General features: G+C 39.7%; 3 protein-coding genes across 3 annotated transcripts; 2 read left to right on the top strand and 1 right to left on the bottom strand.

Annotated features, from left to right (window-relative positions):
- The first annotated feature begins 32,450 nt into the window (after nt 1–32,450).
- On the top strand, nt 32,451–45,253 carry CLUL1 (clusterin like 1). Its single transcript, XM_030227607.2, has 7 exons — nt 32,451–32,553; nt 33,861–34,009; nt 35,683–35,850; nt 37,828–38,272; nt 39,511–39,648; nt 43,755–43,969; nt 45,086–45,253. Exons 1-7 carry the CDS (start codon nt 32,451–32,453, stop codon nt 45,251–45,253), a joined length of 1,386 nt encoding a protein of 461 aa, XP_030083467.1.
- A 4,030-nt stretch (nt 45,254–49,283) lies between these two features.
- TYMS (thymidylate synthetase) lies at nt 49,284–57,757 on the top strand. Its single transcript, XM_009102410.4, has 7 exons — nt 49,284–49,509; nt 49,834–49,907; nt 51,170–51,344; nt 53,470–53,571; nt 54,773–54,948; nt 56,277–56,348; nt 57,203–57,757. The coding sequence occupies exons 1-7, from the start codon at nt 49,338–49,340 to the stop codon at nt 57,338–57,340; spliced, it is 909 nt and encodes a 302-aa protein (XP_009100658.1). The 5' UTR covers nt 49,284–49,337; the 3' UTR covers nt 57,341–57,757.
- Nucleotides 57,758–78,197: 20,440 nt separating this feature from the next.
- On the bottom strand, nt 78,198–128,919 carry YES1 (YES proto-oncogene 1, Src family tyrosine kinase). Its single transcript, XM_030231669.2, has 12 exons — nt 128,771–128,919; nt 95,192–95,467; nt 90,926–91,025; nt 90,260–90,358; nt 87,171–87,274; nt 86,836–86,985; nt 86,457–86,612; nt 86,007–86,186; nt 83,726–83,802; nt 83,232–83,385; nt 82,560–82,691; nt 78,198–81,789 (listed from the first exon to the last, which is right to left on the bottom strand). The coding sequence occupies exons 2-12, from the start codon at nt 95,457–95,459 to the stop codon at nt 81,581–81,583; spliced, it is 1,629 nt and encodes a 542-aa protein (XP_030087529.1). The 5' UTR covers nt 95,460–95,467; nt 128,771–128,919; the 3' UTR covers nt 78,198–81,580.
- Nucleotides 128,920–144,179: the final 15,260 nt, after the last annotated feature.

The raw sequence follows: 144,179 nt of genomic DNA, 5'->3' as shown, positions 1-144,179 counted from the left end.
ACAACCTGTATGTGTCCAAGTGAGCCCTATCGAGTGGATTGTTTTGTGACATTTTCAACCCAGGGAATTGGTGGAATCTCCATGCCTGGAGGTGTTTAAAAGTTGTGTAGATGTGGCACTTGGGGACATGGGTTAGTGGTGGACTTGGCAGTGCTGGGTTATGGGCTGGACTCAATGATCTTGGAGGTCTTTTCCAACCTAAGCAATTCTTTCTAAAAGTAAATTCTAAATTATAGATTAAAGTCTCTGTTGCTTGTTTTAGGGCAAGTTCATTCTGGTCAGGCACAACTCTGTAACAAATGATGCATTCAGGTCTGTTCACTCAGTTGTAGACCCCTGTATTACTGAATATCACAGGTAGAACCTCGTGCACGGCCCAAGGCTCTCAGCTTTCTGCAGGAATTAATTGGTAATGCAGGCAACTCTTCTGTTGATGCTTTTTCTTGGCAAGGGTGAGCTGAAACAGTTTGTATATACTTACACAGCTTTACTTGGACTTGTGCTTCCTGGTTATGCTGATGGGCAGCATTTTTGGCTAATAAGAAATCTGTATATAATCTTACACTGTACATGGTGATGATGTATGGATTGATATTGGAACAATGACTGGATTCCTTCATGGTTTATGAATACCACTGCAAATTTAAACAGTTTTGATTAAATGCTTGCTCAGGCTCATGCTGTTCTATAATATGTGGCACCTTTTAGAAAGAGGAATTTTCTTTTAACTTGTTTGTCTAAATATCAGTCCTGATCAAAACATTGGAAGCATGTGTTCAGGAAATTTTGCTGTTCAAAATTTGGTTTTTTTCTGAATTAAAGGAGAAATGACATTTGAACCCATTTTTCCTACACTCCACGTCAAAAAAAAAAAAAAAAAATTAAATGCTATCTACTTGGAAGACTAAATTATGGGTTAGAGTTTGAAATTCTGCATTAAAATTTTTTAAATGTTTGCAGTATTTATTATTTTATGTTTTTACATTTTGATATTACTTTATGCCACTTTCATTGCTTTGAAATCAGTTTATGACTTCAGAGCAGCTATATTTCATTATATTACTTTAAACAATTGTTAAGTCTGGCTTCTGTTTATTGCACATTAAAGCATTTTATCTTCTCGATGTTGCTGTCTCCAATTTCTGTTGTGTTGAAAGAATTTATCAGACTCTTTAGTTCCAAAACAAACAGGAAATACTTGGATAGGAGTGACATACCAGATCTTTGCAAAAAACAGGAGACACTGGGATCAGGGAAAGAGGTTTCATTCAGTGACAGAAAGCAGCACACAGTAATGATTTTAAAAGATAGTAAAACCCAGGAAGGGAATAAAATATTTCAGCTGTGATGATTGTTTTTATTGAATTGTGCTATGTTGTCATCTGCTAACTGCAGTATTGTATAAATTGCCATAAGTTATAAAATTTATTTTAAAATTAACACAAGACAAATAGAAACAGAATTTCAGAATGCTGAAATGAAGTTTCATAATGTATGCTGAAATCCGTTTTCTTGAAATAGTGTTTTTGAAACATTTGCGCTGAAAGACTTTGGGAGTGGAATTGATTTGTATCAACATATTTTAAAATGTTTCAGATTTTGTGAAAAGAGCACTGCTGCAATGGCAAATATTTTGATGAAAAAGTCAGGTATTTTAGGTACAGTTTTTTACTGTAAAAAAACTGTCAGGTGTTTTAGGTACAGTTCCAAGACAGGATGGTAGTTTATTAAAACCTGCATAGGAAGGAAATGAACAAATTTCAAGGACATGTGCGGACATGGATGTAAATATTGCTGCTTTTTTCCTGAGGGATGGACCAAGCAGCCATTAACCTTAATGGGAAAGATGCTATTTACTTTTCATCTGGTACAGGAGTGGGTATTGTTTGGTTCTTTAAAAGCTATTAAATATCTGCTTGAACTTCAAATGATCATTGGATATGCTCATTTTACAGTAGTTCTACTGCTTTTGCTCTTTCTGATGGTGATAGCTCTAGAGAGCCTGGTAAAGAGGAACATTTACAGATGTCCTTTCCCTTCAGCTTTCAGGTTTAACAGCTTGGAAGACCAGAAGCCATCACTGAAAACCTGGCCTTCCTGAAATCATGTGCCACTGGCTTCAGCGGAGTCAGGATTTCACTGCATGTTGAGAAGATTGCCTTTTTTTATTTATTTGTTTTATTGGCAGAAAGGAAAGCCGTGCAAATCCAATCCAGTTAAACAAATATCTGATGGGTTTGGATGTGTAACTCCTGTGTTATGCTATTAGAGGCAAATTGTGCTGGAACCTGCCCATGCTCTCGCTGCAAGCAAGCAGCAGACCAATCACTGATCATAACAACACACAAAGTTCTTTGAAAGTCAGAATATCCATACATCTTAAGAAATAATGTTGCAACACTACCTTTGATCTTTCAAAGATCACTTTAGAAAGGGGAAAGTGATTTTACTGGTAAAATGGAGTAAATTTCATTCACACTCTTGTGCCCATATGCTGATGCTGACAGGCCCCAGGAGGGGTATATACCCAAATAAATGCATTCAGGCATCCAGATATGAGTACCCAGCCAGTCTGCCTGGGACTCCTTGGCAGGTATGACAAGGGATGCCACCTATGAAGTCCTCCCCACATGTCCTGGTTTCTCCTTGGATTGGTGGCAGTGATGTGGGTTTGTATGTGCCTCTTTCATACCACCTAGAAATCAGGTCATCAGTTTTTCAGCCTGGGCACCTCTGTGTCTCCCTGGGTGTCCTGGGAAGCTGCACACCAGTCCATGGGTTCTTCATGTGCCACCAATCCAGGTATTGTCAGCAGATATTGGACTCATAAACCTTCCCCTGCTGCTTCTTTGGGTGGTTGCCCACCATGACTTTTCCTCTCCTGCTCTACTCATAACACTCCTAAGGTTTTTACTGCAGTTCTCTACATGTTGACGCAAAATTCAACAGGCTTTTTTTTTTGTTTGCAATTTTTTCAAGGTCTATACAAAATTGAACTACTTCTGAACAGATAAAACCTCCTTTCACTTACTTTACTTTGAAAGTGGCTCTGTTCTGATGCTAAGAATAACTTTCCCTTTCAGGGAAAAGATCCATCTTTTAATGGGTCGTTTGTCAAGATTGCAAAACCTCTCTGAATAATTCCTGTGTTTATATATGTTTTTTATATTACATCATATTGAGAGGTCTCAATGAGACATATTTTTGTGAGTTTATGCTAGAAAGAATAATCTCTTTGAGCCTAAATACTTGGCTTTGTGATTAGGAGACACTCATTTGATGAGGCCCCTGGTGCTAAGCCCTCCAAGATGAGTAAAAAGCATTACTTTTTATAAAACTGTAAACATCACATACTTTAAAAAAATATATTGGATAAAGAAACAAGACAGTAAAGAGGTATCTTATATCTGTTGCATGTGAAAAACTGTGTGAAGTTGACCAAATTAAAAACAAAACAGATAGCATTCTATTGCAGGAATGAATGAAGGCTTTAAAATGAAATATAAGAACAACCTTCCACCCACAGAACCCAGTCCAAAAGCAAGATTTTGATTTATTTGATTCTACACATATTTTTGTCATTAAGCTTTGTAGCGTATTCTAAACTTTTGCCGTGCCATTATGCATGCTAAAACATGATTCCCACATGGTGAGCTAATGGCAAAGAAAACACTTGTGTCACCAGGAAAAAGAGAAAGTCTTCAGCATGGACGCAGAAGATTTAAACCCCCTCCTAGACACATTCCCCTACATGAAGATGACACCACACAGGATTTCTGAACTCTTCTCCCCTGTCTTAGGACACCTAAATGAGCTCCTTTCAGTCATTACAGCAGAAAGGAGGACAGATTGTAATGAAACCACATTAAAAGAAGAAAGGGGGGAAAAAAAAAAAGGAAAAGCGAGCTAAGATCTTTAATTTTAGATAGCTGGGCAGACTTTGCTGCACAGTTTTGGAATAAATGAGTCAAAACCACAGATGGTCATGAAAAAGGAGAAGAAAAGCTGTTGATAGTATCAGCAGAGTTGCATTAGCTGAGCATGTGTGTGTGTGCAGGCAAACATCAGGACTCCCAGGAAAGGAGCCCATACCCTGCTACAGAGCCCATTCACATCTGCTGGAGTCCCACCACTGCTGGTGCCTGCCCCAGCTCTGCTCTTGGAAGACAAGACACTCCTTGGACTTCTTTTTTTGGAAACAGAAAAACATAATGCAATTTCTAATGAATATGCCAAACTGTTGTCATCTTTTGGGAGGCTCAAATGATAATTTTTGGGTGCTATATAAAAATTAGAAGTTAATTATATCAACATTTAATTAACTAATCTATTCAGTTATCTTGGCCATCCTATGGATTTGCTAACTCAGCTGTGCTTGTCCTGGGCCTCAAGAGGTGCAGAGACCAAGACAGCTGCCCTGCAGGAGCTCTTTTGAGTTTTCTTCTGTCTGGCACCTGCAGTTCCTGTAAGTGGTGGGAGAGGAGGGACAAAGGGATCTGCAGCAGCACAAGACCTTGGCCATTGCCCATCTCTTCTGTGCTCCCAATAGGGAGAGCTCCTTGTATTATATACCAGATAGGTACCAGCTTCTGGAGGAGAATCCAAGAGAGATGCAATTCCCTCCTAACCTAAATAAGTTGCAGCTACAGAGATGTCCATCTTCACTTCCAAGCAGAGCTATTGCATTAAATCTGTCCTACCTCCTTGTGGTGGAAGGGCCAGAGCCGTTGTGTTGGCCTATGGCATGAAAGGAGCATGAAAATAAACACTCCCGAACTGACAGGCTCGTCCATACAAACTCTGTGTCTATTTGTGAGGTTTTTTCTGTGAAGTCCTTTTACTGTGTGAGCACAAACTCCATTCATTGGTGAAATTTGTGCCTTCACTAAAGGTGTTTGCCAGTGTTATCACTCCTCCTTGCTGAAGTACCACCTAACAGGTTGGGGGAGGAAAAAAACCCCAAGGATCACCTTGCCAAGGTAGTTTTCATTATGGTCAAGTACTAAGGCTAGAATCCATACAGGATTTTTATTTAGTTTCATATTTTTAGTTTTAATTTCTCCTGCTTTTCCTGCTTGCTTGTTTGAATCTGTGGGAATATGTGTGCGTGTGTGGTTTTTTAAATTTTTTTTGCAATCATTTCACAGTCTCCCTTCTGATGTCTTGGAGACCACACATTAAGGAAGACTGGGTGTAGACTAATTGTAAGACTTTCCTAGTAGCATGAATTTAAGCTTGAAATCCCTTCTGCTCTTTTCTTTTTCTTCCCACAAACAACATCAAAATGCCAACAGGCAGGGAGACATTTCTAATATTTTAATTTTTCATATTTATCTTGCATCATCCAATACACTCACATGCTGGGAGCAAAAACCCATGAGGGCATGGGACAAGCCAATGAGTTACTCTGAAGTGACTTAAGGCTGTTATCCTGGTGATAACAGCAGTTGCCTTCTCTTTTCCCTTTGTGTGGAGCAGTTTATCTGCAGTCCCAGCTGGACAACCTGCCTTCTGCTGGGCTGCAAGGTAGGAGCCCACACCGAGTGGAACAGCAAGATCATAGCTTTGAGAATTTTTTTTCTGATTTTTAAGGTGCACCACAGTGGAGGCAAGATCACCTAAATGCAGGCAAAGAAGTAATGAGATGCCATGGGAAAGAAAAAGGAAGATGCATGCTTGGTTTAATAAATGCATCTCTGTGTTGTGCTCCTTCAAAGTGCAGTAAATGAACACGGCACAGGAATAGTGCTTCATGTTTCCTTTAGATGTGGGATATTTGTTAACTTTGTTAGATGGACACAAAGCCAGATGGCTTCATTTTGAATTGTTATATGCTGTTCTTTTTCCACTGTGCCTAACAAAAAATTATTTATGAAGCAAAAAAAAAAAAAAAAAAAAAAAAAAAAACCAACAAAAACCTCCTTATATTACGTAACTGTTAATTCAGCCTCAAAAAGAAAAAAAGAAAAAAAAAAAGAAGCCATTTGGGATCACAGGGAAATATTATTGGATTGTTGCTGAAAATTTATTGCTTAAGACAAACACTGGATTAAATGAGAACTATTATAATGGCACCTTCGTGGCCAGTACATGTATTCATGGGGAAGTGGTTAATATTCCCTACAAAGCAGCTGAACTTTTCAGAGTGACAAAAAAAAATGCATTTTTTTTTCAGAGGCAGTCAATGTTTTCTGAAAATTCACACTGCTGTATGTGCCGAAGAGTTCTGTGAACATCTTCTGCTACCAGAGCTTTGCCAAAGGTCCCCAGCACCAAGAGCACAGCCCAGAGTCCATCAGGAACAGTGCTGTTGTGTGGGAGATAATGAAAACGGAGCAGAGAGGAGCTGTGCCTCATGTAATGTGATGGTGGCAGGGCCAGGAATAAACCTAGACCTCCTGGCTCCCTACCTTGTGATCTCCCTGCTAGACATCTTCCTGTTTTCCTTTGAAAATGTTGACAGCTTACTGGAGAGGAAAATCTACAAACATTACACATTCCACGGTCAAAAAAGGGGCTTTGTTATTTGATATAGGAACTCTTTTAATTATTGAGGTAACTTCACAGCATGAGGTCACAAAGGGCAAATTTGTTAGCAGCATTTATAAGTGATCTGTCCATGAGCAGCACACAAGTCCAGAAGAACTGGCTTGACATGCTAGAGTTTTTTATGCAGTCCCCTTCAAGAACATTTTAAGAACAAGTATCATAACTTCTTTGACTGGAAATAGTGAAATTGGTACAGATCCAGTAAGAAAACTGACCTGAATTCTCATGCACCACTTGAATCAACACCAAAAACTGTTCCAGCTCCTGATTCTTTGGATTTTAGTTTCAGACAGAAACAGATGCACACAAATCCAAAGAGACAGTTTTCCCTGTAGGAGCCAAAAATTTAAACAAAACTTTGTGCACTTCCATCACACTGACTGTACTGCAACAGTTTAACTTTTCAGACAAATACAAACTTGTTATTAGCAGGACCTTTTAGACAACTGGATAGTTAATTTGAATGCTTTCATTAGTCACAGAACATTTTTGTTGTTTCTTATGAATATTTCTATTAAATTAGTTCACAATGAGCCAGTTTTGTTTCTTCATTATAATGGGAATATTAAAGGGGTTATAACTAAAATATGTCACAGGCTAAAACTCTTCACTTCATGTACACCAAATGCACAGTAAAAAGTATTCAGCCATGTAAAAAATATGATACGAAAACCAGATTGTTCTTGATCACCTTTTTGTCTTATAACACTTCATGGTACAAGGCACATTGAATTCAGCACAGTGACAGACTGGGAGAACCTGGAAAGTATTCTTCTTAAAAAACCTTGAACATCAGCCTACACCTAACAAGCCAAAGCACACATCTTTGGGAATTCTGCATCATGCTCAGAATTTGGTTTGGGCCTCAATAAGGCTCATGGGTTTAATGGGGTATTGTGATAGGGTAAGTCTGGAATCACTGGAACTTGTAAGGAGCTCTGCACCCCTTTTCAAGCAGGTTATACAGTGACTGTGATATTTCAGTGGCTGTGCTACAAAAGGGTGCATTTTTTTCCACAGCTATATTAAACAAGGGCTATAGTAAGCAGTGCTGATGCAAATGAAAATAGCAACTTCAGTTATGGCATCATAAATATCAGCTCTTAAAGAATTCCACAAAGGGAGGTATATCTTCATGCTGGTGATGGAAAAAACCCCAACACACCATGTAGCTTCTTATGTTCAACCAAAGAATGAAAGATGGAAATTCAGTCCAGCATCCTTCCCATTTCTGGCCACAATATTCAATATTTGTGTGTGGGTATGTAATTCCTGGGGGTGATCCTGCACTGCAGATTCTCCTCATCATCTGCCTTGTGCTGGACATTTGTAGCTCCTGGGCAAGGCTCCGAGGCTGGCAGGGCTGGGGCTCTCAGGCATCACAGGCCATGCAGTCTGCTGTGCCCATGTTGCTGCTGTGGTGTCGTCATCTGAGATCATGACGAGCTCTTCAGAGCTTGCTCATATGCCAAGCTGCCAGGTCCTGGCTTGTATGGCCAGAGACAGAGTTGTGACATCTCAGCCAAGAAAACCCTTCTCTACAGCACTTGTGTTAGTGCCACCACTACAGCTCCCACTATGGCATTGCATTCAAGAGCAGTGGGGCGTTGGTGCTCGAGTCCCTGTGTTATCCCAGCCTGCCCTGAAAGGGTCTCAGAGGAGCAGTGGTGGGCCACGCTCAAGCTGACCATTCCAGGCTTTTAGACTAGATTTCATGGCTTCATCTTCCCTTGAATATAGAGGATGCTAGGATTTGGCAGGCTCAGGTTGTAGGTGGTCCACAGGACTCGTAAGGCTCTTGAACTTTGACATCACAGTGGCACCAGTGTCCCTCTTTAGCACTTCACAGCAGCTCTGAGCGTGGCCAGCACGTCCTTTCCTAGCAACATGATCTGTAAGGCCAGACCTTTATAATCAACCTTAGACATTCCCAAAGAAGGTTTGGGGGGTTGCACATGAGCCTAGGAGCCTGAGCTTGAAATATCTCACCCTTGCAAACCTTCAGGGTCCTGGCGGATGTTTGTGTGAACACAACACCGCACCTTCAGGAGCAGGGCTTGTTTTCTGCCTCCACTGACCTGAACCTGTGAAATACTTTGGATCTTCTATATCATATAGCAGGGTCAAGCATTTTAATTTATAGAGGGTCACAGTTGCTACTCCCCTTAAACACCAATGGAATTTTTCAATATCCTTGAAGTAAATCCCTTTTGCAAAACAGTAAATGCTACTATGACAGTATGTCAAACACGGATTTGTTCCGAGATTATTTACTTACAATTAGACAACTGTGCTGGCTCTCAGAGAGACTAGTCAGCATAATCAACATTATTTGAAAGAACAGCAGGATGGCCAGTGTTTTAGAATCCAAGGAATGTGGTTTTCATAAATTCCACAGCCTGGTGAGATGCCACAGAACCAGCTAATTTGTTCTTCAAAGTTTTTTGGGGAGGCTATTTTACACATATCTACATTTTAAAGGGTTTCCATTTTGTGAGCAAAAAAGCTTTCCATTTTACACCTTGTGAGATGGATATTTTCCCATTAAGAACAAAGTATTTTCCATCCTTCTTTTTTTTTTCCTTTAATATAAGTGTATGTATACACTTACACAGCTCTTGGGCAGGGCTGGGCAGGGCAGAGCAGGGAATCAGCTGCAGCTGTAGCAGCTGCCAGGAGGGAAATTACTGAACACGAAGGGACAGTCTGTTTGCAGCTCCAACCTGCTTCAGGTCACCACCAGTAATTTTGCATCTCTCAGTTCAGACTCTTCTTTGAAACTGCTTTTTCTTAATAAGCATTCCTTGTAAATCCTAGCTGTGTGGTTTGCTCATTCCTGAGCTGGAAACAAAAAGGTAGAGCCTATAGTTACATGCAGGCAGGGAGGCAGCTTCTAAGCAGGCGTTCTTCCTGGTGTATGTTTTCAATAAAATTTTAATTATCTTCTTTGCTAAACTGGCATGTTTGTCTTTGTGGACAGAGTGTAGTTCAGCACATACTTGTAAAGAAGGGCAGGGACAGCAGAGAAGCTGCAAAGCCCACTTGGGAGTTAAAAAATGGGTGTTTGGGCATCTTTTACACACACATTGAGGGGCTGGCTTTTGATTTAGCCCAACCCAACAGAGCAGAGGCACAGCAAATGTGGAGAGCTCTTTTCCATTGCCAGGGAGAGCAGCAGACAGCAAATGGAGATCTACTGGGGCAGAGCATCTGGATGGGAAAATGGCAGTGACCTGGGTGCCTCCCTTGCCTGGGACACTGCTCAGGACACACAGACTCGCTGCTGCTTCTGCTACAGCTGTCAGAGCAGCAGTTTGGCAGGGCCAACCCTCCCAGGGATACCTGGTGAGACCTTTGTGCCTGCCCTCCTCTGCTCTGCTGTCCCCTTGCTCCCCACAGCAGCCCTGCTTCTCCTGCCTTCTCTTTGAGACCATCCCTGGCCTCTTTTTTTTATTTTTTGTGGCCATCTTGCAAATCCCTCAGGGTCTCTGCTTATCTACCCATACCACCATTCTTTGATCTTTTCTGCAGAGTGGGGAGGCTGTATTTGTTGTATGAGAGGCTCCATATATAAAGCAATGTTCTGGGCGTTGGCACTGTTTTTCAGCTTCATTAAAAATACTCCTTGAAATCCCCCAAGTATGATTACAGTATCCTAGTAAGTTTTACTTGGTCTTTTCAAAATTTGCCTGACATTTAAAACCTAACTTCAAGATAGCTTCAGTACTTCTCATTTACCTCTTAGAGATTAATTCTGTGAGGAACCTCATTCCTCCCTTTCTATATCCATCACAAGCAGTGAGGACTTGGCTCCAAATGGAGGAGAACAGATAAATGTATCAGACAGCAATGCTTCACATCAGGTGTGTCAGGTAAGGAAGTACAAAAGGGAGAGGAAATCAGATTTTTTTCATGTATGTTACAAAGCACTTTTCAAGTTGATCCTAAAGAGCATAAGAGTGGGTGAAAAAGACAGCAGATTTTCTTACCCATTTACTCATTTGTATTCACTTGATAAGCTAGGTACAGTCTTGCTGAAACATTAAAGACATTTTTTGCACTCTGTGTTCGCATAATGATGTAAAAATGCATGCCAGAAATAGTCTCAAGGGAGGAAAAAGAAACGGTGAACTAGGAAACCAGGCTCCTGTTAGGGCAGATAATTAGAATATCTGAAGAGTGACAAGATTCCAGTGCCAAAACAGCTTCATTTCACAACACGGAGGAGGCTTCAGGAAGATGGAATATAACAAAGGCCTGAGACAATTTCTCCTAGTTTCTAGCTTTTTGTAAAGAGTCCATGTGCTATGAACTTTGCTTCACCAGCATACTCCCTCTCTTTCTAGTCTTCCCCATTTGCGTGGTCTGTGCCTCCACTACTTTATTATCTATTCTTCAGAATTTGCAAGTACACATTGTCTACCACCTTGGGCATGTGAAATTTCTGGAGCATGCACCACAACCAAACCACACACAAGAGCCAGACCCAGGCCAGCACCAGAGCTGGCTGTAGGTGAGAGGGGTTCCACACTGCTGCCTGGGATCCACTCACACGAGCCAGCTCTAATTCACCTGAGGAGATCTGGGGGTACAGTAACCATCAGGAGTTATTTTCCCTTCAGGAAAGGAGAAGCCTGTTAGTGCAGATCTCTTCTTTAGACTTGGTTGTGTAAGGGAAGGGGGAGAAGGAGGCAGCAGGCAGCAAGGAGCTGAAAAGCAGGAAAGTGCAGGGGATGTGTTTTGCTCTGCTCCATCATGTAGCCCTGCCCTGGTCCATTTGTTGTGCAACTTAAAACTGCCTGTCAGCAACATTATTTATGGGACTGCACAGGCTGAGTCTCAGAATCAGGAAGCCAAATCCAGCTTCCCTGATATCATTCTCCACCCAGGCTATTACATTGTTAGCCTTATTTCTTAAGAAAACGATTCCTACGTGACTTTTGCAGCCTGTTTGTACAAGAATCTGTGTGTCAACTCTCAAGACCAGTGTGTCATCTTTTCTTAGAACTTTGCCCTGCAATTCACCCATTTCAATCAGATTTAGCTGAAAGACACAGGCTCAAAGTCGCTGGGCTCCCAAACATTTGATTGAACCATTTGTCCACAAAGGAAAACAAGAGCCAGAGGAGCATCTGTTCCTGATGGGATTGCAGACAGAGCTCAGCCTTTGTTCAGTCTGGAAGTGGCCATCCAACCCATGCCCACGTGCACATTAGGCTGGCCAGCTGGCATGCAGGCACGTCCCAGACAGCCACAGCTTCTGCTGCCCAGAAGATTTAGGGACACTGAAACGTGCTGGAGGGGGTATCCATATTGCAGTGGTGGTAGCATGTGGGATGTGAGGGGAATGGAAGCATCCTTCAAGCATTCTGTTCATGCAGACACAAACTGGGGTGTCTCACCAAGAGTCATGGAGGCTATGGGGTGCAAATCTGAGATGAGGCACTTCCAGAGTGTGCAGATCTGAGGTGAGGCTCCCTACAGAGCACCTCAGGTATTCCATGGCTCCTGGGCTCAGCACGACCTGGCACACATCCAGCTCAAGTGTGAGACAAGTGGTGATACCTCCAGAGCAGAACTGAGCACATTTTTTGTTATTTTGTGTCAAAATGGCCTGGACAGCGCACTGGAGATAAACCAGATGATGCATAAATGCATAGATCAGAGTTCAAAAGATTTAGAAACAGGACTTTTGATAAAACAAGGACCCAAAGGAACCTTCAAATTGGAAATAGTAATAGGAAGGGTCCAGAGACATGTTGATAGCAGTAAGGGCTGCATTCCTATAATAAACCAAGGGGCTTGATTTAATCTATGGAATGACCAGACACAAAAGGAATTCAAGAGGAATTTTCTGCCTGCAGAGCAGTGGACAGAGCATGCAGGAAAAACAGGGAAAGAAGAAAAAGGTGTAGTATGCAAGCATGGACTGAAAATGGTTGTGGAATTTATCTACGGACTCAGAAAGGGGCACACTTAATTAGAAAGGACTCCTAGCTTCCTTCTGTCCCAAAATGTCTCTCATTTGCCATTAGCAGCTCAGCAGGCTCTGTATGATACAATTACTCATTAAGTAAAGGAATTTCAAACCTTTGCCCTAGGAGGAGGCTAAACTTGTCACTCAAACTCAATCCTGCATCTTTTGATGAGCCTGAGCAATACTCCAACAAGGATCACAGAGCGGGGCTTTATTTTTGTTTTGTTGCAAGGGCTCAGGGTTTGAAAAGGAGAGTTTGCTCCTGGTTGTAAGTCTGTGTTACTCTGCAGCTGTCCTGCACACACCATCCTCCTTCCTGCTCCGTGGGCTGAGACAGGCTACTCTTGTCTGCTTAAACTCATTTCCCTCATGAAATGCATCAAATACAGGCTCCCCTTTCCTAACAAAATCATTAGCTCGGAGTGTGATAACCATATTTTATATTTGGGCAGAGGGGAGGATGTGGACAATGAGGTTACAGAGGTTTGTGGCCATGTCTGCACAAATGATTCATCTTTTGTATTATCATACTGGTGTTGCTGTAACTTTTGTGGTTTAAGGGTACTGTTTTATTTTATTAGACTGAAGGACCTAATTGGAAAAATGAGCTTTTAGATTTCTCTCCTTTTTTCCCCACTCTGGCAGCTAGGCTAATAAAAGATACTTCCTCCCTCTACAAATCTAACTTTTCTGATTAAATCTCTACAAGCTAAATACTACACTGATTTACAGCACATTCAACATTATCCCTGTGCACCACTCTTTTCAATAACTCATAAATAAAAATACCAAGTTAATGTACAATCCAAGACATTTAAAATAAAGTCTTTGGATTAAACAGGAACACATGTAGCTCGCATATCTTTATTTGAATAAAGTATATGGAAAAACTAACAAAGGTTACAATTTCAAGTGATCTGTTTTCCTCAGAAAACTTTGCTGAGTAAGACACTGAAATGTTAAACTTTGTTTCTCTTTCCACTTCTGTTGCTTAAGGAATTTTCTACAATACCGTGGGGCGCGCGTGTGTGTGTTGGGAAAAAAATGCTGCTTTTACATTTCTTTGTAAGTCACTGTGATTCTCTTTTGTTATGCCAGAGATTTACTGTTTCTTTTGACATCACAGTGGCTGTTTTTGCTAGGACTGCTTGGGACAGCAGCAAAGCAACCCTTCTCACTTCCATCCCCATGTACAGAACAAAAACCTGAGAGACACCAAGTAGTTTTCACGATTGTTTGGTGAATAACAAGGAATTAGCAAAATCATACAAAGGTATTAAAAAAAAAAAAAAAAAAAAAAAAAAAAGGAGCAAAGTTATCCAGGAAAAACACCACTTAGTTTGTGACCAAACCTAATAGCAGCATCTCAGGTTTCTTTGGGAGGCCACTGCCTGGGATCAGGTGCTCCTACAGGATGTACTCTGCAAGCCAAGTTTTCTCCCCAAGGCTTGTCAGCGGGACTGTTTGCTTTCCTCAGTGGAAATACCACCCAAATCATCCAAAACCAGGCTGAACTTACCACATCTGATTTATCCTAGGATCCCTTAGTGGGCAGAAGTACTATCTCCCCTAGCAAAGCAGGTTATCTGTCAGCAGGTGAGCCATCACTCTGCAAACACCTGCCCTTTTACAGCAGGGCTGCTTTTGTGCAACTCTATGGTTTCAGACAAATCCCACAGAAATCTCCATCAGGAGATTCCCCAGACTCTGAACTAATAACGTTCATTGCTCAATATATTGAAATCCAAGCCTGAGCCTGGAGGATGGGTACTTTCCATCTCTAAATACTCACTTTTGTGCAACCGGTTACAAAGCACTAGGATTAAAGTCCCTGAGACTTCCCTAAGAGGTTGCTCTAGTTAATGAGATATACGCTGAAAAAATGGAAAAGCAGATCCTAGGATTTGGAAAAGCAGCCCAAAAGCTTTCAGAAAACATATATTAAACATATATTAAACATGATCTAAATAGATGGCAAGAAAGCACATTCAGAAAACATGATGAGGAAAGCAGTGAAGCAGGTGGCCTTAGACTTGGAGTTATGGAAAATGTAACAATGAGCAGAAATACCTTTATTCCTGGCGTGTTAGGCAATGTAAATTTTTCTGTCCTGACTAACTGGGAAGAAGCTCAAATTAAGTGTGAGCTGGGTGTACCAAGCAGTTGTTGCTGTACTAGAGCAAATACTCCAGGGAAAGCATAGCAGGCCTCATCTCTGCAAATATTCTGGGTTACTTGAAGAAGAAACTAGAGGATACAGTGAATGTCTCTGTTCTTCTCCAGTTTAGGCTTGGTACATCATCAGATTGGAGGAGGCATTTACTCAGAATAGGCACTTGCTGGTCGGGTAAATTCCTCTAGTCCTTTCTCAGATTTGTTGTGCTTGGTGTTTTGATGGTGTAGGATTAAATAAAAATAAAATGCAAGATAATGCACCATGTACCAAGTGCTCTCAAGGAATAAAATGCACCCACCTTATTGTGATCACATTGGCAATATGCAGACATTGACTGCAGTTTGCTATTATCGACACAAAAGGATTTAGAGACAGGATGGTGAACAAAACACAGCTTTCTGAAAGAAACCCAAAGAGCTAGGCAAGAGGGATAGATTTACCTCTAAGGCATGTGGTCAAAACTCTTTACCCTGTGTGAAGACAGAGTGCTCCTTCAGGGCTGGCAGCATGGCAGTCTCAGCAGTGGGCAATGTCACTGCTGCAGCCCAATGCCATTCAACACCACGCTGCCACCTTGACCCAAAGCACTCTAAGAGATAGCAAAGGTAGAAAATCCCATGGACATTTCTCCCAGTCCTAGGATTTCCCCAGGGAAGTCTTCTTCCTTGGGTAGTTCCATCTTTGCTGTACAGACAGGGCCAACGCAGCTTCCTTAGGCATGGAGGGGTCAGCTGCATTATTCACCCCAAGGTCTTGGGGTGAATAATCCTGCCAGTGAAACTGCAAGATGGTTTATAGAAAACATTTGTAAAAAGCTTTTGATTCGAGAGGCTCTGGGGACATCTTGGAAAACTTGGAGGGAAAAAAACAGCCACATAACTGGGTTCCCAATATAGATGCCCTCAGCTACATATGCAAATAGGGTTTTCGTATAATCACAAAATGGGAGCTGTCTGGCAATAATTCTCTTTCATTTTACTGTCAGTTTCTTGGCTACTTGGAACACAATGAATAAGAAATGGAAGAGCAATACCTTGGAGGATCCAGTTACAAAGTAAGAAATAAAAAAATTATGTGCTAAGGATATAGAATTGGTAATTCTGACAAATGTCCTCATTTGAGTGGACTTTTCACATGATATGAATAAATATTGTGAGTTGTTGACAAAAGTAATTTTTTCTGTTTTATCCATGATATGAAAAAATCCCTTTTCTATTTCTGCAGTAAGTCCAAACACCAAGGATAGCAGATGGTCTTTAACCACAAGCAAACAATACAAACATTGAGTAAAGTATACTGCTTTGTTTGTTTGGGGTTTCTTTGTGCAAAGAGCAACTACCTTAAGTGCACACAACAGAGTGAATACAACTCCTTGGTTGCTTCCACTTGGAAGACTGTGGCTATTTGTTTCTCTTTAATATTGACTAGTGTTGAAATAAGTAGATCCTAAGGCTTTATTCTCTGAACTGCTTCCTGCTCTGACAACAGGTGTAAGTCAAGATGTATAATGGAAAAGAGAGCGCTTTCCATGGCTATTTCAGTCCTTGGTAATGTTTGCTGGACTGCCAGAAGAGGATGCTTCTGATGAGGTTACACATGTGAAGATTTTTCTGGCACCCACTCATATTGGTTCCTCACAGCAGAAGTGAAAGCATTCCATTGAAGAAGTTTCAGCTGAATTGTATCTATACTCATGTCTCTGAACAAAAAAAGGACTATCATGTATTAGCTCTGAAGCTAGAACAGGAAGGAAGCACTTCCTTGAGCTGAAAGGAATGGAAAGAGTACTTCCCCATGTGAAATTACAAGGAGGGAAAAAAGACAGTAGCTATCAGCAAAATTAAGCACATATCGTTCATTTGCAAACCCACTTCCGTTCTTCAAGAAAACTGGAAGTGGGTTTTGGACACAATCTGACAATTAAAACAACCACTATTTTCTAATGCTGCTGTGTCCCAGAACACGACTTTTTATCATCATTTCTTTGGAAGCTGTTCCATTCTGAATTACTTGGGAGTTTGTGCACTTCCCAAGTGCCGAGAGGTCCTAAATCTGTTTGCATATGTGAGAACTGAAGCCTGACTCAGACACCACAATCCTTGTCATGGGTAGAAAGAACAGAGATTAGCTGTGATTGCAGCAGTGTGAGCCCTTTGTTAACACAATGACCTGTAAGAAAAGTAGGGAGCCCCTGCTACTTACATACATGAGAGCATCTTATTAATCTGCTGTGCCCTTTTACATGCAGCTCTTTTAACACACACATTTCAGGCAGATGGGGAATTGCAGTGTATTTTTTTTTCTCATTAATGCCCCCATAAATTATGGGACAGATTTTCTTTTCTCCAGGTCTCAAGTCATGGCTATTTACACCTGTAAGAAACCATTGCAGTAGAAGATTATACTTCTAATCAGAAAGTATAGATGCCATGAGATGGCAACAAAGGACTGTGGCAACCCTATTAAATTATTTTATTGAAACAGTGAGATCTGAGTGCCCTATAGCTCCACAGTATTATGACAATTGTGGAGGAAATAGGGATCATTTGTCTATTTTCTGCTTCCACATTCCTAACATAAGAAAAATGTTTCAGTGATATTGTTAATATTTCAGAGGTATGCAAGCCAAACCATGGGCTTTTCTCTTAGACCCTTGTACTCTGGGTGGCTCACACAGCTCTTATCTAAAATCCAGATACTTGGAACCTTGGGAATGCTTCTCTTAGTTGCTTATCTGTATGGTTCCAGCAGGATACAGATAGCAGCTTTCAGCTGCAGTTTGTTGCTTTGACTGGTGGCTAAAAGCAATGCCTGAAATTAATGTTAGGCCTTTTCTCTTAGGTAAAGATTTTGTTGCATATTTGTTTGTTGGGCTAAAGGTTCAGAGATGGAAACAGTTTCTTAGGAGAGCTCAGAGACAGAAACTTCTGCCAGGGAAGTTTTCATGAATAAGTGCCTGGATTTCTCAGTACTGCTGACTCTCACCTGGAGAAACTATATACAGAAATATTAAATTGACTCCCTCTTGGAGCCATTGATGCCTTGTCAAGGCTGACCTGGTACAGAGGCTAAACAGAGTTAAAGAATAAAGTAGGTTCATTAAAAGGCCTCAATAGATACACTTGGGCAGCACAAGAGCCCAGCCAGGGCTATACCCAAGATGAACCCAAAAAGGTCACAGAATGGACAACCAATCACAGGGTCCATCACTTTTATTAAGTTCTGCTCCATTAGCACATTGAAGTTAATTGTTCAATTATAACTTTAGGTTACAAAGTCCCATCCTTCTTGTTTTTCTCTTTTCAGTCCACATGGTTTATGCTCTTGGAGCTGAAATTTGGGTCAGTTGTCCTTGGTCCCCAGCTAGAAAAGGAATTGTTTTGTCTACCACTCTGTGAAGAAAGCTCACTATCCCCTAATATGAAGCTCAGAACTACACACTAAAGCAGTATAGAATTTGAAAAATATAAAAGCTAAAACTTAAGGCATCACCAGAGACAAACATCCCTTAGAGCTGGAGAGGAATCCATCACAAAAAAAGAAAATTATACGCAAATGCTGTCAGTGGATGCCTTAAGTGGACTTGGCTTCTTTACACAAGGTGCTGTAAGAGTAAGAGACTCATGGTATGGCTGTAGGAAATGGTGAATAATGGCTAAGTGTGAGTTCCCATCAATCATGGTTTGGGTGAGGCTGATACATTTGCATTTAGTTAGCCTACGTTAATGTAACACCTGATTCTACCTCTTTTGCAATTTTATATCCTACCACAGGACTGATAGAACCCAAAAGTGCACCTGTGTTTCCCAATAATCTTAATTGCATCAGATTGCATTTAATGTCTCCTCTGGCAGATAGTTTACGTACAATTGTGGCCATATTCCATGAGAATGGCCATATTCCACAAGAATAGCCACATTCCATCTAATCAATCCATAATGAAGTTTTCTGAAAAAGTCTCAATTTCATTGATCTTTACTTTTTTAAACCAGGCACAACACTCCTTCCCAGACTAAAGAAATAGAGAGTAAATTACCAGTTCTGTATTTTCATTATGGAAAAATAATTCTGATTTAATGTCTTCTGAATGGATATATGTACCTGCCTGCAATATTCCAGACAAAATTTAATGGAATAATGATGCCGCCTTGGCTATTAATAGAATGAGTTCAGCTGATTAGTCAAGCTTAACCTACTTATTTTGACAAGGTCTTTGAGTTTACTTCTGTTTAAACAAGCATAGAAAGCTTCTAACTGATGTTAATTAAGTATAAACCCATATTTTTTCTGTAATAGCAGTGAAAATAAGTAGTTCAAAGGAGCAAAATAAACATTTTAAAGTATACTTTGCAAAGCAGGAGACCCCTGTTTGGTTTGTTTCCTCAGATGCTGTGAAAATATTCTACCCATTTAATAACAGGAGACAACCCAGCATCAAATTCCTTTGTTGCAAGTGAGCAAATAAATACTATTATATATATTTATAGGTAAAAGGATGGGGGTTATTTAGTCTTAAAAATGCAATTTAATGGAAGGAGCTGCATTACTAACTACTAGGAAACTATGAGCTGCAACTCTATATAGTAAACTTCATTAAATTCTAGATAGTAAATTCAAATAAATTGATCTTGAAGAAACTGAAAGTCTAAATGTTAGCCCAGGTCAGATGCACAGAAGACATTTAAGAAATCCAACCCTACTGAATTTACCTACTGAATTAAATGTGCTGGCTAGATACTCTGTATTCCACCAGTTTTCCTAGGACTGTTTCTCTGCTATATCCCCCTCCCTCAGACAGTGACAGCCGAGGAGACAATTAAGCCCTTAATGGAGGAATGTCACTGGGGCAGGAGAGTTCAGGAGCCCTTTTATTTGGTAATGCATAACAGTGACTGGCAGAACAACAGTTCCCCTGGAGCTGTGGCTCTTAAAAAGCTGCAGATGAGTTCCTGTACAGCTCCTACAGCTGTTCCTCATCTCTCTTGGTCTCATCACCCAGTTAGTGAAAGATACATCAAGTCGTGCTTCCCCATGTGTGTTTGAGGTTGCACCTATGCCTGGATCCTCAGAGCCAGGACCTTGGCTGCGTAGGCTGGGTAGGCTGTGCAGGCATGTCAGGGTTGGGTGGACAGGGGAGACGGCTGGCTGGTGCACATCCGTGCCTGACATCAATCTGGAAAGAGAGCACAGCCTGGACACAGAAACTGGAAGTGAAGACAGCTCTGATAACTCATATATTGCCTAAGCATCCTTATCTGCAAAGAAATCATTAGCTATGAGTCTGAAAGCCACACAGCTCCTTAATGATTCTCTTCCAGCCACAGTTCTGAACTGTCAGGCTGAATCTTACCTGTCCTGGCTTGTAGTAACAACCAGCCCTGTGAGGTGGCACAGAGGAGCAGGGGGTGGCACCAACCAGCTTTCAGGTCTGGTGGTACAGGGAGGAGGGCAGAGGAGGAGATGTCTGTGCAATCACCCACAGGCATCTCAGCTCCCGGGAGAAGCTTGCTGGAGGCAGTTTCTAACATCTGGATCGAGAAACAGCTGTGATTTGCTGATCTACATAACTGAGATGCCTCCCTAGAACTGTCTCCAGAGGAAACTCAGCATCTGAGCAAATAAGACAACCAGGAAGGATGTGGTATTGAGATGTATGGAAGTCAGGTCTCCCATCTCTCTGTCCATGTGCTAAACATCTTTCTCATCTTTCTTGGGTACCCTGCTTCTTCACAGGGGATTTATAACAGGCAGTGTGAGTGCTGCAGCCTCGTGGTATCACCATGTGGAAGCTACCAGCTCATGACCAGTCCTGTGTCTCTGGCTGTGGTATTTGAGCTGATGGACATGCATCCATTTCTCTGTCACTGCAGTGCTCTTGCCCAGGGAGCATTTCAGATTCTGTGTCCAATTCTGTCTTCAAACACCATACTTGCCCTTTGGACTCTATTCCAGTCCAACAGTGTGAGGATATTATATTTAGGCTAATTTTTTGTTATTTTGACCTCTTTTTTGGTACCCCACACTCTTCTGTTCTCTCCTTGGCTGCCAGCCCCTATGGCGACGGTCCGGAATTTCTCTCCACACTCCTGTATCAAATGCTCAATATCCCCTGCTAAGCCTGTTCTTGAAAAAGCCTGTTCCCCCTTCCTCTAATCAATATCTATTTTCTGTGAAACTCCATGGGAATGCTTGTGAATTCCTGATAAATATCTCTCCCCTCCCAAATGTTATTACTTTGAGTGGCGAGGGGGAAAGGAGAGACAGAGGAGGCAGGGATAAGCAGAAAAACATGAAATGATAATGGAAATATTTTACATTCCTCCAAATGCATGAAACTGTGCCTATCATTTCACAATTAAAAGTGAGATTCAGCTGTCTTTCCCCAGAGTGTTGTGAAATGACAGGCAACATTTTTGTCGTTTAGAGAATTCTAAGACATTTCTAAAATACACCATATAACAAAGGCAGCCTCCACTGGATTTTTTTTTTTTTGGTTGCCAAGATAATTTTCATCTGTATGTGCCAAAATTATAACTTTTCAAGAAAATGCAACAATTACAAATAATAAAATTGAAAGCAAATGCAAATAAAGCATAACTCACAAACAAGCAGAGGAAAAAAATCCCTGTCTTATGAAAACAGGTTGTTTTATCAGCCACAAGTAAATTTTCCAGGTTAGTCATCTCTCTCAAACGCACACAGTCCTGACCTGCCACCACATTTTTTTCTCATATGTACATAATTAGTGTTTCATGTTTTCTAATGCTTCTCTATCACACCCAGTGTCCAGGAATGTAGTCTCCTCTGCTTGACAGTGCTGGAGGCTGAGCCAGATCTTGGGCTCTCGCTTGTGCTCTGCAAGGGGTCTTTGTTATCATGCCTGGCTAACCATCTACCTCCCTAATTTAATATACCCACTTCGAGAAAACACACCCTAATCTTTATACTCTTTAAAAATTTTTTGGTCTCATGTGGGAATTTTGAATTGCCAAGTAGAGCAGGGTTATGTCTCAAATTACCTTTGCCTCATAAAGTCATGAGCTTTTATATTCCACAGATGGAAGGTGTAGAAGGCAAATCTACCCACAAAGACACAAACTCATCATATGCAAATCTCCCTTACTGTGACTATAAATAAAGCTAATAATAATGGCAAGCTGAAAAGATGTGTTATTGCAACCTGTACAAAGTGAAATATTCCTTATTACCCAACAAACATTCCTAAATATCTTACTATATAAGTGAGGTTATTGTAATGGCACACAGATAACTGCTTTATAAACACCTCTCTTAAGACAATGATGACTTCCACTTATCTGCAAAGATGCATCTATCTCTCAGTGGTTCTATGTCACTGCATAAAGAAGAAGAGGAAAATCTCAGCTCAGTATTTAACAAAAAAGCCCAACATTTAAACTGGGATCACCTTTCTGCCATGAGAGTTGTAGGCATATTTAACTTTGGTATTTAGGGTAAAAGTGCACAGTTAATTGCTCCCAGCACTCTGCCATGTCTTAGGTCTAAAGCTAAGAGCTTTCATAGTGAAACATGCAGAAGCTCTGGCTTAAAACTGCAGAAAAATATTACTGCTATGAACTAGATCCTTAGGCTGCACCAGATGTGCTTCTGGCCTAAAGCATGAGGCTTTTCTCATTTAGAACCCCTTAAATTATGTGGGCTGATGTCAGTTTCACTTTGGGAAATGGACAATCAGTGGTGGAACAGCTTTTCTCCAGTGCCTGAATCCTGTAAGGTCCTATCGTCCATCCTAAATTTTTGCCCCATGAGTACCTATAAATACTTTTAACTTCAGCAGGCCTTTCATACAGAAAGCTGAGAAGACTATCTCCTGCTGATATCTATAGCTAATTGAGCTTTCACACATTAAATTTCTGTGAGGATGCTGTTACTAGTCCTTTCTGAATAGCTCTGCTTGTGGTCATTTAGGTGTATGTATTTACTGCAAGCTGAGCCACATCCTTTTGGACCCCTGTTGACTGGGGCATAGTCTGTACATTGAGTTGGAGTGTTGTTCATGCAGAGTGAAGTCAATGCAAGTATTTCCAGGGGCTCAGATGGGCTTTGATGGGCCCTCACCCAGGACAAGAGTTTACAGCGTTTGGAGCCAGAAAAAACTGAGTGAGGTCATCTGGTCTGGTCTCTAGCTAACCACAGGATATACAAGTTTAATCCAGATATTACAGTATTGAAATAACATTTTTTTTTGCCTTAGGAGATTAGAAAGTGTGTGCCACGGAGAGGAGAAATGGAGGTGCCTCTGTCACAGTGTGGCACCCTGGCTGCTGGGACTTGCTCAGGAGAGAAGCTCCCAGATGACTCCAGCTCCATTGACAGCCACTGAGTCACAGATGACTGTGCAGCACAGTACTCACTTCCTTCCCAAATCCAGAAGGAAGCTCAGGATTGTCAAATGGCGCCAGGAAATTTAATCAATGCTATTTCCTATCAAACTCATGAACAAAGGGGGTAAGCACAAGTCAGGCTGACATACTATAGGGCCAGAAAAGACTGCAAATACCAGCCAGCTTAATCCTCTCATGATGTGTGTGTAGTATAGTACAGTATTGAAAAGAAATATGGTTGTACTAGGTTAAATCAGAAATATGTCCAGCCAAGTAGTACTTCCAAAAGCAGCAGATGCTTACAAGAGATACGAAAAGCAGAGCAATATAAAATCATCTGTCTCATAATCAGTGGTTTAGGAATATTTTGGGCTGGAGGTTGGATGTGGACCAGTATGCTACAATAAACTGGTGGAGGTGTCTCTTCTCCAGGAACTGCACAATTTAATTTTTTTTTTTAACTCCTTGAGTTTACTCTCAGAATCTGGATTAATCCCCTTTTTCTTTTAATATGTTTGACCCCATCATAAAAACTGAGTGAGGGTAAATCCCTTCTTGTAAGCTGTCTCGATAGTTTCCTCACAGCTACAAGGAAATGTCTTATTTCAAGGCTGGATTTTTCCAACTCTGACTTCTCAGTGCTAGATCTTATCACTTGAAACTGAGGATGGAAAAGAGATTTTTCTCCTTTCCTTCCTCTGTTGTACTGAATCCATTTTTAAGTAACAGCCATGCAGATTTTTAAAATCCCAATTCACTGGACCACTTAATCACATGATTTACTTAAGCACAGAAGTAATCCCATTGACTTCCATGGGACTGCTCTCAGGTTAAAAGTTAAATGCATGGTTAAGTGCTTTGCTTGAATAGTATTTAAGTTCTTTCTAATCTCTCCTTTACTTTCTTTCCTTGCTCATGCTACTTGATCTGCACAGTGTTGGAAGCACAGTGTTTCCAGTAAATTATTCAGTATGGGATCACATGTGTTGTATAGGTTACAACACATCAATTTCCATTGCAGCTTTTGTCTAGCACTGAAGGAATTCTGACTGATGGATACCAAGGGCTTCTCTTGATGTTATTTTCTCTGAGGATCTAATGCTCTTCATTCCTGCTAATTCCCTCTGCTGCCTAGTTTATTTGTTCAGCAGTGCCCTAAACAAGAAAGGTTTCCTTCAAACAATAGGCTGCTTTGCACTCGGCGTGTGTGTGGTTTACTGAATCCAGACCTAGTGAAAATGTACTGCTCTTCAGCTGGTATGAATCAGAGCTGTCTGCAGAGACAAGGGAGCTTTGCTTATTTACATCAGCTAACTATCTGACCTGTTCTCTATGGTTTTAAATGTATAAATGTGTCTATGTGTGCAGTTAAATATGCCCAGGCAGAGGAACAGGGCTTCAAACATCTGCTCTTGGAATATGAGATACAATATTGGAGGCACAAGGGCAAAGGCTGAAATGAAAGTTTGTTTCTTCCTGAGGTCAGGTATGGAAATGCATAATGTGGTATTGTCCCCCAGTACCAATAGCAAAATACTTCTCAATAATATTTACAACATAATTATGCCAGTACCATGGACATTTGAAAGTTTTCTAGCACCTAAGGTGTTTCAAATGCAACCGCATTATTGATGAATTTTTAGTAATAGTCACTGACCATTCTTGTGCCTTACATACATGTGACCAGGGGTTCTGTCTGCTTTTGCAAACATTGTGAAGCAGCCATTTCAGATAAGTCAGGCTCAGAAGTTGAGTATTACCCAGCTCATGGTTTCAATTATTTTCAGAAGATTTCTATATCTGGTCTGTTGACAAGATTAAGAGCCAAACCCCTGCTATACCGTGGTGAGAATACACAGTGAGATTACTCCTTAAAATACAGTACCACCCCAATACTCCAGATTTGCATACCCCAAATATCCTTCCAGCAGGTGAAATTTCATGGATTTCTTCATTTGGAGAGAACATTTTGTCCATTGTGCTAAATATTCACAATGCACCTATCTCCTAGGATTTTTTTTACAACATACTTTGTCTGCAGGAACAAAATAAAAACATAAGGAATAAGGAACCAGGAATTCCTACAAACCACTGTCCACAAAGTAGGATGTGTGATACTGTGCTGGACACTATAATGGTAGCTGACCCAAAACCTAAGTGAAAATCTAGCATGACTTTGAAGTGTTAAGAGCCTAATCCTGAGTATATTATTGTGCTCTGTAGGAGTTTGCCTTCATCTTTTATGAGTTTAACACTTTGATTGAAGTTTTCAGATGATTTAAACATGGTAGCTGCCATCTCAGCTGACTGCAAGTTGTGCTAGAAAATTGCAGACTGGGTTTTTTACAACTTGAAATAATTCCTGTGTCTGTTGTGCTGTAAGTATGAATGATCAGACCCTGCCAGCTTCCATGCATGATGGATGTTGCACAAATCCATATTCAGCAGGATATCCAAGTCTCCCATTTTGGCCTGCATCATACATGTCACAGAATCATAGAGTCACAGAATGGTTTGGGTTGGAAGGGACCCTAAAAAATCATCTAATTGAACCTCCCTGTCACGGTTAGGGGATATCTTCCTATAGATCAGGTTGCTTCCTGCTAGCTGAGGTGCACACACTCCCTGTGCACACACAAACCTGGCCTGGTGAATTCCACAATTCTTTCTGGTGTTTAGCATTTCACCGTACCTGAAAATGTATTGAAGTGTGGGCAAGTTCCCTCCATCTTTCCCAGAATGGCTTCATACCAGAGCCAAAGGAAATATGAGGAGCAATAAAAGATTTCAAGAGTTATCCTGTTCTGCCACAGGTGTGCCTTCATGGGATTCCTACATTATTTTTGTGTGCAATAACGATTTGGCTGTTGGTAGAAGACATGGATATGAATTAATATACTTCCAGTTGGAAACATTATTCTTGTCTGTGTCTCCCCTGACATTTTGTACTTTGTGGTCTTTCCTATTTCATCTTCCTTTTCCTTTCTGCTTTTTTACTTCATTCATAATTCTCATTTGCTCTGAACTCAATTTTTATTTTTTTTTTTTTTTTTTTTTTGAATTCCTCTCCCGTTTGTCAGGTCTCTGTAACTACTGGGGGTCTTTTCACAGTTCTTTAAAAAGCTTTGAGCATTGAGGCAGATGCACAGGGCAGGGTACCAGTTATATAAAAGGACAGCTGTAAAAACATGTGCAACAGCAATTAAGCAAGAGCTCTTAGAAGCATGAGGTCATTAATCGCAATTGCAATAAGGGTCTTCTTAGAAATTGTCCTTAATATTTGAAATGGAGAGAATGTCAGCTTCAGGCAGCATTCCAGCTTTGCTGGAATCCACTTCTCTGCTACTGCAAGCAAGGAGACTGTGTGTCTGATTATCAACTACATGAGGAAGCTTTATATTCAGACATCCTTCTTTGGGCTTGCTGTCCCATAGGCACTGGAGCATGGTCCACTTGAAATGCAGCAGAAAAAAGAGGCCAAGCTACCTGGCAGAGGGTTATTTCCCAACAAAGCAAATTCCAGTTTCTTCACTGAGTATTACCAATGTCCTGAGTGCTTTCAATCCTTTTCCAGCAGGTTAGGGCAGCTACCATCTTCAGGAGTTGTTCTGCACCTCACAAAATGGTAACTCAGTCCTCCCAATTTCAATAAACTCTGGAGTTGTTTTCAATAATCAGTCACTCTTTTAACTAGGTGATACAAGCTGAATAACAAAAATATGCTTAAACAGACCAGATGAATACACAGAAGGAACCCTGTTCCTTTCAGTTGCAGGCTGAAAGCCGATATATTACATGTCTGCATGCAATAAAACGTTTTTGTTTTAATGTTCCTAGGGAAGCTTGAAACTAAACCCTTGCAAAACATCTGGTTCAAAACTTCAGAATTTTAATATTAAATGCTTCCTGAAATCTGTTTGTGTAACTGTGCTGTGCAGGTTTGCTTCATAGCTTTCTAATAAATTGTTTCTAGCTCATTTTGTTATCCTTGCACTGACTTTGATATCTCCTGCTGATAATATTACGACAGTAAGAGTGCTTCTCGAAGTTTAATAGTTAGCTGATATCCTCAGCACAGATTCTAAAGACAACTGCAAAGTTTTTAGCTTTCAGCTTCATATTGTCTTTCATAAAACCCTAAGGTTTTAACTTTTTGCTTCATAAAGGGAATTAAATTTTTGTTACAGTTTTGTTTTCCCACACATAGTCTTCAGTATCACCACAATTCCCTTCTGCAATGCCTCTGGATAAGGTGGGGAAAAACTTTGCATGGCCCTGTGAAACAACAGTTGTCATGTTACTGCTGGGATTGGTATTCAGAACTTTGTGTCAAAGCCCTGAAGGGCTTGGAAAACAAAAAAAATTCAGCAGTGAAGTGGAAGATTTTTTTTTCCACACCGAATTACCATCCTTATCATCCAGGGATAGACAAGCAAAAGGAAATCAAGAAGGCCCATGCACTTTAAAGCATGCTAAGCCTTGGTAAGTTGGTCTTGCTGACCCCAAAAGCTGCAGCTTAATAATTCCAGCTAAAGCCACATTAACTCTCAGTGTGATGCCCTAAGTTTCTCAGGCTGATTTCTGCCTTTGGCTGGTTTCATGTTTGTGCTGAGCACAGCGCAGCGTCCTGACCTGGCACTGCCTGACCCTCCTCCAGACAGGGTAATTGTGTCAGCCTGACTCGGAGCTTCAGGGCTTGTGAACTTTGGGATCCTGTCATGCTAACACAGCTGTGCTACACTGGGGGCCTGAGCTGGTATTTTTGGAAGATGTGTACCTTAGACTGACTGTAGCTATACAGCTTAATGCAGCCCCAGCTCCTCTGTCTGAGCCTTCCAGCATGACTGAGATCTCCTCAGGAGCGTGCTTCTCCCTCTGGACTAAAGAGGGAGCCCTGGTTCCTAACTTTAGGTAACAAGGTAGAGCTCAAAGACTGAATACAGAACTTCAGGAGGCCTTTGAGAACCTTTGAAATACAGGAGAAAGCAGAAGCCACTCAGGGGCTCCTGAAGCACCAGGAAGAACCAAACCAAACCAAACCAAACCAAACCAAACCAAACCAAACCAAACCAAACCAAACCAAACCAAACCAAACCAAACCAAACCAAACCAAACCAAACCAAAATTTTACAGCACAAAAATTCAATTCTCTACCCTTAAAACCTGTACCAACTTTTAGCAAAGCTTTGTGCATGCTTTAGATTAGCCATGTAATTACACCACAAACCCCCACAAGGATTTAATTTCAATTGAAAGCAGTAGCACCAATAGTGTGCTTACAAATAGAGCTAATTAAGATTTCGTAGAACTAGGGACTATTTCATACAAGTACCAAGAGATTTAATGTCAGTATGTAGCACTTTCCATGACTCATGGAGTCTTTAAATGTGTACAGGTATTTTCAGCCTGACTATTATATGCCTGGCCTCACTCAGAAAGAAATGCTTAGGAAATATATAGCATGGTAGGAAACACTTCTTACAAACAGAAAACAATTGTGTAAATATCTAACTGGAACAATATCCTATAGCTGATGTACAGCACAGGAAATTCCATTTCAACATATTTCTTGATGCTTAATCCTGCCAGGTGGAATGGATCAACAAAAAGGGAGAAGTCACAGTACATGGTGAAAAAATGTTACACATTTGTGGAGGTCATCCAACGGGACCTAAGAAAAATCCACAAAGCAGCTACAACTCTCATTGCTCAAGTTCAGCTTGGTTCAAGCTCAATGTCTATATATCTTGTTACAATTATTTACTTTTTAAATTATCAGTATCTTGCAAAAAACCATCTATTTTAACTGGAACTCCTTTTCGAGCCATTTTCCAATTTTTTTTTGTCAATAGATAAATATTATTTCAATTAAAATAGAGTAGTAGTGGAATAACAGGGGTAGGAAAAAAGACACTTTCTACAATTAGCTCCCAACAGCTTCTTCAGACTGTCTCTGGTATGATTCAATATTAGAAGAGTACCTTATTAATTTCAGCAGCATTGAATCATCTGCTTGTATAAGAGTGGGAAAAATTGAAAATGTCATGACATGACATGCTATACTATAGCTGATCAAACTACTCAAACTCAGAGGAAAAAAAATATTAAGAGGAAACTGTTGAACATGGCAGCTGAGATGAAAAATGGAGATCTCCATAATAGGTCACTGCAAATCAGATTCAGAATGTTAAAAGAAAAGAGAGTGGATATTCCACATGAAACCTGAAGGCATTATTGATGAGATTTTTGTTTAATTAAATTCAAAACAGAAATGAGAGAGGAAAAACTTTTCAAAGTAAGCACGAATAAGAGATGCCTTTCAGGAACAGGGTGTTGGTTCCTTAAGTGCACTTCTAAAGTAAAGTTTAAGCCCAAAATTAAATTTTACAGACATACTAGCTCTGTTGGCTTTGACCTTGGGTTCCTTACACCTCCTCTTTCAGACATTAGATATATACGAAATAACATGAGAGCAAAGAACTAGGATTTTGTGGTTTTGTAAAAAGAAATAGTTAGATACAGTAGTGCCTATTTCCACGTGCTTACATAATGGTTACAATAAAGTATGAGTAGCACCTAAGGTGATGCAAGACACTTTGCAATGTTCAAAATCAACTGAATTGAGAACAGGAGCTCAACACACCAGGACTCTCTCTCTTGGCATCAGCTTCAGGACTGGCTTTGCAAGGTGCAAGTGTGTGCTTGACCAGAGACTCCCCAGAAGACCTTCAGAAAGCAGACAATTCTGGGAGTAAGTGGTGGGATCTGTGCCAGAGGCATTCTCCAGCCTCTTCCCCTGGGGCAGGAGTGCAGCTCTCCCTCCCCACAGGGCTGGTGCTGCCTGCTTTCTCACAGACTCCTGTGAACTATGAGTGATGTGTTGAAACCACCCTTTTTAATCTAGGTTGAGTGAAGCTTTCTCTATACAGAGTCAGATTCAGAAAGACCAGAAAATGAATGTTGCAAGTAAATGAATATTAGCAAAGAGAAACGTCAAAAATGACTGGACAAAGCCTTGCAGTGAAAGATTAAAGTCTTGGTTAGGATTCATTTTATGTGTAGGCTAGTAGCACACGTTTCACAAGTGTCTGTAATAGATTGTCTTCCTTTGTGCAAATGCATTTTCCAATTTCACTCTCTCCTGAATTGAGTGTGAGTTTCAGAGGGGGAGAGAGAGAGGGGTGAGCCCCTTCTGCTTCAGCCCAAGACCCAGGGATCCTTAACAAACAATTATGAGGGCATTGCTAGGTCTGCAAGGGTGCCTGCTTGGTTTTTCCTCAGAAAAGAACTTGAAATGTTTTAGGTAGTGATGAGTCTTGGTTAAGGAGTAAGCAGAAACTCAATGGGACAGCAATTCATATAGATTACAACAAAATACACATTCCATCCATAAATTTCAGAAAAAAAGTGGAGTTATCCTAATTTTTAATGCAAACTGGGACTTGCAGTTCCCATTAGAGCCAATAGATTCTCCACTCTTTCTGATAATGTGCTTAAAACTAAATCCCTGAAATATCTTGCCAAAGCAGCATTAATCATGCTAGATCTTAGCCATCAATCATCAATTGGCTTTTATGAATGATTAGGTAAACAGAATAGATCAGAATGTCTTAAAGTTGCTGTTACAGACCGTGGGCTAAAACCACCCACTCTCCCCATCTCTTCTTTGACTACAAGGGAGAAATATTGCTGAATATCACAAGGTGGGTTATGATTTGCTAACAGTACCTGCCCATATTTTATATTAAGCACCTGTTAGAATTTAAATATCTCATTTCAAAGTATCCAAAACTTTGTACAAGTCAGATCTCTGACATATTTCACAGACATGGAGAAACTGAAGGAAATAGCATTAAGTGGGCAACCCCCTAAAACATTGGCAAGTACAATGATGTACAAAATGCCAAAAAATTGCTTGTCTCATTCCAGAATCTGCTCATATGCCAGCCTCCATCTGGGTTCCTGATATTTTTTCAACTCCCATACCTTCAGAAGATGTACAAAGAAGGCCTTTACATAATGAAGTGGTTTTTATAGCAAGCTAAAACCATGCTGAGGAGATTAAATGTTGAAAGCTATTTTTAGCCAAACTAATGGTATCAATTTCACTGATAACAAAAGCTGCAGGTGTCTCCTAAAGTAAGAAGTAAGACAATGGAAGACTGAACATGACAAAAGGCTACTGAGTACAGAAAAATAGCAGTTCCAAATTACATTAAATCAGGCAATTCTGCCCAACACTCCCCCTGGTGGTTTTGCCCACAGAGATGAGCATGAAGTCGCACACATGCAAAATCCTCCAGCCTAGTGACTAAACGTCCCGTTAATAGGATTAAGTACCTTCTCATCAGATAAGTAGAACATGGCAAAATCCCTGACACTCCCAGAAATAAGTTCAGTACACAGCCCAGCCCCTTCCTGACGCAGGGAGCAATTTTGTAGAAGAGGTGCAAAATATTAATGGTAAATATACTTGGTTTTTTTACTTTTCTTTGGTTGTGTGTTTGTGTTTCTTTAAAGTTAATTGGTCTTTCGCTGTAAACGTAAAGGTACAATATGCAAGTAACTGTAGAAGTAAATCCAGGCTATAAACAAATCCAGGATTTTAAGTTAGATATGCTCTTGTGGCTGATAATTGCATCTCTAAAAAGGCTATATTGGCTAACTACAAGGCATCTGAATACTGTGTTCACTTAATCAGATGAGAACCATGAAGTGCAGTTGCATGGTTTCTGAAAAATAAACCTTTTGCCTCTCTCTTAAGAGGGAAATCAGGCAAATGGCTTTTCTTTCCCTTATTTTGTAGGGATTTATTTCATTTGCTGATCTGTTTGTTTATAAAATTGATCTAATTGCTGATTTTTTGGCACACCTATTGTTGAGTTTCTTATTCTGAAGGACACTGAGAGGAATTGCATGCTTACAAGAAAGAGAACAACATTCCAGAAACTTTCCTCTTTAAAACTGGCAATAATGTTTAGCATAGATGTATTTATAATATCAACTAAGGACATGATATGAGATCAGCAATTGGTGTATTTCACAAAGTTGAAAAGGGACAGACTGAGCAGCATAAGTTTTGATTTTAGCTATACATGTCCTGATTCTGTTAATCACGGTGCAAACTCAGTGGAACTCATCTAATTAATCTAAATAGATAATTACAAAGGAGGTCAAGCTTCTTACTCATGTATTTTCACCAATAGTAGCACCTAGGTGCATGCTATACATACCAGAAACCATAGTTAGAGACAAAATTAACAGGACCTTTAAGACACTTTGTATTATAGTCACTATTTATATTTACTTAGTATACCTAGACATCTGAGCTTCCTGACAATGTTTACATGTAACTGCACCAAACTTTTCCCTGAACAGAAACAACATGAGGTCCTCCTGGATATTTCTGATACATGTGCTGTGCCTGAGCGGCCACCAGTGCGCACCAACGAAGCAGGAGGAGATGAACCTCCGGGACAACCTCAAGCGTACGTATGCTTTTCCTGCCAGGGTGTGCTGGAAGCCCCAGGTCTCCAGCTGGGTAGGGCATCTTGACTTCCACACTCACTGGCATCAACAAGTTCCACTTGCATGTGTGGAGCTTAGAAACCATGATAAAGTTGATTTCATAGCTATACACACACAACAGGAAGATAAGAACAAGCAGGCTGAGAAAGTAAAGGGATTAACAGATAAGCATTACCTGCCAAAAGAAAAATGTATTTACAGGATTTTTCTAGGTTGTTTGGTTCCTTGTAGATCATCAGAATAGAAACCAAACCCAAAATTCAGTTCAACAGATTTTGAACTATTTTTTTTTCAAATAATCTTTGAAAATATTTCCTCTACACTTTTATGCTTCACTGAAAAAGGTGGCTTTTACAAACAACTAAAAAAATTACCTAATTTAGAAAATAGCAACTATTCTGCACACACACACACACAGAGAGAGACACACAAACACACTTCTAAGCATGGCTTTGTTTTGTGGAGAGAAAGAGGATCAGCCATTAATCAATCCTGTGCTTCAGTCTGTGTTGACAAGATTTCTGTAATAAACAAACAAAAAGTTAGGGGTGAGGAAGAAAGATATAAAGGAAGAAGTGATTGATGTGCTTTTGGCAGTCTCAAAGTGAGATGGTTTTACTGTTTTCTATAGTTTCAGTGATATTCAGGGCATTTCCACATAGAAAACAAATGCAGATAAAGACAGGCAATCATGCAGAGCTTCAAGGTGCAATGAATGGGCCAGCCCAGGTTTTCACCAAAACTCTATGCTCATTACTTCACAGGAAGTCTAGAAATTGTATTTTTATGAAAACAGGTTGAAGGCATTTGTATTCTAAATTTTCAAAATGTAGAGGGAAGCTGTCACAGGCTTCTACAAGATCAAAGATAAATATAAAGGTTATGTCATTATAAAACTGATGAGTGACCCTTGGAGATATTCAAAACCCAGGATGATGTCCTGTGCAACCTGAAAGGGGGGGGGGGGAGGCAGACTCAATGATCTCCAAAGATACCAGACTCAGTTGTTCTGGGATTCAGTATTCAGCATGGGACAGTTGAATATATCTTTTGAGTTACATACAGCTGATCCTTGCAAAAGCTCTGGACCAGATTCTTCTCTGATGGAAATTGTCTTGGCTCAGCGTCACCCAGCATTTGCTATCTCGAATTTGGCTCTGCCACTGTAGGGAAACATGGAGCTATTTCATTCTCCCTCATCAGTGCATGACAATTTGCAATAGTGTTAAAATCTGATTAAGTCACTGTATAATTTGGCTTTTTTTAGAATTATCTGAAGTTGGAGAGAAGTATGTAGATGAAGAGGTAAAGAAAGCTTTGATTGGTATTAAGCAGATGAAAATTATGATGGAAAGAAATGAAGATAAGCACATAGATCTGATGAAAACCTTGAAGAAGAGCAGTGAAGAAAAACAGGTAACATAAATGCATCTCTGGGGGTTTTATGTTTATTCTGGGAAGAATGTAAACCAAACCAAAGCAGTGTACATATTTTCATGCAGTCATGGGATTGAGAGAAAATCTGCTTCTGGTCCTTTGTTTCACTAGCAGAGGAAAATTGCACATAGTGCAATTTTCTAAAAACCCCTGCTTCACTGATTTCACACCAAGGCAACTGCAGGCCACTGTAGAACAGTGTTCTGTGCAGAAAGTCCAGCAGTTCTGCCCTCCATGTCTCTATACTCCTGGGGCCACAAGATGTTTTCCAGCTTGCTTTGCAAACTTCAGACCTGCAGGAGAGGATCAAAGCCACAAATGATAATGTGCTCTAAAGAAAGTACAGTGAATCAGGGAAATTTTCAATGTTTTAGCGCAATGCCTAGGCTCAGAGCCATGTGCTCAGATGATCTGAAGAAACAGAGGTTTACTATATATTTTAAAAAACACAAATATCCCAACTTTGTTTCAACAAAGTTAAAGGAAAATTCCCTCCTGGCCCAACGTCTGGTAGTTAGTTTAAACTGAAAAAGTACCTGATGGCTTTCTAACATCTTGAGGAATACCAGTGCACTCCCACAGTCAACACTCTTGTTAGATCTTACTGGATGATTTAATTTGCACAAGACTTACATCCACAGTGAGAGTTCATAAAACACTGAATAAATGTATTAGAAAGATCAGAAAATAACTAAACTTAGATTATGAAAACTGCAGTTATTTTCTCCATCAAGCACATTCCGACGGAAGTTTTCTTTTATGTGAGTCTCTTCCCTATTGGAATGCTGACAAAAAGGAATAAGCCCCATCAATTAAAAGGTTTCTGTCATACTTAGAGATAACTTGGAACATTGTTCAGAAACCAAAACTTTTGAAATATGTTGCAGCTGGGGAGAAAAAATAATGATGTGTAATCCACTTTATTAATTTTTAATAGGAAGACATTTTCTCTTTCCATTGTCAAGTCTATTCCAAAAATGCTGCTTCTGATCTGCTAAGATTTTTGCCCTAACTGATGAAGCAAATAGAAACAGCACTGTGAAATGCATCCTATTGCCCTTCAGTACGGAAGGAGTGCCTCACACTTCCACAAGAGAAGGAAAAAATCCACTTAGTACAGCCTTTTGATTAGTACACTCACAAACAGCAGAGATGCCATACTTTTATATATTTCTGCATTAGACAGACTGTATGGCAAGGACCTAAACTCATGAAATATCAGTCCCTTAAAGGTAGAGAAAGGCAACAGAATAGAACTATTTGTGGGTCAGATGAATACTGTTCAGATGATACGGAGCAAAAATAACACAAGTTGAACACATGACCATGGGGGAGGCTGAATTCTTACACAGAATGATGTGTGAGTTTTTTTCCTAACATTAAAAATCCTGGTAGACTGTAGAGATCCATTTGTTTCTGTAGGCTGTGTCCCTTGAGAGGACAACATCAGAAAAATCCGATAAGGAAAAGGTTTTCAATTTTCAGTTCCCACATATGTGACTGCAGCTGAGAAGGCAACCTAGCTTAGTGGTTAGGGATTAGCAAAAAAAGGAGCCATAAATAGCCAAACTGAGTGATGAACACCTGGGTAAGTATGTGGAATACAAATCTGAAAATTGCCCTCAAAACTGCCAATCTTTTTCCCTACTTAGCAAGCCTTGCGACTTATGGATGAAGTAAAGGCAAGACTGGAAGAAGAGGAAAGGCAATGTCAAGTATCCTTGAAAAATCTATGGGATGAATGTGAATCTTGCTTAGAAAGTACCTGCATGAGATATTATACAACTTGCAAACATGGTGTGTCAACCTTTAAGAGAAAGGTAGGAAGAAACTTTGCATCTGGAGAATACTCTGCAGTTCACCCAAACAGAAAGTACATCTTATTTTCTCAATGCCTAGGTCTGCCAGTTATATCAGCTTACTGAAATTAATTTCATTTGGAGAGCCTGGAAATATGAAGTTATATGGTAGAGATTACATGTGATTATGGGTCATGGAATGCTGAGCCAAAATGAGTTCAGTTGCACCCTGGCAAGATTCCATGGAAACTGATGACTCCCCCAACTCCAACAGACTCATTCCAGATATAAAATGTTTTCTCTCAGGGTGGGACTTGCATTAAGATGCTCGATAACTGTTTGTCAAAAATATCACATAGATCCCTTATGGTCTGCCTGAAAATCAGCAAAGTTAAAAGCACAGATGTAGTTAGCAAAATTACATGGGGGGAAAATCACCTAATTATTACACCAGTCTTTCCTATATTTATCTTAAAAAAACTCTTTAAGTAACAACAAAACTTTAAAATGCTTAACCTCTTATAATAAAGGAGCCTGTCCGCAAAGGAGATTCCCCTAATTCTACTAGAAAGAAAATATGGTTTCCTGACTGGCCCATTATTACTACAAAATTTAACCATTGTAATCACTTTTTTTTTTTTTTGAGCACACACTTTAAGCGCAACAAACTTCTGAAGCAAAACTGTAATTGCTGCTACTAAAACGTTAGCCAGATTCTCTATCTTTCACCCCTCCTATGTACTGAAAAATACAATTACTTAAACAATAAATGGGGTATTTCGGGCAGGGTTTAGAGCACAGGTGTTTAATACTTGTGCATATTCTTAAAATAATTCAGGTTAAAATGTGGGAGACATTAAATTTAAAACTATTTGTGATACTTTTAGCTTTTTAGGTATCACTCATGGGTAGCTCATATAAATATTTTGGATTTTCAAGAGTCTGTAGATGCTGCATTAATGTAATAAAAGTTAAACAGTGCATTGTCCCTGTCTTTGACCCTCTTGGTAAGGTCTCCCATCAATTATTTGATTTACTTGAAGCATTCAAAGTAAGAGCTTTGTTAAGACCAAAGTTATTAAAAAAAAAAAGAAAGAAAAGAAAAGATGATAGCTGTAGCTGAGGATGCACAGACAGCAGGAGCAATACTTGCTTAGTCTGCTCCTGCAGTGCTGTTTCACACTTCACCTACCCTCTAAGCTGCACTTGTGGTCAGATCAAGCTGATGATTTGGGTTTTTTTGTTTTTTTTTTTAATTAATATATTTAACTGTCTTTATCTATATGTTTATCTGTCTATAGATATCTACCTATATCGATATATGTGTGTTTTAGCGAGGTGCTTCCTAAGCCTTACCCATTTTTTAATGCCATGGAGTGTGGCTCAAAAAGCCACTCCATTGCCTCAGGCCAAAGTGGTGCCTTAGAGTGGGGAGCAGGGAACCAGTGGCTGAGACCCAGGAACTGGAACTCTGGGATAGCAGAATTGACATTTGGACTCTCACATGATAAAACCATGGACTCAGAGCCACTGCTTTATTGATTTTGCTGGTTTCCATTCACACAAGGACGTGAGGATTTGCCTGGGGGTGAGAGAGGGCAGGCTTTGTACAAATCAAGGTGAGAACAATCACCTTCTGTTCACTGCACTGCACATAAGCAGACAGAAATGCCTCTCACATCTTTACAGCATAAAGTCCAAGCCGTCTGTTGGAAGAAACTCAAATGCTGACAATAACTTTGAGCCCCCACAGATTAAAGGGCAACCAGCAGGGCTTTTACTCCAGATCTGATTTGGAACTAATGATTTAGATTGAATGCACTTCTCCTCTTTGGGATCTAGTGCCTTAAATTATTTCAGAGAATACTCTGCGTTGGCAGTTATTAAGCGGGCATTGTTTCTTTGAGTATTTGAAAGAGAAAAATTAGAGACACTTACCCGAGAGATGAGAAATTGATAACTTGCTTGCCTCCTGATCTGTCTCCTTCTTAAACACAGGTTGAAGATTTTTTGAGGAAAATACCTCCACTCATATTTACTTTTCATGAGGAGCAAGGAAGAGACATCCAGTCTAATGAAAAGCCTGAGAAAGAGGATACCCAGCTAGTAAAGATGGAAGATTTATTTAGCCAGCTGTTATTGGACGTGGGCTCAATATTTGACAGAAGTTTCATTTTTTTCAAGCACATGCAGAAAGAGTTTGACCAGTCTTTTCAGACTTATTTCATGTCTGACCTGGAGATGAGTGAGTCCCCCAGTATGCCAGCTTTACCTGAGGTCACCACCAGAACTGAAGGCTCCCAGAGAGGCTGGGGCGTGCCCGGCTTCTTACAGACAGTTTTTGATTTCAGCAGGACGGTGTTCGAAGGTGTCAGCGAGGTGATCACTGATGTGTTTGATGAATACAGAGATTACAGAAGAGGTGTGCCAGAACAAACCAAAGGCAAGTGTTAGAAGATGAAAATTGACTGCACTGTCAATGACATCAACCCCCTTGGGATGGCTAAACTACAGCAAATTACTCAGTTTCCAGGATGTGAGTGTGAGATACATAAGGAAGCTCTGGAGGCTGTGGGTCAAGGATAGCTATGAGTTAAATGAACAAATAGAAGTCACCTAGAAATCTCAGAGAAATGTTGCAGGGGGACTTAGGGGTCCTACACAGCCTGATTTTCATGCTAATTCTCAAAGCATTTGCAGGAGCTTCTCAGGAGCACTTAAATTCAGGGTGGATGCAGGTTTTCATAAGGCTGACTGACAGATTTAATCTCAGCATTTGTCAGGATATGATTTGTATCCTCTTTAATCGACATGGTCAGCAATTCTAAAAAATTAAGGTAATTCTGTGAGATGTCAAGGCATATCCCTGCCCTTGCCAAATGATGCCAAGTTCAGCTTGACAGCTTCAAGTCCTGTTTCAGGCTACAGCAGCAATGTAATCTGACAATCAAATACCAGCTAATCAAAGACCAGTCATCAGGTTTTCCAGTGACCAGAAAATTCTGGGCATACCATTGGCAATGACACTCAGAGAAGGAAAAGGACCATGGCTGACTTTTAGAATACAAATAAGCCTCATTTTGACTATTGCAAACAGGACAAACACATGTTGGTCCTTGTCTACAGGGAAATCACAGTGAGCACATGCTATAACTGTGAGGGGCAGGTAGCATAAACATTATGTGATCATCTGGAAATACAAAGTTAAGTGACTCTTGAACAGTGTTTTTAAATTTTCCTCCCTGTTACCTCAGAAACAGCAGACTTCGTGCTGTGCTCTAATGTAACTGTATGTGATTATGAAACATCTCGACTTCTAAGGGTCAAAAAGATCATACCAGAACTCACATGTTGTAGAAACAATGTGTAATAATATTAGCAATTTTTTGATTATGTCTGGGGAATACACTATTAAGTCTTTATAAAAGAATATACTACAGCATGAATTCCTTGAAAGAAAATATTATTTGAATCTTCTCTTGACTTCTACTTTTTAATAATTTATTCCTTTTACTTTTTTGGGGCGGAGGGAAAGTGGAGGGGTAAGGACGGGGATTTATGCAAAATACTTTGGATTAAGGACAAGAAATTATATTGTAGCACTCAGGCTCGGTAATGCATGCATACTTATAAAGGCTCTAAGTTTAACAGCAGTCTAAAAATACTATGACTTCATTCTAGATCCTGACAGAAGTGGCATGTTTTCAAAAATTGTGTCAGGGCGCCAGAGACTTCAGTGCAGGGAGCTCCGGGAGAACTCCTCTGGATGCCCACAGTTTCATGAGAGATGCCAGAAATGTCAAGACAATCTTTTGCATGGTAAATAACTATTTTCCTTTTTTTTCTTTTTCTTTCTGTAATGCATTGATTACTGGTTTACAGATTTCGAGTTTTTCATTTTCTACTGGAATTAACATTTAACACAGTCACTGAGTTTTTACTGTAACCACGGCTACGGTAACCATTCCTCATTCCAGATGATTTCAATTAGCTTTCCCCACTGTCTCCACAGAGTGTCAGTATAGCTCAGTTCTTAACATACCGCTGGGGCTCCAAAGAGACGTCCCATAGCCTGTGACAAAATATTTAGGTATTTTGTTAGAGCTGCAGTCCTGCAGAGAAGCAAGAGGTGAGGCAGCAGTCGATCCTGCCTGGGTGCATCAGTGCTGAGCAGAAAGTGAGGAAAAGCTCAAACTCCTGACAATCACTTCTGCTGCTGACAAGCAGGTGTAACCTCAGGTATCATTCAGCTCCTCGCAATGAAGCAAGTGCTGAAGAGCCTGTAATTACTTTTTGTTGAACCCTGTCTGCAGATAGAACTGACATGAAGGACAAAAAGGGGACTTTGTGTCAGTAAATAAGGAGATGGCAGAGCTCTGTCAGCACCGTCCATGGGCACCTGAAAAACCTTCAGACTGATCACCCAGAACTGCCAGTCAGGACTCCCACTGCAGCACAACAGACCTGTCTTTCCAGAATTATTTAGATCTTAAAATCTAAGAGCATTTAAGCACTAAACCTAATGCTTAAACCTAAATGTCTTCAGAATATCTCCAGTGGGGCAAACATTAATGAACAATGAAACACTTTTAAAAGAGTATCTGATCACTTATCTTTTTATCTACACCCATGTATTAAAGGGAACAGTTTGTTACTGTACCATCAGCTTGAAGGTGCCTCTTGATAATTGAATTTGACAGAACAGAAACTGAATTTTTACAGAGAAATTATTGCATAGAAATTTTTCTTGTTTAAATCCATATTTTAGTAAAGAAAATACCAGCAATCTTCAGTTCTGAATTTGTGGCAGATGGTGCTAGTCTACTGTCTAGCTATTGTAAGATAAATATTAGGTCTTAACAAGAATACAGCCTTTCCTGTTATAACCTCTATCACAGAGTCATATAATAATTTGGGGTTAAAGGGACCATGGTCTAGATGATCACACCCCCCAGAAATCAGCAGGGACATCTTCATCTAGATCATGTTTCCCAGAGCCCCACACAACCTGACCTTGAATGTTTCCAGGAAGGGGACATCTACCTGCTCTCTTGTTTCACTGTTTCACCACTATTATTGTAAAAATTTCTCGCTTACAGGTAACCTAAATCCACTCCCTTTCAATTCAAAATCATTACCTCTTGTCCCCATCTCTCTTACAGGCACCCTTCAGTAGCTGATGGTCACAGATTATAATCAAAGGCCACAATAAGTGTCCCCAGAGTCTTCTCCAGGCTGAATAACCCCAACTCTCTCAGCCTGTCCTAATAAACAGGAGAGGGGCTCCCAGCCTCTAACATTTTTTTTGCTGTCCTCTGGACTTGCTCCAACAGGTCCATGTCATTCTGTGCTGAGGAGATGTCGTGGTTTGACACTGGGCTAATGCCAGGCATCCATGAGAGTTGCTCACTCACCTTCCCCTACCACAGCTAGGTAAAGGAGGAAAAAGAAAAAATTAATGAAGGCTTCATGAGTGAGATAAGGACTGAGAGAAAAGACTTCAAGGGCAAAAAAAGCTCAAATTTTGTTGCAAAGTGAAATTTATTACTAACAGAATCAGGGGAGGGTAATGAGAAGTAAAATAAGCCCCTAAAACACCTTCTTCCCCCAGCCCCTCCCTCCTTCCCACCAACAGTGCAGGGCATGGGGGTTTGGTCAGTTCATCACTGAGATTTTCCTTTTGCTCTGGTAGAGGAGTCCTTCCCCTGTGACACCACTGAGTCCCTCCCAGAGAACGGTAGACAGTTTTCCATGAACTTCTTCAGGGTGGTTCCACTCTCACGAGCAGCAGCCGTACTGCACCTGCTGCCAAGTGAACTCCCTCCACAGGCAGACAGTCCTCCCAAAACTGCTGTGACATGGCTCTCTTCCCATGGAGCACAGTCCTCCAAGGACAGGCTGCTCCAGCCTGGAAGCAGGAGCCTTCTCTCTCTACCAGGTCTCCCACTGGATCGCAGCATCCTCCAGGCATCCACCTGCTCTGGCCTGGGCATCTCCCCCAAGGGCTGTGAGTGGATCTCTGCCTTCCCTATGGATCCCCTTGGCTGCAAGGGCACAGTTGCTTCACCATGGTCTCACCACAGTCTGCAGAGGAAATCTCAGCTCTGGTGCCTGGAGCAGCTCCTGCCCCTTCTTCTTCACCAACCTTGGTGTCTGTGTCTCCATGTTGTTTCCCTCACATGTTCTCACCTCCTTCTCTGACTAGAAGGAAAACCCCATGACCTTGTTTTTATTTTCTTCTTAAATATGTCATCACAGAGGCGTTAACAACCTCTCTCACTGGCCGGGTTTTGGCCGTCTTCAGAGCCATCAGCTCTGGATCTGCCAGACATGGTGGGAAGCTTCCAGCAGCTTCTCACAGGAGCAATCTTTGTGGCCCTCCCGGCTACCTAAAACCAGGCTGTGCCAAACCAATACAGGAATCTACACCTGGACAAAGTACTTTAGGGGTCTTATGAGAGAAGAGTAGGAGGGCAAAATCACCTCCCTCAACCTATTGGCCATGATTTTTTTGATGCAGCCCAGGATGTGTTTGGCTTTCTGGGCTGTGAACAGACATGGCCAGTTCATGTCCAGCTTTTCATCCACCAGCACCCCCTAGTGCTTCTTGGCAGGGCTGCTCTCAATCTGTTCATCTTCCAGCCTGTGTTGATAGCAGGCATTGCCACAAGCCAGGTGCAGCACCTTGCACTTGGCATTGCTGAACCTCATGAGGTTCACCTGGGCCCACTACATAAGCTTGTCCAGGTCCCTCTGCATGGCATCCCATCCCCTGGGTGTGTCAACCACACCACTCAGCTTGGTGTCATCTGAGAACCTGCCAAGAATGCAGGCTTCCCCTTGATCCCCCTGTCCATGTCATTGATGAAGACATTAAAAGTACTGCTTCCAGTACAGACTCCTAAGGGACACCACTTGTCTATGATGCCTATCTGGGCATCAAGCCATTGACCACTACCCTCTGGGTATGACCATCCATGCAATTCCTCATCCACCAAACATTCCAGCCATCAAATCCTTATCTCTCCAGTTTAGGGAGAAGGATGTAGTGGGGGACCGCGTCAATGGCCTTACAGAAGTACGGATAAATGACTTTTCCAACCCTTTCCTTCTCCAGTGATGGAATCACTCCATCATAGGAAGACACTGACTGATCAGGCAGGACTTGCCCTTGGTGAAGCTCTGCTGGCGGTCCCAAATCACATCCCTATTTTCCATGTGCCTAAGCAGAGCTTCTTGAGGATCTGTTCCACGATCTTTCCAGGCACAGAGGTGAGGCTGATGGAGTGATAGTCCTCAGGGTCCTTCTTACAACCCTCTTTCAAAAAATCAGTGAAGTATTTCCATTTTCCTAGTCACCAGAGACTTCGCCTCTCTTCCATGACTTTTCAAATATCATGGAGAGTGGCTACATCAGCCAATGCCCTCTGGACTCATCAGGTCCCACAGACTTAGATATGTTCAGGTTCCTCATGTGGACTTAAAACTTCTCTTATGGTGGAAGGAACTTTGCTCCCTCAGCCCCTGCCTTGCAGTCTATATACCTGGGATAGATTCATAATGGAATATGAGTCAATAAAAGAGCCCATAAAGTATAAGAAGACTATGAAGTTGCTATATGTAAAATTTACCAGATCTTATTTAGCATTAACAAAAACCTATTGTCATTAAATATTATATAAACCTTATATTATATGATATAAACTTGCTAAATGACTTTAATACAACCAATGGGATGATGCATTCATTTAGTCATTGAGTCATTGACTAAAGCTATCATAATCAGTAAGCAAAACTTATTCTCCTTTTTTCAGCATTATTTAAGACCCATCCAAACCATGCCCTCTCACTAGGCTGTTTTACAGTTTTCATTTCTTCAGACAGAAAAGACAAAGAACAAGACATAACACCATCTTTCCTAACAGATTGCCCAAACGTTCCTGAGCTGCACATAAAGTTTGATGAAGCCTTTAAGCTGGTTAATCTCTCAGGAGAGCAGTACGAGCAGATTCTCCAAGTGGTTCGGCATCACACCGAGGACACTTCCTACTTGCTGAACAAAATGAAAGAAAGGTTTGGGTGGGTGTCTGAGTTATCCAACATGACCATTGGACCAGAAAACATTTTCAACATAGTTAAGGTAAGGGTTGTCTTTTGAAGGGAACTATTGCTGCCTTTAAACTGCATTTTGCTCATGTTTACATTCCTGGGGGCTGTAGATGTTGATACATGTGTAATGTTTGGCATTACAACATGACTTTCCTACTCATCTTGAATTTGTGTGTGCTTGGTAATCCCTCAATGAGCTGAAACTCCTGAGATTAGAAACTATTTTCCTCTAAATCCTTTTAGTCAGATGGATGGCTGACAGGCTAACCTGAATCACTGTCTGATAAGAGTAAATTGACACTAGCAGCCTTGGCTGGCCTCAGATTACCCTCACAGATAAATTGCACTGCACCATCACTGACACATCCACATGAGCTCGATGAATGTCTAGCTGTCTGTGTCTGTACTTACATATTCCAAAGTTCAAAGAAGGCAAATTTTATACAGATTTTTGCAGTGGAAGCTGTACATGCTTGACAACATTGGCCAACATTTCAGTAAATACATAATGATTAATTGTGTCTCACACACACAAAGATACATCCAAGGTAAATTCAATCCATTTTCCTGGGCAACAGACAAATCTTTTTCTCTCTTCTTACTCAGAAATTACTAGTAACTCACTCATACAGAGTGAGTTACTAGTAATACTACCAGAACTTTTTACAAAATGATGGTACAATCCACCAAAAAAAAGCACAAAATAGGAACAGAAGCCAGGCACATTTTCCCAACTGAGTTTGAGATATCTGTTCTAGAAAAATAAAGCTACAGAACTAAGTCTGATTTAGAAAAACACACAGGAATGAATAAATTCAATCACACAAATGTTGTATTGAACTTAGTGGGACAGATCAGAAGTTTTCATTAGGAGAACAGAAGCTCTTTATAGATGTAGCTCATGATATAAATATTACCATGCAGCTCTTTAATATGGTCTTGGCAGTGCCATGTCAGCTCTTTCCACCACCTACATAAATTCAGACACCCACTGTCTTTTCAGAAGAAAGCAATTTAAAGAAAGTAGACAAGTCTAAAATATTCCCCTATTTAATTTTCCCCTGTTCAAGAGAGTGGGCACAGCAGGTATAAACAAAACTAAAAACACACAGCAGTTTGTGGTGTCTAAAGTACTGATCTCTTCTAGGTGGTACCTGGGGATCCCTCCAGTAAAGACGAAACTGTGGTAGATGTGAACGTTCTGACTTCACCTACTTTCACCATTAAAGTTCCTCCCAATTTAGATCCCAAGAGTCCTGAGTTCATCGAATACATAGCTGGGAAAGCACTCCAATTGTATAAGCAGAATTTTTAAGTGGTAAGTTCATTCTTTCAGCTTTCACAGACAACACACTTCTTCGTAAGAGATGTTTACATTGCAATAAACTTTAGTTGGAACAAGATTCATTCATGGTGTATACAAGACTGCCTTCTCAGAAAGGACCCATTGAGAAAAACACAAGCATTATGGAAAACAAACAATCCATGTTCTAGCCTGCAGAACATAGACATGATGGTATTAAATGATTTGACTTATATATCTGTGAAACCCCCAATCTTTAAGCAACAGCTGGGATGAGGTAATGTGACAATAAATATTTCTTCACAAAAGAATTGCCTCACAACCACAGCCCAGTGTCTTGGCATCAAAAACCATGTCTTTGTGTTCATTCATCATGAATTGACTGGAATTACCACTATTCATTAGGGTTTTTGGGTTTTTTTAAATTTTCAGTAGTGTTTGAGAGCATTCTCATATTATTTTTGATGATAAAGGAGGGCAAAATGAGAATCACCACCCGGACTTGGAAGGGCTGTCTTGCCATAACATTTCTGCAATAGCAGCACACTGCTCAGATAAACAGTGTTTATTAACAGAGGCTGCAGTTCAACTTGGCGGATCATGCACAGAAAGATCCTGCTCATGGACTTCAACCATTTTTGTAAAAAGGACACACAATAAGGCTCTCTCCTTGTTTAAGACATTTCAGGAAGGGGAAGGAAGAGCCAGGCAGAGAGGCAGGGAGGGCAAATGCTTCATATTCTCTAATCCCACAGGAAATTTCAGGAAAGATGGAATGGTTTTAGGTAGCATCACACTACTGTGAAACTTGAAAACCACCCTTCCCCGTGTTTCCCTTCCAAGGGGACTCTGGGATGCCCAGCTTCAATGGCCTCTGACTCTCAGAGTTGTCTCTTCCAGGGGAACAGAGCCACAAGACACATAAGACTTTCAGGCAAATCACTGCAATGTCCCCAAATCTTCTAAGAAGGACCAGATTTGGACATAGTTTCTCTTTAGGTCATAGCTGATTTCCTCAGCTGAGCAATTGAAGCATGACCTGCACACAAAGAGAAGTCTCAGGAGGCAGGGAAAGAGCATTCAACGTTAACAAAGTAGATGAAGATTTCAGCATTTTATATTAAATCTGCTTATTCTTTTGAGGTTAGAGGCACACTTTCTGAGCTGATGAAAGAAACCACTCCCACCAGAGAGGCTGAGGTGGGCTGCAGGATTTATACAGAATAAAGCACGTACTTTGCTTAGGTAAATGTTGGTGAAATTACATGTTGATATTTATAAACATCTGAAATAAAATGCTCCAACACTTTCTCCACAATTTTTCTTCAAAATTCTCTGTAACTTATATGAATGATAAATATTCTTTCAGATTATGGAATACTAATCTTCAGGGTCTTATGATGGCAATAATTATTTCCGTAGTTTGATGATGATTTTTAGCCTGAATCTTAGACTTATTTTCCTGTGGACATATATTATGTAGCCACTTAATAACTGGGAAAAGTAAGCATTGTTGATTTCAAAATTATACCACCATTCAGTTTGCACAAGGTTTAGAGTACATGAAAATGTAATGGATAAAAAAGAGTTAAAACTCTACAAGAAAACTGGACAGATCTGTGAGAACAGAAAGGGAGAGAAAAAGAAAAGTTTCTGTCTGGTTTTTATGTTATGCATGTTTCTATATCAGGACACTGGTACATTCCACATATACTTACTTTTCTAATATATTTTTCTCCATTCAAAACCAATATCTTTTTTTTTTTTCATCCTAGGAAAGAAGAAGTGTGAATTCTTTCTTCCTGAAATAAAGTATAGGCTCCTTAGCTGAACTACCCCCTATGCTCAACATAGCTAACTGTTAAATTTCTATGGTTAAAATAGTTGCATATAAATAAAATGTTGCTTAGTAAATACTGTGACATATAAGCTATCAACCAAAGACTGTAGAAATCTTTAAACTCAAACCCAAAACCAAATCCATTTCAATATTACTTTATTTAAATAAAGTGTTATTTATGTTGTCAGCATGGTAATCTTTGATAACAGCCTATGGCTCTGGTTATGCAAAGATTTAAGGACATAATCAACTGTAAGCATAAAAGTAATTTCTATTTGCATACTTACATTCAAGCACATTCTCAAGCCTTTTCAAGACTGATTCCTACAGATGTTGTACATTCAGCTAAGTCTGAATCAACCAGATTTCCATCTGCATGTAGCATATTATTTTGCAATGAAAATATTCAATTTTTCTTCCAGCTGCTTTTGATGCTTATTGTGTACATTAAATGACTTATCTGAATATGCACTAATGAGTAAGTCTTCTGCCTTTGGCATTCCTTACAAACAGTAGTCTGCCTCTGGAGTTTATTTCTTAATTAATTAAAAGCCTTTATCAGTAAAGAAGCTTGTTTTTCCCTAAATTATAGACATTAGCTTTCAATGGTATTTGTAAATTTTAATAAAGGTTAAGAAGTGATGTATGTCTCAGCTAGAAGCACAGCTCTAGGTGGTTGGGTATCATTTGCCATGCAAAGCTTTTCTAAGCATTTTTTGCACACAGGTATAGGCACCATTTCCAACTGTAGCTCTGCTAAATGAAGTCTGCTAATTTCAAAGTGTGCAAAAACATCTATATCAGATATGAGCAGAGAAAAATATCCACACCCTACTTACAGTTTATGTTTTCCTTTACTTCTATACATACACATTAAGTATACAAATTTATATGAGAAAAAAAAAGCTATTTTACTCTTTTAATTAGTGGAAAAGATTATTTTCTGCCTGCTGCAAAGAAAGGTAGCATTTTCTAAATCACAGTCCTCTGTGCTCCTTAGCTTCCATCATATATACCTGTATTTCAGGCTCCTAATCATGAGAGATTATCAGTCATAACATAATCATGTTACTTGTCAGAAAGCTGGGCTTTATCTCAGAGATAAGTGACTCTCACAAAATTCTTGACTTCCAAGAGATACTAATGGAGAAATATTCAGAGAAGAATCAGTTTCTTCTGACTAGCAGAGATTATACCCAGAAAATGTTCAGAGGACACCATGTTGGGAACAGTTGCAGTCAGACAGGGGTCAGGATGCAAAATGGCAAGGGGATATGGGAGAAGCTGAGATCAACACAATGAGACTGAATAAACCCAAGCGAGGAGGACTACCCTCAGTGAGCAGCAAATGTGCCAATAAAATATGAAGCAGGAAGCTGATGACATGGCATGCCATGAAAGGAACCTGGCTTTGGAAGCTCAGGTCAGGGTGACACTGCTGGACGTGCAAGGTGAGCTGTGTATGGGGCATGGCACTACAGGGCCACCAGCAGCAGGGGAGACAAGGGAGGCTGGCACAGGGGCTTTGGCTGTTCGGGATATCCCGGCTGGGGGGATCCAGTGCCAGATGCGTGCAGCCTGCCAGGCCCAGCTGAAGGCTTTGGTCATGTTCAGCTCCGAAATGGGATGCCTGAGGCTGCAGAGAGAGGGAGAAAGTTAAGAAATGTCAACAGCACTTTCCAGCACGGGATGAGCCTGGAGAGAGCTTATGGTGCCACTAGAACAGAACAAAGTCACAGAATCACACAAGCAATCAAGTAGGAAAGGACTTGAGCTCCCCTGAGCTCACTGGGTGCAATCTTTAACGGAACACCACCATGTCTGCTAGAACATGGCACTAGATGCCACCACGTCTTTCCTCAAACACCTCCACGGACGGTGGCTCCACCACCTCCCGGAGCAGCCCATACTGATTTGTGATCAACCTTTCTGTGAAGAAACTCTTCCAAATAACCAGCCTAACGGTGCCAATATGGTTCGGGGCACTGGCTGGGGGCAGCCCTCCCTCAGGAGTAACAAGCTCTGCGCAGCACCACAGCGGGCGGCTACGGAAGCAGCGGCCCCCAGGCCACTGGAAGAAGAAAGGGAGGGGGAAGCGGTGGTGCCGCTCCGCCCCGCCCGCCCCTTGGTGCCGTTTGGCGGGAACCCCGGGCTTTGGCGGGAACCCCGGGCTTTGGCGGGAACGCCGGGCTTTGGCGGGCTCGGGAGAGGCGCGCAGCCGGAGCCCAGCGCGGCCGCAGGAGCCCCTCACTCGCCATGCCCGCCGACGGGGAGCTGCTGAGCGGCCCCGCCGCCTGCCCGGAGCCCGGCGAGCAGCAGTACCTGCAGCAGGTGCGGCACATCCTGCAGCACGGCCACCGGCGGGAGGATCGCACCGGCACCGGCACCATCTCCGTGTTCGGCATGCAGGCACGGTACAGCCTCAGAGGTGGGCGCCGCCGGGACCCCCGGCCCCTGAGCAGGCTCCCTGCTCCTGCTCTCTGTCCCTGCTCTCTGTCCCTGCTCCCAGTCCCTGCTCCCAGCCCCTGCTCCTGCCCCCGCCCTGAGCCGGGCTGCGTGTGGTGCCCCAGTGCTGTCCCGCTCCCTCCCACCCGAGGGCTCTGACCATGGGAGCTACATATGATATAACTCCTTATATCATATCCCAAGCTCACAATGTCTGGTTGCATTGCCCTCTGCATCGGGAAAAGCTGAAGTCTGCTCACCCTGGCAGATGTCTGGTCCCCACTGACACTGTGGAACTCTTTTCCAGATCAGTTTCCACTGCTCACAACGAAGAGGGTGTTCTGGAAGGGAGTGCTGGAGGAGCTGCTGTGGTTCATCAAGGTTTGGTATTTGGGTGTCTCTGTGGGTGGTGGGCCCGAGAGTGGCATAAAGAGAACCAACTGGTGAGCTGTGGATTAAGGCATTTGGGTAACTGCAGATGCTTCTGTTCCTATTACAGAAGAAATGCACCCCCTAATACTGTGACCACACATGAAAGGCCATTATCGTGAAGACATTCTGCGTTTTAGTGCAGACTATTGCTACCAGTGCAATCAGAACAGTTTCTCTTCTATTTCTTTCTAAGGGAGAAAATTTGGAATAGCGAGGGCTTGAACTAATTTGAATATACTCCACAGCTACAAAGCCTAATGCAGTCTCTCTTCTTTGTTTTTAAATCAGAGATAATAAAATGAGACAGATAGTAGGCAATTTAATGATCTGCTTTTTAATATTGAGGTAGCTTGATTTGAACAGAAACAAGCAGTGTGGAACCATGGGTGAGGTAAGACTGACGTAAATGCTAGACTTTTTAATAGCAAAAAAAAAGAGATCTAATAGAACTAATAGCTGTACCTAGTATAATAAAATTCAACTGTAGTTGGTTCATTGCCATGTAAGTGCTCCTTTCTCTGTTGTGATATTGTGCAAGTATGGGAGAATCTACATAAGCATTTGCTAGATAGCAGGACTCAAATACAAATTGATTTTTTAAAAGCTTTTAGGTTTTTTTGGGTTTTGCTTTGTTTTTGTTTGCTTGTTTTGGGTTTGGTTTTTTTTTTTTTTTATGTAAAAGATTAGACACTCCCCAAACCAGCATAATTTCTGTGTTGGATTTTTGAGTGTGCTGATTTGCACATCTTACAGGATTCAGTGAAGTTTTTCTGGGTTATTTTCTCATTTTTGTCATTTTAACAAAAGGATTTTTAAGACCTTAAGCTTATTATAGGTAGCTTGGAAAAGACCGTGCCTAGGCCATACATTTTTTGTTAGTCTATTTTCATCAGTCTGTAAAGTAACATCTTGTTCTCTGCAAATATGAAATGGCATTCCACAGCTGACCTTGAGGCTGTTTGTGTATTCCCAAAGTGTGAGAATCCTGAATTAAACAAGAGCAGTGTGGCACTTCAAACTCCATCCCAGTGCGTTGCTCACAGGTTTTGTTCTGTCCGTGTGAAAGAACCTTCTGCAGTACATTAATTACACTGTTCTGTTCATCCTTTCTGAGTGGAGAAATACTGTGGACTAGCAAACTTAATACAACTGTACTAAATCATGCCCTCTGTGTTGGAATTAGGATGCAGACTTCTCACTGTGTTTTGTAGGGTTCTACAAATGCCAAAGAGCTCTCTGCTAAAGGTGTGAAGATTTGGGATGCTAATGGGTCGCGTGAGTTCCTGGATAAGCAGGGTTTCAGCACCAGAGAGGAGGGTGATTTGGGACCAGTGTATGGTTTCCAGTGGAGGCATTTTGGAGCAGAATACAAAGATATGCACACAGGTAATCACGTCCAAATACAGTTTTGAGTGCTCAGTGAGACAGCTGTGACACATCACTTCCAGAAGCCTGTGTGGAATGGAATGTTCTTAACCATTCAAAGCAAGCTGATAGCCAGAAATAAAGAGTGTTTGAGAGAGTTAATTTAACTTATTTTTCCCCTTATTCAATTATCCTGAAAGATGTAGCTTTGTATACTATAGTTTGGTATTTGTAGAACAGATGAGTCACAAGGCACACACTGTTACTCTGTTACCTAGAGCAGATGTGGTTGCTGATAGCTGGAAGGATGTGTGTGCTGCTGTCCAGAAACCTGAGCTAGCTCCATTTGATAACAGAACACAGGCTGCCATCTCTGTATACCAGTGCAGGGTCCATGAAATTGTGCTGGAAACAACTGGCACAATTCACTGTACACTACATTCACTGGAGGCAGTGAAGAGAAAGATTTTTCCATTCTGCATCTGGAACAAAGTAGGGTCTTTCCACAGCTGATGATGCTGTGGACAGAACAGCTATGACAATTTGTGATGTGATGGGGTACCTGTTGGTATTTTCAGTGGAACTGGTTTATTAAACTGACTCTCAAATGTATTGATTCCTCTTTTCCAAGTCTCTGAAGGAGAGGTTATAGAAAATGCTTAGAGGACTGCCATTAAGAAAAAAGTGTCAAAAACCCGATTGTCACTATCTGGTGTGATTTTTTTTTTTAACTTGGATTAACAGCATGGTTATTTATCTAGGTGAGGTTTCTTGGGTTTTTGTTTTGTTTTCAGTAAAGCCTCAAATTGCAGCTCACATGAATTGCTGATATAAGCCTTAGTATTGGTATGTTGGCCACTAGCAGAATACATTTTTATGGTAACACAAATGATGCAAATTGTGAACTGGCACATCTGAAAACTTACAGTTTCTCATCTTAAAAAGTCTAAGGCACAACATAGCATGGAAAAGAAGAACTAGATGAATTCCCACAGTTTTTCTTACAAACAGATCTCCTTAAGTTGCATTACTAATAGATAGGTAAGTAGCTTCAGGAACTAACATAACCATTTGACAAGGCTTCTGGCACGGTACTGCTGGCAGAAGAGTTCTCTGAGATGCTAATTGTGTATTGCTACCTTGTTTGCCAGCTTGAGTGTCCCTGTAACCATAATTTGGGTGTTGCTGCAAAAAGAGTTTTAGAAAAAAGTAGTTACCAGCCATGCTGATTGACTGGCAAGAGTCAGAACAGTGATTAACAGCTATTGACTTTTTTATTCTGAAGTCCATTCTAATGGTCAGTTAATTTCAGAAAATGTTTTACACAACTGGTATTGAGCCTAAAATCTAAAATTCAGCCTGTGTCATTGGGTGAAATGTAATATTCTGTGCTACACATGATTAAAGTTCTATTCTGGAGCTAAATGTTATGTAAATTTAGTTTTCATACATGACCTTGAGAGTGCTAGATGGATGCATTTATTTGTCTGTCAAAAACTCTCTACTTTTGATTGTGTAAAGAATGCTGTCACCTGGCACACTGGTCTGGGCATAATTTTTCTTTTTTTATATAAGAAGGAGCACTGTAGCATGCAAATTGAATGTTTATAAAGGCATTTTAATCCAGAAATGCAATAAATAAATCAGTCTAAATACTGTGACTTAACTAGGTTCTAATATCTTGTCCATTCCAATACAGCTCTTGTCCTATTTAGGTAACAAGTCATCATGAGTGATAAAATATTTGTCCTGCTAGGTTTTTGTATTGCAGCTTCTGTTTCTTGGGGTTTAGTGATTATACAGAATTTTTAGTTTGTCTTAAAATAAATCAAGTGGTTGGAAATTGAATAAATAGGAATGGTCCTTTTTCAGTGGGTGCTAAAGGTACTCAAAGCACACAAAAGAATTGGGGGGACGTACAGAAATATCATCATGAGAATTTTAAAAGCTCTGGAGCATCCTAAGAAAGACCAAGGACAGCCGATGTTTGGATGGTGCAAACTTATAAATCAGTTTCAAAGTTGCAATAAAATCTTCAGAAGTTGTCATTTGGGTATCACTTTTCAGTGGGACATGGGCTGGGTGATAAAAAATTACCATGGCTTGAATCTGTCTGATTTAGATCTTATTTGTTCTGTTTCTTCAGATTACTCCAACCAAGGAGTTGATCAGTTGCAAAAAGTGATTGAAACAATCAAAACCAATCCAGATGACAGAAGAATCATTATGTGTGCTTGGAATCCCAAAGGTATTGAACAGCTGGCATAAAGTGAATGGCACTGCACATTATATTGCTGTGTGCTAAATTATGTTCTGTTCCTGTGTCAACAGTCAGTTCCGTTCGGTGTCCTTGTTCATTCTTTATAAAACTACCAGGAGTGCAGTAACAATGGTCAGGAGTTATAATCTTGATTCTCTTTCTACTTTATCTCAGACCTCAAAAATAATGAACCATTTCTTCATAGTTTTTCTCTCCAGGTTAATATGAGGGATACACCAGTGTCTTTGACATACAGTCTATTCTAAGACAGTAACTCTTATTTTAAAAAGGTAGAAAACCCAAACCATAAAAACTATATTAAAGCAATGTGTCTGGCTTTTAGCCTTGTAATCTCTTGTAAACCTCTCTCTCTTAACCCTTAAAACGAGAGAACAAAAATATTATTTGTTTTGTAATCTTCTCCTTGAACATGGGTTCATATGATGAACCTGTATCATACAAATGGTAGGGTCTATTTATACATAGCTATCCATTCACTCTGTAGGGACTTCTAAACAAGAGATACTGCAAGAGAATGTTTAACTTTCACCAGTGATAGACTTGTGCTCAAAAAAAATCACACAGCATTTTCCACTGTTGTCTGAAAGGGTATGCCACACGCTACTGCTGTTATTTTCAAGGGTAAACATTCTCAGAAAATATCTGGTGAAGGTTTTCTTTGCCAAGCTGAATTTTACTCTCTGCAATTTTTAAGTGTAGAAAAACACTCAAAAATATCTTCTGATTTTTTTTTTTTAATGATCATTACTTTTATATCTCAACAAGCACATTGCAATGGGAAGAGAGTAAGATGAAGCAGTTAGAATTTGCTATAGGGTATATGTTTAATTTTACTCTTAATGTCTTCCTTTAGGGAATTCAGCTGGCTCACCAAGGTGAGTAGAAATAAACTGCTGTGCAACATTATGGTAGAAGTCTGTTCTGTGAAGTATCTGTTTATGACTTTCTGGTCATACAGCCCAGGAGACAGATTGTCATGACCTGGACTTAATTGCTTGGGCAGCATGTGCTTATAAACAAGAGAAAAAGCAACAGAATGACAGTGCAGTTGGCTCTCTACTATATCTCATTACATGCTTGTTTAGGTTTTGAATCTTACACATTCGTAACACACTAAGGCTGTTAATGTTTTCTTCCCCCCTCTACCCTTCTGTACCTCAATTCCTAGATATTTCCCTGATGGCTTTGCCTCCGTGCCATGCCCTTTGCCAGTTCTATGTTCTAAATGGTGAATTGTCTTGCCAACTCTATCAGAGGTCTGGAGACATGGGACTAGGAGTGCCTTTTAATATTGCCAGCTATTCACTGCTCACGTACATGATTGCCCATGTCACAGGGCTGAAGGTAGGCTATTAATAATTTTATTTATTCTTGTCTGAGAAATGAGGGACTAAAAGATAAGGCTCATTATGTCATGTCCAAGAAAAACTGGAATGAGCATACTGTTTGAAATATTGCTGAAATGTGTGAAATGATGTGAATTGCCTCTGGTTTGTATGGGCAGTTAGAATCAGCAAGGTAAGAATTTTAAAATTCAGGTTAAGCAGAAGATTCTTTCATGCCTTGAATCTGTCAAGACTGACCTGTTCACTAGTCTTAGAAATCTGAACTGAATGCTTGTCCTCATGGGGTAGTAATATACAAGTGATTAGATTTTGTAGCATGTGTTTATTGGAAGTGAGCAGTAGCTCAGCAGTTGCTGTTAAGGTTCTAACTTGGATAATCTGTCCGTCTAACTTCCAGCTATAATTTCAGCTGTGCATTTCTTTGATTTCTTACAGTAGATTGTTATGTAGAGTGGTAGTATGTGCTCAAGTAGCTCCTGCCCTGACTTCAGAGTTGTATTTTGTAATTTGGCAGAGAAACTTAAATGCACTACAGTCTTGTACAAGGAAAAACCCCTTTTCTTTAGGGCATGTAAATAATTATACTAGAAAGGCCTTCAGTGCCTAATCCTCCTGCCACCAGCAACATGAAGTAGAACTTTTTAAAACAGGGCAATGGGGAAGAATCAGACTTCACAGCAACCAAAGAAATTAGTCCAAGCTACTAAAAAAAGTGAAGTTTAACATTATGTCCAGCTGTTGCCTCTCAACCACTTCCTCTCATGGCTTTGGTGGTTTTCAGTGTAACACATCTGAGGGCTGATCAGCATTGATCAGAGGCCAGAGAAAGAGCTGATGAAACTTCCCCATGTGAAATTCCATTGCTCAGGGGTTGCTGAGTTGCAGAACCTTCAAGCTCTGGGTGCTTGCCTGTGCCTGACACCTCCCCTGGTGCTTAGCAGAGGCTGAAGCAGCTGCTCTGAAGCCAGCTTTGGCAAGTTGTACCCACTAGAAATGGAGTGGAAAAGCTGGATGTCACTGTTGCACCTGTTTCTGTGTCAGTGAGCAGATCAGTATGGCTCCATTCATTTACCAAAGCTACTGTCATAGCAGGATTTGAAAGATAAATTTTTTGGAAAGCTAGTTGAAATTTCATTATATTTTCCATTAATTATGCATTAGTCAGAGAAGCTTTTGCCCTTCACAGCTTTCAAGGACACAGTCCTGTACAGAAGTGGCAATTCCACACTGGCCAGGTGCTGAGAATCCATACTGTAAGCATTGTAATGTTTTACTTTCTTGGAACCTGACTGTTTGAAAACCACATGTATTCTTCATTCTTTCCAGCCTGGAGAGTTCATACACACCTTAGGAGATGCTCACATATATCTGAACCATGTGGAACCTCTAAAAGTCCAAGTAAGTTCTTATTCTGTTCTCCATCCTTTTCCATAGTGCTTATTCAATGCAAAATCACCTTGATATTTTAAATATCCTTTTGCAGAAATTAATTTTTGTGGCTTTTTTCTCATTTCTATCCTAATAACTGTAATATCTTAACATCTGTTCAATTCAGATTGCAAACAGAAATACAATACAAGCATGATTTAAATGTACATCTGTGTACTGCTCTAAAACCAAGTCAGAGAGCCAGAATCTGCACTTTTAACTTTGAAAATAATTCCACCTAGTCCCACTAACACAAAATAAAATGCAATATATCAGAAAAGGATCACTTAAGATTCTCAGCGTTAATCAGTAATACTATTTGGCTGAGAAAGGCTACATTTTCTTCAGGAAGTAATTTGTTGCAGTAGGATAAAATCAGTGATTTGATTAGACTAAGCTTGGACTGAATGTCCTCATTATTAGTATGGTTCAAAACCATCCAGAGAAGTAGTTATTGATTCAGACCCTAACGATGAGAAGTGAGAAGCTGTAGAATTTTTGATGCATGTTTGGGTCAGATTTTCTAACTTAATTTCCCCTGGAAGGAATATAACCTGTAACCACCAGAACTGATTTGCCATCTGAAAGTACTTGCAGTGCATTTGGATGATCAGGGAATTCACCTGAAAATTATGCTACTGCTCCCTGTGAAAATACTAAGGTAGATTCTACCTAACTGTCTTGGGATTTTCTTCAATTTTTTTTCTTAGTGTAAGTCTTCTTGGTGGGAGGGGAAAGCCTACATAGTGTAATCTGATTTGAGACTGAGAACAGTCTCTGCTTTCAAGTATTAGCTTTATACAGTAAGCTTGCTTTTATTTCAGCTTCAGAGGGAGCCAAGACCTTTCCCCAAACTCAGAATTCTTCGTGAGATTAAAGACATCAGCGACTTCCAGGCAGAAGACTTTCAGATTGAAGATTATAATCCTCATCCACCTATTAAAATGGAGATGGCTGTCTAATGCCATAATCCAGCATTCAGAAGGTGGAAATGTACCTAAGCTAGACTCTCTAAACTGGTGGGGCTTTTGTATACTTCAAAAGGTATTTGCTTTGTTGTTAAGTAGTCACAGACCAGATTTGCCTTCAGTGCTGCTACCCTGGAGTTGTACAGGAGAGGTGATTATTCCTGATATGCCACGCAGATGTTAACCCAGTTTTAAGTTGTGAGAGAGCTGCTTTTCTACACATAGCTTCAGGTGCCAGTGGCCATTTCTGTTACCATTCAGTTACTGTGTGTGAGTAGCAAGGGCTTACATGCTTGATTTGGTACTGAAAATAAGAACTTATATGTGTGATAGAGGGTTCCTTCAGGGTGGGATAAATTGTTAAATATATTCTAAAGAGTGTATGTTTAATAAAGCTTTTTTTAAAAAATCTTCTGGAAGGCATGATGCATATTTAATTCTGGTGTGACTTTTTATAGTTAGTAGTAAAAAAAGGGTTGGAAAGTAAAATGTCTTGGAGGGTAACAGCTGGCAAGGAAAAACAAATTTCCCATAGTCTTCACAGATGAACTATCAGGAAGGCAAAAGATTTTAATGGAACCTTGCTGGAACTGCAATCTCTGCATAATGTCTCTGTAGCAGCAATTTTTTTTTATTCCTCAACCCTACATAAATTACTGATTTGATATAAATCAGAGAGTTGCAGTTAAACAGAGGTTACCAGATAATATTAGTAATCAGCTGTCTGTCATCGTTTAAAACCAGATCCCACAAACATATGGACTAATTTTGCAGCCTGGAGCAGTAAAACCTAGAGATCATGGTATTTTTAGGAATGGAGTTCATTAATTAAATTCTACCAGAATTCAGCTTTCAAGTCTCCTTATTCTTGTACCTTCTGCAGTAACACATTAAATTCTTATTCAGCAATTAATTGTGAGTAGATATGTGGTTCATATTCATAGGATAGGCAATACATATTTGAACATGGAGAAAAATGCATAGTAATTTTTAAAATTAAATTTTAAAGTCAACAAACTGGAAAATATTGGAAAAGTGTACAATTTCAGGTAATTCCAAGAATTTAATAATAATCTGCACTTTCATTAAGAGGCCTGCCTAAGAGGACCATTGAATCTTTCTTAAACCAAACTCATTGTAACTTTGAAAATCATACTTAAATTATTTGCATATGCCATTATGCTCATTTTCCTTCTACTGATCACTGATATTGAGTCTAAATTTTTTGTAGCACAGTTAGTTATTCTTCTTTCCTGACATTTAGGCCAACACAAGAAGATTGCACAAAAAAAAAAAAAATCTGCATACCAAATGTAAAGAGACCACTGCTTATTAGAAAGGTTCTTCATATGCATTGTAGTGCATCATTAGTGGAGAGAGAGATGATCAGACTAAGCTCTTTCAGCTTAGATCCTATGAGAAACTTGGAATGTCAAACCTCATCCTTTTCTGAGGCTGCATGAAATGGATGCTCAGTAGCCAACCTGCAGTAGAGCACACACTTGGGTCTCCTCTCAAATTAGTGAACTCACGGGTAGTAGCAGCGTTCTTGTTACCACACCTGAGAGCTTTGCCACATGCTCCTCCTAATAAACTTCATCTCAGCTCTACTAGTCTGGTATTCCAAAGTCAGGCTAGTCTATTCTACTTCAGCTGGTCCAGGTGTTATCTTCTCATTAATGGTAACCCAGCTGTAGGTTGTCAGCCACTTCTTACCATGTGCATGGTAAGAAGTTTATAAATTTTATAAATTAAAGGTTCTCGAGTGTTCCTACAGCCCTCTAAAGGAAACAGATTAAGCTGCACATTCACTTAACAGTTCTGCCTACACTTAGCAAGTAAAGTTCCTTTTGCTGGAATCCACTTTATGTAACACTGCAGATAAGGTGGATTCTGCAGGACATTTTAGGAAGTGTAGCCAGAGAGGATGTGAAATAAAGCTGGCCTCAGGGCTTTACTAGTGGGAATTAGCAGTCTCAGTGGTTATCCAGGACAGGAACACCTAGCCAAGAGAAGAATTCAGAATGGGAATCATTTACTTATCTCCATAAATTGCAGAGGAGTTAGGTGTATTGGACATACATAGCATACATAAATTTCTATAGCTCTGGAAGACCCCCTAGATTTTAGTACAGGAATTAATTACAACTTCACTTTTTCCCTTTATCAGCACAGTTTACTACCAACAGCAGTTGGAATGAAGCTTGTACCTTGAAGACCAAGAAGGTTTATGATGCTCAAAAGACCATAAAGATGTAAAAAGCGTTTCAACAGCACACTTTAATGTGAATAAAAATAAAAATACATTTAAAAATATGTAGGTATGAGAATTCGAGGAGCTTTCATGAAAAAATCTGAATATTCAAAGAATTTTAATACATAGAGCTAAACAGGAGGAACTCAAGGAATTTTGATTTGCAGAATATGAACACTGCCCATGCTTCAAAGAGGAGTACTATGACCACAGGCCATACTCAGAGCAGTATTTTAGACAAAACATGGGACATTGCTTGATACTTTCAAGAGCTGTATCCTTGTATAATTTCTCCACTTTCCAAGGGCCATTCAACAACTCAGAGATAGCAATGAAATTTCTTACCACTTTGGTCAACTATCTACAACATTCCACCTTCTTGGATGAATTTTCTAACCCATTCTATTTCTGACAGGTTATGGGAAAAATGCAAAATTTGCTTTACTGCAGTACCACAAACAGTATTAGTTATCTGATTATGGTAGATGAGGACTCAGAAAAGAAAGAACTGCTGAATTTTTTGAGACAAACATCCATCTGATCAGCCATCAAAATCACATCTTCTGATGAGCCTGACTTGGTGAGTTTGTCACCCTAGTGACTGGCACCTGTGAAGTGTCTGAATGTGGAATGCAGCCCAGGTTTCAAGTGCCTTTATTAAAACCACAAACAGTTCACATCCACCTGCTAGAAGTTTAACCCACCTTTCTAACTTCTCTTTGCAACCCACAGGAAGGTGAGCTTGTGGGGTAACTACACCAACACATGCTGTGGCCACCATGTACCAACATGTTTTTTAAGGAAAAAAAAAAAAGATCGATCACCACAGTCAGTTGTTACCAGAAGTTTTTATATAACGAACCTGTTTTCAAGCCTTTCAGATACTTGGTTATGATCAAACATGATCAAGTGCTGAATTAATTGACAGAGGCCCCAAATCCAAACTAGAGATCACTGCCACACTGCAGAACTGTTAAGTGAATGTGCAGCTTAATCTGTTTCCTTTAGAGGGCTGTAGGAACACTCAAGAACCTTTAATTTATAAAAGAATGCACATGGTAAGAAGACATGCAAAGCCTCTTGGTGCATAACATGAAACAACAAAAATTACAGCAGTGCATGCAAGCTCATGTTCAGAAATCACAATCATGACAGCTGAAGAAACTAATCAGACTGCTTTGAATGGTGGGGAGAGAAAGATTTTCTCATTGCTGCTGCATTTTGCAGAGCCTTTCTTTGGAACTTTTTGGCCATCAGCAGCACAGACAAGCTTTCATTCACACTTCCCAGCCTGCAGCTGTCATATTGGAGACAGCTCAAGGCCCTGGCTTGTAGAAAATGTTTAAATATCACTCTGTTGTGGCAGTGGAAGGGAGGAAATGGAAAGGTAAGACCTGGAGACTCCCAAATTAACATATTATAAGAGCTGCTGGCAACTCATGCAAAAGCATTTGTACAGTGTCCCTCCTATGTGTGTCTCTATAAATCCAAATAATTTAAATTTAAATGAGAGATCACACGACCATTTGAATGGACTTCAAGGATGCTGTCAGTATTAAAAATCAGCTTGTACTTGTAATGTCAAGAACACTACACTCCACACAATGAACTGAGGTACACTGAATAAAAATCAGCGTGTGCCAAAGGGCATAGCTGTACTGGACTGAGTTTGGAAATTACTGCCACTTAACTGGATGCTGAATCCTGTAAGTGAAAGTGAAGTGGAAATGCCAAGTGGAAATGGCTGCTCCATTCCAGGCCACAGGCATGGGCTTAACATGCAGGAAAGCACACCGAGCTTGTAGTGAGACAAATACATTGTCTCAAATATTATGTAATGCTCACACAAACTGATTGGGCAGCTCTCCCAGATAACTGCTTCACACACTCCCTCAAAATCTTTTTAGCATGCGGACTCCTTTAGGAGCCAACTCACAGCCCTCTGGTCACCTAACTGTGCCCAGGCAGGAACCAGGGACACTCTGGGGACAGGATTCAGCATGCCTGGGACTGCACAGCTTTGGGATGTGCTTGCCGCTGTGAATGAGCAGCTCTTCCCACTCTGAGGCAGATAAAGTGAAAATAGCAGTGATTTCTGTAGGAAACCATTCTTCCTCCTGGAGACCAGTCCAGCCAGATGAGACGTGGCCTTGTAGCTGGGATACACTTGGATAAGAGTCAGGATTCAATTTCTAGCTGTGCTACAGATTTCCTGTCTGGAGCTGAACTAAGTTGTTCTGTCATTTCAGACCTCATATTAATTTCCCGTGTTTCTAGTACAGATAATTGTATTTCCCCATTTCACATGGGAATTCTGTGGATAAATACATTAAATGCTTATGTGGTTCTCAGATGCTATGGTGAAAAGAAGAGAAAGGTTATATAAAACATCCAGTAAAGCCAAAATTCAGCCTTCAATTTGTAAAGCAAGGCTATACTAATGGGTAATTCAAACCCATCCTACTAGATATTCATTATAAAACACCTCCCTCTGCAAATAAAGTGTCCTGTCTACTGGTAGACAACAGCTGAGAGTGAGAAGTAAAATTAAATATTTTTATAGCAGGGCTTGGCATGAGAAGCTGGCAGCAGAGAAATTATGCTAATGTCATCACTGTTGTTTCCAGTTGCTGCAGAGAACCAAGAATTTGTTAATTCACATTGTTTGGCTCTGTAGATTTGGTGTCAATACTCGGCAAAAAGATGGGTGCAATGAAAACCAATTTACTTTAATCTGGGGACTGATATTCTGAAAGGTATCAGCCTGCCTGCTGACGCTTTGCTATTTATGATATATCTGGGAGTAAGTTTTGGTCTTTGGACTCATTAAAAATATTTCATGCAAAAAGTATTTAAATATAGCTGATGGCAGTGACTTACTACTAATGTTAGCAATGAGTTTCCTTGGGAGAAGGGACAGGTTTCACCCTTTTAAAATAGCTGCAAATGCACCAGACAAATTCTTCTTAATGCCAGACAGGGCACTGACAGACCTCACCGTGACCAGTCTCACCTGGGGCTCACATCTTCTGCCCATGGGCCTTAGTGTCTACCTGGGTTTCATGGCAGATGCCTCCAGCTGTGCTCCAGCTGTGGATGTGTCTGGCCATGGAACAACACCCCATCCTGGCTGGACACACCCTGGGCCATGTCTGACCATGGTTCTTCTCACTCCTGTCCTCTGCACATCCCCATTCCCAGGGAGATCAGGCTGCGGCCACCTCATTGTCCCCTGCCATCCCTGGAGTTGGGACAAGCTTGGCTGGGAGGACTCTGCCCTGCTGCCCCCATGGGGCTCCCCGACAGCTCCCAGTCCTTGGGAGCAGCTGGCCCCTGTGGCATCCTGCCTGCCAGGCATCTCAGGCTGCCTCAAGCCCTGAGCCAGCAGGGCAGAGCCAGGCCTGCAGCTGCACAAGAGCCTGCCCCACAAACCTGGCCTGAGCTGGGCTCTGACCCTCTGTTGTGGTTTAACCCCAGCCAGCAACCCAGCCCCAAGCAGCCAAGCACTCATTCCTCACCATCGGGGCCGGGGGTGGGATTGGAAGGGAAAAAGCTGGAAAATTCATGGTTTGAGATATAGAAAGTTTAATGGGGAAAGCAAAAGCTGTGTACATAAACAAAGCAAAACAAGGGATGAATGAATTCACTCAGCTATATCCAGGAGAGCAGGGCCCTATAACACATAAGGATTACTTGGAAAGACAATCATCACCACTCCAAATATTCCTCTTCCTCCTTCTTCCCCCCCTTTATACATTGGGCATGACACCATATGGTCTGGAATATCCCTTTGGTCATTTTGGGTCACCTGTCCCAGCCCTGTCTCCTCCCAAACTTTCGGGCAGGCCCAGCTTCCATCCCATCATGGCAGTATGAAAAGCAGAAAAGGCCTTGGCTTTGCACAAGCCCTGCTCAGCAATAACAAAAACATTTCTATATTATCAACCCTGTGTTCAGCACAAATCCAAAACATATCCCTTCCCTAGCCACTGTGAAAAAATGAACTCTAGCCCAGCCAAAACCAGCACACCCTCGCACAGCAGGGCTTTGCCCAAATGCTGGGTCTGACTGACCCCCTCACAAGGGGCACTTGATCTTCAGAGGCCATCTGAGAATCCCCTCATGGACCCCCACCCATAAGCCTGCCAAGGCCCTGGGGCTATGCAGGTCTGCCTGAGCCCTCCACCTGGCTCCAACAATCCTTGTCCCTTTCCCATTTTCATGTCCCTTCCCTGGCTCTGTGTCCCCTGAAACGTCCCCTACACCCCACAGCAACTAAATTCCCCTTTCAGAGGAATCCCATCAGAGCCTGCTTACTTCTCCGTTGGGGGAGAGGATACATCTGTCTCGGAGGGAGCTTCAGGCAGGAGCAGCCCTGCTGGCCCTGCCCAGCCTCACTAAAAGCCCTCCCCCATCAACCCTGCCCTGGGACCCACCTCAGCTCAGGACACGGCCCCGGTCCCTGCCGGAGCTACCCCAGCTGTGATGGCAGCCGTGCACAGCCACGGACCTCCCTGGTCTGGGCCCTGACTGACCTGGGCCTGACTTCATCCCCATCGACAGGCTGGCAGTCCCTGGGCTCTGTCTGACCCTGGTCCCTGTCCCTGGGACAGGGCTTGCCCTCAGAGCTGTCTTGGCAGCGTAACCTTGTCTGGCAACCTTCCCTGCTCCTGGCTCCCCAGCCCTTCTGCACCCCTGGCAGTGCCCCTGGTACCGCTGAGAGGATGACTTGCAGCTTGCTAACAGCATGAATTCCTGGAATGCTGATATTTACAGCTGAGTTAGGGCAGCACAAATAGAGAGGAGCCTGGAACCTCTCCCCTCTAAACCCTGCTCTTTCATACACAGCCATTGCAGGGTCATGTCTACACATGCACTGCTGTGCAGTGCTTTGCTTCAGCCAAACACTGGCTGAAGCACCAAAGCCACAGAGCAAAATGAAAGTGGGAGCTGGGTAACCATCCTTGGGCTGCAGGGGATATCAGCTTCATCAGCCCTTCAGTGATGGGCTTCATCAGACCACATTGTCCAGCCTGCACTGTTCTGCACAGGGATTATCCAGGCTGTCTCACGGACCTGCAGTGTGCTCCACAGAGCAGCATGGACTTCATCTTTGTGCCTTGCTTCTCTACCCTTCATATGGGCAATCACAATCACAGGATGCATTCTTTCATGTTTCTCACTGATGTAGGAATATGATATTTTTGCAATTACTTTCATAATAATAGTGAAAAAAAAAAAAAAACCCGATATTTCCAAGTTGTTCACAGAAATTGTGTGTAGGAAGAATGAACCAGGGAGATAAGGTGAAGGCAGCCTTGGTAGGGAATAGCTGAAATAGAGACCAAGTAATTTTCAGTTTAGTGTTTAACTTCACACAAAGGAGTTATGGCACATGCTCCAATGGTTATGCAGTAGGTTCATTAAGCAAACAGTAATTAGGAAAAAGCCCAAAGCACTTACACATATACTCTCATGTTCTCTGGTTGCTGCACCAATTCCTAGCTCTGTTAAGGCCTGCAAGGAAATAAACATTCATGACTTGCTTCTGGTTTTCTGAATTCCCAGTGAAGCTACTCAGTAGCACAAAGGATGGAATAACAGCACACTGTTTTCTATGTGTTTTATAAAAAATGTAGCACATGTTATAAAACTTTTTATTGATTTTTTTTTCCTGCTTTCTCTTGTCCACAAGCCATGTAAAGAATTATATAACAGGGTGTGTGCAGCAGTAAAGAAATACACATTCAGTAGATCTGGGGTTTTAACAGTGCTGCTAAGTATAGCATGTTGGGAGCACAAATTCTGAACCAAACTTCCGATTGCACTGGAAACCACACATTAAAAAAAAAAAGTCCATTCCCATTTCATACTAAATGTTGGCTGCCTTCCTTATGCAAGCACTGCAGTCCTTTTACATTTTTTTTAGAAAGGAGCTAGTTATTTAAACTTAAGGGAATACAGGTGCAGAATATATATTAAGATCCTATAGAAAACATATTTATTAGTATTCTGAATCACTAGTTCAAACTGAACTCTGAATATGTGAAGGAGCAATATCAACTTTACATCAGTACTGTAGTATTATTGAAATAAAATAGTAAACCTCCGAGCTTTGAAACAGTTGCATGTCCCATCTGGATATGTATATCCTCCTTTGGAAAAGTTGGCTCCTTAATACATGAGGGTTTAAACCCAGCTGGTTCAGTGACCCACTGTATTGCTTCCTTTATTTCCCATTTTTGCTTTGCATTCAGCATCTGGGATAAGAAAAATAAGAATCAAATACAGTGAAGATTTCTAGAGAGTTATTTTTCCTGACAAACTGCAAAATTTTTATGAAGTGGTAGAAATTCAGGAAATAGAAAGCAAATGAAAAGTTGGAATTTCTGTTCTGTCTGTATGGTACTTTCAGCTACACTTATGCTGTGTTGCAATGAATATGTCAATATCCAGACTAGGTTCAAACTAAGCAGATCAGGACCTGTAGGAAGTAGAACAGTCTTCTGTGGGAATGAGGATATCTTTGGCAGCATATATTTAAGTAAAGCACCCTAAAACATGGATATGGCTGCCTGAAATTTTCAGTAGAAAAGCTTCCTGACAAAAAAAAAAAAAAAAAAAAAAGTGCAATAGTTTAAATAAGATGAGTTTTTGAAGCTGCATTTCTCTCCCACACAAGGGAATTTTTTTTTCTATAAAAATGAATCATCTGAAAATTACATCATAATTCCTCTGCAGGCTCTTCAGGTCCTTGCCATTCTATATTGACAGAGTTCCTGGTTCAGCATTCCCTGATTTATGGCATCCCATGAAAGCTTTGTGCTGCACTGCAGCACCTAGAGTAGGTCAGCAGCTGGACTGTATCTGTGAACATAGGGGGCAAAGAATCTGACCCATAGCAGTCAGCAAAGTAACCTTTCAAAATAAAAATGAGTGACTTCCATCTACTTTTTCATTTTCACTCAAATATTTTATTTTTAATAACTTCTTTTCCAGCTTATTTTTGGCCAAATATCCATTTAGAATTATTAACAGGCTTTACTCTGGAAGCCTCTCTGGATATAAAAGCCACTTTAAATCTTTTAGAAGACAATCCTGGTAGTGGGGCTCCCCCGCAGACTCGAATTTCTGGCACAGAAATACAGGTAAAAATTCTTAGTAATAAATCTACTTCAGTCATATTCAATACTGCTATTTGTTGAAATATATCAACATTTGTTTATATCATTATTCAGGATTTGAAGAAGGAAAAACCCAATATTTGTCAATGAACGCATATAAGAGATATTTAATCTAAAGTTTTTAAATAGAAAATAACATAGGATAGTAGCAAAAAGTGATAGTCACAGTTACTTTGTCTGGCCAGTCATTTCTTGTATAGATCTCAGTCTGTAAATACCATCCTGTAATAATCACCCACTTTTACTTTGAACAAATATGCGTGCTTGGAACATGAAACAGATCACTTCTGAATGACTAATGGGGCCATAAACTGGAATCCATAAAGTAGATTTTACAGTTATAGCATGAGTGTCTCGCAGAAAGAACTTCCTGGTTATTCTCCTCCCTTGTGAGTAAGCTCCATCCTACTCTGGACATAAAGGGGTGATGGCGTTTGTACAGCAGCAGAAGCGCGGTAATCTCCACTGGTGATCAGCCCTCAGCTTCCCAAAAGCACCACTCCTGTTTTTCTGCAATGCAGCATTATGCAGTAGTGGAAGGGGGGAGTGTCTGGGAGAGATACAGAAGCAAAGTCATCACTGCCCGTGTCACAGACCTGCAAGAGTTAGACTAAGCCCAGCTTGTCCTTTCAAAGGATAAAACACAGAAGCAGAACACCCAATTCAGGTGTTTACTGTACATTATCCAGCCTTCTCTCAAGGCCTGTGTGTGCAACTGCAGGCAAAGTTAGATCAATTAATTATACAGCTCCAAATAACTCCACCACACTGCATCTAGAATAATAATAATTTACATGTAATTAGAATAAGCTTTTTATTTCTTCCTCACAAGTAGCTAGAAGAAACCATCAGAAAATGAGATCAGATATATCAGTAACATACAGCCGAACCAAACTCCTCATCCCAGCTAACTGTAACAAATAATACATTTTTCTGATCCAGGTATGAACATGCCATAACTTGGCAACAGTATTTCTAGGTATACCAAGGTGTATATTTTATGAAGGAAAAATACCAGCTATATTAACTTGATCTGACACCAATGAACTGAGACAGGGAGTCAAGCACATGCAGCTCTCTCTGGCAATGGGGATGCTGTTCATGAAGGAAGCCAAGGGCCCTCTGCTGCTGGCAGTCCCAGAGTATCCCTCAAGGTGATGGCAACCAGAATTTCTAGATTAAACCAGCATTTATCAAATTTTGAGGTTCATGTTGACTTTAAAGAAGATATCCTCATTTCTCATCCATGAGGTTATCACAGAATAAGGGTACTGTGCTTCTCAAAAATGTATCCATCCAAGCACGGATTTTATGTACTTTCATTAACACTCCTAATGATCATACTTTTGCTTAATTTGTAGCACTCCCCTGAGAATCCCTATGTGCATAAGCCCCTCGCAGAAACCAACAACAGCTGTAGCCGTGCAAACTCAATGTTACACACCATATACCAACAGAGAAATTTTCATTTCTGTGTTAGTTCCATGGATATATCTTCATTCATAAACACTCTGCCTAACTGGAAAAATCACTGAAATGCTATTAAGCCCACTTTTTTATTAAGCCCACTTTTTTACTTCCCCAAATGGTAATGATAGATTTTCAGTCAGTCCAGCAAAACTTGTAAGTGTTTAGGAGCAAGAAGTGAGAATTGATCGTCATCTGTTAGCATTTCCCACTTCAGATACTATTTAAAATCTTATGGCTGTAAAATTGAACATTCAAGCCTGTTTTAACTGCTGGTCTGGTTCTACCAGGAATAGGATCCTGAATAAGACAGATATCCTTACTTTAACATTTTCTGTTCTGAAGCAGATAAGAATAATTACAAGTCAGGCTATATTATTTTGTATTACAGCATATTATTTTGTTAAATAATGCATCAAAGAACATTATTTGGGAAAACTGAAGGATTGGAGATGTTTTTACTTCCTTATTTTTTCCCCCAAACCTGGCATTTTAATCAAATAGATCAATTTGGCCGAATAAGCCCTTCCCTCTTCTCCTTAGCTATTTTATTGCAAAAGAACTGCAAAGCAGATAAATCCTTGGAAGAAGCTGAGATCAGCACAGCTAACCCAATGCAAAGAGTTACACGGCAAAACATCACCACTGTGGCACAAGCCTGATGTTTGACATTGCACTCCTGGGACACACAAGAAGACGCCAGCAAACAGCAGACTTCATCTCACACAGTCCCATTCCCACTCTCTGAGAGATGCAAAGAAACTGTTTTCATCAGTTACAGATGTATTTAAGATCACACCTTTCTTTTTTCCCAAGCAGACTATTTTTGAGTATTTCTGTAGGGGAACAATATTCATTCTTGTTGACACTGAATCAAATTAGACATTGGATCAAATTCTCCTCATACCCTAGGTTTCATCATTACCATTGTTCCTCCAGCCTGTCAGTCTCACAGGCTGATGGTGTGTTCTTGACAGAGTTACTCCCATCAAAACTGATGAGACAAGTCCAGGATTAGGAAAATGGAAGGTACCAAAACTCCAGCTTTGAAGGAAAGCTTCCTCCTCTGGTAGCACACCAGTAATCTATCTGTATTCCATGCAGAATAGCAAATGCTGGCCACCTCCTTAAGCATGACATATAAAATAAAAAAAACCCCATAGCATGATAAAGCAGTATGATGAAGAATAGATTAAGTAATGCTAGTCAGTTGAGGATTGGCTGTCAATCTTTTCCCCATTTTTCTGAAGCAAGCAGGGAGCTGAAACAGCAGATATTCTAAACCTTCACACCCCCCTCCCTCATCAGCTTGTGTTGCACTGCCAAATGTGTGTTTGCCTAATTTCATGGCTGTGAGTGGTTGATAATAAGCCCTTTTCAGCTTCTTTTTAAACTCTGTCCAAGCAGGAGTAAAAGATTAAACAGGAAAGCCAAGTCACACTATTTTAGCTGTCAAATTAAAACAGAGAAGCACTCCTATTCTCATACCTCCTGCTCTCAGAAAAGGAAATACATACTTATTTTGGAACAGGATCTTTTAGATCTTAATACTGAAGGGAGTTCCCCCCCAAAATGACTGATCACTTCAGCAAACAGATCAACACATGAAAGCCAAGTGTTTACTAGCAGACCATAGCAGTGCAGGCAATTAAATTACCAAGTTTGTAGTTTTCAGCAAGGAGTATTTTTTGTGAAAAAGCCCCCAGCCATTAAAAAAATGAAAACAAACTCCCAGTTATCCAGACTTAAAGAAAAGCAGCTTCTTGTCCAAACCCTAAACAAGGACCTACAGATTAAAGCACATTCTTGAAGTACTCAGCTTCCTGTAGCTGCAGACATCAGTCCCCACTGGCTGTGCCAGAAGGGAGGGCAAAGACAAACTGTGGAGCCTCCCCAGGAGGGGCTAGTTTGCATCTCTGCTCCAGAGCAGATCCTAGAAGAGGGCATGTTGGGGGGGAAGGACTTCTCTGTGCAGAAAGCAGCACTCCCTGCCAGTGACACAGCTTCTGGATGAAATGAGCTGTAACACCCTTTTAGTTTGGACGCCAGGTAAAACACGACTCTTCCAATAGGGCCCCATTCCTTTAGACTTTCTGACCATGTCGACCTCTGACTTTCCCATAAACTAGAAAACAAAACAAATTAAATAACTGGAGCCACAGTGATGCCATAACGCAGAGATGCTTTTTTCTTCATGTTGAAAATGTCACAAAATGCAAGTAGCATTTACATTTGGCATGCAAAGTTAATTCCTGACACGAAAGCAAAGTGGTTCTCAACACTGGGCAAGAACATTTGACACTTTCTCCTGAAAATTAAGGATTGAGTATCCTTCTCAACCTGGTTTCACTTTGGAAGCAGTATTGGAAGAGTGATTATTAAAAAAGGTGTGCAGAGATAATGACCGTGGGTTTGTGGGAGTCTGTAATTCATGAGGACATGAAAGCTTTGCCCACTAAATTTCTTTCCTTTATTACAGATTACCACAAATACAACAAAAATTGCCACTGGAAAACATATCTATGGTTAATAAAATGAATATGAATTAATATATATCAAGTTATTACAAATTAATATCTGCCATCAGTAAGGTATATTATCAAACAAGAGCATGGTGTCAATTAATAATGACATGAATCAGTACTGTGGTACAACCAATGACAGCAGCAGCCAAGTAGCTATATACTATTTTAGATTACTGTTTATCACCAATGAAGCAAATTTATCAGTGATACAACAGCAGATATTTTTATGATTAGTTATATTAATATTTATACTCTTGATATGAAGTGAGTGAGCCAGATTTCAAAAGCAGCAAAACCATCTCAAAAGTTGGGAACAGCCTGGGGGACCAGCCCTTCCTGAAAGAGAGGAGGAGACAGGCAGTAAGAGAACTGATGGAGTCCCATTTCCAAAATAATCCATATCACAGACTTTTTTTTTGGCCAGGTGTCCCTGGGGAGAGCCCAAATGCTTATAGAGAGGTTGTGTGGGATTCAACCAAGAAGTTCTCAGGCTCATTTTTGGATAAACGTAAGGTGTTTTAATAGCACATAGTCATAAGAGGGAGTGGGATATCGAGCAGCCAATAGATCCTGTTTAATTTCTATGTTTCACAGACAATTGGTGATCCTGTTATCTGTTCCTTCAGAGCTATTATTTTTTTCAGACTGTTTTCCACCTTCACGTGACAGATTGTTGTTATAGTCTCCTTGTTTGGTGCTTATCAGTGGTATCTGTGGGTGTTTCTGGTTTCTAGGTACCTCAGCTGCACTTCAAAGAGGCCAGCTGCCCTTTTCAAGGATGTTTTTCACTACTTCACAGGACTGGTCCCCAGGCTCACAATTCCAGGCAGCTCTTTCTATGTCAGTCTTTTTTTGAGCAGACATATATTTTTTTCACTAATTTTCCTTTCTAACCAGGCTGTCTTTATGGCACGTAACTGCCTAAAAAGGCTGTTTTTAATAAATAGTAACATGCTCAGTATGCAAAATTTGGCTCCCAGATGAACAGCATATTTAGTAGGGGACTGGCTAAAAGGTGAACATCTCAGATTAAAATATGTGAGTAAGAAAGATGAAATCAAGAGAAGGATATACAAAGAAACAGAACTCAGCAAAAATGTTTTCTTTCAGAAATGCCAGAGCTCTACAAAATTAGTCTGTAATGTTCCAACCAATTCCACCACTAAGCACTGTGCAGCGGCTACAATTTTCCATGCTGCAAAAATTAAGCATGGGCAAAGTCTCCAAGAACTCAGCAATGACTGTAATTTGTTTGATATTTTAAAGCCAATTGTATGTATAGATTATTTCAAAATCAAGACTACATGCAAATGAGGGCAACCAAGATCTCTCTGAGTTGATGAGCATTCTTACACTGAGGTCCCATGGGCATCACCTTTCCCTCTTGTTTGGCCCACAGAACTTTCAGGACAGCAGCCATAGCAAAGTGGACAGTGCCCTTCTCTGGTCCAATCTACTGAGCAAAAAGATGTAGAGCCCTCAGTGTCATCCACAGTGGCTTGATACTCACAGCTTCTGTTAAATGATATTTTGTTCCCTGTGGTTTAAATGACTGCACTGTTGATAACACAGCAAGGAGGAAAAAAAACCCAAAAAAACCCAGTTCATATTGGTTAAAAATTACAAAAAAAGAGAAGGTGCAGAAATGTGCAACTTGTATAAAAACCTCCCTGGAATTCTGACTGGTCACTTTTACACTGGCTGGTCTGAGAACCATGTGTTCCCAATTTCTAAGAATGCAAATAGAACTATTTTGTGAAAATTCACAACTCACATGTTTGTTACTTTACTTTTCACAATGGCACCCTGAAATGTGTCTTACAGCAGAGTTGCCTGTTGCTGTTAAGCTCTCTGGAGGAGCCTTCAAAGTTGTTGACAATTTCTCCCATGTCTCTATTGACCACATGAATAAAGAGAGCCTTGACAGCACATATGACTGCCAAGCATAGCCGAATTTACTGCCTCATTACATCCAAATGCCTATAACAGAAGGACTGTGGGCCCTTTCCTCAGCTGGTACTTTGAGAATTGACCTTTTCAGACAGTCTCTGAATTTGAAATACCAGCATGGAACTATTCATTTTGTGCCCAGACCTGGGTGGCCACTGTCAGTTTAGTTGAGTGGCCATGTTTCATCTTCCTACCCCTTCCTCAAAACAAAATAATAATCACAAAGGGCTTTCAAGATGAAAGTTATTCTGTATCACCTCCCACTCCACAGAGGAAGAAAACAGCCACCCTGGACTGGCAGTCCAAAAACCTATTAAGGGGACAGATCCCCTTATCCTGTGAGGAAAACAGCTTTTCTTCCAATAAGAAGGAAAGCAGCCTTTACATACCACCTCTTTCCAGCCACTGCTGCATCTCCCTGAGTTGTTTTGCAGTCATGTTCAAGTTCTCATTTCCTCATAAGGCATTCTGTTTCTGGCAGTGAGGTAATGGCAGTTGTGCTCCAGCTATTTCAAGTCCCCAAGACTCAGGGCTATACCAGAATTGTTTTTTTCCAGTCCCACATACCACCACTTAATGGTGGTCAACATTTATTCCGAGCAAAGGGTTTTGCCAGGGTAAACCACATGCCAATCTTCTTCAGCAAACTGCGGAATGTCAGAGAAAGGACCAACAGAACATAAGCCTTGTGCCAGCCATCATTTTCTTCAGCAGCATGGAGTAAACAGTCTTGAGAGTTAAGAGACAGTGATTCCAGTTCTGTGAGTTCTCCCCTGCTTAGGGTATTTGCTTGAGGTACAAGTAACCGATGTCTGAAACAGTTTTGTGAGAACTCCTTTGCGTGATTCTGGCTAAGACATTTTCCTTGCCTGTATCTCATTTCCTCTGCTGTTCCCACCTGCATTGTAGGAACAACATCCCATCCTACTTTTCTTGGATGTGATGAATCATGTACTACAGTGCCTGAGGTCATTTATGTATCTGGGCAGGTTGTACTACGCACATTTCACCCATGACGACAGGGAGGGTTTTCAGCATCTTATAACAAACCGGGTGATACACAGGCTCCAGTCTTAGGCTGATTAAAGATAATGGTTTGTTCCTAAAGAAGCTTAAAATAACTGAGTACCTACTTGCTAGATCCTGAGTGAATTAAAAAAAAAACCAAACCAAACAAACCCAAACAAGACATTTCTGTGAGAAACAATTACAAAGGTAGATTGAAGGAGGAAAAGGCATGATATCATCAAGCCAGAGGTTTTGTGGGTGTTCAGCTGAGTGCTTAGAGGGTTTTGACATATTTGAAGTGTCAGTGAAACAGACTGGAATGGCAAAGAAGGCAGTGCTCATTCTATGGCCTAGGGCTGAAAGGGCACTGCTGCAAACCAGTGGTGTCTGGCACCCACACCAAGGAACTTGTGAATGTGCTCACTGGGCAGTGCTAGTGCATCAGTCACAGAAGCTGTGTCCTGTCCAAACTGCCTAACAAAATCCTCCTGCCCCCCTGGCCGTGTGTCTGAGATGTGGCAGCTCAGTGACCTGGGGAGGCAGATCCCATTGACAGTCACTGCCTTACTCAGAAGCCAAGGTCCAGCACTCACCCACATGTGGGCTGTCTGAAAGGTGGCCAGCTGCATCCCAGGACCACTGGGCAAGCCCCAGGCTAAAGATCAATGCTCCATGCTGTCTTCATGATGTAATTGGTACACTGGCTTTGTGGCAGCCAAATTGCTGTGCAGCACTGGGCCCACAGGTTTCATACAAGTTTCTTTCTCTCTTGTTGGCTTTTTTTTTTTTTTTAATAGCTCAAGTGTCCATTGTGAACAATAATGGGAAATTACTGCAGCTTTTCTTCTCCAAGCTCAAGACCAGGGGTCAAAGTTGGTAGGTGATGCTAAAAGTTGCTCATCTGAAAGGAAATGTTCAATCGACGGAATGCTAAATTCTGGCTGCTGCTTGATCATTGTCTTCATCTTGACCCTGGATGAGTCAAAACAGCCTTTTCCCCTTGATAAAGGATAATGACAGAGATAATGACACTGATCTCATTGGTTTGAGAGTGTGTGAGAAATGCTATGTATTAGGCAATAAGTGTTGTTGGGCAAGATGATAAATGCCTTGGAAACCCCTGGGAGAGATGCTGCCCCTCAGTAGATTTCTGTTTATTGCCTGTCATAACAATGTCTGTCTTGGAACAAAGAGCAAATGAAGCCCAAGCTATTTTGTCAATAGATCAAGAGCATTTCCACAAGATAGGCTGACCTTTCATGGTGGATGTATATCCCACTATCCTCCTGAATTCTCTTTGTCATCCCCAGGTCGCAAAAAGGGTCATTCCTTCCAGCTTTGCTGATCAATTGAAATCAGGGGCATATCTATTGCTAAGTATATACACACTTGCTCTTCAGGGCACTTAGTAGCAGTCTGAAAAGGCTGGGGCCATTCTAATGACAGTGGCGCCAGAGCTCATATTTAGCCTACTTGTAATCTGCTCATTATAACCTTTAACTCACTGAGGCAATTGATTGAACTTCACTTCCATGTGGAAAAATAAAATCCTCTCCTTGCAAATGGCAGCTCTTTGATAAAGATGTCAAGAAAATTCAATGGACAGATTTTGATGCAGTCACTTTAACAAGTGACTCTAGACTAAAAATGTAAATATGGAAATTGTTTCTACTGTTCTTCTAGTCTTTTAGCACAATGGAAATAATATACATTTGTGGTAGCCATAAGCCACTTTAAAAGACAAAGTTGTTCCAGAAATGAAGAGGGTAATAAGGAACAAAATCAAAACTCCAGTGAAGGGGTACAGATCTAACCTTGCTCTTATAAAGCTGCTTAATTTGCCAGGCACCCTCCACTTAAAAAGGAGAAAACATCAACCTGTGAATTCTCAGATGTCCACACTATTACTGCACAGCTACAAGGGAGAAATAAAAGCTGATTGGTTGTAAACACCCTGGCTAGAACTGAGAGGAGAGGAAGGTGGATAGGGGTATGTAAGGAACCCAAATCTTATATCACCAGCTTTCACTCTCGGGAATACAAGCCAACACTCTTGCCTTTTCCTGGGAACTCTCTGGAAGGACAGAATCACTGACTTGGCCTCCTTGGCAGGACTGAGCAGGGGCTGCAATTTAGAGTGGTCATTCCCTTTTCCACAGCACACCACGAGCATCTCCCTAAGTGGCATTTTCTACACTTGCTGGAGAAGCAGGGAAGAGTCCTCACTGTGCTCATGAAGAAGCAGTCAAATGATTAGATGTGGTACTTCACATGTGGTACTTTTATCATAGCGGGTCTCATACTGGACTGAGATTTATCATATTTTGTTTTTGAAAGAGTAGAAATGCTTCTTTACCCTTCCTTACTTCAGCAAACAAATACACCCCTGGCACTGCCAAACACTGAAGCCAAGAGAAGGATCAACAGCCATTTAGCCCCTGGAAGACTGCCCCAAATGTGAATAAATGTGTGTGGGGGGTATTGAATGAATGGTGAATCCAGCAGCTGGCACCTGTGGAGGTGCAGGAAAAAAAGGTGTATCGTTAGCACGCCTGGGATGGATTTTCAGGAGCAAAGGTAAAATGCACAATTTATCCATTTCCCAGTATGTACTTACCAGCAGCCTCAGCTACAGACTCAATAACCTAGCAGCAGGGCACAAAGGAAGTGCTCCTACTGGCAGTGGCTTTTTGATTAAAGAAAGGAATGCTTTCACAGCAGTCAGCTTTCCAGTTGGTACATGACTAATTCATCAAGACTGCTTGTATTCAGGTTTCCCTTTTAGATTTCCAGTCTGTTTCTAGACCCTGCTGAGTTTAACTGGGTATCTGTCCTGTCTTTAAGAACAAAACAAAAACAACACAATGGCCAACACGTTTCTCCTTGCCTACAGTAAATTAAATACCAAGAGAAGATGGACAGTGTTCTGTAAAAATACACAAAAAATAAATACTTTGATACCCAAACAACAGTGGTTGTTACAATTTGACAAAAAATATGCCTTTAAAGAGAATGTTAAAAAAATTATTATCAATGTACTACCTACAGAAAGCACATTTGCATGCAGAACTAACAAAGAAAATAAGCTCAAAGAGTAGGACCAGAGAAGAACATATGGGTCCCATGGCTAATGTCTGAACTCTGTAAAGCTCCTTGGCACACCATAACTATACATGGAGAGGAGGGAAATCTGACAGAAAATCCTACATCCACATACATTAACTAGGAAAGGAATGCTAGGCTACCTCCCAGTCTGATATGCTATTTGGGATCCAGGGGCCAGTAATTCTCCCCTCAGACTCTCAGTATCTTGCTTTTTTTGTTTGGTGTTTTAGATTTCCTAAGAGCTGATCAAGGTTCATTCTTAGAAATTTCTGAGAGCAAAACATTGCTTGTGACTCCCCAACTAATATGAAGCCAATCTCCTAGAAACCAGTCACGGTGAGCTACCCAGAGCCACCAGAGAGAACAGAAGCAGCACTTGGCATTAGCCTTGCTCCATTTCCACTGTGCACAAGGGAACAGATGCTCTTCAGTTCCCCTGCATTTCTACCTCCTTTTCAAAATATGACAGAGACAAGAATATATGACATCTGCCATGCCACACCCTCAGCCTGCTTCCCTCTGCCCAGTGATGAAGTGTGGTACTTCAGCTGCTTGACTCATCCTTCTATCCCACTCCCCCCCTTTTCCTCCCCTATGCTTAGGGGGAAAGAAGCAGGGAAGCTGTTGCTGTTTCTGTAGCTAACACTCTCTCTGTGTCACTAGGAAAAGGTGCTGAGAAAATAATCTGGTCCTTGAGGAAATGCTAAAGTCTGCAGCTGAGGGCGAAGTTCTTCAGTGGGTTCTGCTTCCAACTCTCAACACCCTCATAACAGTCTCTCACAGCTGACACCCAGCTAGCCAGGATTCTTGATCAGAACCCAGGTTTTACGCTCCAGGCTGGTACATCAAAAATAGACAACAACCACCTCACTTCCGTCTCCTGACTCTTCCCACCCTATCTTTGGAAGGTGACTGTCAGAGATGTATATTTGGGGGGATGCTCCCGGCTGCACACTGACAGTCACACTCCTGCAGTGCCTGGAAGGTCAAAGGCAGTTTTGTTCCTGTACTACAATGAGGCTGAAGTGGGAGCAATGTGTGTGTCTATGAAGGAACCTGCATTTTCAGACATTTGCACAGAGCCCAAATACCTACTGCACAAGGCAATAGTTACTGGGTGAATCACAGTTCTGGACTGAGGCACTTATCCACCCAGATCTGCTTCTGGTGCCCAGATCAGTCGTTCCAATCTAGCCCTAAATTCCTTAAGCCAGGTGTGAGGATTTGAGTCTCCTGCTTGCAATGTACTGCTTAGCTTATGTTGAGTGCTCCTGTGGTTTAAACCCAAAGTGACTGCGTAGCTCTAAGCAAAGTCGTGTCGGGGGAATGTTGCCACAAATACAGACATCTACAGCATCTCCACGGAAAACTTACAAACTGAGAAGTTTATTGAACAGTTGAAAATAAATAACAAAAGTGGGAGCTCATTAAGTTTACTTCTTAATACTCATTTATACTCACTCCAGCTGCAGAAAATGTGGTTTAGAAGAAACATTAGTATTGTAGATGAGTGTGGGTAAGACAGCGTTCTGCCTTGTTTCTGCCCATCAGCCAACTCTAGGAGACTTTCTTTAAACAAAACAAAAAAATCCCCAACCAACCAAAATAACCCAGCAAACCCAACAAAAACCCCCCCAATCCTTTCCAAGGCTACTCTTCAGTTGTAAGGGCTACTCACAAGCCTAGTGAAATGACAATTCAGTAGTTGCAAGGATAAGAACACATAAGGTTCTTTTCATAATACTTTATGCTGAAGTAGGAATGTACTTTATCTAAATAGTAGGATCATACACATGTTTATGTTTGGAAGTTTACTCAAAAATACTATGAAAATATTCTTAAAATACTACAGTTTGAAACAATGCATGACAGAAACAGTCTGCAGGCCTAGCATGCAGAATCACAAAGTTTGGATGGACAACAAGGAGAAGTAAAGATTAGCAGAAATTACATGACTGTTCTCATTAAAAATAGTAAAACATTAATTACATTACAGGAAATACTAAAAATACAGTAAACTTTGCAGTTTGTAGGTTCTGTAAGAAGAATGGTTTTAGTGCTGTGTTAGTTATTACTGAAACTCAAACAGTACTAGCTCCTTGACCTACAGTGGCACTGTATATACATGCCAGGATCTGCACTTTGAGTCGTACTGGTCATTGAGACAGGTAACATTCAATGAGGTTGAGATGAAACATTGGCTATCACAAGAACAAATGTATAAAATTCCCTGAAAAATTAGACAGAAGTGAACAGTGGCTGTTTATCCCAGAGAAAGCAAGAGGGAGGATATGTGCTTGCCTTACAGCATGACAGTGACTGCCAGCTGAGAGTTTAAGTTGGACTTGCTCTCACAAGAATCCCAAGTCCATCTGTCTGTCCACCAGAGGAGCTTGTTTTATGCCCAGGCAGAATTGTTCTAACCCATTCCTGCCAAGGACCTGTGAACCGGTCTAGAAAATGTCTGTTTGAACAGCAATAATGCACAATGAGCTCACAATCCTGCATGGAAGTACAATTTACAGAGGATAAAAAGAACATCATGAATGTTTTATTCCCGTCCTTCTCCCCTCAATGTGAAGGCTACTCTGCTTTTGTCCCCCTCCCACCTTCTCCCCCCCCACCTCAAATAAGCAGATGCAATCAAGGTGAAATTTATTTTGAACCAATTCTGCAAAACAGTTCAACAATGCCATACTTTATAAAAATACTTAGTTACATAATTAAACTTATTACTATTTATATAAAAAGTGTGAATGTGAATTTTAAACTCTGTTAGGGTAAGAAGCACATCAAGGTCTTCAGGTGAAACAAATAAATTTTCATAAACATACAAACTCTTTTGGAGAAGTTTTATAATACACAACCATTTACAATGAACACGTTCATTAAGTTAGTGTTTTATTCCTTTACTATACAAGTGTTATTACAATGAACTGTTCCATTCAGTAATTAAAAATCCATACAATGCCAGTGTCATTTTTGGCATTTTTTGTTATGACTGTATTAATACATAAACTCATATGATTGTGTTATTATTTTAAAATATTTAGAAAAATTAAAATTTCATAACCTTTTTTGGGTTTTTTGAGTATTTTGCGTATGTGTTTTTTTGTTTTGTTTTTGTTTTTCTTACAGAAAGCCCTTTTAAAATTTGATAACCACAGATGTACAGTTGATGAGCAATGATGAGGGAAAATGAAAAATGATGGCACTGTTCCTACAAAGATCTGTTTGGTAGTTGAATTCAATGTAGTGTAAACCCATGAATGTTAAGTTTAGTACCAGAACTATATTACTAGCTCTTCTGAATTCATTTGTTGGATAGCTTTACAATGATAATATGAATTCCAAGCCAGTAACTAAGTACGAGTGTTTCAAAATTAAAGTATATAAGCTTGATCAGAAATTCAAGAACCTCATGCAAATTGTTGAGTAAAAGACATGACGTTATTGCTTGATATGTCAGTAGCCAAAGAAAAATAAATCTAGATGTAGTGTCAGCTGGGCTGAATACCAGCAAATTTCATTACTTGGACAATATTAAATATATTTTATCCCTTTATTTTTTAAACTTTCACATTTCTTTCACTTATTTTTTAGTTAAATAATTCTGTAGGAAGGGCAGAAGTGGGAAGAGCAAATGTGTGTGTGTCTTAATAGCCAAGAAAAGCAAAAGTGCAATCAAATCCCTGAACTAGTGACAGATAGCACTTGTGGCACCCACCCTCGTTAACGCTTACAAGCCACATACAACAGTACCAAACCTGTCTCTGAAAAAGGACTAAAAGGTGGCCATTTACCAGCTTCAGTCTTGCTTTCCTGGTGAACTTTGTGACTTTGTTCAGGCAGTCTTCCCATACAAAAGCTCGCTGTTCCACTGGAGCTTAAAAGATTAAAGGCTTTCCCCCCATGATTGTATTACATAGCTTCAAGTTCAAATATCATCATACTTTATCAACACAATTTTATAAAATATTACCTCATTTTCTAGTTACCTTCATTATTCTTAATTAGCTATGCAGAAAGAAAAAAGGAAAAATCTCTCATGCTACTTTCCAGTTATATTAACACAAGTATTAACACAGTGCATTATGCTCTCTAATCTCATTATTGAGGTCTACCATTTATATCAAGTTTCTCATTCACTGTTCCAATTTCTCTTTTTACCTGCCTACCCTAATTAAGTCCATGAAAGTGGAAGCTTAAAGATTGAGACTATAAATCAAATACAGTTGTACCATCTTTTGTTTTGCGGGGGTGGGGGCACACACATGTAGTTCTAAACATAGGGAGTTTTACTGAACTGGAATAGAATTGCTTGGTCCCACAAAGTTCTTCTGCTTTAAAAAGGCCTTACCCCAAGATCACTAATTCCAGACAATTCCCTTAATAGTATAATGATTAGCAAATACTGGGAGAATAAAGGATTTGAAACATTGGTTTTTCTGCTATTGTTCACACCAACACTCATGTTTTCTGCCCCGTATTTTCAGTAAGCTTCCTTTGGACCCTGAAAATAAGTTGGGAAAGAGGAAAAAATAAAAAATATGTCATTGGTAAATCAGAGTATAACACTTTAAAAGTGGTTTTGTGCAACTGCATTATGAAATTCCAGTTTGCCATTAAGAGCATGCAAAGTAGCGAAGATTTTCTTTCCTGTGATTCCTTAGAGACTTCAGGAATTCTTTGCAAGTCTTTTACATTTGGCAGATTTGTGCATGTTATATAGACTGTTGGCTTATAAATTGTCTCCAGGCTGGTACTGTGGTTCTGTAGCAGTAAAGTAGTCCTCCAAGAAAGACTGTATATACTCAAATGTTGGTCTCTCATCAGGGTCCTTCTTCCAACACAGTTTCATTAACTCGTGGAGAGACTCTGGGCAGCCTTGTGGACAAGGCATCCTATACCCACGTTCCACTTGTTCCAGAACTTCTCGATTCACCATTCCTAAAAGGAAAGCATATTAGCTCTGAATGACATTATGCAAAGAACAGTTTCCCAAAGTTTTTCAAGAACCTCTGCAGCTGCAAAGCATGTCGTTCTACCAGAACAGAACCTTTAATGAACAGACTTTATAGTGAATGAATTTTTTACATGTGCATTAAATACATTTTCTGAAAATTATTTCAGTACACTGGTAGTTCCTCAACACATAGTACTTTTCCCTTTCTCCCTTTTGCATTGCCTTGGGCCTGTCCTTTCAGAGAGGAGAATCAAGCCCAAATAGCTTCTCCCTGCCTTAGGTTCCATTCAAGGACAACTTAATTTGAAATCAGGCCAAGAAAAAGGCTTTAAATATCCCTAACAGACCTGCCTTACACATTCCAGATCCAGCAAAATATCTGCTGAAAAATGTTTAGTTTCAAAAACTGGTTTAGCAGGTTCAGTGTAGTGACGCTCTCTGTAGAGTCTGGGAAAATGTCAAAAGTAGAACTATCAGGAACAGACAGACAGAAAACATAAGGATACCCACTAATTTGAAATAAACTGTCAGTCACATTTATAAGTGCTATTATCTTAAAACATTTTAAAATATGCAAGATTTAATCCAAACATAAACCAAAGTATCTTAGCGAACAAAGGAACCAGTAAGGTCTAACTAAGTTTTTGTTTCTGCTTGTCAACTCTGGGCTCTGAATGAAGGGAAAAAGTACAAAAGGTAAGTTCAGAGGCAGAGAATACAAAGAAAAGAAAAATCTATTAAATCTTCCTGTTACCTGGATATGGCACTCTCCCCTTAGTTACCAGCTCTGTCAGTAAAATTCCAAATGACCACACGTCCGACTTGATTGTAAACCGACCATACAACGCTGCTTCTGGAGCGGTCCATTTAATTGGAAATTTAGCTCCTACAAACATTGGAAAGACAGATGCTCAATTTTCCCTTGCTAATCCACAATTTGCTTACACTTCAAAATATTTTGAAAAGAATAATACACTAAAAATATTTTTGTACTTTGCTTTATTGATAAAATTCAAGGTGGAATCGTATTTTATTATTTCTTAAACTAGGACAGCTACTACTGGCTACAATATCTGGAAGCACTAAAGACATCTGAGAGTCTTACTTAAATATGTTTCAAAAAATGAACCTGATGAACAACTTCTCTGGAATCTCTTCTCTCTTCAAACTGCAGGATGTTTTAACCCCCAAAAATAATTAAAAGTGTTTTTTGAAAACACAAACAAACTGCCACATAACTTGGAACAAAGGAAGTTTACTAGGATTACACTTAGGTGAGGGGCTCACCTAAACAGAGCTGTGAAAGCACACTTCCATGCAGGATCTTTATCCATGAACACAGAATACACAGACATGTTCTGCTAAATATAACAGTTCTAAGCAATTGAAAGGCAACTGGTCTTATTAAATAAATAACTGGCCTTACCTTGTCTTGCAGTGTACTCATTGTCCTCTATTAACCTTGCTAAACCAAAATCTGCTATTTTACACACAAGATTGTCTCCTACAAGAATGTTAGCTGCCCGGAGGTCCCTGTGGATGTAGTTCATTCTTTCAATGTAAGCCATGCCATCTGCAATCTTAAAAATAAAAGTGTTATAAAAGGTTGTTTTTCATGGCTATATACATTTCTCCCAAGCATTAAGCTGCACCCCCTTATTTGAGCTCCATTCCCATTGTATAAGTATCGGAATTATAGTATAGCAACCAAGAGCTTGGCACTGATTAGTGTGTCTGGCTGTGCAGTATCTGCTAATTGCAAACCAGACTGTTTCCTTTCTGACAAATCACAAACCCACAACAGAAAGGGTAACACAGAGCAGCACACAACATCCAGAGCATTTGATATTTATGTTTAGTTGATACGTGATACCACTTCTCTAGGTACAAAATACAAGTTTTGTAAGTTTCTTTTGGTACCTGAGCAGCCATGTCGACGAGCTGTGGGAGTTTTAAGTATTTCCCTTCCCCTTCTTTGAGGAAGTCTAGCAAGCTGCCTGTAAAACATAGCACGTTTTGGGGTGGGAAAAAAGGAAAAAACAAAAACATTAACTTGATCTGAAAACACAAATGAGATTTTCTTCTTAGACATTATGATTGGCACATTTATCTCATGAAATCTGTATTTGAAAATCCATCATTTACTAGAATATGTGACCCAGTGATCCTGCCCATAGTTACCTCTGCACTCATAACTAGTCAGTGCAATTCTATCCAAGTGGTTTGGAATCCACTTCAATAATGCAAATAACTAAACAATAACAAAACAGACTGCTGTTTCTAGCAATACAGTGTAATTTTTCCAGTGTTGTTGGTATCAGTGCTCCTACTAGCTAGATTTTCTTCCGCTGCGAGATTTATAATTGCAGAAGAAAAAAAAAACAACTCTATCCCTGACTCCTATTTTCCTGCCAGCCCAAATCATACATCAGAGAAATTATTCTGAAATTGTTGCTTTTTCTTTCTTACAGGGAAAACTATCTTCCATTCTTTACAATACCTTATTTTCTCCAATTTATATAATGCAATTGTACCCACAACATTACACGAGCAGTATCTGAAATCAGTTCCAAGGACCAAGACTCCAACCTCTCCTTGTGCAGTAAAGCTTTGTCCCTACATAACAGTTTTTACAGGTGGCATTATGGCACTCGAGATAAGAACAGGACCTCTTTCCTAAGAAACTGGTAAAGATTTGTAACTAATCACACTGTCCAAGTTACAGTAACAAAATTACAAGTGTGGCCAAGGCGAGGAAAGAAACTACTTGACTGCATATCCTGAAGTGGATTCAGAACTGTTCATAGCAGTAACTCTGAATTAGATTTATCCAACATAACTTCAGTGACTTGCTGTATTTTTGCACAGTGAAAGTAAAAGTGTGTCAGGACAGACCCACACTGCTGCTGCTGTTTGCTGTGTGTGTTTGCACAGACTTTTTCTGACCTTGGTTCATGAGATCAAAGGACTGAAGAGGAGCAAAGATTTCCCACTGATCTCTAGTAACCTGTCCACACCGCAAAAAACAGTTGGACACTCTGCAGTTTGTACCTGCTTTTTTTCCTTGTGAAAGAGGAAATAAAAATAAATTGTTCTAGTAGCGTAGAACAAGGAAATTCTGTAGGTTTTGTAAAATGTGAGAATTTTGTCAAAGGAAAGCTATAAAGAGAAGCTTCCAACAGCATTTTGAATCCATAATTTAGACAAATTACAATTCTTCTGCTTTTGCAAGGTAACCAGTTCTGGTAGTGAACACTGCTTTTCTTTAGGCAGTTATAAATATTTTTTTCCTTACTGCCTTGCTGAAACCTGATTTCTGAACAATGAAAACTGACTTTGCATAGCTGTCTAGTGTTATTTAGGAAAAAAATGCAGAAGGAAGTTTTTATATTTTCTGTTCGTTTTTACCTTTTTGATCTTATACAACCCTTTAAAAACCCCATCCAAACAGCAAAAAAGTAAACCCATACATTTGTAGTGCAGTACTAAACACAACTAGCCACTCCCTTGCTTCTGTAGCTTATAAAGATAGCAAAATTTGTCTCTGACTTGAACAGAAGTCTGCATTTTATAAAAAATTGAATAATTGACTTGGAAATCTGCTGCTTCTTAACAGTCATATGCTTATGATGTTTATTTCTGCATTCTGCCTAAATCTTTAAATCCCCGTTTCAGCAGCAGGGGGAGGGGGAAATGACAAAGAGCAAAGGAAGAAGGATCAAAGACTGAAAACAAGGGGATAAAGGAGGGAGTCTGGGAAAAAAAACCACTCAACCTTTTTAAAATTTACTATTACACTGCTGGGAAAGAAACACTAAAAAAACCAAAGCTCAACATGTTTTGTTGTTAGCATGACCTGTCTACAGGCAGGCATAATCTCATAATAATACTCCCAGCTATGCTGTTCCATTTAAATGTAATGGACAGTACACACTAAAAATGAGGAGAAACCACCCCCCCCCCCAGTCTTGTACTTAGAAGATTAGAAAGGGTGACACAGATGTGCAAAGGAATCATGCCTCTGCCCATAATCTAAATTAGGACTGCTCCAAGTAGGTCAAGCGTTGCTCATTTTAATTTAATCAAAATTAACACTTATACTCCAGTTAGCTTATACGTAACATTAATTAAACATTTGATTTGTTGCTGAGGTCTTAAATAACCTTTTAAATGCAGTATTTCTAACTATTCTGTCCCACACCTTTTGTCATGAATTCAGTGACGATGTAGATTGGTTCCTCAGAAACGACTGCATACAGTGGCACAAGCTTGTCGTGTCGTAGCTTCTTCATGATCTGAGCCTCCTGCAGGAAAGCTTCTGGCATCATTGTACCAGGTTTTAGTGTCTTGATTGCTACTTTTGTGGTTCCATTCCATGTTCCTAGAGAAACAGATTAGGTTTTATTCCCCACTGTAATACCGAAGAGATTTTCCGCTGAAATTTTTTTTTTTTTGCTTCTGTTTTCTTAGCTAACAGAATAATCATAAACAAGAACTATATTGAATATTAATTTTACCATTACATGCATGATCATAACTGGTATTTTTCCCTTCATTTCTCTATGATATTATCTTTTCATATCCCGATTTACTTTAAATACTATTAAAACATTCACAGGAACAACTGAAAAGTGTTGCATTAAGCTCTTACCCATCCACACTTCACCAAAACATCCTTGGCCCAACTTAACTTCCAGCCTCAAAGATTCTCTAGGAATTTCCCAAGCATCTTTTGCTAGTCCCTGTGTCTGTGGTTTCACAGTGGGACACACAGTTGTTAGCTTATGACACAGCCCATCGGCATGTTCTGGAAAACAGAAAAAATAGTCAACAGCTTCACAGTTAAGCAAGGGTAAGACTGTAACAAAAGTAACATCTTAATGTTGATAAAAAACAATTAGTCCATTTACTTTTTGTTGAAATCAGAAAGAAATTTTATGGTTGTGAATTTTAAGAATAAGCTATGGATGCAGTCCTTCTTCCTTACAGTAGGCACAGGGTAACACTGGGACACTGGAACTTGGGCTTACCTCTGTAGTGTTTCACCAGCTTCTGTAGAGATTCAAATTGTGCTCTGGTTGTGATATAGTATCCACCATTGTCAAGTTTCCTGATTTTGTAGTGTTTTACATTATCACCTCTGACCTCATCCCAGTCACGTATAGAAAGGGAATAAGCACCTAGGAAAAAAGTCACATCTGGTTCTTCACCAAAATATAAAAAGGTATTTAACGTATCTCCCCAAGTGTCATGGCGCACATACTTGGTGTGCACATTCATGTGTATCATGGGACAGGCATAAAAATGTTCACTTTGGTGTTGGGGAGAGCAGGGAATGGGAGAGAGAAGAGATACACATACATACCTTTAGTGGTTTCACTCTCTCTTACTAAGAAAATACCACGCTGGTTTCCAGGATTTAAAAGTAGCCTTTCTGCATCCTTCCTGCCCATCTTACCAAAATACCACCTAGAAAATTTAAAAGGAAATGTGTAAATAAAAGCTTCCTATGCTTTGGTACTCATATAAGCAAAAGATTTTAAAATCTCAAGCACTGACTGGACTAACTAATATTCCAAAACAGTTGCTGGGCTACAAGTATCCCAAAGCAGATACAGATCAACAAAAGCAATGACATCCATACAGACAAAAGATTAAGATGACCTATTTCTGTATGACTCTCATTTCTGTTATTTACAAAACACATGCAAAGAGGCCTGTATCTACAAACAGTATGGTTTTCTGCTGGTTTAACAACAGACATCAACTGTTCTTAACATCGAAAGGAACACCCTCCTCAGGCTAAGTTTTCAGGCCAAGATGAATCAGATGACACACTTTGGTAGCACATTCAAAACTGCAGCAGCTGAAATACCTTCTTTAATAAGTTTTGGCTTTATGTTAGAAAACAATATTTAATGCAAAGTGAGTGTGCATGAATATCATTGGATGACAGGTTCATTCAGGTTGGAAGGACCCTTGGAGTTCCCTGGTGCAGATTTCTGCTGCAGGCAGGGTCAGCAGTGACATCACACCTAGCTGCTCAGGATGTAGTCTACTTCAGGCTTGAAACCCTTGAAGGACAGATCACCAGCCTGGGCAACCCATATACCTTCCTGGCTGTCCTCAGGATAAAAATGTTTCTTATATTCAGCTGGAAACTCTTCTGTTTCAATTTCTGTTGCCTCCCATCTTTCTCTACCTCAGCAGAGAGAGCCCTTTTTTCTATTGATCATTTAGGAAAACCCCTATGGTAGGTGTCATTTACTTCTTTGTGAGTAACATTCCAAATTATTCTCATAACAAAAAGAACACAGATGTTTTAGAAGACTTGTACTTTTTCTTGCCTTCAGCTCTTTCACATAAGGAGTTTTTTCTTCTATACTCCCACAGTGTGCCCATCCTGATGAACATCCTGCACACATTGCTGTCCTGAGCCAGTGATAATTTTAAGGTCCATCTTCACATGAATCCCCAGACTTTGGAATAAGATTTATTTCTAACTATATCTTGTTTTTATTAAATGTCCCAGAAGTTACAAAGTGATGTAAAGTGTAAATTTCACACATTTTTGTCTGTCACTATCTTATCGTCAAGCTAATTTGGCTTCATGAGTGATGGGAAAAGTAGTACTGGAAACTGCTGCAAAACAATGGCTTTGTGGGTGAAACATTTTCTAGGGAAAAAATGTAGATAAAGAGGGATCACTTTGTTGGCCATGAACAGAATGGCCTGTGCAATCACATGGGAATTCAAAACTTATTCTTACATTTTGTTGTGCTTGCAGTTTGAGTGTTGAAGGAGATGTGCAAAACTAGAAATGGATATGAGAGTATACACACTGGAGACAATTTGGATGTAAACTAAAATCTTACAGAAGCAAACTTTAACCTAGTTCAAAACTTCACATGAAAATGCCTTTTCCCCAGACTACAACAATTTATAGACTATATTGTTAAGTGCTGTTTCATTTCACTACCTATAAAAATTGCTTTCTCTTTTAGAGACAATTAAACATTTATACTATGGTGTCATTAAAAAAAGCACACAAATAATATGAATCCTGTCAAAAGCAGTTTCTGCTAAAAATGCCTCCAGGCTTAGAAAAGACCACAGACAAACTCTTAGCAGCTTGGGGCTCTGTATGGCATTTGCACTTGTATTTCTAATTGCAGTCACTACACAAAATCTACAAACTCTATTAAAGCACAGGGCTAACAAACTCTAAAGCAAATGAACTGTACTCCAAATGTTGTGCGGATATTTCATAAAATTAGCACTGTTTTTAAAAAATAAACAGTTTTTAGAAGGTTCCTCATTTCATCACCCTTTACTCTCACCTCTAGTCATCACATAACATGACAAGTCCCACCACTTTGTTCTGGTTAGTGTTTAAGAGCTATGCTTTCTTTGTAAAGGGCTACCATTTCCATTTTACCACCACTGCAGTTGTAAGGGCCTAAGCTTTTATTGCATAGTTTAAAAAAAGAAATATTTGACTTTTTTTCCCCAAAAATAAACAAAAGTTAATAATTTTAAAACCAGATGAAACTCAGGGGTGCAAAATAAGAGTGTCTTTGATGCTATCATTTTTTAATAGCACAGAGCCAAGTGAGAGCAGCAGCAGCAACATGCTAAAGTCTCAGCTTGAGATTGAGCAAACATCTTGAAAATCAGGCACTTTTCCCAGACATGCAGTAGCAAACAGAGAAGTGCACAGATCACATATCAGTGAACTGCTGATTGGCAGTATCACTGAAACAAGAGCTGTGCAACTTTATATTTCTAGTACAACAAATACAATCCCTTGCAACAAGGGTAAAACTCTACTCTACTAAAACTCTACTCCAACCTACGGGATCCACAGTAATTTTATGTGATTGTCTAACCACTCCAGGATGTTAGTAAATGAATGTATGAAGCACTGGTACACAAAGCAGTATAATTTTCAAAATTCATAGCAGTCCTTAGCATATCAGACAATTTTGTCAACAAAAAGTTATTACAGATTAATAGATTAAAAATAATTGTGCACACATGCTTTTTTAGAATGTAAGGTTAAGGTAAACCAAGTATATAGCTGATCTTGACTCAGGGTTTGGCAAGCAAAAATAGGAATAAAACCCTAGAATTGATGGTGTGTGAACTCTCTAGTTAAAACCCATAAATTTTTGCTTTATATGATACACAAGGCATGCCCTCCAATTTTTATCATTACTGAATTCTCCCATCCTTTCTCCTTTAGCCCTGCATGTAGCAAGCAGTCAGAAAACATCTGCATGAGTGTTCAACCCATGCTTACTAATATTTAAACCTCTGACATAATCCAAGCAGCACTGCTTTCATTAATAGTATTCTCCTACTTTACCCTTAAATGTTACATATAATGACTTTAAAAACCAGTATCACCACAGGGTAGGAAGTGTATAAAATTGACAGGATACAGTGTCTTACTCTTCTGCTTGAATGGAGTCTGCAGGAGCTACATAATTGCTTGGGATGTAGCCTGTCTTTCCCGTAGCAATGGATCTTGCTTCCCACCAGTCTCCTTCCCTGCAATGAAACATCATTACCTCTTCCACATATAAACACAACACATAACATTAGCACCTGTAAGGTACTCACATATGAAAGGCAGGTAAATTTAGGTAAGATGTTATTTTAATTATGAGGGCATCTCAAATAGTTTGTGCTGTACCTACACCCATTTGGTGTTGTGAGCAACACAAATGCGTCTTAGTGGAATTGGCTCTCCAGAGCAGAGAGTAACTCCAGGTGCAAAGTCTGGGATGGAGCAGTACCTGTCCCCACCTTTGTTGCCCCAAGGGGGTAGCAGTGCCCTGCTGGAGCAGGGAGGGGAAGGAAGTCACCCAATTGAGAAAAGGCTTAGGGCTACCACAGTTGCTATAGTTCTACATCTACACCCAAACCCTGATCTCAACCTGAAAAGTTATTGTATTAGCAGTATTATATATTTTAACCCCATGCTTATAAAATATTGAATGTATTAAAAAAAAAATCAATTACCCTTCACTGAAATAGGATACAAGGATTTCCAAAAGAACTAAGGATCTAATTATTTCAAACAACCCAGTGAGGTCTGGGAATGAGAACACTTACGTGTTATTTATTATCTGGAACCGTTCACCTTTCTTAAATGAAAGGTCATCTGTAGTTCTAGCTTCATAATCATATAAGGCCACAAATACAGTAACACCACCTTAGGAAAAAGAAAAAAAAAATCCCATATGATATAGCAGTAATGTTTTAACACTTGATTTAAAGACTTGTCCATGAAACAATAAATCAGTTTTGATTTGGAAGCAACTAAACAATCTGGGTTGCATCTCATTTTGGGAGACAGATCAATAACCTGCTAATTTCTTAGGAGAGAGCTATGCCTATAAACAGACATTCTGAAAATATGCTTCCACACCACAAAAGGCCACTAGACACATCACTGGAACCACATTAATAATTACAGCACTTATATACAGAAACCTGCATGACGCTTTACCAGTAAAAAACCCCAAACCCATAGCTTCTTTATTAAGCTTGCTTCTTGTTAAGAAATGCAGTTCTGGAAGAACCTACACCACCACAATAGCAAACCATCAGACACTAATTTTCACAGAAGTGAAAGTTCCTGCTGCACTTAGCTATAAATAACTGATGCATTCCCAACTTTTTGAGGTTACACAAAACCTACCCAAGGAACAGAACCAGAAATTAAAGTATTGTCTCAGGGACAAAGAGATTCCTCTGCTTTAGCACTGATTATGTTTTTGATGCCACCAAGTCTCCCCACCCGTGAAGCAGACCCTTGCTGAGGATGATCCATCAGTGCATTACTCCAGAGAACAAGGACCAAGACAGGTCCCATGAGGAACAGCTGCACTCCACCAACACTAAGGCATCTGCTTTCCCATCCCACTGTTGGTATAGCACACGCTGCTGAACATGTCCCCCAAATAAGACAGATGTAAGAGAGGTGGATGGTAGGAAGGCTTCTACACTTACCAGCATAAAACTTTTTTCTATACTTCAAAGAACTAATCTATAAAACTGGGAAGACGGAGATGAGGAAGAGAGAAAGGAGAAAAGGCTGTTTGAGATGTACAAGCTATTAGTAAAAATAAAGAATCATGTACCATAACCATGAGAAAGTTAAAACAGAAAACCGCAAACAGACAATTTAGAAAGACTTTTTAACCCCTAGAAATGCTATTTCTTAGTCTAATTACCATTTATGAAGCCTAATAACAATAGTCCAACCAATAACATATTTTTAAATGTATAATACTACATCTCTAATATGCACATGTACATATCAGGATATACATGAAAGTCCACCAAGAGAAACATATTCCATCTAATTTAGGTCTTAAAATTAGCATGACCGTGATCAGAAAGGAAGAACACAAAATGCAATGGGGACAGTCTATATGAAATATTCTTTTGCAATGTAGATTTTCTGACATAAGAGCTCCTAATCATCTAAACAGTTTGATTTGCAGTTTTCCTGTGGTCACAGTCTCTCAGCAGGCCTCAGTTGGAAATGAATTTACAGTTCCACTAGGAAAAACAGAACAAAATCCCCACAGGAAGTTAGAGTAATTGAAGGGGCTTTTTTTTCAAATGTGATTTATGAACTCAAAATGAATTAAAATATTTCTTAGAAGTCAGCAGCTCCTAATTCAAGTTAAAAATCAAAACAGTTCTACCAATTTTTCTCTTTATTACTACATTATTTTGATGACACAAACTGATAGGTAGAGCAAGAAAATAGTGAAGATACCAACTGTAGTCACACAAACAGAAAGCAAATGTTATGGAAATAAACCATCCCCAGTAAGTTCTTTGGCAGATGGAAACAATCAATATGCTCAAGTCACAATATCACAAAAGCTTTTAGCTGCATATAAAGGAACTTGAAAAACTTCAGCTACCATAAAACCTTTTACTCTCAGTCACAGGCATTAGTTTTTAATAGCAAAGAATAATAAAATACTTGAAGAGAACAGCATCAGCACAGACTGATTTAAACAAAGATGCTGTGAAATGATATTTCAAGTCTCTTGCAGCTGTTTTCTTTGTGAACCACTGTGAGATGATCTAGTTTAGTTGCTCAAACTATCTGTAGCCACAAGACTTCCCTAAAGATTTTCCTTTTATTAGGTCAGTATGCCATCCTCTAATCTATGACCGGCTTTGGAGAGAAGACTTCACCTTCTTGTTCAGCAAGGGGATTACAGAACACTAGCATAGCTTCATGTAAGGCTAGAACAGTAGTCCATTTTTCTCTTCTGATTTTCAGCAATATTCCATGACTTCAAAATATCTGAAGACAGTGTGTAATACAGGAACAGTGTGAGTAACTCAGATTTCTTCTTCTTCTTTGCTCTAGAGGAATAAAAGATGGCTCAACTTTTCAGCCTCACTACAGGCCATGATGACAACCATATCATCCTCTTGTCACTCATCACTGATCAACTGGATAAGTACTACTGACATTTACATCCTGTTTGACAAGCCCATTTATTCTCTGCTCTTGTGAAGCAAAGGGTGACAGAATGTGATCCAGTGTTTTATTGGTCACAAATAAAAAAGCTTACAGCAGATGAAGGCTGTCATCTCATTTGCTCACAAAACCACCCAATTTTGATTGATCTGAAAGGCAGTACTGAATGTGCCAAATAATTGTTAGTGCAATTTTATGTATGTATGTATGTATGTATGTATGTATGTATGTATGTATGTATGTATGTATATTTTTTGTGGATGGGCTGGTTTTACAGAACAAAGAGGAATAATTTCATATGCAGTATCATTTTGCCTAATTGCAAAACAATGGGAGCATTCATACAAATCAGCCTGCCTGCTGATAACTGATTTCACACTGATGAGATTATCAGACTCTCTTTTCATGAGAAATCTCTCTTGCTGACTCTGGTTCAAGATATGACATGCTTTGCAACCAGCAGGAACAGGAACAGGCAAGAGAACATCCCTTCTAGTCTCTGCAGCAAAGGATTTGTGGTACCCAGTGGGGGGGCTACATCCCTGATGCCTGGTTATGTCCAGGAGTGCCTGCATGCACTGCTGGGGATTCCTACAAGACCAAAAAACCAGATCTAGTAAGAAGAAATATTCGAAGGTTCTTGTGGGAGTTGAAATACAATAAACTTTCCTCAGCAGAGCTAACGAAAATAAATAAATGCTGCCCTTATTTAATTTCTGCATATGTTCATCCAAAAGAGGTATTCAGAGTTGACTCATAAATGATACAGGCTAGATGTTCATTTTAATTATTTGGTTTTTAATGTACTCCCAAGAAAAAGACCATGAGATGATCATTACCTGACAATTCATACTTGGTTTCCTGAATTGCTTAATGCCAAGGTCAGAATGTGTTTTCAAGGATCTCAGATTTCCTGTATTTTTAAAAGACTTTAAATGCAAACACTTCAGCACTGTAATTGTGCCAACATTAGAATTTTTTGGGAAAACTAGAAATAGACTATTAAGGAATAATTTACTCTGTTTTCTGAAGTGTTTGTACAGAGCTTCTAAAATAAATTAGTCTGCCTTTTTAGTGCCTCTCAAAAAAAAAGAATAAATCACACCTTCCTCTCAAAAATATCCATTAAACTGATGAAATTAGTTACATGGACAAAATCAGTATTTTTTTTCTTAGGTTTTAAGATTTTAATATTAAGGCAGGTTTATAACATCAAATGCACATGTTGCTTTAAAATGCTGCATCTACTATACCTCAGCCAAAAAGGATTCTGTGTGCTGCAATTCTATCTTTACAATTTCCATTCTGGTTTTCATATGACCACTAAAAATGGGAATTCTACTCTTTCATTTCACACAATTATTCCCACAGTAAAGCACATAGAATATAATGCAAATCCTGTTTAGCTTTATAAATTAATGTTGTATTAATGTAATTTAAAAGTAATCAGACTTAAAACCAGTTTAAAAAAATCAGTTTCCTGAATCTGAAGTGTTTTTCATTTTTTACATCTCTCCAAGTTTAAAGCCATTATCACATACACATCCTTTCAAGAGCTTACAACTTCTAATGTAATTTTATCAACTTTTCCCATTATTGTCTTTAGTAACTCTTAAATTTCTCTGTGCTGTGATCCTAATTGTCTCCACAAAAATAAAAGCCTAAATACCCAACCTTCATGCCCCAGTCACTAGTGAATACAGGATGAATTATTACATGAGCAGTAAAGATACTGAAAATCAGGAATCTCTAAAAGGCAATTTATTTTAAATTTGCAATTTATTTCTGCATGGCAAGGTGTCATTGTATTTTTTTTTGTGGCTATAATACTAAATAATAATAGCATCATTTTATGTAACACTCACCTGTTAGAGTACTAGGATATGTACTTGGCACAGCTGAAAATGAAGATGATGCTCCTCCAAAGGGTGTCATTCCTGAAGGCCCTCCAAAAGGAGTCATGGAATGACTATTAAAATTAACTGCAGATGATCCCTTTATTGATGGTGACTGTGTTGCTTGGCTGGAATCTGATCCATAATGACTGACATGGGAAATAACCGGTTCTGGAGCATTTTCAGTTCTGTATTTCATGGCTGGGCCTTTACCTTCTTTGCTTTTTATGCACCCCATCGTTGCTTCTGTAAGGATGAGAGGGGAAAAGAAAGAAAAAAAAGAATTAATCTTCATGTTGTCTTAAGATAGCTAACAGAGTATTCCCAAAAAGTTAATCCAAATGTGAATTTATTACTGTTAAACCCCATACAGAGTGTAAACCATGATGAAAACGTGTTCTGGAATAAAACCTAAACTATTACCAGACCAGGGAAGCCTTAATTATTTTCCCCTACAACTTCACATAATAACAGCACATTTGGATTATTCTTCGTCCTTGTTACTCGACAAACTCTAAATGGCAACAAATTAAAAAAGGGGGAATCAGGCAACAGATGAGAAATAGACACTGGAGTCCTCTATAGCAGGGTGGAGGGGGAAATGTGACAAATCCAGACTCGATTTTAGGAAGCAAATCCAAAGCAATTCTACAAAGAAAATGAATGGAGCATTCCTGCTTTCTTTTTAAAGCATCTGTCAATGAAGTCTTGACCAACCGCTGACATCTTTAAAGACATAGAGAAGTTTTCATCCATTGCCAGCCCCCCAAATACATCTCACAAACAAACCTCAGACATTCACAGCCAGAGGATAGAGTAAAGCTCTAGAGTAACTAAAACTGCAAAAAACCCAAAAGTAATTACAATATCCTAAGGGATTTAGAAAGTGAACCGTGCCCCGACAGGTGACAATTTACATCCCTGATGGCCCAGGACTGCCACCAGCTCCCACTACAGGCAGACAATGCCAGAGTTCTTTACCGTGGGGGCACCTATTACCTGCTGCTGAAGGGAATCAGAGAGGAGACCTGTCACCAGCAATTAACACCGACTGAGCCTTAAGAAGTCACCACCTGTCATTTATCAGGTGGTGACAACTGGTAGCAGGCATTTTATGGCTTACCTCAGTTGGGAAACAAATCAGGAAGAAAACAGCAGCGTCTATTAGACGCAGCTCTAGTCTGGCATTAAAACCCTGTGTTATTTGCAGGAGGGGTTTTAAAAATCTACTTAAACTACAAAAGTAAAACCTCTAGAGACACAGAAAATCAACTGCTCCACATTCTCTAATGAATCAATTAAAAAAATAAACAGCAGGAGCCTGAAAGCATGAAAACCACATATTTTGATAAGTACAACAACAATTTCATGGACTCTAACTAACAATTAGGGAAATACAGTATGTCCCAATGTGTGTCTAATTCTTTTTTTCCTTCTCAATTCTTCTTACCTTGTTAACTACTAGACAGAAATATGGAACAAAGTAAATTTTACTGAAGAAATACTGCTGTACTATAGTCACACTGAGAGAAAATAACAGCCTCCCTATAACTAACCGTTACCATTATAAAGATACTGTAATTTCCTCAAGAACCATGAATCAGAGTTCTTGGTAGGAACAAGGTCCACAGACAGTGAAACACCCTTTAAAATTTAATGCTCAAAAGATTAAGTACATTCACCCTGTGAATATACTTAATTTCAGCCCCTAATACTTCAATGCAATACAATTACTGATGCAGAAACAAGCATCAACAGTCAAATAACTGCCCTTTTACATATCCCATTTAAGGTTTTCCACAGAGTAATGAATCATCACAAAGCACACCTTTTTAATTATTTTTACTTCTTATACTATACTTATACTTCTCTATTGCCAACTTATTAACGATGAACAAATGTTAACTGAGCAAGGTTCAAATATGTGAATAAGAATGCAATGTGCCTAAATACTTTACAAAAACCACGTTACTATGCACAGTAGAAAAGCCAGTTATTAATTCACAATAGAAGTCAAACATCCAGAATTACATCCTATTAATTTCTCTACCACTGCAAACAGACACTATAATCCAAAATACTTTCTTTTGGCCATGTGGCTGCCTATTGTGAATTCTTGTCTTCCTCTGAGGCCTACTTGACTATTTTTAAAAAACTTGAATTCTGTTTTCTGCTAGCATTGAACAAAAATCCAATCACCTTTACAAAAATGTCTTTTCTAGTAGCACTGATTACTTGCCTTTGGCTGGAAGTTGAGTACACAATTCAAAAGTCCAGCACGCTACTAATGTAAATCAAGTAGATTAAAACGGAAGCACACAGACATCTGTCCAAATGTCCATAACAAATCTATTTCCATCCTTCTGCCATTTCCCTAACTTGCAGCAGGCTGATAAGACCTCAAGATTTAAAAAAAAAAAAAAAAAAAAAAAAGTAATAAAAAGATAGATAGCAAACAATTTACCAAGTCCAGTAAAACTGCTGGATTCTGCCCAAGGAATTGCTGATTTGATCAAAAGGCTGGTAATTGTTGATTTGATCAAAAGGCTGTGTTAGCAGCAAGAACTTACAATTGGGACGCTTGAGTGTCACAAAGAAAAGCCCTTATTGAAGACCTGAATTCATTCTAGAAAAACAGAATCAGCCTCTCCCTTGCTTCTCCCCTCCCCAGCCACTTCACTGTTAAGGTAATCTTCTTTTGGGGTTAAAGAGATTAACAGCAGAGATTCAATCAGCACTTCAAAGAGAAAGACATTCAGAAATAAGCAGACAAAAATGTAAACACTTTTATAACTGCCTACCCATAAAAGAAAATTGAACAAACTCCTCAGCTTTCAAAAGCAAAAGAAATACCTGCAAACTGCAGTAAAATTCTGTATATGCATTTGTGAGGACGAATTAGAGGCATGAGGGGAGGGAAGATGACATAAACCAAGAGCTAGTAGTAAAAAATCCCTGACTGCCCATCCTGTGGGGGGAAACCCCCAACGACTTAGTACTGTTTAGTCGTATAATAAATTGCTGGATAAAGAACAAAAAATCCCTAAACAGCTGGTGTGCAATGCTGGATTTGATTATTCTGGTACTACATTTGTTATAAAAAATGTATGTAACCGAAATAACTTTACACCTATTTTTATCAACCTTTGCCTGGCCAGCAAAAACATGTTAAGGAATACATTTTTGTCATTAAAAGCTAACAGCTCTCTTTCTGATGCACTGAACTCTTTAGAAATAGACTCAGATGGGAAATTCCTATTTGCACGGCAGAAGTCAATCTATTTAAAGAAATGCTGGCCCAAGTTACCTTATTCACAAGCCACTGATTTCCCACTAGTTAGATCATTGTTTCACACCAGACTGGTGTCTGAGGCAATTTATTTGAGTAATTTCAGCATCTTGATCTTTCGCTGAAATAAACATTCACCTATTGATTCTGATCACTGTGCCCACTCATTTTGGGTGGGAGAGGGTGTCAGTCAGATTGCTGGAGGTCTTTCAGGAAACCATGTTCAGAAAGGCATGGATTATAAGCCCAGCTCTCTTGTTCTACCTTCTAGATGAAAACAAACCTATGTTAGAATGTTCTCAAGTAAAAACAGAAACTAAAATGATCACTGTTATGGACAGTTGAAGGTTAACAGGGTGCCCACAGAAATCAAGAGAAGAATGAGAGCAAACCAGGAAGTAGGAATCAAATGAAATTTTAGTAGCATCTCACTGGATTTGTGCTTTTTGGAGAAGTCATATCAAGAGCAGCAGATAATTATCATGCGGTACCCTACAAATACCTCAGACAATGAAGAAGACCCTTAATAAACACTCTGACAAGATGAGAGCTCCAAGAAAGTCAATGCTGCCCTCTTATCTTCCTAACTCCTTTTTATAGCAGAGTGCCAGATGAGAGGAAAAGCAACTGGAAAGTGTGGCCCAGTAAAGTCTTTGTATTGGCATTTTTCTGCTTTCCTCTAAGGATGAGCTACCAGACCAAGAAAAACAAGTTTTTCTTCTAAAGCCATTGTATCTTAGCATACTGACAAATTCCCTCAGGGTGTCTACAGCCTTGTCTATCCAGCCCAGAGAGATGGGTGTCACTAAGAACCTACTCATTTATCTAATGTGTCTTTGCTCCTTCCAGTTGGTGGTTACAGAAGTTACTCCTTGGTTCCTTGGGACACAGGATTGTCAGGAGTGCTTCAATGAAGGTCTCCTACTGGCTTGAAGGAAAATTAGATAAAGTTTTCATTGAAAGAGGGGATTTCAACTCAGGTAGATGAACTGTATTCCAGACACATGCCTTAGAGCAAAGCAGCCAGCAAATGCCTCTAAACACTGTGCTGCCTTTCCCCCATACTCTACCCATCAGCACAGAGATTTTGAGGGCCGGGTGTTAACATCTGAAACCCTGAACCAAAGGGCTGGGAGAGGCTCATGTTTGTTTCACTTGCTGTAATGCATTTGATAACAAAACCCATTTACTATTAAAAAAAAAAAAAAAAAAAAACCAAAAAACCAAAACAACCAAAAGACATCCAAGAAAACTGGTGTTTCCTTTTGGGGCCAACTAAATACTTCTCTGATTTTGCTCTTGTGTTATGATCCAGCATGACCCAGTTGCCTTCTGGAGACTTCATCCTGAGTAAGGGCAGGAGTGACAGTCACATGTAGCAGTTTCAAGGCACCACAAAGGGAAAGATGCTCTAGGGACTTCCTCTGTTTTCAATCTCTCATATAAATGAGGTACTGTAACATAACTAAGAGGTATAGAAAAAAAAAAAAAACCACTAAGGGAAGGGCAGTTTGCAATATTTTTATTTCATTACTTTTGATTACCGAAATTGTTCATACAGCTAAAAAAGAGCACAGAAGTGATTTTTCACTACAAAGAGTAAGTCAAGTTAGAACAAGCAAATCAAGTCTCTTTCCAGAAGGATAAGGCAAGACTGCAAATATTTTCCCACCTAAAACATACAAAAAAATCCTCTAACTAAAAAGTAACTCCCCATGCTACCTAATACAGAAAAATAATTTGAGGTTCACAAATGGCTAATAAAAAGATGAAAAAAACATTGAAGATTTCCACTGCTACTGTAGCTTCACTTCTCAGTGTTAGCATACAAAAAGAAATTGCTTCTATCAAGAAAAGACATGCCCTCACTTCTGTGAAATAAATGCCTTACAAAAAGGTCTTACAAAAAGGTCTTCTTAACTTTCAACTAAAGTAATGATTAAAAGTTATTAAAATTTCATGCAGTGATAAAGACAGGATATTCTGTGGGAAGTTTGCTAATGGATCCATTAGCTGGCAGCTGTCTATTTGCTCAAACAAGTGTAGAGCTGATTCCACATGTCACTGGAGACACAGAACCTATACTGGCTTTTTGTGCACTGGACAAACAGCTGGCTTCAGCTGGTGGTATTGAAAAATCATTTATTAGATGTGACACAGACTGGAAAAACTGAAAACCATTAGTAAAGAGGCTAACAAGTCTTTAGCCCCTATGATAATATTCAGCTAATTCAGTCTGTCTTTAACAGGTCACTGCTTTGATATGAAAACAAGAGTGGGCTCTCTTGTCTACAAAACAACCTGCCTTGTTCATAAAGGACAGTGAACTAAAGAATTGCTCTGTGTTCTTTGCAGAGTACATACAATTTTTAAAAATTATGCTGTTTTTATTATGGGATATAATTTATCTTTGATGAATTGTCATAAATTGCAGGGTTTGCTTATTTTACCATGAACAATCCATGACATTTGAAAGAATGATGTTCTACTGTATTCAGTTTTATAATTAGCAGCAACATTAGTGTAATGAGGCCTTGGAGAGTCTGCATCATTATGCACTTAAAGTGCAACTGACATGACCTTGCAATTAACAATCTGATAAGAAACAAAAAGTGAAGATAAAGGAAGAAGCATTAAAAAAAAAACCCACTGAAGCAATAATTTATGTTGCTTGAATTTCAATGTCTTCCACACATCTTTGTGGAGTTCTACAGCAGAAAATAACTACAAGTCAGTACTATTAGACCTCATCTTGTCCATACTGAAATAGATACTTAAAACCATGCTCTTTATTACTAAGGCAATCTGAACTTTTGAATCCTAATGGTTGTACAGACCTAGTGCTTCTTTGATCATGACTGTACAAACATATTAAATAAAAAAAATCAGGGGCTGCTGTGATAATGATTTTTATTTCACAGCAACAAAACAGACTCTAGATTGTTTTCTAATAAAGCTACAGCTAGCAAACCCATTGTAGCAAACAGGGGATTCTGCACAGAAAAAAAACCCTGAGAATAAAAATGCTTTTAAGGTGGACATTTTGCATTTCACAGTCAAAAGATATTGGAAATATTACATATTGCTATTCTGGTTTGTGTTTTTTACAGGATTCAGAATTTTGAATTTGCTTTAAATTATTGATACCGATCCTTCTAATGGAGGAACCAGTTAACTGGCTTACAAGATCACAAATGAATACTGAAGCAATTCACTGAAGAAATATGAGATTCCAAAATGCTACCTGAAAAACAAGGATAAGCAGAAATTGCTAAAAGAAGAAGGTCCTTCAATCCTTCATGCCTTTCCCTGATTTCCTGACTTTTTTTTTTTTTCCAATGGAAGAAGCTCAATGGAAGTTTGTTTCCTCTGAGGTTTGAATGGCTCAGACACGGGAGATTTACCCAGATGCATCAGACTTTGAACATCACACAGTCCTCCAATTTGGATCATCCCAAGCAAAGACTTCTCTACTGAAGAAACACTTACTGTCCTTGTTGGAACTAACAGGCAGGAGATGGAATTGCCCCAGCAGGCAGTACAATCCTCAAACCAGTGCACAACAGGCCCTAGCAATCCAACTGCAAGGTCCCACTGGATGCTAGGTTGCAAAGTTGAAGGAAAAACTGACTATGGCAAAGAAAAGTTCTAAAAACAAAAGTGGAATTAAGGGTTATCGGTGAGGCAAAGTTAGGAGAGATGTGAACACTCTGTTATTTTTCATCTGTTACATTCTTCCTTTTATCTGGGTCAAACACATGTAGGATCTCCTCCCACTCTGGACTGTGTACCTGGACAGCTGAATCTGTAGAAGTACAGATTTGTGTACCTCTAAAGTGTCTTTCAATTTAGAGACAGGCAAAGGCTTCAAGAGCATACTGGAGACAATGACCATGTCATGGATGATACACAGCTGGCTCTGCAAAACATACATATTCATAAAATTATGCTTATTTATAGTCAGTTTCACCTACACTGTCTAGGGCAGTAGGTTTTCTTTGATCAGATGTCATATGCAAGAAAAGGTGGTGCTTCCAATTAACTAAGAAGTGGCCAAAAATGACAGACTAGAGGTAGAAGAAAGCAAGCCTACTGTAATTTTTAGCACACTTCTAATCAAAGAAGACCTAGCTTATTATTCTGCCTTTAATAGTGGACTTTGCCTCTAAGCAGGAGTTCTACCCTTCACTGTGGGTCTGGACTGTGACATTAAAAAAAAGGCTTGTCTCTTTTTATAAAGAGCCATCAGCAGGGGATGCCTTGGAAGATGAGACAAGCAGAATGAGGGCAGAATACTCTGACCTCCACCCACCTGTAGCTCAGAAATTCTACACCAAGAATAAGGACTCAGCTACCTGAAGAAAACTCCAACAGGTATCTCCCAGCTTATGAATTTGTTGATGCAACATCTGTACAGGATTTGCATTCTAGTAGTCTTCACTTGAATTGTTTTATGCTTACTGGTTTAAGTCAGAATAATCTTATCCAAGAAAACAGAAGTAGTTATTACTATACTGACACTGACTTAAACATCAGAAACATTCTGATCTAGATAAGGCTCAGGAAAACCCACAGGGGGTGAGTGTCACAGCCAGGGCCAGGACTAAGATCTTGAAAGAGGAACTATAGCAGCCTGACTTTTAGTCAGGCAAGGCTGCCTCATCCAAACTGCTCAGCATCTGAAAAAGCACATTCCCACCATCAACCTCCTTGTCTACCAGCTGCCCACAGAAACAATCTCCACTTCAGCTGGAAGCTGCCTACCTTGTGTGCAAGACAATGCAAAGCAAAAAGGAAAAGGTTACTGGATGGGAAAAAACCCCAAGCAAACAGGAAAGTACCTAACACCCCAAACCCACCTGCAGCAGGCACAGAGCCTAGCTGGGGTACCTGACTGACATCAAGAGGGAGCTGTTTCTAACTTCCAAAGCAGACCAGAGAAAATATGGCAAAGTTAAAGAGTTAAAATTAATTTTTAAAACCCTACCAACTGCCAAAGAGAGCTTCTACATAAAGAAAGTTTGTTTTCAGGATGTATACTGAATTTTGAGAAGTCAATATAGTTTTCACTTTAAGAAAGGGTGAAAAGGTAGATGATGCAAAATACATAACACTGGTGGATTAATTTTCTTTATTCCAACAATCAAGATCACAAGGGAGAGACTAACTAAAGCATCAGAATTGCAAAAGCAGTTTTATGTGATGAAATACATAATACATATACATGAGACCATTTTTAAAATTTAGAGTTACAATGTCTAGCCATACAATTTCAAGCCCTTACTACACAAAGACATTTTCTCTGACAATAGATGATAGAGACAAAACAACCAATATGTTGTCTAGACAATATTACTGCTGCTGTCTTGTCTTGAACATTTAAGTAGATAGTCAATAAATAAATGCAGAAAAGAACAAACCTGCTGGGTTTTTTTAAATAGTGCAATGGCTATTTTTATTAACATGCAAATAATTACAAGTATCTTAAAAGCTAAAAGTTGGGTACGTTTAAAGAGCCTGGTCAAAAGATTGTTTCAGATTTTAAGGCATGGCATACCTTGTCAAAGATATCCAGGATATTTTAGACAGGATGCGGGAATCAGTTTATAAATAGAAATATTTTGTTTTCATTGGATTTTATTTGAAAAACAAAAAACCTATGCCTGGTATCAGAGACCATTTTTAATCAGTCTTCAGACATTCTATTTAAGTATATTAAAAAGAAAGTATCCAAAAGTTATTTAAAAAGCCACTTTTAAATTTTGTTTACAGAATTAAACTAACATTGGCTTTCTGGGTCTCACAGCATGAAGCATGCAAAACATGTTCCCAAGGGACATCTGCCTTACAGAAACACCAACATAAAACTTACATGGTAGAAGAACAAATTGCACTTTTGTTCGGAAAAGATAATTTAAGAAGCAATTCCTTTCAAAGTTCAACTATGAACTACATATGAAAAAGGGATGACAACATTTGCAAGCTCCCAGAAACTCAGAGATACTCAAATTCTTATGAATAATTTTCATCTTGTCAGCTGGGCATACTTTAAGATGATAGAGGAATTCAATATCAGCAAGAATCCTCTTGCAACTTCATTAGTCAACTAGAAATATAAAGGAAATAAACAGTTGCAGCAACTTCAAGAGATAAATCAATGAAGGACCCTATAATGTTATATCCATCCAAATTATAGCACATGGTCACTGCTAAGAAACCTCATGGAACTTAAGACATTATTTATTTGCTGTGTGTTTGATAGACTGTACTTTACACTTGCACATTCCTGCTTTGCAGACATACATTTCCCATCTACTCTTTGCCAAACATCACCCTAAGCTGAAGGCAGATTCTCCTTCCTTCTCAATGCTGTTTTATCCTAACATACTTGACATGATTACCATGTTAAGAAAAATCAGTAAATAAAGTGTTTAAGTCCAATTATTAAGTCAAATTACTGACAAAATATTGCAGCTCATTTATTCAAGGACCATACACCCAGACCTCCTTCAATTAGCTCTCTGCTGAACAACAGCACGATTTCAAGAAGACAACTGGAAAATATCAACCTTTGGACTACAACAAAAAGTGAAAGTATGTATAAACAATTATAAACACGTGTACATTGTTCTTCATTAATCAATAGCTTTAATCAATAGTGTTTTTCCTTTGTACATTAAAAAAAAAGGGGGAAAATACAATTAAATTGTAAAGAAATTCAAAATGAAACAAACAAAAAAGATGACATCTGCTAAATAACACCCTTATGAAAAGAGCTGGGTGATTTTTAAACAAGAATTATTACCCTAATAGCTATCATTAGTGCTGTTCTATTGTTTCTCTACTGACAGCTATAATAGTGTTCATAGGCATGAAGACCAGGAGAAATTATCTTAATTAGCTAGTCAGGGATCTTGCACAATAGAGGCCATAGGGCTGCCCTAAATTAACTTCTCCTTTTATGGGCCTGAATGTACACACATGCCCAAACTCATTTGAAATGACTGTTACAGAAAGCTCGCCCACAGTCTGGAGAAGTCCTACATTTTGAGCACAGAAACCACTAAAAGTACATGCCTCCATCCCATCTGAATTTAATGGCAACATCCAGAAAACACCTTTGCCTTGGAGCCCTACTGCTACACTGTTCCTGTTTCCAGTGTAATAAAGATCATAGCTCGCTTAAACCTTCTCTTTGACAAGACTCATGCTGTCCCACTAGGCTCCAGTCTATCAAGTGGCTCTTCAGTCAATCACCTCATCAGATCACCTCCAAGATCCTTCAGTTTTTTCAGAAGCTCCCATTAACAGTGAGCAGTAGGAACAGACATGGCATTCAAGGTAGGGGATATTCCTTAATCCTTCTTTCATATAATCACAGAATGTTTTGGATTGGGAAGGATCTTCTAAGATCATCTAGTTCTAGCCCACATGACCCTGAGCAAGGATATCTTTCAAGTTGAGCAGGACCCCATGCAACCTGGCTGGGGATGGGGCATCCACAACTGATGGGGCATCTGAGGGATTTGCTACAGTGCCTCATTACACTCATCCTGAAATATTTCCCACTCTATGTGATACCAAGCTATGGTCTTTCAGTTTAAAACTGCTACCCCTTGATCTGTCACTACAGGCCCTGGTAAAAGTCTCTCTCCGTGCTTCTAACATTCTCCATTTATACACTGAAAGTCCACAATAACTCTTCCTGGAGCCATTTCCTCTCCCAACTGAACAATCCAGACTTTGCCAGCCTGTCCTCATGCCCCAGCCCTCTGCTCATCTTTGTGGTCTCCTCTGGACCTGCTCTAACACTTCTACACTGCTCTTATGACCATAAGGGCCCCAGAGCAGGACACAGCACTCCCAGTGGGGTCTCACCAGAGCAGAGGGACAGAATCACCTCCCTTGACCTACTGGCCACACTTCTGATGCTGCCCAGGACATGGTCACCCCATGCCCAACTTTTAATGGACCAACATCTATCTCTTTCTTTGCAGGGCTGCTTTCAATTAATTCCTTCTCCAGACTGTATTGCTACTGGGGATTTCCCTGATGCATGAGCAGGACCTTGCACTTGACTTTGTGGAAAATCATGATGCTCCCTGGGCCCATTTGAGATCTTTAGTATTTATTTTGACAGCAGCATTATGATTCTTAGGTCTTTTTCAGCACTGCTCTTGAACAGAATTTTCCATATCCTGAAATTTTCCATATCCTGAAATTTTCCATATCCTGAAAACATGGTGTACATCCTTCTTGCTGAAAGTAAATAATAATTTTTCTGTATTAAATGGACATGACTCTCAGTTAATCCAGATAACTCTAATCCTGGAGCTGCAAAACAAATTTGGAAAAAAAATATTTCAAAAGTCTATCACTCATCTGAAAATGGAGCCAAAAGGACACAGTAAGAGTCCCACCACTACTCTGTTCAGAGTTTCTTATGATTATCTCCAATACTGCATTGCCTTGCTCATCATCTACCCTGCAAGCACCTGGCACTGTGTTTTGCAATGTGCATGGAGCTCAGCTATGCAGCAGTTCTACCTTCCAAGTTCATCTGCTTCTGCAGGATGAAGACATATCTGCTGCACCTCAGCAAGCCATACCACAGGAAAGCACTCACATTCTTCCTGTCTTTGTAAGCAAGACTGGCTTATTTGTAGGTTACAGCCACTTGTCTTAAACAAGGGCTGGTTCCTGCAAAGTAGGTGTATCCTGTGACCCCAGCAGAAAAGTTTTGTTCCAAATGTGGGCACTTCAACTAGTGATTTCATTAACTAGCTACTGAAAAAAAAAAAAATCATTCTTTGCTTTCTAAAACTAGGATACTACCTTCCCTCGTATTCATATGTTGTTTCATTTGCTTAAGAGATCAAAATATTCAACCCTTTCCAGCTCCAGTCTAGCAATCAGAGAGACTTGTACCAAGCATATCAAGCCTGCAATGATGGCATGTAAGGTGAAACCACATAGTGTTTGCTTCCCATTCTCTGTTTGCTTTTGTTTAGACTCACCTTCTGCTGATTGTCACTCTACCACTTAAAACCACTGAAAGGGTTTTAAACACAGTTCATAAAAGCATTTCTGCAAAAGATGTCAAAGACTAGCTTTTCCTAAGGGTGTTCTTATTTGATGGAGTAAAACAGAGGGAAACTATCTTAGTACTTCCTGTGATGGGGAGCTTTATCAATATACAGCTCAAAAACAATGTTTAAGTCTTCTAATGATATTTTAGAGATGACATCAGTTTTGTTTCCCTTTTTAAAAGGTTTTCCATATTAGTCAATGGGCGTTCCCTCTGACATAGTTCCCCCTAATACATGTCCCAAGCATGAACTGGCCAACAACCGATAACAGACATCATCAGCCACTACTCCTTGAACATGAGCAAAGTGAATACAACAGATAACTTTGGTAAGTTTTAGCCGTGGTACAAGATACCAAATAAAACAGTAATAGAGAAGAGAAGGGTGAGTAAAGGAGAGAAGAGATGCTGGAACAATAACTAGAGGGCTGAAAGTTATCTTTAAAAGAGAAAAAAACCAATGATAATCAAAGAGCAATAGGAAATAGTTTTGACATATCTCATTTAAGTAAATACTGTTAACTTCCAAAAGGCTACACCACAGCACAAAGATACCCTTCAGTTTTTATTGACCAGTTCAGGCAATGTTTTTCTAAATAGGTAATTAGAGCCTCGGCCATTTCGTACTCTCAATCACTCTGGTACCTTGTTTTCAGAAGTAAACAATGTACCTTTAAGAATTCTCTTTTGGCTAATTAATTGCTGTTTAGTTACAAATTTTCTTGTTCATAACCAGTAAGCAGGGCTTTTAGCAATATTCTTTTGACTCCAGAAGTACTGCCAGAAGGAAGGACAATTTCCATTTCAATTAAATGTTAAATTGAAGGGTGGAAGGAAGTTGTTAGGGATTTAGCAGAAGCCTCAACTTGCTCCTCAGTAACCTGCATGAGTTTTTAAAATTTTGGTCAGGTCAGAATGATCTCAATCATGAGTAACAAGGAAACAACAAATTTACACTATTCAAAAAGAACTAATGTTGCCTGACAGAGATATTTCAATGACAGAACTGCTGATCTTCAAAAATAAGCAGCATTATTAAAACAGCTTAAATGAAAGCCACTTTGCTGCGGATTTGAATGTCTGACTGAAAATTTCAATAAATCAAAGTATTTATTGAAAACAAAATAAAAAATATAAGCATTTAAAATAACTTATATAATAATTTTATCATGTCACCATAAAACAAGAAAAAGGAAAAAGTCTTCCCATTGCTCTATGTCTCTTCTGGAAGGTGGGGGAGACATATTTTATGTAGCTTTCTTACTTATTTCAGTGTTTTAATTCTTCTTATACTGATGGTTTACAGATGTGTAGAAACTTGCATTTCTCACTTCTCATAAGTTGGAGAGAAAGTTACATGTCATCCCTACCCAGCAGAAATGGGATTTCTTTGCTAAGCTCGTAAACATCCAAAATTCCTTAAGTCCTTACCAGCTTTATAAACTTAATACTTCTAAATGTCACCTTTCCAGCAGTAAGCAATGCAATACTATCATTCCACAGGTTAGCCTTAAGAATTAATTTTGCATATTTTTGAACAGTCTTTTGGACAAAACACAAAATGGATCTGCTGTAAAACGGGTTCAGCTGTTTGGAACCATCTGTGGACTGCTGGCCAGAATCTACTGATATTCACAAAGAGTAGTACTAAGAGGGATAACTCTGAGCCTGAACAGAATTAGAGGTAAATACCTGGACCTGTAGGTACCAAAGGGGTGACACAGTTCGCTGGTGACTGGTCTAAGGTAAGACAGACACAATACAACACTAAACCCCAAATACACAGTAAGAAGAAAAGAGTAACTTTGCAACTGTGTACAGGGGAGCAGTAGGTAGCACTTCATATTTCTACCAAGTACTGGCTGTACTCAACAGGAAGAAGGGATATTGTCCCCAAGCAAAGTCCTATTCGACATCCAATGGAGAGCTCAGCAATTGCTCCTTATCACACAAACTGACAGGTTTGCATTTTCTGCTCATACAACACCCAGCATTAAATTGCCAGGCTAGGAATGGGAAGAATTACCCAGACACTCACAACTGGTAGAGACTAATGGGCTTTTTTTATGTCCCCTCTTTGAGGGGATATTTTTTTCTAAAAGTGCCTGGAAAATTCTATTTCATAAATTCTCTGCTAGTGCTAAGGGCTAGTGATCTGTTTTACCTGCCCTCGTATCTTTCCAGAGCTTGACATACCTACTACTTCTGACTTTTGTTACTTTTCTTAAGAGAGTTGAGAATTGCTTTACATCCTTGTCAGTACAAGCAAGGAGACCAAACAATATCTGTACAACATCCACTTCTCCCAGTTAGGAACACCAACAACCTTTTGGGTCCAAGTTTTCAGCCACCGATTTCTTCTAAGCTCCTAGTGAGGAACTCCTCTCTCCACCATGTTTGTATCTGGTAGACCAAGATGTTCAAAGGATACACTTTTCTATTATATACATAACCTCAAATGTTCTTGTGAGGGATTTTTAAACCCCAAAGTACTTTTCTAGAACCTTCAGGCTGATGTACGAACTAAAAAATTCTCATTTCAATGCAAAAAAATCCCCCAAACCCAACAGACCTGACAGAACTCCACCATCCTTGATATATAACTGGACATAAGAACAGTAAATGGCATAAAAAAATAGAAGTGGTACAATAGCAATGGGATTGCAATAATTCTTTGTGTTTGATTCAAGTACTAGGATAGAATCTGATGGCAGGACTTGATGAGGAAAAAGTTGCCACAAATCATGACACAAAAAGAAGTGTTTCCAAAAGGAAAAAAAAAAAAAAAAGACTAGAGATTGCCCATGACAGGAATCAAGATGTATAAACAGGAAAAATGGGGGGGTGGGGGGGCCAGGGGAAGTGTTTTCTGTGTGTGTGAGCATGGCACAGCATGAAAAGTATTTTAAAAGAATACCAGTCATACCAAGGGTCTGTTCCAGACAAACAGAAACAAAAAAGGTATTTGTACTGCCTACCTTTTCTTCCTGAAAATTTGAAGGCTGGATCACCTCAATCTTTGAGTATAACCATTGTAGAGACACAGGCTCCTGTAGAGGAGCAATGATTTTAAGGACACTGGATTTTTTTTTTTTCTTAAATTCCTAACATTTAGCAGAAAGCTATGAGCAAAAAGACATCTTTCTGACAACAGGGACTAGCATAATGAGAAGAGCAGGACACATAACCCTGTTGTCATCTCCTTACACCAGCAATCAAACCAGTTATCAGGAAGAGCCAGAAAGCCTGGGATAGTTAGATACTCAGAAATTAAGCAATGTGAATATATCTGACTTGTAACTTTCAAACCTGCTGTAAAGGCAGAGCATCTCCAAACAACACAAAATATGAAAAAGGCTGATTTTAAACATCTGAAACACATTTCATGTAAGAAAAAAGACTTCTACTCAATTGTTCTGCCAGTCAAGCTAGTGTCCTTTAAAAATAATTCCCTAGTTTAAACTAATGACATTTATATTTGGTAATGGACTTCAGGTGGAATTCATCTTCCAAATTTAGACATCCATCTGGGGGTGAGATGAATCATGCAGTGAAAGTGCTTATTTCTCTCCACTGACTATAACAGGAGCCTACAGAACCAGCTCATGTATAGGCAGCCAAAGCTGGCATTAACCAACCTGTCTCCTGACAGCTAATGCACAAGTTTAAGTGGCACAGCATACCTAATGGTCATCTCCTTCCCCACACTCAAAAAATCAGGCTAGAAAAGTTGTCCTTCAACAGGGTGAGAAGCAACTGCCACAAGCTAATTCCAGTCGCTAATTTAAGTTGTGTGTAAATATTAGCACCCATTATTTTCCCCCTGCAAGACAAATAGGAGTTTGTTCATGGAAAAATAATCACACCTTTCAAATAAAACTACACATGCTTCTGACATCTTTGTACAAATCTTGATATCTGCTAAATATGAAATAATTATTTTAAAATAAGATAACTATATAAAGAAAGCTATCAGGAAATCCCTATCTTCAGATAATGATGTGTAACTGGATGAAAATATTTTAAGTCTACTAATTCCTTAACCTCAGCCTAAACTTCAAAAATGTTTCTACAGAAAGCAGAAACTAAAGATTTAATAATCAGTTACATAGTAAAGTATACTACTAAATCAAAATAATCCATTATGATTGAACCAAACAGTTAAAACCAGTTATGTGCAGAGCTGCCACCTTCACAAAAGGAACAGGGCAGCTGTACTAAATAGCAGTCTCATTTCAAATAGTGTGAAGATACTCAAATGGAATATTGCCGTCCAACACAGTGTTACTTCTTAATTTACAAGCAGCAAGATCTCTTGATTATTTCAATAGTCATTAGAGACACAGAGAAGTATATTTTTACCAATAAGCATGTCTGGAGGAGGAAGTGCAATACAAAATCACCGCAAAGGAGTCAGATGGGAGAGCAGAAATAATCTGCCTGTCAGCCCAGGCCATGCATTTGTTCGACCTAGACACACTCAAAACCACCTCTTCTTTAGAACATCCATTACAGGACTAAAATGTTCTATGCACCAGTAAGAGGATAAAGTCTTATGAAATTAAGCCATTGACTGACACGTACCTGCAGTCCTATCCCTGCTCTGAACATGATCAGATTTTATATTTTGGAGATTTTATATTTTGGTAGCACGTACAAGGTCTCACAAAGAAAAGAATATGTAACCAGTGGCCTAAAAACCCTCCTTAAATATCTCAGCACTCCACCGTGGGCCAAAATTTGAGTACTACTGTTAGAAAGGATTCTGGAAAACTAATAACAGAAATAAAAATAAAGAAGGGTCAGGCTTTGAAACAAAGTAATGGCTGTATCAAGTAAGATTCAGAGGTCCATGGCCATTGAAAACAGCCTCTCACTAACAGCACCCAAGAGCAGAGCATGCAAGAATACAATAAATACACAGCAGTGTTTCCCAAGAATATTCTTTGATTCCCCCAATGGTTTGCAGAAGCAGGATTTCCTGAACAAGAATAGGTAGGTAATTGATGATTCTTCCACGAAACAGCAGTTTCCCTCTACACTGATGTAATGTTTAGACTCCTTAAATTCCCGAGGCAAGAAATTCTATAGCTTAATTACACGTTCTGTTGGGAACCACCTCCTTTTGTCTGTTTTCAATTCCTAGCTGCTATATTTCAATTAGATACCTCTTAGCATGCGTGCACTAAAAAAAGACAGTGAATAAACAGCCCCTATTTTTGTCCCATTAGTTGCTGAACACTTAACAGGATGCTGTCACACCAGTTTTGGTCACCTTTTCTACCTTAACAAATTCATGCTGCTCCTCTTACAGAAATTGTCCCATATTTCAGATTTTCTCTTCCTTGAAATTTCAACTATGTTTTTTACAGCAATGACAGGGATAGGTGTAAGCAGGGCAAAACTGCATAAGATGATTAAATTTTCTTAGAAGTTATAATCATTATTCACCCTTTCTTTCCTAACCATTTCTAGTGGCAATAGTCAGCTTTGAAGTCATCTTTTTAGATGGGAAGGCAAGCTTGTTCTTCCTTACCTCCAAATAGAACACATGAAGCAATTTATGGGAAATTTCATCTCCCATTTTAATGTCTGGTTGCTGAGCAATGTCAGGTCCCTGTGTAATGCTAGGGTCTGCCTTTGCATCTGCAACCCATCAGTAAAGTATGTGAGCTCACTTTTCTTCTATACACCTTATTAACTTGAACATGCTCCATTAACACAACCCTGGAGAATTATTACCTGGGGCCCCTCTCTACTCTATTTACTCCAACCCTTCTCTTATATATTAGTCATTAATTTAACCACATAAAATCCTTTCTCCCTATCCTGCAACTGCTTGGTTTCTTCAAAATTCTTTGGTGGTGGTCCTTGTCAAATGCTTGTTGGGACAGCCAAGGAAACTGCTTCTGTCAGATCTTGCTTATTCAGGTACTTGCCTTCAAAACACCTCCAGCAAGGCTTTTTTTTTAAGCGAGTTTGCAAAGCATGACATCCCTTTACAGCAGGCTTCTAACTCTCCCTCAATACATTAAGTTTATCTATGTTATTTTCATTATTATTCTTTTCACTGATATACTTGGAACAGATGTAATATACTTGAACAGTAATCTGTCCTGAAGCCTTTTTTTGAAAATAGTGTCACATACAGATTAGGACACTATAGATCACACACACACGAATTTATATCTCAGCTAGGTGTTGTATTTGTTACTTACTGTCTACAGTACAATGATCCTTGCTTGCTTGGTGTTTGGAAAGCTGTACTTCTAAAGTGCAAAGCAGGCCTCTCTAAATACATAAAAGTGGTTTTTATTTTTTCAATAGAAGGTTTAAGCATTATCTTTAGGAAGATCAGTAAATGATAAAAATTTACTGTAACAGTAATAATACAAATATTTAATTGCATCAAAAACTCACTCTCATCTTTCCAGTCTGTAAATAATAGTTCCATAAATATATGCTCCTGTGCAGCAGTGGCCATTCAACTATGTAATAGCTGTCCTAATTACCAGAAAACACAAATGAGCTTGTGAAGAAACACTTCATTTGCAAATGAGACAGCATTTAAGGAGAAGTAAAACTTTTAACATCTTTCTGGATCTGAAAACTTCTGTGGAAATTGCAACCAACAAGCAGGCAACTCGAGGTAAGGACAAAAAACGTACACAAGTATTTTTAGGCTCACCAATTTTGTGTGAAGTTGAAGTTTTACAACACAAAGTTTTAAAGCGCCATTTAAGTTTCAGGTTTAAATTCACACAAATTTTCTTCAACATAGTGCCAACTTTCATCTCTTTTAACTCACATATCCAAAGACAAAGAGTTGAAAATTAGTCTTACAAACAGATCAAGTGCTTCTCTGTGGAGCAAGATCAAATGCTAGGTTTATTGTGACCGTATTTCTACTGGCAGGATGTTACAGTTACACATAACAGAGTGTTTAAATCCATATGTAACTGTTTCATCTCCTTCCTCACCTCCATATTTTGCAACAGTCTAAGAGAAGCTTGTAGCTCTAATACCAACAGAAGAGCAGCATGGATGAATCACTTCAGTATGTTTAAATCAAATATAAGGTGAAAATAAAATTTAAAAACACCATCAAGACTGGTAAAAAGACCATTGGAGCAAGCAGAGTGCTCACATCCTATGTTTTTACATCATGAAGAAGAAAAAAAAGTTATTCTAATTACAGATATTGAGAAAACACCTCAGATACGCAATGAAAACTTTTACTTGTCTTAAAGCCTCTGGTGGTGCTCAGTCTTCTGGGCAGCAGGAAAGCTAATAGGAGCCTCACTGCTGCTGCTGCAGGAGTGAGAGGACATAGCTGACAATGAAGCCATACACAGCCTTGATATTAATAGCAGAAAACTAAGACACCCAAGAGAACAATGCAGTTGCAAAGAGTTCTCTCCCCTCTTCCCAAGCTGTTGTAAAAAAGCTGGAAGAAACAAACAAACAAACAAACTTGTCTGTAAATACAAACAAAAATATTCTGCCTTTCAACACCTGTATTTAGTTTCATTTCAACTGCCACACTTATTAGTTTGGCCTTCTTAAATAATTTAATGAAAATCACAGAACAGCTGAAACTGGAAGGGACATCTGGAGGATGCCTACCCCCAACCCCCCTGCGCAAAGCATGTCAATGACAGCAAGTTGCTCAGGGCTGTGTCCAGCTGGGTTTTGAGTTATTGCCAAGGATGGAGAATCCAAAACATTTTTGGACCACCTGTTCCAGCGATCTATCACCCTCAACATAAAAAAAACCTCTCTTTTTTTCTGATGTTTAAATGGAATTTCCTGTATTACAATTTGTGCCCATTACTTCATCCACTATCAGTGGAAACTACGGAGAGCAGCCTCTCTCCTCTTTATTCCACCCCATTAGGTTATTTACACACATAGGGTGCCCCTGAGCATTCTTTTCTCTAGGCTGAGTAATCCTAGCTTTCTCAGCTTCTCCTCATAAGAGAAATTCTTTAGACCCTTAGTCATCTTAGTGGCCCTTTGTTGGACTCTCTCCAGTATGTCCATGTTTCTCTTGTACATGTTTCTCTTCTCTGGAAGCCCAGAAGCACATGGCACTTGAAGCGTGGCTGTACCAGTGGTGAGTAGGGGGAAAGGATGACCACCTTGATCTGCTGGTAACTTTTCATAATGTATCCAGAACACTTTTGGCCTTCTTTGTCGCAGGTGCACATTGATGGCTCACACACATCTGTCCCACCAGGACGCCCGGGTCCTTTTCTGGACTTTCTTTTCAGCTGATTGGATCCTACCACATACTGGAGCATGGAGTTGTTCCTCCCCAGGATCACTGAATTTCCCTTTACTGAACTTCTAGAGGCTCCCATCAGACAATTCCTCTCTCAGTGTGCCTCTGGATATCAGAACAACCCTCTTTAGTCTATCAGTTCCTCCTGAAAGCTAGCTAAGTGCACACCCCTGTAGGACCCCCAGGTCAGTAGCAAAGGTGTTAAAACAGGATTGTCTCTGGTACTGAGCCTCATGGTACACTGCTAGTGACTGGCCACCAGCTTTCAAACCACTTGTGATCTTGTGCCACTGATGCCAACCCTTTGAGCCCATCAGATCAGACAGTTTCCACTTGCTTTCACTGTTCACCCATCTGGCATGAACTTTGTTGGTTTGTTTAAAAATAGGAGGAGAGACAGGAGACAACGACGAAAGCCTCACTGAAGACAAGATAAACAATGTTCACTGCTCTTCTCTCATCTACCCAGCCAATCTCATCACACAAGGTGGTTAAACATGATTTCTTCTCCATGCTATGCTGACAGATCCAAATCAATATCTTGTCTTTCAGATTTGAAAGTTTATTCTAGCTGCTGTTCTTCATCTTCTCCAATCTAAGATTTGTTTTGTTTTTTTCTTTTGATGCCTACACTACACTTACTAATAGTTGCACATCTACTAATGGAGATGTCCCTAAAACAACTAACAATCTCACAGCACTGTTTAACTATTATTCCAGCCAGGCACTGAAACAACAATGCTTCTTTTTTTCTCCACAAATGTATGTAAGCTAGTAGCAATGTTGTTGCAGCTGTAATGGCCTAATGACCTCAGAGAAGCAAGGAAAACACCCTCCTCCCTGCCCCCAAATACACTCACTACTTACTGCCATGCCCATAAGAAATTTTCTCTCCTTTAAACTGAGTATTTTGTTAACAGCATACTTTCTACATGTTTAGGATAATAACCATATTTTGTCAGGCTCTTGTCAGAAATAACTCATTTTCTCAAAATTCCTGGCCTCCCTGAAAAAGAAAAATGAGGAATTTCAGGAAGCATCTTCTCCACATGTTTTTTTCTTAATTTTTTCACCCTCTCTCTTCCCTTTAGAAGTGCAGTAAAGAAATATCAGGGCCCAAATTATGCTTAGGAAAGATCCATCCTTACACTATCAAGAATGAAAGCAAGCAGAGCTCTAAACCATCTGCACTCAAGTGATGGTGTACCTGGAAGCTATGCATCCTTTCCACCTGCACTAAAACTAAAAATGCATCAAAAAATTTTAGTCAGCAAAGCAGCGATGCAATTTTCATAAATTCTGTCCACTTTTACACAATTCCAGGTAATGGATAATCCAAGCAGCTGGCTGGGCTAAATGGTAGCTCAACTCTGTAGGCACTATGGTAATGACAGGCTACAGTTGTGGTTTTACACTGCATTGTACAACCAACTAAGTGTTTCAAACACACGCTGTGGCATTAAATGGAACTGGAAGAGCAGATTACAACATAAATCCTGTATTCTTTCACCAACTAGCGATGTACTGCCAAAAAGGAGGTCCATTTTAAAAGCTGTATTGTACATTCAGCCAGGACACGTCTGCTACAGTTCTGACAGACCACGGACAACTGTCTGACAACAACTTCTGGGGTACTAATACTCTCTGCAGCCCAGTGATTGACTCAAATATTTTGAACAAATTTTGATGTAAAATCATATACAACAATTATCACAATTTTCAAGCAGCTGATGCTCTGGGCCAAAGCTAGTTGACAGCACCCATTTAAAAACTCTGTCACACCCATACCAAATTAAATCAACTTGGCACTCTCTCGCTGGTAGACAATTGTCTCCTTAAAGTATGAGCACTATTCATCCAAGTGAATTGCTGCATTAAGGGGGCAGTTGGCATGGGGAGGACTGGACTGATTGACAATGCATCTCAGTCACAAAGAAGTTGCAGCAAGAGTTTCTAAAAACCAAAAAGCAGTCAGGATCCTGAATATATGAAGCATGTTGAAGACACAAAAGTACAGGATGTATCCAGGAAGATGCTGGTGCTTCAATAAGCTTCCTAACTATGACTAATCTTAAAAGAGTTCTCGTGTCTTGTTTTGTAAATTTAGCATTTCAAGTATTTCAGAGAGTTTAAGTTTACCACTTAACCCTTAACACCAGCTACATATTGTAGCAATAGTTATTTGAGGAGGATTTTTTTTCAGAGCTATGTACACTAAACAGCTAAGAGCCCCGTGAAGCTTCCTAGGGAGCAGATTTTATTAACCTCTGAAATGTTAATAAAGAAATGCGGGGCAGCATTTAAGGGCTCGTTCTCAAACTATTCTAAGGAGATTACAATACTCCCATCCCCCTTCCCCTTGTGAAATTTCAAAGAGGAGGTACAAGAAACCCATACAGAAATTGCTCAGGTCATAATCATCACAGACAGTCAAATTAATTCCTGATTCCAACAGACACCAGAAGCACCAGAAGAAAAACTTGATATGCAAGAGTGCAAATGATACGTTTTATCAGAAGTATAGAAGAGTTAATACATAAGTAATCACTACATTTGAGTTCATTTGTCAAATACTATTTCTTTACCGTTTGTGTACACAAAACAGACACTGTTGTGTAAAGCATTAGTGGAAGATGCCAAAGGCACTACTGTCTTTTGTGGAACTCAATGGGATTACTCCAGACACCACCAGCAAACACAGGAGACAACATCCAGTTCAATTTTCGGGTGTAAATGAATTACCCACTTCTCACCTCAGCAAGACTACATAAAGACACTCAAGATGCCAGCCTGAGGCTGAAAATAATAACAAGGCTCCCCAAACCTGACACAAGTTGTCATATAAAGCCTAGATTTAAACAGCAATTCAACAGATTCCTTTCATCTACTTAAGGATAAGCTCCTCAAAAGTTTGCTTAACACTTACCAAGTGATAATTCTTATGCCACAAAAAAGGTTCATAAAGAGATTCTAGTTTCTGTAAAATATTTGTAGTCAAGGTTAAGTGACATATGTTATTCACTGCTCAATGCAGTGAACTAATATAACTACAATCTAATTGAAAAAGGGCTAAAGTCTTTGATTCAACTGCTAAATTAACCTAGCTGTTTGAGCTAACAGATCCAATTTCACTGCCTGTTAAGGCAGGCAACACTTTTTTTGTCTTCATTTTATACTCTAATGAAGTCTACTTCAATAGAGTTGCCTCCACTTATCCCAGAGGATGATTTAGTTCTTTTGTGTACAGCTAATCCAGCTCTCCCTGAAGTCAAGGGGAATTTTGTACTTTACTTCAGTGTGAAAAAGGATCACATCCTAGAATAGCTACGCTACAATATCAGTGAATAAAAACAGGTTCAGCTTTTCCCAGTTCCTAATTAGCCAGAAAATGCCCCACACAAACAAACAAACTATCCTAAACAAACCTTTAAAAAAAAATCTAATTTCCGTTTCAGTTTAAAGCAAGTGAGAAGTTATTTGACACGGCAATGTTTTTAAAGAGAATTATCCCATTCAAATGTTCTGACTGTAAAACTGTACTATCTGCATCTGCTTTGGCTTTCAGTTTCAGGGGAACTCCAGGGAAAAGTAAAAATCCATCAAATCTAGGATTTTTAAGAGAAGCAACAGATTAATGGCATGGTTTCCAAGATGTAGAAATCCTGCAGCAGTAACACTAACAAACTTTTCAATTTTCCATCAGAGTAATCTGGGTTTCCTCAAGAACTTCTTATGCTGTGATAAATTGACAGGCTCAAAAGTTTCTGCAGGTTACTCTGTTGGCCTAAATACGATTTGATTCCATCACATAAGTTACCTGGCTACACTGTACTGCACATAATGCAGCAAACAATGCTTACTTCTATTTGTATAACAGCAAAAATAGAGTGCAACAGACATATGAAGCCAAATTAAGTCATACACAGACTGACCGCATGTCATATATAATTATAACAGCAAGTAAGTTACCCTTCTGAAGGCATTTTTTAAATATTTCATGTGGAGAAAGAAAATTTTTTTAACTGAAATTTCTAAATAGACACTGGTTTATTTTTATGAAAACCTATACTGAGTTTTAAAATATACTCAAACTATGTTGCTAGCCACCAAAACTTTAAACAAATTTAAATCACCAAACTAGCAGAGCTAATTCATAACCACCTGAAATCAGAATTTGAATACCCAAATATATAAAGTAACATAAGCTGTTGCAAGTGTAAAGAATATTCCACCCCTCAATGTTATCTAGATACCGGTTCACTAAAATCTTAGACACATTTAGGAAAGACAAGTTTAAATGAGAGAGGAGAGATTTGCTTCTATTTTTAAAGAAAACAAAAACTTGGAAGTATGGGATCTATCCATTCTAATGCCTTAGAGGTTGTAGTGACCAAAAGTTATTCACAAACTAAAGCTAATATTCTCTTTTGTAAATAAATCTCGCAGATTTAAAGCAAAACGTGGTTTGCACTAGAATTATTGCCCTCTATATCCTTATCTGGGAAGCAACACATTAACCTGTACTTTAAAATGTAACACTGGTTATTTATACGAATTTCAATCAGAATTTCCATTCAAATGCCACTGAACACACACTAGGAAGAAATAAAAATGTCTTCCATAGAAATTGCAGTGTCATTGCTTAAATAATTATGTATATAGCTTAAGAGAATTATTAAGACACTTTTCTATTACATTAAATATACACACAAAAAAATCATTGCCCCTGGCAAAAAGCTAACAGGATTAGTGTAAACCTAATATGGAAAGTCAATATATTTTACTGACTAGTAAGGCTCAACCTCTTTGGGAAAAGAACGAAGGAGCCCAAGTGTAAATCTGAGGTAAAATAGTCATTTAAAATAACCATATAAAATAAAGGTATCATGCTTGTTAATCTAAGTCACATATTAGTGGCTATGACTTCACCACGTATGCACCAGATTTAAATAGTATTCTGATGATATGTGAGACCTAAGCAAAAGGGAAGGGGAGGTAATCAAAGAGCCCTAGATTTCATAACCAATGCAAATGAATTCCAGAATATTTAAATACACCTACTATGCATGAGCAAGTCAAACGTTTCCAGGGAAATAATTTTTCATCTATAAACTAACACTTGTCTCATTTTCCGTACATCATGATAGCCTGAATCAATCAGTTCTACAATTTCTACAGTGTACAAGATAAGAAATAATTCCTAAAATGAAAAAGATTGATATCTTTAGCAAATTACATAATCTGCAATTATTCAGCAAGTTATTTTGAAAGCTTATCACTTTAAATAGCCCCAATCACTATTTTATGAATTGTGTTTTAAGTGTGTAGCTGTGCTTAAAATATAGTACAGAATTGTACTTGAAAGTAAGAAAAAAAAAAAAAAGGTACCCATATTACTATTGCTTCCTAGCCATATACAGTTAGCATTTAATTTTTGTGTGATCTGAAGCTGAAAATTTTGTACTTGCATTTTGCTCTCTCACTCAAAACTACAGAAAAACATCAAAAAAAGCAAAAATCCACCCCTCCTTAAACCCCACCAAATAAACATATAACCCTTTTTTCCCCACCAACTACAGAATGTTAATACAATACCTACTTCTCAGGCTTGAGAAGACAAATATTACTCAAGAAAATTTCCCCAACTGACTAGTAGTAACATCTCAGGAATTATCCTTGTTTTCCCTTCTCTTTTCTTCATGGGTAATTGTTTTCAAAAGTAACAGTATTTTGCTCTATGCTCTAAGTGTTCCTGAACAGAATATTGAACTTTACTACGAAAAAAGAATTCAACATGGCTGTCTACAGTGAGACTAATACAACCTTTTTCTCTCCCTAGTGAACGTTTTTCAGTTAGGTATGGACGAGCTGATGTGGCCAATGCTATTATAACCTTTAATCATTCATTAAACAAATATTTAACACCAGTATCAGCTAAACAAGCCCATCCCCTCTTTACTTTAAGGGCTTTGTCATTCTATAATGCAACTTATACTCTAAAATATATGACGAGGGAATCCCAAAAAAAAAAAAAAAAAAACCCAAGAAAATACTTTCGCAAAAATCCCATATATCACATGTCTCAGAAGCCAGAGAGCACACTTACATTTTAAAACATTGCTGTTGAAAAAAACCTGAATACTTTTTATTTCTAACAGGCAGAATAAGAAGTACCGTCTGTTGCCCAAAGAACCCATTCTGAAAATTAGCCTCTAAACTTCCAAGAACTTTTACTTGAGACGTTAAGAATTTGTCCTGAATGAAATGGATTGGAAAAAAAAAAAAAAAAATCAAGACAACAGATATTTGCCTAGATAGACTTTCGGTCTGATTTACAACAACTCCTCTTTCAGTAGGCTTCAGCTAAAAAACACGTGCATCAAAGAGAATCTTTGTTCAGATTTAGGATAAAAATCCCCAAACCATCAAGAAAACTACAAGTCTTCCATCCCTATTCAGTAAGGAAGAGCCTTCTTTTAAGAATGATACACAACTCACCTGGGCTAGTCTTCACACAGAGCAGAGAATGGCCTTTGTCTTGCAAAACTTATTTAAGCCTTGCATAAATTTGCATTAGGAAAAAAGAAGACAAAAATCGGTATTTTCCCATTCACCTGTCACTGATGTATTGCAGGATTTTCTATTAGGACAGATTACCTATGAGCCCATAAGATGCATCACTAAGTATGTTCACAGTCTCATCAGAGCATCACTACAAGTTCACACCTCTAAGGAAATGTGGAGTGTTTCAACTGAACTACTGCAATCAGAGCTGGTCACAAACATTAAATACCAGGTATCAACAAAACACCACAAGTCTCAAAATGTTCCACTGGCATGTTCTGTTTGCAGCTCAAGGTACAGGAAGAAGGACACAAACCACATGCTTTTATAACCATAAGCTTTCCTCCCATTTCATCTCACCCTTGCTTAGTCTTCACGTAAATATAAATGCCATGTCTCTACAGATGTGAACTTTGCTGATAGGTTTGGTGCAGATCTGTAGTTTTTAAAGATGTTTGGAAACCCCTGTTTGATACAAATTTGAGACATAAAAGTCACATTTAACTCTGTGTTTCTCACAAACTAAGTCTGAGCAACTTCTAACTGAAGCACTACATATTTTTTCTCTCAATATTCTTCTGAAGGTCTCAGTTTGGGAATCAGTAATGTAAGGTTTTCATCTCAAACTGCAGACCTCCAGAAAGACAGATCAAAGTCAAGGCAAAGAAAGGAGGTACAAGAGCACTAAAAAGATGTATGACTAATTGTGGTGATTTGCTTTTAACACTTTACAATGAAATACAGAACTTTCGTATTTATTTTTAAACTTCCTCCTGCAACCTCAGTTTTGATATTGTTTTCTTTCTTAAGTTTGGCAAACAAATGCTAGTTTCATATAAATGTGCACTCTGAAAACAGTAATATTTCCTAGGCATTAATTCTATATTCATTTTTCAGTGAAGCATACTTTAAAAACCCTAAAAGCATTGTTCATCTGTGAGGCACATGTTAAGTTAAACTTATTGAAAGGCCAGTTTTTATGAATTAGACCAGAAGCCCATCAAGTCCAAACACCTCTGAGTCAGACCAGTGGTTCACCATGGGCCCCCACTATTTGAAATGCTGGGCAATACTGGATGTTCAGGAAGGGAGAATTAGGAATTAGGAAAGAATTAGGAAAGAATTAAGAATTAGGAGAATTAAGAATTAGGAAAGCCTGTGGCCATGCTGTCTTTGGTGCAGTCTTTTAGCTTCTGGACTTTGGGGTACTATTACTAGCAAAATAAAGTATTTAAGTTGAACAGGCTGAGCTGGTAAAAATCAACCAGAAACAGGAAGAGTATGTCAAGAAAGAGAAGGACTTTAGAGGGTTTTTCTTCTACTCTTCTGTGGTTACAAGTGTCAGTCATGATATTAGTTTCTAATAAAATGTTCTTGAAAAGCAAGAAGATACACATAACAACTGAGACTTGTTTTTTCCTTGTCACACTTCAAGCATAAATATTAATGTTGTTATCTAACCACACTTAAAATAACTTATTAAAACTGGATTGTTCACTATTAATTTGTTTTAAGTCTCCCTTTCTTGGCTGACTGCCAAAACAGTTATAATGCTATACAATTGCAATACACAAGAGATCCATAGCACCCTCTAATTACTCTTTAAATACCTTGCACAAGCACTGCCTTTTCTTACAATTGTGAGGCCATTAGGTAGGGTTGAAATCTCAAAACCTTTAACCCAGATACTTTATTTTATTTCTGAAGTTTGCATGCAGTATCAAAATGTTTGCCTGAACTATGGGCAAACATTTGGAACATGAACACCATCCACCACTCCAACCCTTCTTTTCTCCAGGGGCTGTCAGTCCTAGGAAGCATACCTGAGGCGTGACTGCATTTATACTCCATAATTCACATCATGAATAAAACACTACTTCTGCCTCAGTTTTGCAACACTACAGAGTGCTTTGGGCATATGCAAAGGAACTTAACCCTACTAAATCAAACTCCTCCAATACAAAGACAGAGTTTAAATGTGTGATTAATGCCACAAAATTCTCCTGAAAGTTTCTCTAAAACAATGTTAAAGGTCCTGATCTACAAAGATTTACTTATGTGGGTGTGTTTACTCAATTTCAGTGTCAATTGAATTAAACAGTTATTCATTCTTCTAATAGATCTGGTCTAGATAACGCTAAAATTTCAACTAGAAGAGCTCATCACTTCTGAAGAATCATTTATTTTTCCCAGACTTCTGTAGACCTCTGGTGTGAAGAAAACCACAGAAGCATTTTAAGCCATAGAATTTTTCATTTCCCTGAAATGAAAGACAAATTATTTGATGTTCAGTATCACTATGAGAATTCAAAATTTACATAAACATTTAAGACATAAGTGCAGTCAATATTGTTACTTATTAAAGTCTCATGTAATACTACTATACAAGCATTTGCCTTCCAAAAATACAAAGATAAAATTCAGCCAGGTTAACAAAAAAAGTTATCCAATTGCCTACTCAACAACTAACAGTGTTTAAGATGCTAAAATACAAATTATTCCAGTCTGAGCTGAAAATTTTTACTGAGGTTTTACTTCCTCAGCATTCTCCAACCATGCTCTATAACATTACCTAAAACTACAGTCAAGAAAAATCAAAACAAAACCCCAGTCTTGGCCACAACAGTCAACACAGCCTTAAATGCAGTTAGTGATGATCTCTACAGCAGTAGCCCACTGAGCTGTGGGGCTGGGATACAAGCCAGGGCTAGCTAGAAGTCCAGCTTGACGGCTTGATTTCAGCTGTGCATGGCTTTGCTCCACTGACTTACAGGACACAGCATGAAACACGTTGCTCTATGCGGTGCCTATGCAAAATGACAACAGAGAGCATTTCCTATCCTTTTTCCAGCTACCCTTTACATTTTCAAAGAATGTGTGTTTAAAAGGAACAAAACTCATGCATAAGTAACAGTGTTTACTTAATTTCTAGCATTAAAGTTACTATCATCTTGATCTCTGATCCTGCAATCAGCCATGTGTGTTAACTTTACCTAAGGGTCTAGTCCCACTCATTTCAATAACTTTGGTGCCAGTTTCTGTTTTGATGCACTGGCACCATCAAGGATAAACCCCCATAAATGAAAAAGGCAGTAAGAACGACCTCTTATAAGCTAAAATTAAACTTGTCCTACAGTTAGTTGATAGCATCTTTTCAGTATTACATTTTCTCTACTAAACTAAGCATACACATGGGAAGTTGTCCAGGTTTATCTTCAAAACCTGGCAATTGGTGATACAATCTGGAACCCAACAGCTCTAATCATTGGTGTGAATGCAGCCAGGGATTGTAGTGATTGAAAGAAGTTCCCATATGGCAATTGTAAAGCAGTGAGTATTTTAAAAAAATATAAAAAAAATAGTGATTATCACATCATAAAATCCATCACTATAAAACAGCATCTTACTGGCACTCTCAAGGAGAGCAGAAATGAAAAAATCCTGAGACTGAGTTACCTACTTGTATTTGGAGGTGGCTCCTCCAAGAAAGACAAAAACTAACCCATTCTGTTACAGTAGTTAGAGAAACTGCAGTTCTCCCTCATGGGTCAATCTGTTCCATCCACAGGCACATGACTTTCAGCACCAGAAGCCTGAAACCTTTCAGGAGGACTTCACAGAAACCACAGGCTGTGTACATATGCACAGAACATGTCCTACCTGAAAATGGCTGCTTGATGCAACACAGCAGAATAAGGACATGTTCCTAAAGTCATTTTTGTGTTAGTACTGACACCAACTTTTAAATTAACATCAAGGTACCTTACTCAAACTGTGATCAAACTGAGGCCAAACAGTTGGATGCAAGTAGGGAATATGAATGAAAGAACATATTTCTTTTAACTAATGTTTTGAACACAAGGAATTATCAATTGAAAATGTACAGCTTTTGTCCACAGGTAGCACATATGGAAAAACCATGCAGCCAGTTTGTTCATAAAGTAAACTTTGACCACATAATCTGATATGTGCCACACTGCAGACTTTTGCATCTCTGTCACGTGACAGCCATGATTTATCAGACTGAACAGAGTGACAATTTCATTCTTCAGGAGCTGCAGAAGTGTACAAAGCTCAAAATAAAGAGCATTTCTTTGGTGCAGAAAGAATAGTTCTCTGCTCTGTTGTGTGAATATTGATTAAAAACCCCTATAATGTGAAGTTTTTCAATAATTCCATTACACACAGCACACTAAAAATGTATTAAGTACTTTTGCAGCTATTTCAAAATAATGCAGCAATTTAAGTATACTTTCAATTCCACTCATTTGTTTTGTACCCAACGACTGCTGTTGAGTAACAAGTATTTCCTTGAAAATCTCTCACAGTAATACAAAATACAGATTAAAGCTACCTTGGACTCACCAGTCTCATTCCAGATAGAATGGTACTGGGGTTCAGTTATTAAATAATTATTGAAAACTGGACCAGTAGCTCTGCAAGCAGCAAAACCAGGGAGGCCCCATTTCCTGCAGCAATTTTCAGCTTGAGGTAAGCGCTGCCATGAACTCTCTGGTGTGCAGGTTAAAAGTGCTGCTCTACCTGGCTTCCTTACTTCCTGAAATTTTGTAGAAACTGCTCATGTGGGAGACCTCTGCTGCCAAATTTATTTGAAATATTCAAACAGCCAAAAGAGTTATTAGAGAGAGTGAAGGCACACAGAGATTATAATAGCTCTATTTGAGCTGCACCTGTTAAAAAAATAAAGCTAATAAAGCACGTGGAATAATTAATTAATTAATGGCAATTGCTGTTACTAACTACTGTCACACCTGGTACCACAGGATCTTTTTCTTCGAAATTCAGAGAAAGCACAATGCCCGTGCTGCTGTCCCTGCTGCCATCACAGATGCTACCTTGTCCCAAAATTAACCACAACACCGTGGCTGTGCAGAACACACACAGAGTCTCCACTCTATGCTTATGCTCGGTAGGAACCTCTTATAACTAAATTTACAGATACACATCAGAAATAAGAGTGGCAGTGCGAGGTTTTGTTGTTTGGAAAGAAAGCCAACAAAACATTCTTATGGGTGAAATATACCTACAAACAGAAGTACTGCAAAGGTAACTGACAAGCAATTCTATCCCTCTTCAATGCTTACTTTCCAAAAAAGAAAGAAAAAGACTCTGAAGTAAATTTTTGTATCTTGCTCCCGACTTAAGATCAATTTCATTTGCAAAATTTGCCTGAAATATCTTTCAGCTATCTATGAGTTATATCAAGTGAAAACCAATACACTTTCCTTGTCAGCACACTCCAAGCTTCAAAACTGGTTTTGGGACATTCTGCCACTTTAAGTAAATCCAAAAACCTAATTTTTAATTAATGACTGGTCTGTGCCGAGGGTTAAATCCAGCAGGTACATCTGACTATACCTTTACAACATGAGCTTCAGAAATATTTTTGTCCTAGTTTTCCCAGTGCCAAGATGATCATACCCACATGCATACACGACACGTAGTAGCCCATATATTAATAACCATATCATAAACTTCACATATATTTAATACTGCATATTGAAGAAGTCACACTAGCCCTTGATATGAGCACACAACTTTAAGCACATCAAGCCTGCAGGTCCACAGAGAGCAGAAAGTTATGTGCAGACTCTGCAGGAACAGGGGCCTGTGTGTGTCCAACACTTTTTTTTTAAAAAAACTATAAGGAAGACAAGGAGCCTTGATGAAGTGTGATGATTGAACATTTAAATTAATGACTCAGAAACGTACAGCGGTCATGTTCCAGGCTCGATTATGGGATATAAACCAGAACAGTGGGGTGGGGGGAAGAAAAATTACTAGAATATAAAACCACGCAAGCCAAGCTACAGGCGACTCCTGAATTTTGCCCTTTTACATTCTCCGTCCCCGCGCCGGGAGCGGAGCCGGGAGCGGCTCATGCCGAGCACCAGCCCGGGCGGTGAACGCCGCCTCCGCCGGGGGACGAGCAGCCGGCCCGCAGTGCCCGCGGCTGCCCGGCGGGCTGGGGCCGGAGGGGGCCCGGGCCGAACAGGGGTCACGGGGCCCTCCCCCACAAACTTACTCCCCGCAGCCCGCCCCACGCAGCCCGCCCAGCCCAGCTCGGCTCCCGCCCGCCCGACCCCTCGGCCCCGCGGGCAGGAGCTTGGGCCTGGGAGAAAGTTGCCGAGAAAGTTTCTGCGGAGGAGAAGGGGCCGGGGTGCGGGACGCCCCCCGCCCCCGGGGCGCGGCGGCGGGGCGAGGCCGGGGGCGGGCGACCGGGGCCTAGCGCCTCCATCGCCGCCGCCATCGCGGCCGCCGCTCCCGTGGGGCGGCGGAGCGGGGACGCGGCCGGGGCCTCACCTGCCTCTCCTCGGCGTGGCGGGTGGGAGAAGGAGGGGGGGAGGGAAGGAAGCGGGAGCCCCCCCGCTCCTCCCGGAGCCGCGGCGACCCGGGGAGGGAAGCGGGGAGGAGGGGAAGGGAGGAGGGACGAGGAGGAGGGAGCCGAGCGCTCCGGTGCGTGCGGGTTGCTGGAGCCTTGCTGCGGGAGGAGGAGGAGGAGGAGGAGACTCCCCGCCCCTATGGCCGGGATCTCCGGTGGGCACCGCGGCCCCTCCTCCGCACCGCGTTTCCCTCCATGCGCTCCGAGTCGGTATCGCCTTGCCTCCCGGCCGGGGCAGCGCCTCCGCGCTCGAACTGGAGGCCGCGGGGAGGAGCCGGGCGGCCCCCGCGGAGCTGGGCTGGCGGCGGCCGTCCCTCCTCCGCGCCGCTGCGCACCGAGACAACATGGTGGAGGCGTGCGGGGCGGCGCGGGGGCGGCGGGGAGGGAGCCGGGGCTTGCCCTGCCCCGCGGCTCGCTCGAGGGCGGCCGCCTACTCCCGGCCTGGGGTCGTGGGCACCCCGGTCGGGGTAGATCCTCCCGCTGTGCCGTGCCGGGCTGGTGAGCTCGGTGTGGCTCTCTTGCCAGAGAAGCTGAACTTGAAAGATTCCGGCAGCGGAGCCCTTCGGCGTAGTGCGTGAAAAGCGAACAAAAATAACTTTTAAAACTCCTCGCCTGGGCGTCTTCAGGTGGGCCACGGCTTAGGCTGGGTGCATTTAATTTCCTGCGGGTCAAACAGAAGCAAGATGGCCCTCCGGCAGTGCGGGCGCTGCGGCGGCCGGCGGGGAGCAGCGCCGGCAGCTCGGGAATGCCCAGGGCGGCACCGCGGAGCAGACCTGTCGCCGAACACCGAGCAAAGAACGAGCCTGTAAATTACGCATCAGTAACTCCGGGGAATTCTACGTTACGGGCTTCTCACTCATCGCGGTTCCATAAGTCAGTGTTTCGTATTTTAAGAAATAAAAAATTGGATTTGTGTCGAGGTGGGCTTCGTGGAAAAAGGTGGTTCTTATGCATCTAGACTTAAGAACTGTAGACTGCAGGAAGGAGTGAAAGAACATTAAAAAAATGAACCTAAAGAGCCGAAGTTTACATGGGCAAATCGGTAGTTCTCATTCAGCACTATCTTTTATTGTTCCCAGCTCTCTAGTAATCAAATTTACATCTCTCCCCACTTTGTTTTCTTTAAAGGCTGATCAGAAAACAGTAGTTGTGTTGATCACTAATGATAACCTAATACAGTTCTTAAGAAAAATAATTTAGTCAGAATGTCCAGTTTATTTTGCAGGCAATGCTGCAGAGTCAAGCCATTTGTGTTTTTTAATTTAAGATAAAGCAAATACATGTATTTGCTTTTAGAGGACCATAGATACACTTAAACAGTTTACAAAATACAAAAAACCCAAAAATATTCTAGATTTTGAGACTCAATACCATAAATTGTTCTCATGTAACCTTCTTAGAGTATATACTGTTCAGTCAGAAATCTATCTCACATATACAGAATTGATTTTTAATTTAAACAGCTCTTGTAAGTTTTACAAATTGACCTTGGCAATGAATTACTTAACAGTTTGCAGACTGGTGGAAGCTCTAGGTCAGCCATGGCTTCACAGCTTCAACTAGGGTTATGGTAGCCTTGTGTGAGAGCGAAGTTTGAACTCCAGTATCATTTGTGGTGTTTTGTATACACAGGCAAGTGTTGCTGATTGGCTAATTTTACAACACAGTGGTAAAATTTGCATACCTGAAAAACACGAGACCTAGTTGTGTTATCATCTTCATGACGTTTCAGAATGACTCAGAAGAAATTTTGTGGCATTGGGCTAAAGCTTCATAGTTAGAGACATACTGGCTCTTGCCAGCTGTCACTGTAATTTGATGTCTGGGTTTCAGGTTCAGTGCTGATGGATGGGATTATATAGTAGTCCTTTCTCACTGAAAAGTTTGTTGGGATTCTCAGTTCATCATACCTCTCCTGTTGCTTTTTCTTCTAGTGACCAATGTAAGGAATGATTTGGTGAGTTTCTGAAAGGCTGAGCTATTAACTGTGTCCTCTGCTGTGTCTTACGTGTATGTGTGCTATTGGCTGCCACAGACAGTACTGGGGCTGCACCAGTGATTGACTCGATCGGTAGTGGAGAGACTGTCATGCTTAATTTCAAGCACAGTGTGATTAAAATAGCAGAGCAGTTGGGGAGAAGATGAGCTGACCAGTCCCATAGCTGAGAGCAGGCTCAGACTCACACCAAATGGATGTGAAAGAATAGATGAGGGTTTGAGTCGGGAGTCTTGGAGGCTAGACATGCTTTCATTTCAGTGGAAAAATTGGCTGCTTCTTAAATTGTCATGCACTTGTCACTGATAGTCTGAGTGTTCCTTTTATAAGGAAATGTTGAACAGGTGACTTAAAATGATCAAACTGTTGGTACTTCAGTCTGATTAATCCTGCACAAGATAGGACTTGGAGTGTCATTGCCACCTTTTGCCTGCCAGTGAGGCAGCCTGGAAAATGTCTGCCACATGGTACCTGGGTAAAGCTCCCTTACCAGGGCCGTTCCTGAGCATGCTCTAATGTGTTGCAGTGCAAGTGGACTGACACTGCTTGGTATTCACGCAGGAGACTGAGTGGATCAGCCAAAACTACCAGTCTCACCTACTAGTCAGGCAAGGCCAGTGCCAGCTTCTAGGAATTTCCCCTCTTTTTCATTCTTTTGTTTTAAATTAATATTTTTGACCTTGTGAGGGAAGGAGGAGGGAGGAGCTGCCCTTGAATGCTTTAGCGTGAGTGGAATATAGTGTGAGAAGCTACTGATGCAGGGGTTCATTGCTGCCATTTGCTGAAGCCAGTTTCCCAAAAAGCCCTTCAGACAGGCTCATCATTCACTAACTCATCTGTGTTGCACGGTTAGTTAGCATGAATTTAATCTTGAAGATTTATGCAAATAGCCTATGTTTAGGAAGGCGTTTTCCATGAACTATCTTTGAAAACTCATTATTTGATTTACTTTTTAAAGTGATTGTTTATACTTTTACAATCCTTAATGTGTATGAGTAATTTGAAAAAACTCAAAAATGTGTGATAGGATCAAGTACATATTATGCCTAATAAAGTATTTTTAGGGTGATATGGGGGAATACAGGTGTAAGAGCAGGAAGAGGGAGGAAAAGAGGAACAGAGATGGAGACAGGCAGACTAAAATATTTTAAACACTGATGTGGGTTCAGTGGTTTGTAATTGGGGCATACAGGACTTGCATCCTGAGATATTGAAGGAGATGGACAGATTGATTCTCTGAAAAGCTTTGCCAGTACATCCCGAAAGTTAATCTGTGGTACACATGGCAGTAACCTGAAAACAACAACACATTCTTGAAAACATTTGGTGGGATTGCTTTCTAACAATTCAGAATAAATAAAACATTACAGTGGTTCATGGACAAACAATTTTTTCTTTTGAAAGGAATAAAAAAATTTCTGGACTGAAATGAATTCCCTCTTTTTGAGAAATAACTGAGGTAGTCAAGGCCTCATCCTAGCTATTACTCTTTGAAATTGTGGAAAACAATGGTATTTTGTAGCAGCACCTCCTAAAATTCATGTGCAAAGTTCCCATTGCTTGTTGTACTGTGTGATCATATTACAACAAAGCAGTTCATCTTGGAAATATTAGTCACTTGCTTACTTTGAAGCTCTTGGATCACTATTTTAAGAACACGGTGTTTAGCAAAACATAGGTTTTTCTTTTTAATCCCAAATACATTTCTTTTGAATCTGAAGATTCTACGCATTAGTCAAATAAGTGGGTAGTTTTTGTCATGGTAATTTCTCTTTAATATTCCAGAAGCTATTAATAAAATCATTGATGTTTAAAAGTGAAACATCTTCCTTGGATATAATGCAAATTACATACCAGTATAGTAGTTCAGTAAGGAAATGGAGTGCTAAGTCACTGTGGCTGATCAGTAATTATTTCCTATCCTGAAGCACGTTTCCTATTTAAGCCTCATGTTAAACTTGTCCCATTTTGCCTTAAAATGCATCTGCATCTCCAAATGGCCAGGATCTTTGTGTTTGGTGCCAGCATCTATTTGTGAGGTTAAATATTCCGTTCTTTCTCAAATAGCACTTCTGTTTGATCTTGCATAACATCTCTAATTATTTATGCATATTATACTTCTAGCAAGTATGTGGAGCGTTCTTTTTGAAAAACATTGTTTCAAAGATTGTTTTTGAACTTACTAAAAGTTATGCTTAAAAGCTTGTTAAACTTTGAAAACCCTGTATTCCCAAACCTGTTGCTATTTACATTTGTGTCACATCCAGTTACATCAGACACGCTGGATTACATTGTATAATGAAAGCCCTATTGCTGTACTCTAATCTTTATCTCTTTATATCCGATCTCCTTTGAATTGCACATGAGTATTGCTTATGGTTACTTAAAATAACTACTGCTTTTGTTTCAAGGGCAGTGCTATATATGATTAACACTTAACACTCAACCCTGCTTTGGCAGCAACTTCACATCCTGTGTCTTTGGTTCTTGCATGATTAAATTAGGAAGCTTGCACACATTCTTTTTTAATTTTTCATTTAAATTTCATAGTTGAAAAATCTGAAACCTGTGAAACATACATGCTCAGAAAAAAATAATATATTTACCTGTGCCACCCTGCTCTTCTGAGAGATTTGGAATGTGTACCTTCCTCTTCAAAAAGCAGGTCATGTACTCTTAAGGAGAGTGGAAAAGGACAAAGAGTAGGAGGAAAAGAAGTTTGAGCAGTAAAGCCGACCTGAAGTGGGGTTGGCTTTGATATCACTGCCAGAGTCATTCATAGTCTGTAAAAGACTTCTGACCTCATTTGATAGCCAGTATAAAGAAGCAATTTCTGCTGACTTTGGGAGACTTGCACATGTACATACTGAATATATGTATTTTGTTTTTCATTAAGTGACTACCTAAGATATTTTTGTGGGAGTAATGTTTAATAATGTTCATAGCTGCCGAATCCAAGTTAAAATGGCATTTAGGGAGCACTGGAAGGGGATTCTGCATCAAAATTTCCTCTTTTTCAGGGCATCCTGAATTTTTTCTGTTGAACACACATGCTGTTGTGGTGCTTTTATATATGACTTCATGCAACAAAGCCAAGAGAAATAGAATGGGGGAAAAAAAAAAGAAATCTTACTCTCCTGTCTTCAGTAGTTAAACTTTACTTGGAACTCTGTATGGTCTTTTCCTCTCAGCTACCACGTTGCTTAAAGATGAACAAATTCCTCAGGCTGTGTGAGTGCCCTTTATTGTACTTTGATGCTTAACAGATCTTTTGAATTTTCTGTGACAGGTTGTTTTTCCTGCCCTATTGTTTTGAGGATAATTGTTGGTCACAACCTTGAGGATGAGAAAGCCTTCCTCCTCAATTTAGAGATGAATGTGATGAAATTTGTTACTTTGGGAATATTTCCAGGAGCAAAATCATCCCCTCAATCTGTGATGTCAATCAAATCCTTAGAATGGAGCTTGGATCAGGATGGGGCTGTTCACCATTAGAGGTGGACATAACTGCTGTGCACCATTTAGAGATCTGAGAAAACTGGACATCTGTCAGATATGTGGGCTTGTTTTCTCAGCATGCCCTCTATTTCTGTTGTTTTCCTCATGACTTTAATTTTCCCATCACCATTCCTTCAGGTGGAGGTTACAGTTCCCTCAGGTCTGCTGGTGTATAGGTTTTCCTATAATTTTATACTTTTTCAGCTCTGCCAACATGATCTTAGCTTACATCTCCTAATAGTTTTCTACAAGCCAAGAACATGAGGCAATTTTACTAGGGAATGATACATATACATTGTTGTGCTCACTGGCATGAGGAAAGACGCAATAACATAGACACCAGTGACTTCTTATCCCACCTACAACAAGAACAGCCTGAATTTTCTGTCATTTCAGGATTTAGGAAAGTCCAATGTGATTGCATTAATAGATGAAGAGAGAGCAGTGGTGGTGGGGAATTGGAAAGAGATTAGAGGGTTCTATTTAACTGTTCCATGGTTTGGCATGGATGTTTTTCAGTTCCCACCTCACTTCAGGCAAATGTCCTTTGGTTTGCTTATCACTATCTGCTGTGTTCCCTTGAAGCAGCCACAGTCTCTTCCATTCTTCCCCAAGAATCTCTGTTGGGACTGAATGAGGGAGTCATGGAGCCAGCCAAGGTAGCAGCTACTTAAGAGGCTGCTCCTGCAGAAAGCTTGATCCTTAACATCTGAAGAAGACACGAAGAGATGGAAGAAGACTGGGTTTATTAAAATCAGAGCTTGTATAATTTCCTTGTTGTTAATTGTTAATATTGAGTGTGAGAGTTTTCAGCTGCTTACAACCACCCAGCTTCCACTTTTTCTAGGCAAAGATTGTTCTTGGCAATTGCCTGCCTCACTGCTCTGGCACTTGCAAAGTGAAAGTCTGCTGCTTTCTCATGTTAGAAGGAAGCAATTTTGCCAGCTAAGTTGCAGAGCAGTGCCTCTGCTTCCAAATTGGACACAGCCCTTTGAAATGTCTCAAGTCTCCCATGCAGATGGCAAGGATATGCACTTTGCAGTAGGTGTTAATAGTACATCCATACCTGACCCAAAGGCAAGTAAGCCTCTGCACAGTCTCACTGCTCATGTAGAGGCTGGGTAGATATAAGGTGAGTTCTCCAAAAACTCTATCTGCATGTCCTCTCACAAGCCAAGGAGGTTGGAGATGCTCTGTTCAAAGGCTTCCAAGGCTAAGTCAGCATTTCTTTACAATTAGGTAGGAGCACAGAGCTGGAACAGACCTGCCACCATGCAACAACTATTGTGGGAAAATGTTAGCAGCTCTAACCTTCTCCACCCTTAGCTCAAAAAGATATAAATATACAGGAATTAATAAAGAAGGAAAACTACTTTTGAGTTACTCTTCTCTTTTTTCTGCAGGCTCCTGATTTGTCCTGATGTTTTATCACTGTGTTTTTTGGGCATCTGGCTTTCAGGAGAAAAAAAGGAGCAGAACAGAATCAAACCTGAGCCTGCCTTCATGAAGCTGGTGATGCTACATTACAGCTGCCCAGAATCGTTTTGTTCATATTCTTCAAAAAAAAAAAAAAAAAAAGACTGCTATAAAGGTTTAGAAGAACTAAGTATATGCCATGAATTCGGAACTGCAAACTACAAAAATGACAAATTTATTTAGAAAGATATGTTTTACCAACGTATGTTTACACAAATTTTGAGTTATTCTAAGAAAGGCAGCTGGCAAATAGTCTTTTCTCCCATTTGCTTCTTTGAATATGCAAGTAATTTATCCTGTCTTTTGAGATAGCTGTGAAACTTTGGAGGGAGTGTAAAAATATTTGGGGTTTTTTTTCAAAGTAACATAATATTCGACTATTTAACTTTGTTTCATACATTTCATTAAACAGTTTGTTGAAGGCAGATACCATTGCGTGTTGGTATTTAATTTCTCATGGAATAAGTTGTAAATTATGGGATAAAAAGATGTATTTATAATTCTTATAATGTACAATGCTAGATAATAGTATGCAGAAAAATGTAGCTAAATGAAAGAAGAAAAAATACCAGCTAAAGAAAGATAGATGGCATTAAGGATTACATTAGTATGGGTCACATGCTGCTTCCTTCTGTCTATTTTTCCTTTCACTTTTGGTTAAAGTGGGATTTTCCAAAGCACAAGAATTTCCTACTCCTCTTTCCTTCAAAATGGAGCCTATTGAAAATCAAACTGTGTCTTTAAAATTATCCCACATTTTGCTTTTGTTTTCTAATTGGGAAGAAAAACAAAACACAGAACATTCCAAAGTATTTTGGTTTTAAAATGTGGGCTTGGACATCTTTGATGCATCATCATAACAGCTAGAAGGGACATTATTGTTCTTGATGGAAAATGCAATCCATTCAGGACCCCCAGATGATGGGGGGGAAATGAGGAATCTAAACCATGACAAATTCACAATGAGTAATGACAAACCATCCTGAAGCCAAACTTAGATTTACTTGGACAGTTCAAAACATTTTGGATTCTTTTTTTATTTTCCCAAAGGGACATGACATTGTTTTGACACAACCAACTTTTTCCTGTGGAAAAAATATTACAGAAAACACTTTTGTATTAAAAACCATGAACAGAAAATTCTGGAGCAGCAATAGAGGGAGAGCAATAGTCAAGCCAAAACCAAGTGCATTTGAAAATGTCCTCTCAGGAGAATCTTATGACTTCTCCAACTTAGCAATTAGAATTTTATTTGAAGGTAAGTTTATTTCCTAGACAACAAACATAACCTCATTAAATCCATGTAGCATAACTCGGTGTGTTCAACACATTTGAAATATGATCTTTCACAGAGTTGCTTGAGAACTGTAAAAATGTGAGAGAGCTCTGGTGGAAGGCTTGGGCCTTTGACACGAAAAATCACACCTGAGATTTTACAACTGTTTTCCTTGGACTGGGCATTTTTAAAAAACTGAACACTTCTTTTTTTTGAAAAAAATGTTTCAGTCCACCCAGCAAAAATTTGTATGTTTAAAAGCATACTTTTAGCTTTAAAAACATGTAGCTAAATTAATAATTTTTTTGTGTTCAGAGGAATACTCTTAAATTTGTTTTTAAAAAATGGGCACAAACCTCTTTTTGATGACAGCAAAGTATTTTCAGGAAGTATAAGGGTTGCCATACTCTTACTGAATTTTTAGGATGCAGGTAGTTAGGATAACCTGCCAGGACATTTTCTATTCTTTTAAAAGTGGCCATGAGTTGCTGACTTGCTAGAACTGATGGCTATCTCAATGCTTATTTGTCAAAGGAACCTGTGCTTTACATGTGACAAACTGTGTGCTGGCTTCTACGTCAGGGCAAGCTCCATCTTGTCAAGAGTGGGTAGGAGACAGAGCCTGTTATTCCCTATTACCCAAGTTAATCACATGCTTTTCTGAGTATAAACAGGTGATTCACCAAGTTTAAGAACAGAAGTGACCAACAGACCAGCTTGTGTCAAGCACTCTGAATATCCACAGAATTCTCAGAATTCAGAACTCTGAATATCCATCACCACTTCTCAAATTTCACCCACACTTGGATCCTCTTCCTTGTGCCAGGCTGAAGTGTCCCATAGGGATAGAAGACTTTTAGAGATGGAGATTGCAGATTTTTGGGTAGAACAGGGACCAACAAGCAAGGAGAGCAGAGCAACAAACGAAGACTGATGGGCATTTGAAAATGGTTGTTGGCATCATGCCTCTTGGCACATGCACCATTTGGTCAGTGAAATTATGTGAACTTTCACCTGGTTCTTGTAGGAGTGTGTAATTTTTTGATGTTCTTTGTGTGTGCAGTTTTCACAGCCAGATGCTGGTCCTCATAGCAGGTCTGCTAGGGGCTTTCATAACAAAAGATGTAGTAAAATAAACAACCTTTGCTAGTCCAAGATGCAAAATGGCAGCTGACAGCTCTGAGCTTCACCACAGCGCAATGGTGTGGAATTCAGGGTGAGCTATTGAAGGGCCCAGGATCCTGGTAAAATCAGTAAATGCTCTATTTACTTCATGATGGGAATGTCTGAAAAGTCAAATTAAAATGGGAGCGTGGATTTTATAGCTGGGGGCTTCCCCTTGGAATGCTTGTGGCACTAGTTCAAAGAAAACAAATTACAAATGGATCCCGCAGAGTCATGAAGGGCCAAGTTTTTTATTCAACATCACCTGATAGTGCTGTTTATTAATACATTCAGTGTGTTTAAGTATAATTTTTCTCATCTTTCACCACATTTGATGGGGTTTTTTTTCTATAATTGTTTCATTAGTCATTTCTGTAGGCAGCCTGGCAGCTGTTGCTGCAATCCATTTATTAACCGTGGTTGGCTCTGGATTTAACAAAATGCAACTGCACCCTCTTGTGGAAGCTGCTGAGTAGATTATTTTGGTTTCCTGGTACCACCTGGTTAATTTTTTTTCTGAACTAGTCAAAAGAAAACAAATAGCAGAAGTGTCCTAAGGCCACACAGCAACAAAGCTTCCTGGAGAACTTCAAAAGAATAAGCTGAAACTTTGGAATGCCTGAACTCAGAAAACCTTTGAAGACAAACTTCTATGGGGAAGACCTTCAAAGGCACCCTGGGAGACCTTCCTGTCCGTGGCTTTGGTGGGAATCTCTGTCATAATGTATTTTTTAGGAGAAACAGTTGGTATGGCTATATGCATAGAAATGATACATTTACAAGTCTAAGGACAATAATTAAATATAAGTATCCAGCATGGACCTCAAAATTAGTTTGCATTCTTTCTCTGTTTGTACAAATCCGTGAATACAGATGTCAATCTGTCTGTATGTTCTAATGGAACTAGTGCATGGTTTTGAAGACAAATAGACTTGTGAAGGGAGCAGGTTAGGTTGCACAAAGAAGGTTTAAGTTTGAACTCTTGTAAATCTCCACATGTCATTTTTTTCACACAACAGCTGCAGACACTTTGGATAAAAGAAGTGCCTTTAAACTCATGAATGCATTTGTACTTTGCTCTGTGAGGAATAGGGGCAGGGGAAGCCAGAACTCCTTTAACTGCTGAAGCAAGTATATTGGAATATCCACCTCCTACTCTGCATTATGTGGGCTTGCACAGAGTATCATTAAATATTTACCTTAGTTTAAAAAAAGAAAAATTGTTTACAGGAAATAAGTTTTCCTGATCAAAAAGCCTCAAACTTTTCTTTTTGTTTTTCACTGTTAGTGTGGACACAAGGACATTCTGACTAAAATAAAATGATGGAAAAATGGTTTAAAAAATATCCTTTGTAAGCAGAGACACTCACTGACGAAAGAGTAAAAATGCTCCAAAAGGAAAAAGGTATTTGTGAAATTATTACTTTCCATAAGTAATTTTTAAAGATATTACATGGAATTTTTTTTATATAGTTTCTAATACACAAGGTATTCAAATGCATTAAAGTCTGATATAAGCAGCACTGGTTTTTATGGGCCATAGCACAGTTACTCTTTCTCAGAGCAAAGAATTCGGCTATCATCTGCTTTGGTGTCAGAAAGATGGAAGCATTTGTCTTGCTCTCTGCAAATGGCTAGTTAAAAAACAAGACAAAAAAGAAATAAAGCAACTGTCATACAGCATGTATGATACAGTCTGTATCCCCTGTGCAGAATTTATGAGGTGAGTTGATTTGCATTTTTATGTCTGAACACGTTCTTGCACTGGCAGCATGTCTCACTGAGCGGTGGAATACAGCCTATAGACAGCTCTGGGCAGGGTAACCCAATTCAAGAGGATGGTCTGAAGCTGAGTTTTAGAAGTCCTGGTCTGACGCTAACATTGTCTCACCTGTGACAAAACTTCTCCACTTTTTGAAGTTCCACGGTGTTTAAAATTTATATTTCTGCTTGTTTCTCTGCTGCATTTTTGCTCTGTGCTTTAAAGGACCCTTTGCCATTACATGTTTCTGCAGTCAGTAATACAGTATTCTACCCCAGAGGAGGGTAAAGCCTCATTTTACTCTCTGTTGGGTATCTGTTGCACTTTGTATATTTCTGGCAGAACAGTGGTGAGCCTGACACTGTGCCAGCTGACCCCGGAGGAGCAGCTGTGGTTGCAGGTCACCAGAGGGAGTGGCTCACACAGCCTGGCCGACTTTGGTCTCCGTGGGCTATAACAAGGTAAAAGACACTGGCCAAGTACCCTCATAATTGTTGACATTATGGCTTTGTTGCATTTTTCTACAGGAAATGGAAGGACACACAGGTTAGTGGGAAAAAGAATTAAAAAGCATCCTCACATATGAAAAAGCTGCTTTTTGGACCTCTGTGTGCACACTTCGTGCTGGCAAACTCAGAAGCAATCCTCTTAGCACACTTCAACCACAGGAGCTTGCTCCTTCTCTAGGGCAAGTATGGATGTGAAGTTTATGCAGCTGCATCTCCCTTTCAAGTTAATTATATCACTCTGAGCACTTCAGCTATGATCCCACACTGCAGTGCCTTGCTCTTGAACCAGCCTGCCTGTTTCCCTGGGTGCCTGCCATGGAGGTTGCTTCCCTGCTGAAATCCTGGCACATCACCTAGTGCTCCATAATCCAAGTTCCTTTCAAGCTCACATACCCAGAATTCACCACTATAGCCATGCCTCATGTCTCTACATGACTTCAGACCTTGGGGAAAGGAGCATATTCAGCCTAGTTTAAAAAGAAACCCATTGCTGAAAACCAAGGATCTACAAACTACATTATGAAGTACTACTTTAAACAATTCCAGCAGGGCTAGTAAATAATATAAAGCTATTTCCAACTCCTGGTATTGATCCCCCACTTTATAATCCTGAGCATCTGAAACAGATACAACCTCACACCCCTGGCACTGGCCCCTTGTCCCACACTTCAAGTGTACTGAAAACAGGGTTGATAACACAGAGATGTCTTAGCTGTTGCTGAGCAGTGCTTAAATCAGAGTCAAGGTGTTCTCTGCTCCTCACAGCCCACCAGTGAGCAGGCTGGGGCTGCACAAGGAGCTGGGAGGTGACACAGCCGGTACAGGTGACCCCATGTATCCAGTGGAATATTCCATATCATATGGCAATATACAGAGCTGGGGGAACAAGAAGGAAGCAGGAGAGCATTCAGTGTGATGGAATTTGTGTTCCCAAGTCACTGTTAAGTGTGATAGAGCTTGGCTTTCTTGGAGTTGACTGGACACCTCCCTACGCATGGGGAATAGTGAATGATTTACTTTGCTTGTGTGTGAGACTTTTGCTTTACCAGCTTGAAGAAGCTGTTTGTTGTGTATTCCTACCAGAACAATAAAGTTAGAATGGGGACTAGGGCTGGTAGGGGACCTGAAAGGCAGGACAGGATGTGGGTCCTTTCAGTGAAGGCTGGAGTTGCAGCTAGAGGTTCAGATGGGAAGGGCTGATGCAGAGAGGTATCAGGGGATAAATATGCTAGTCACAACTGCAGATGAAAGTCTGAGTTCTGATTAAAACTAGGGTTAGAGTTTGACCCTAATCCAGGGTTTATGAGGACTGAAGAGTAAAATGATTTCTGGATTGAAGAGATGTGTTGAGTCAGGCTGCAGATCACCCTGGTAGGGGAATGTACAAACCAAACATGAACTGGTGTTCCAAGTGTCCCATACAGGAAATGCACACACACATGCACAAACACACACATATGTGGTTAAATGTATGGGCTCTAAGAAAACTGAGAAATTAAGGTATCACTGTGAGAAGGTTTCAGAAAAACAGAATACTTCAGCTCAAGGCCTAGTTATCAATTTTATCCAAGATGGTGGCTATCATTCAAATTCTAAGTCCAGTATTTACCATCGTAGAACTCAGATAGACGTAATTCCAATTTACTTATACCTTTCTACAGTTAATTTGAAAGGAAACCATTCACCTATTTTTCTAAGTATTTTTACTTACATATTTTTTTAACAATCACAGAATCACAGAATATTCTGAGTTGGAAGGGACCCACAAGGATCATCTAGTCCAATAAGTGAACAGCCCATAAGGGGATCAAATATGCAGCCTTGGTGTTATCATCACCACGCTCTAATCAACTGAGCTCATCTCAGATTATTCATGATGGATAAGAAGTAACATACATAAATAATAAACTCCATAATGCACATTGCATAGAGGAATGCAGTAGTCTATACACTCATACAACAACAAATTTTGTGGTTAGCTTGATTTGGTATTTTTAGAAAACCATAGTGGTTCTTCAAAATTGTTGAATCAATATTTCAAGAATAGAAATTTACAAAAGTGCTCTGAGTGATCTTTCATACTAGAATATTTAATAATATACTTTGGAGGTATTTATTCAATTTCACATGAAAACCACAAGTCAGTTTATGTACTATACCTCAGAACAGCCTCTGGTATCATTTAGATATCTTATAAATGCTTATCCAAAAGCCAGGAGGATTTTCCACTTGTCTTTTTTGGGTTATATTCATCAAGAGGTAAATCCTACAGTCTGAAAAGCAGTCTCACTGACACCAGTGGAGCTGCTCATGAGAGAAAATGCTGCTGGAAAGAGAATACCCTTTAATAAAAATGAACATGGAAAAAGTACTGAGGCTAAATTCCGCCCTTCTCATTGCAACTGACACTTTTGCCTTTAATTACACCATTACATGTATCCCATGTGCTTCCTTTAAAAGAGCTAAATAGCAGACAAGTGCATGAAAGAGAGGGGGCCTTTGGCATCTTTAAATGTGGAGTTTAAAAGCCACTTGCTGGGATGAGTGCTCTAATAGTGAGTTTCAGGACCTTCAAGGAGGGGTAAAAAGTTAGTGTCCTGTCTGTCTGTAGTGGCTCTATTTTTAAGCACAGCCTTAAACTGCAGGCTGCCATTCCCAACACCTGCTTATTCCTTAAGGCTCCTTTCCTGGAGAGCTTGCTGCTTAAGGAAGTACTGTGACAACCACCCTGACACTGATTTCAGGTGGGAAATCTGATTCAGAAATCTGTGCAGGTTCTGTTAGTCTACTACACTGCTGGTAATCCTGAGAGCAGGGTTTCCTCCATTTCTGTGATTTGCTTAAGTCTTGGGAGTTAGTTGTTACAGGAGTTGTCCTGTCAATCTGAATAAAGCAATTAATATTACTTAATTTTGTTTTGCATGCCTTTGTGCCTTACAAGTTGCAATTAGAAATTATAAATTAAATGACATACTTACAAGAGTGTATCATTTAGTATGACAGATACTTTCAATTATAAGCACTTGTTTCAGTATGAGTTTTTTCCAGCAAATGATAATTGATGAGGACAAAAATATTTGTCAGGAGATTTCTAAAGACTTGTCTAATTTATTAAAAAATTCCCCAAACTTCAAGCTGAAAAAATATTGATAGAGAAAATGTCAGGTGGTTTGGGTTTTTGGTGTTTTTTAAACAGAGTGCTGAATTTCTAAATACATGATGTTTTTTCCCTCTTCCTTTTTAATGAAAAGTTTTAGAAATATATATTCTCAAGCATCCTGACTAGCTCTAACTTCTGAGTGGAAAATCCAGATACATTACACATTACAGATACATTCTTAAAAGGAGAACCAAAACTAGAAGCAGAGCACTGCAAGGACAAGTCTGCTCTTTAGTGTGACCTTAGAGTATGGATGGAGGAATGCATTGACCAAAACCTGCCACATGCTGTGGGCCTGCCTGGAAATGAAGGGATCCAATGACTGCAGGCTGCACACACTGCTGCTCCACTGTGGACTGAGGCAATAACCAATATTGGACAAGCCTGAAAAAAAAGCAAAAAGTAAAGCCTGAGACTTGCTATGTTTGCCCAAACAAATTCATGATGGTTCTTGAAGCTTCTATCCTGGAAATAATGCAGTTGAAGGAA

This window comes from Serinus canaria, chromosome 2, assembly GCF_022539315.1.
Source record: "Serinus canaria isolate serCan28SL12 chromosome 2, serCan2020, whole genome shotgun sequence".
NCBI classification, from domain to species: Eukaryota; Metazoa; Chordata; class Aves; order Passeriformes; family Fringillidae; genus Serinus; species Serinus canaria.
Note: the sequence above shows the minus strand (reverse complement) of the source record. Positions and strands in the feature narration are given on the sequence as shown.

Coding starts and splice junctions, on each gene's coding strand:
- YES1 (XM_030231669.2), bottom strand. CDS start 95,459: ATGGGGTGCATAAAAAGCAAAGAAGGTAAAGGCCCAGCCATGAAATAC. Junction 86,986..87,170: donor AGAGAGTGAAACCACTAAAG/GTATGTATGTGT, acceptor CTTTTTTCCTAG/GTGCTTATTCCCTTTCTATA. Junction 83,803..86,006: donor CACTGAATTCATGACAAAAG/GTGTGGGACAGA, acceptor TATGTTTTACAG/GCAGCTTGCTAGACTTCCTC.
- TYMS (XM_009102410.4), top strand. CDS start 49,338: ATGCCCGCCGACGGGGAGCTGCTGAGCGGCCCCGCCGCCTGCCCGGAG. Junction 49,510..49,833: donor GGCACGGTACAGCCTCAGAG/GTGGGCGCCGCC, acceptor ACTCTTTTCCAG/ATCAGTTTCCACTGCTCACA. Junction 49,908..51,169: donor AGCTGCTGTGGTTCATCAAG/GTTTGGTATTTG, acceptor TGTGTTTTGTAG/GGTTCTACAAATGCCAAAGA.
- CLUL1 (XM_030227607.2), top strand. CDS start 32,451: ATGAGGTCCTCCTGGATATTTCTGATACATGTGCTGTGCCTGAGCGGC. Junction 34,010..35,682: donor AGAGCAGTGAAGAAAAACAG/GTAACATAAATG, acceptor TTCCCTACTTAG/CAAGCCTTGCGACTTATGGA. Junction 35,851..37,827: donor TGTCAACCTTTAAGAGAAAG/GTAGGAAGAAAC, acceptor TCTTAAACACAG/GTTGAAGATTTTTTGAGGAA.